Source organism: Rhea americana, unplaced genomic scaffold, assembly GCF_003343005.1.
Source record: "Rhea americana isolate MKP2758 unplaced genomic scaffold, rheAme1 scaffold_44, whole genome shotgun sequence".
Lineage (NCBI taxonomy): Eukaryota > Metazoa > Chordata > Aves > Rheiformes > Rheidae > Rhea > Rhea americana.
The window spans coordinates 2,073,654-2,206,192 of NW_028186579.1; the positions used below are offsets into that span (position 1 = coordinate 2,073,654).

At 38.0% G+C, this 132,539-nt stretch overlaps 1 protein-coding gene and 1 non-coding gene across 2 annotated transcripts; one reads left to right on the forward strand and one right to left on the reverse strand.

Annotated features, from left to right (window-relative positions):
* Positions 1-58,622: 58,622 nt before the first annotated feature.
* HAAO (3-hydroxyanthranilate 3,4-dioxygenase) lies at positions 58,623-94,371 on the reverse strand. The gene is made up of 10 exons (XM_085315780.1): positions 94,292-94,371; positions 89,931-90,009; positions 81,078-81,161; positions 79,267-79,373; positions 76,498-76,587; positions 75,678-75,721; positions 62,554-62,699; positions 61,334-61,402; positions 60,095-60,177; positions 58,623-58,710 (listed from the first exon to the last, which is right to left on the reverse strand). Exons 1-10 carry the CDS (start codon positions 94,369-94,371, stop codon positions 58,623-58,625), a joined length of 870 nt encoding a protein of 289 aa, XP_085171906.1.
* A 6,503-nt stretch (positions 94,372-100,874) lies between these two features.
* Positions 100,875-100,968, forward strand: TRNAI-UAU (transfer RNA isoleucine (anticodon UAU)). Its single transcript has 2 exons — positions 100,875-100,912; positions 100,933-100,968. It is a non-coding gene; the product is annotated as a tRNA-Ile (tRNA).
* The last annotated feature ends 31,571 nt before the right edge of the window (positions 100,969-132,539 follow it).

The window sequence follows — 132,539 nt, forward strand, 5'->3', positions numbered from 1 at the left end:
AAAAAAAAAAAAAAAGAAAAAAAAAAAAGATGCAGAAACTGGTCTGCTGTCTGCTAGATGTAGAGTCTTCCCAAATGTGGGCACAGGAGAGGATGTTACCACACTAGATTGTATAGAAGGGGTGTGCTGTTGTCCAGTGCAAGGAAAAAGAGGGAAGTATTCTTTTGCTCTGAATCAATAGGTGGGTGGGTGGTGAATTTAGCTTCTCATAGTTTCCCCACATTAAATCTGTGGTGACTTCTATTCACAATTTTTTAAATGCTTTTCCTTTCATAGGCAGAAAGATAGGATAATACACCGAAAGGAACGAATAGTTCTGTGTGATGAAACATTGCTGTTTCATTATACACAAACAGGGAAGCTGAAACATTATTTGTAGAGGATAAAGTTGAACTTTGCTCATGATTTTATGAACTTCTTTACTGCACAGCTCTCTTTCTGCAAACACCACTTGACACTCTCTTTGCCTTTTGTTATTTCCAGCAGTTTGGAGTCACCTGTTTTTTTTCTGCTGAACTGTAACAAAGCAGGGGGTGTTGACTGAAAAGAATAAAGATCATTTTCAGATTATGTGCAAATATTTAGAGGGATTTGTGAAGCACTATAAAATTCAATTAGATTTGCTTCCACAGGTGTCTCTGCTCTCCTACCTCCTTTTCCATTGATTTATAGTTCCAGAATAATTTGTCATCAGTTTTGCAAAACTATTTGGTAGCAGGACCAGGCTAATGTTGTGGGGTTGGTATTTCCATTGCAAACAGCAATGCTGGCTGAAGATGTCGTTCTGGAATAGCTGCTTTCTACTAACCCTTTTCTGAGGGCCTTTGCCCTCAATAGAAAGAATGGCTTTTGATCTGCTGTATCTGCCTCAGAAGGTAGCCTGAAAAACAGGCTTAATTGTATAGTATTTTCTGAAATGAATGAATGAAAGAGTGAATATCATGTGAATCCACTAACAAGGAGGGAGGAACCTCTGATGGCAAGGCAAGACAAATAGCTAAGCTCAGTAACGTCTTCAGCTGCACAGCTAGATTTGGAAGAGGATGTCCATCTTCTGGAAGAGGACTCTTGGTTTACCTAAGGAGTTATTAACCTTGCAAAAATAATTTTGCATTAAGAGTTACTAAGATATTGAAAATGTAGAAAAGGTCTGAAGTTAATCAATGCAATGTCACCAGCCAAGTGCAAGGAACTATGCCATGTCTGAGTATTTCTGCTTGCGACCAGTATGGCATTGCTGTTTCTGCTCCTCACCAATTTTGTGTTCTCATCTGAGTCTAATGGTGACCAAACCTCCTCAGTTGCTGCCAACTCAGAAGGATGTATCAGTCTTCAGCTAGTACTGGACATCTATTAAACACTGCCAGTCTCTGAATTACTTTTGTTCTTTCTCTCTTTGTTGCCCCAAAGCAGTCTAGTTAGCTCAAAACTCAGAATGCAGCTAGGATAAAGGTTAGTAAAAGGTACACTTGGTACAGTTTTTCTGTTTGAAATGTATGGTAATTTGGTAACTTTGACATAAAATAATAGATTAATCCAGTGTGATCACTCAGGAGGAAATAATTCTATTTTCAGATTTTTCAGTAATGTCATGAACACAGACATTGAATTTCTGATGGCTGGTAAAATGTATTTTTCATGCTGTTTGTACTTGTGTACTTCTATTTGTATAATTTATGCAGCTTTCAGTAATGCAGGATGCTACGACTGACTGTCTACAAAACTTCCATAAATATGCAACTGAAAACTAGTAGGGATTATAAGCAAGGAAAGTGAAATGTAATCTTAGTAAAATGCATGATGATCAGTACAGGAAGAGACTCAGTCAGATAAATAGGCACATTTTCCTGACTTCATGTTAAAAGTACTGAAGAGGAATAGTGTATTTGGGTAACCTCATGCAAAGTTTAATAGGCTTGCCACTCATTTTTTAACTTGAGCACCATCTAGTGTGCATGATATAGATAATTTAAAAAATAAATAGAAGGCCAGTTCATCATAGCATTTAGCAGTGGAAGTCCTAGCATGTTTTCAATGTCAAAAGGAAACAAGCACATCAGAGCTTAAATCCTGTTAACTTTCAGTAACACAATCTTCAAGTCACTTATGTATTTTTCATGAGTTGTCCCCTCATTTTTTCATTTGTGCCTTACTTAAATACTTGCTTTCACTCCAGATAAATACAAAAAATGAAATGCAGGAAAATTAAATGTATCTATTTGCACGCAGACTTTTTTTAAAAAAAAATCATTTAAAAAATGCAAATATGTGCTTGCATATTCATGCAAATGTGGAGTCCTGCACACTGCTGTGAGTTGATACTGTCTGATCCACCAAATCCCTAGCTTTCAGCTAGCTGTATCTTGGCAGATGTTCTCTAGATCTTGCCCAGAGTTGGAACACGGTCAGAGATGAAGGTCTTTTCTGTGTGCCTGGATTGGGGTGGAGCGTATCTGTGAGAAGTTCAGTGTGCTGTTACTTTTCCTATTAGCATCGCTTCATGCAGCACACGCTCCATGTCATGCTATGGGGGGAGGCCCACCCCTAATCACCATTGCTAATGAACTTCATCCCACCGTTTGCAACACATTCTGTTTGCCCTTGTGCTGCAAACTCCTTCTGTTAGTAGCTTCTGTCTTCTTTCTAGACACCTTCCATTCCTCAATATTGCAGGGTTTAAAACAGCTGCTGGTGAGCGTTGCTCATTTTCATGCATTCCTCACCAGTGATGCTTCTGTCTCCTGCCACAGGAGTTCCTGTGATGAGAGAAAGATCTGCTCCCAGATGTTCTTCTGGATTTCAGAGATTAGAAGTGGTTTAAAAATCAGATGAGATTAAAACCTATCATTTGATTTGAAAAAGCTTGCAATTTGCTCAACAATCAATTGATTTCTTGGGAAAAGGAAGGAAGACTATCTTAAAATGATTTTTTAAACTTTGAGCTTGATTTTTTTTTCTTTTTTGGATGTTATTTTATGAAATAAATGGGAACTATACATTTAAGACAGAATTTTTTGAACCACTGAAAGCCAAATCTGACATAACCTCACACATAATCTTAATTAGAAGATTACAAGAGGATCACACTCCTATTTTTAATAGGAGTAAGGAGAAAAAAAGGCTTATTTGGGGGCATCTCTCTCTCTCAGTTTAAACGACGTAGGAGTATTCTAGTGAGATCACTGATCTCAGTGGGCCCATGCATTCTAGCAATTTAAGAGCTCTTGTCTCTCTTATGATGTCCCTGTGTGACCTAAGTAAACTGAAATATTTCAAATTAATAACTAAAATTTTTAATGATTCATAGCTGTATCTGGATAAAGCTTTTGAAAYTGACCTATCATCCCTGAGTCACTACTCAGACTTCTAGTCTCCAGTGTAACATGAACTACACACTTTTCACCAAAGCTACATGTTAAATGAATTTTCAGAATATATCGTACAGACAATAAATGATAAAAATTGCATTATGCTGAGTGATTTCATTGCCCACTGGGTTTTGAAACTGTTCATCACCTTGCACGTGTGGGAGCTGAATGCTGTACAGCCTAGGGAATAGATTTAATAAACATTCATTTCAGGGTGAAACTCTGGTGGGAGTTACCTTCTCTAACCAAAACACTTTTCTCTTTCTTTGGACTATGCTAGATATAGACTATGCAGCCTGAGGTAACCTCTTTAGTCAGAGCAAGTTATCTCTTTCTAGCTGTTTGACGCAGTCTAGGAGTGAGATATTAAGCAGAAAAGACAGTGGGCTGGAAAGAAAAGGACAGATAGTTCAGTGTAAATTCAGGTGAGTTAGAAGATAAATCCATAATGCCGCATATTCATGAAAACAAACAGAAAAAGTTGTTAAAACTTGATATTCTATTCTTATGAATGGTATATTTAATGTTTGGTAGTTTTATAATGTTTATTTCTGCTCAAACTGTAATATCAATACTGATTAATCATTCATAATGGACTAATTCAGTTTTTCTATTGAAAAGGAAAATTTATCTGCAAACCAGATGTTATGTCTGATCTGAACTTCCATGGGTAAATTGATTACGAAAGCAAACAAATATATACTTTGTCAGAGGCTAGAGAGAGAGCAGGAACTGCTTACTTTCTTTAAGTAGAAATAGTTGAAGAGAACAACAACAAAGTGATTTATAAGGACTGTAAACTATCTTATTCACACACGAACATACACACATATCAAAAGACCTGCAGTCTCCTATATCACTGTTACTAAAAGCTGAGGCAGAGCTGTTGCTCTGTGGTATGCCACATGGAAAATGCCACAGACACAAGCATTAAGCACGGAGTGTCTTGCCTCCAGCACTACAGGAATTGCTTTGCTTAGCTGAAGCATGCAGAGCAGAAAGAGTTCAATGATGCAGTCTCTTGGAAAGCTCTGCTTCAGTGATTCTTCATTTCTATGTGTAATTTCTGAAAAGTTTAGCATTTAATTTCTAGGTCTTCCAATTCGTGGTCCATAGCAGCTATTAAAAAAATACATTCATGGAAAAGAACCACCTCCCATTAGTGCTTTACTGGCCATACAGGATTTCAATATCTCACAGGGGATTTTGCTTTATCATTTGGGTTATAGTTTGGGAGCGTTGCCATTCTGCATTTTCTTCCTGGAATATGCAAAATTGTAGTCTTTGATGGGATTGTTAAATGGATTTTCTGTTTTGCAAGCAGAGATGTATTCATTTCTCTTCCCAGCATGTGGTTTTAAAAGCACTTAGATTTTGCTTAACTCTRTTCTTCAACAGTTTTGTAATACCTGAGGGGAACTATTTTGTTAAGTCTCCTGTAAACATAAGTCGGACCCTTCTCCTCTCCAAGAATTTCTTTARAAGATAAAAATCTGATTGATAGGTGAAGGAATTTGGACCATCATATCAAGTGCGATGAGGAGGAGGGTATCTGACATCCCAACATGAATTGCAGTCTGAAGCCAGGCAGAGCTAATGCCACAGCTCTCTGTGCAAGTTCTTAGTGTTGGAAATGGGGCTGGGGTCTGTGCTGAGTGCATGGAACAGTCCTATACAAAACATTAATAYGGGAATGATTAAATTCTTAAAGGCAATGAATGAAGAGGAAAGCCACCAGGCTGACACCAGCGAATGGGGAAGTCAAAACAACAGCACTCCAAGCTCCTTTAGAAGCACACCTGAAATGGCTTTGAAAGGATATTCTGAGAGGCACAGCATAATTCTGTCAAAGCATTGTCATTCTGCTTTCATTTTGTTTTGTGGAAAAAAATGACAACTGTATCCCATGACCTTATCATCTATTCAGAGATGCTTATGTGCTACCGATATAACCTGTGAAGTATMCTCAAATGTTCTACTGTTTCTCTGATCATAAGCGAACACTTCTTTGTACCAGAGCCTGAAGGCCACAGGCCTGCATATTTGCATTTCCTCACCCTACAATTAACTCTTGAGAGCAGTCTCAAGAATACTTAAAATCTTGTTACTCTTATAAAAATGAAACAACCAGCCTTAAGAGAATTGTTTATTTTAACAGACGGGCTTTATATAATGACTCCGAACAAGGAAATTAAGACCAAATGAGAAGCAGGCTAACAATTGGCCTTGGTTATATTGAAAAGTTTTCTTTTATGAAAACCTCCATCTGCTATTTTTCATGCAGGTCTATTGCATGTTGTGCTTTCAGGTATAGTGTGATTAAATTMTGTTAATCCCTTCCCTGTTCCTATTTGGTTGTTAATGTGACCAATAGCTTTTTCTAGTCTGTCTGTGTTATTCCTGAAGGTAATCATCTTAACAATTAGTGAGATAACAGAAAGGAGAAATAGACAACAGAACTTGTTCAAACGTATGGGTTGTCTAGGATATGTATATGCGAGGTCTAGAAGAAGCTTTACCATTAGGAGGTCTGTAACCCAGTAGTAGAACYGTGCCTTGTATCTCCCCTGCTGCAAGCCAAACAGGGCATTTCAGACTGATACAGTCTCATCAAGAGACCCTCAGTGTACTTGTTATAATTTTTCTTCATTAGTAGGCATGATCTAGCCTGAGATACCCTAAGTGATTCCATTTCAAGGATATTTACTATATTGAACAGTTGCTACTGAACCATCACAATTTAAAACTCAGTATATGAAAGTAATCAGAACTCAGTGGTAATTGGATTGGACTAAAAAAAAAAAAAAACAAAAACACAATTCAGCTAAAATTCAGTATCTGCTATATCAACAGCTGAGTTATCCCAGCAGCAAGGTCACCTTTATGGAAGAGGAAAAGCAGCCCTGACACCAGTTCTTGGCAGCTGATCCAAGCTAAGCCCTTCTCTTTTCCTTTTCAGAGACCTTAAGCAGTTAAGGTTCTTGCTTCGGTCTTTGGTATGACACCTAAGATAGTGGCTGACATACTTCTACAAAATGGCTCCTTTATTTATTTTTCCTGTCCTATAACAGAGAAGCTTTTTGTTCCTCTCTCTAGTCCCATGCTCTGAAGTACTGGATGCTGCTGTTTTCTGTGATGTCCAAAGTCCTGAGCAGCTCAGCTGAGTTTCTTGTGTGCAATGACTGCTTAAAGAAGGCATAKAGTCACTGCTTTGTGTCTTTGCTGGCTTTTTACATCAGTGGAAAAGGGCTGTGAGGCATAAATCTAAATGACTTGCTAAATTTTAATGATGCTTTGCTCAAATTTTACATTACTGGCAGCAGGACCTGTCAACTGCGAACTGTCTTTTTGCAAGGTCTCATTTTCCTTGTGTCATCTTTTCTCTATTAATTCAATGCATCACTGAAGTTAGTGTGCTATATGCCTTAGGGATGGTTTCTGGTTCTGGACCTGAACAGGAGAAAGACACTGGAAAGAATCAGCTGCCAGAGAAAGATGTGTAAGGACAGGCCAAAGAGGTGGCTACTTTAATCTGCTGTATTTGGAGCCTGAATAGTCATTTAATGTATATATGAGTCTCCCCAAAACTGTCACAAGTCAACGCAGCTCAGGTGAAGTGTGTTATAAGGCTAYGTGGTTAAGCTGTAACGAAGGCAAATATCCCTGTGATGTCAGTGGGGATCAAGCACCTGTAGTATCTTTCACAAACTTGTCAACAATGAGGCAGACAAGAAGGATTAATTCTAGACTGTGACCTGGGAATGGGACTGCTCTAGACTCCACAGATGTACCATACTAAAGGTATTTTTTTTAAAGAATACTCCCCCTTGAAAAGCTGCTGTTTAGAAACCAAAAAGGAGGTTAAGAAAAGGCAGGAATTAATGACTATCAGGTTTCTATAGATAATGCTCCAGTTTCAATTTTCAATTTTCCTTAAGTCCTCTATCAGGAACTAGATGCAATTGACCTGAATTTTGCTGCTTAAAACAATTCTTGCTTCTATAGGTATATCAGCACGGAGCTTTGACTCTATTCTGTACCACCAGATRTCTTATCATTTCAGATCCTCAGCTGAGTCCTAGCATTTGTAAATCAATGCATCTTTCTTGATTTCAGTGTGAATGTTTCCTATTCACCAGCTGAAGATCAGACTCCTAATTTGCTGGTCTTTTCTCTCTCACCTGTGTTGTATTCTGCATTTCTAGCTAGATATTTTAAGCAACTGTAGTTTTTCCTGTGGCTTTAACTTTGCTCTGGCTTTGTTACATTAGAGCTATATTTTAATACACTCCTCCTGTTTTACTAAGCATTGAATTAACTTCATRATGTAAAAAGCAGAGTAATGTTTTCATTCGTTATGAAAGAAAACGTGTGATACCCATCATAAAATGCCCTATCTGCAGCATTATTGCTGATGCCTTCCAACTCAGTATGGAGGCCCAGTAAAGGCTGCAGATGCCTTTTTGTAAAGTTGACATTTCCACTTTTGACAGGTAAACAGCAGGTAGTTAAAGCAAAATTTTATAAAAGTTCAGTCTTCTCAGCAAAACAATACAGAAGAGAAGAATCCACACTTTATCGAGAACGAGTATCTTTATCACTCTTGCTTCAGTAGATGTTTGGCTGKCTCTGGTTATCCTATAATCCTGAGCCTTTGCAGAAAGTTTTGTTAAAACAACACGATTTCTTTGAGAGAGAGTTATCCATTCTGTGAAAGATGCATCTTTCCCACCTATCTGTAAGTATAGTATGAGCCATACTCCTCCAAGAGTGTCAGAAAGGAAGGTTGCTATCAGTGCATAATGCCTGCAGTAGTTACCTATTAAAATTGTTTGTCCAGAACTAAAACCCTTGATGCAAGCACCTTATTTATTATATGCTGCAGGGAAAATTTGGAGCTAGGTGGCTTGTCTCTGTGACTTCATGTTCTTACTGAAATTTTTTAAAACTCTGAAGACTATGGTTCAAATACAATTTTTCTATAAAGTAATCTCTCAGTAAGTGTTTGCATTTGCAGATGACATTGTAAGTGTATTAATAAGCATAGTGACCCCTGCTTCTAGTAGTGACTTCTGGTCCCTCCAAAACTGGATTATAAGCACTTATTTTTAGTAGAAGATAAGAGAAGTTATTGAGAAAGAAGGGAAAGACCTTTCTGGGACCCTTTTACAATGAAAAGTTGTGATGCTGGACAGACAAGGTCAACAAGGGAACATTGGTATCTGTGTGTGTCCCTTTTACTCTCCTTTTTTAGGGACAAACTCCCTCCCAAAGCTTTTTCTGTATCAGARGGAAAGACTCACTTGCTATTAGTAAAAATGAAGCTTCTGAAGGAGGCAGATGCCCCCTGGCAGCATCTGAGTCATGATGTAATACTCTCTGCGCAGTGTCAGGGTGTGACTGTCATGCTCATGGAAGAGGAAACAAGGGAGCCGTGAAAATTGCTTTCAAGGAGCAGGAGGTTCAGTCCCCTTCCTGTTGAYTGAACCTTCTCCTCCTTGAAAGTATGGCTTTTTTAACAATTCATTTAAATTAAAAAAGAAGTAAGTTGATTTACTATTGTGGAAATCATGCTTCCTGAAATGATATATCTCCTTGGAYGAGCGGAAGGAAACTAGGCATTTGCAGTGCCAGTCATCTTGAAGAATACACAAGTGTGCTGTTAAAAATGTCATTATTACTGCATATACTGCATGGCAGAAACATATTCAAGCACTAAAAAATAGCTCCATGTGAAAACATTTTGTGACACTCTCTCATGTAATTTTGTGCATAATTTGCAAAGGGTAGAATAGGACCTCATTCTAGAYAAGCTCTTGTTAAGTTTTTAAATCATTAAATTTGGTTGAGATTCCAAATACRATTTTTTGGGCTACATGAAACCTGGATCCTTCCCAGACAAGAGAGGGGAAAAATCACAATTCTTGTGTATGTCTAGAATGAAATGAGAGCTTTTGGCATATGTCTGTATTGTTAGGAAAGGGATGCCAGCTGTTTATAAGGTCTTCTCTTTAGAGCAAAGTATGCTCATTAATGCATATAGAATCATAGAATTGGTAAGGTTGGAAGGGACCTCTGGAGATCATCTAGTCCAACCCTCAAATGAGTGGCCCATAYAGGGATYGAACCYGTGACCTCGGAATTTTTAGCACCATGCTCTAACYAACTGAGCTAAACCTAATCCCTGATATTCTCCTCTTTTCTACATTATGAGGGTTAGTTGGGAGCCTATGACAGTGAAGTCTGTTTTACCTTTTTTTCCAGCTTGGGTATGACACAGGAGAGCAGTAAGCAACTTGATGACCTCCTACAGCTGTGAGATGCTTCCACGTCCATTGTTAGCACAGTTTGCCTATCTTTGGAGTTTCTAACTGGAGAGTAGGTGGGGTAGCTCTAGTGTATCCATTCCCAAGGGAATGTCTGCTCTTATTCCTAGAGCAGATAGTCATCAAGTTCCTTGGTATTAGAGAGGAGAGGACAGTTAAGGTATCTTTAGTGTACTGTGGACATCATTTGTCATATCCACCCAGACTGAATGGATAATCCAGTATCTGAATAAGATAGAAGTATCATTTAGGACAAAAAGCAGAAGCTGAACTGAAATGAAGGTGAAACTTTCCAGCCAGGAGAACAGCTGTGATTTGCATTAGCACTTTGTATTAGYGTTTTATATTAGCATATATATGCTGCTGTTTGCTCTGCTTCACCACTTAAAAGCCTTACTAGCTTTTTCTAGTTTCTAGATGCTCAGTCAATAGCTGTGCCAGAGAAGAGTGAAAACTGTTTTTACATATCTAGGCTTTGCTGTAATGGTACACAAGCACATTTCACTTTATCTGATTTCTGCAATACACTCTGCTTTGGGACAATACATAAAGAATATATGTCAATTAGATCAAATACAAAATATAGCCCTTAACTTCCTTGTTTGGTAATGTGCCACAGTATTTTGCACTTCTATAACATGTCTTGGCTGCATGTTACAAACATGGTGTTTGTATCTGTGGACAAAGTACCCACAGTCACTTAATGAGTTCCAGAACTGGTCCTCAGCTGCRCCTCACTGATGTGGCAAATTTGAATTAACAGGGAAGGTAAGGGACAAGCTGATGCCCTTGTTGTTACATTTCTTAGCAACCAGGAAGCAGTCCCCTGAAATGATTATTGTGTATACTGATAAAAGGTATTAGGGATTTCAATAAGGCAAAGAGAGAATAATCTGTTCTCTTTCCCCTACAATACTAGGAAGAGTATTATGCTATGAAGAGACAAGCTTCATGTGGACATCACCAAAGATTGGTAATAACCTACCAAGAATACCATATTTTGTACTTGAGTATATAGAGTCTTTAAATACATTGCTCTTTTAGAGAGGTCTTCTTGCGTTTTCAGGATCAGTATGGTCTGAGTAGTAAAGGTTTCTGTCCCTTTAACCTGCATTGTGTGTTAGTCAGCATAGTGAGTCGGTGAGTTCATGGTGGCCAGGGACTCTATACTTCCTTGGATCTGCACTCTTACCAATGCCAATATGTGTTCCACAGAGCAACTGATCTGCCCAGCTGTCAGAGGGAAGTCCAGTATAGGAAACTGCATACTGCACATTCAGGCTGGATGGAGTAGCCACTCCTCTTGGAGCCCATCTGTCAGTGACACATCTGTGCAGTCCCAGAGAGCGGCCTCGAGGAAAGAGCTGCTGTGCTTTCCAGCTAAAGCTGACTTTGGCAGCCACTCAAGAGTTGTGTATGAATACTGACTATGATGCTAGTCCAAAAGATTCTTAATTCCAGTGGAGTTGTGCTGGTGTAAAATAAGTGAGAATAGCATCTGCTTCTCTCTTGGTTTCAAATAGGTTTCTAAAAGATTAGAGGTCGTATATATTGCAGATTATTCCATGCTAGTGATACAACAWCTGTGATGTGTAAATACCATTGCATACAATGATTTGAAGTGAAACACTTTCATGAACTTCTTTCAGTATATTCCAGGAACAAATTTTTAGGTTACATGAATCCTGAATTAACTGTGTAATAAATACCACTGGACAAATTGATATCTAGTCATTTCAGTGTATTGTTATTTTACTGTTGTTTAAAAGTAGAAGATTTAAATAAGATAAAATTATAGATCATTAATAATCTATTACATAACACATTAAATGGAATGTCCAAAGGGATTTTTTTCAGTTAAATCTCAGTAGCTTAAAAAACTATTAGTATAAATAAGAAAAATTGGATATTTTTAACCATAAGTGCATGCTACATTTGTCACTGCTATTGAATTGTTTGCAATTCATTTGGATTGCTATTTTTAACTAAACATGGAGTTTATTTCATTTTTTTAATACTTAACAAAAAGCTAAAGAGAAAGCAGCAAGAAACAAAAGTACATATAGGCTGTATATAACCCAGATCAACAGCAAAAAAAAAAAAAAAAAAAAAAAAAAAAATAATCTTGTCAGCACCTAAGATAGTTCAAGCAGATAATTCACGGATACTCTGGAAATCACCTTCAGAGACAGACTATCATTTGTTCCCAGATCTGTAAGGGAAAACATCAAAAATGTGACACAATGAGTGCCAAGATGCTTAAAAGTGAAGCATCTCCATTCACTACTTCMGTCCCTAAACTTTTCATGGAAAAATTTGTGGAGGGGAAGGGGAAAAGGAATCAGGCTAAGTTCTCCCAGAAGTATTCATTTTCCTCCTAATGTGAAACCAACCCYATTTGCTTCTTGATTTCAGTAGACTTCTATGTCACAAATATGAAAGACTGGGCTTCCAAAACAAAAATATATTTAGTACCAAATCATGAAAAAAGGAATTTAATTTAAGATATATCTGAAACTAAGGGAAAGGGTAAAAATCTTATTTTGAAATTCAAAGGAAAAGATGCCTCACAATTAAGTTATGCATTCTTTATGTTATACCAAATTATAATTTGAGGACATAGTATTAACCCAACAGTTTACAAGTTTAAGTTCAAGCAKATCCTTAGACTATTCAAAATATTATAATATTTTATTGCTCAAAATATAAAAGTAACCCTAAAACATAAATGTAGACCAAAAGCTAATGGAATAAAAAGAGAACATGAAATAATTCCATCAGGTTTTCTACTTTCATAACATATTTTTAATCCAGAGATCTCCTGTGATTCTAAACTTAGTTCAAGGAAATACCATAAGCCTGCAAGTGGTAGGAAGCACTTAATTTCATGTGGTTTGAGTCTGGTGTTTGTACACATTATGCCAAACTTCACATATACAAGGAATATCATTAAGTAAGTAAGTTGGTTGTTCATGACAGTAAGATCCTTTGGGCAAAGGCTTAYAATCACTTTGTTCTGTAAAGGCCCATGGYAGTATTAGATGCATAAAGAGAATAWGCCCATGTATTATGTTTCAGAATTTTTATGAAGTAATGATTACTCTCTGTAAATATCTTTGTATCAGTGTAATGAACTCATTAATTGTTGACCACATTAAAAAACATTTCTAAGAAACAGTTTAAATCTCTGAAAATCAATACTCAAAAAGTATATTGGATATAAAGTATTGTACTGCCCACGTGAAGTTCTACAGAGACTGAACTGATCATTTCATTGCTCATCATGTACCAATAAATGTGTCTATTTCAAAGACTGGAAACAGTCTTCTACCAGAAAGGGAGAAGCATGAATAATTATCATTACTCTAAATCAAAGTATCTTTTCTGYGTTGGAGATATTCAGTCCCCATATCACATGATAATACTGTTTCCAAATCAATTACTTCACATAATGACAGTAAAGGGATGGTAATGGTTCTGTCACAGTGCAAATGTTTCTTCTTTTCCAAATGAGTGTCTTGTCCTTGCCTGGTTTGTTGACAAATGTGAGGGAGACAGATGTGAGGGAGACAGTTTATTACTGAATAACACRCCATCCTCTCTTCACTAAATTACAGGTGCCTCACCTAAAGCCAGCTTGTGTTCCACACAGTTTTCCGTGAAGCAAGGTGGCTTCTCCTGGCAAAATGCTGAGTTGCATCACACAGGCTACACTCCTACCGTTTTGCAGTTTGGGGAAGCTTACATATTTGTCTTCTATCGTAATGCTAGTAAATGAGAATTTTAAAGACATGAGCCAGGGAAAAATAAAGCCTTTTTTTTTTTTTTTTAATACTCATCACAACACCATATTATATTGCCTGAGACCTCTCCGATCGGAACATAATTTCTTATGTTGATTAACTTAGCTGACCCCGTGCTGAGTATGAGGGTGTACTAGAAGACTTGAGGTGCCTTCCAATGTGAGTTACGCTATGATCCTATGGTATCTTTTAATTTTATTTTAAAAGTACTTAAAGTCACTTTTAATTAAAAATTGAATGAATATTAAAGTCTCCTTTTCACTCAAAGCTTACTTTATTTGTGGCAAGTAGTTATTGCCCCCTTATAGCTGAAATGCTGGTGATTTTCAGAACGATATGCTGCATTTGCAGGTTTGTATGCAATCTATTTGTGTCCTGTGATCATAACAATATCCTGAAATAATTTTAACTAGACAGTATATAGCTACAGCTATGTAATCTAAAGATATGAAACACAAAAAATCGAAAAATATCGATAATGATCAATGAAAATCATACGTGATCACTGAAAGCATTTTACAGCATTAGAAAATGCTATAAAAAATACAGGCTCAGTGAGAGGTGCATGTAACCAGGCTTTTCAGCTAATGCAGTTTCTAGCTGTATTTGGAGCTGATTACCTGGATTACCACCTGATTACCACCACTCCACACCACAGGTGCTACAGGGCAGACAAAGACATCAAAATGGAACAGGAAGGCAGAAGGAAACTTTACGTGTCMCCTTCAGCCCACTGCTCACAGGTGGGCACAGCTCTGAGAGCAGGTAGAACCCAAAATGGCCGCCCCTAAATGGCTGCCCTGAAATGGCTGCCTGGCAGRGGGGGTTGATTTGGTGGCTGAGGGGGCTCAGGCAGGTGGCTTGAGATTGCAGGGCCTGGGCCCTGTGGCTGGTGTTCATAATGCTGTGCTCAGAAACTAACACCCAAGTGGGTGTGGTGGTAAAATCTCCAGAGCTGCTGACGGACTTGTTGTGGCATGTTACAGAGGTACCTGCTTTGTAATGGGTTTCTCAGTGGTGCTTATCGCCCTTCCTCCCCTTACTTCCCTCCCCATCCTGTGGCCTTCTGCTTTAGAGAAAAGCCTCTCAAAATCCTAAGCTGCTTCAGTTACTTTAAAAGGTTGGGCGAAGCTTTTGCTATAGCAAAAGGTGTTTCCTGTGGACTCTGTGGCAGCTAATGGAAGTGGGTAAGGTTTTGTGCCTGGCTGGTGCCTGGCTCCTGACCAACGGCTCCTCCAAGTCCGTTACCAGCCAGCTGAGCAAGGACTGCTRCTTCAGGAAAACGTTCCCTAACGCAGATGGTTTTAATCCTCTCTGTGGAGTGGGACAAGTAGCCTTTYGATTGCCTGGCTCCGTGGGAGCTAAGCTGTTGCCCATGTTAGAGACCTGTCTGGTAGCATTTAGCAGAGGCTTTTTTTCATGTGAGTTAGAACAGCTAATCGGACTCCTGTAAGGAAATTTGTCACAACCGACAAACCTCTAAAAAGCTGTCCAAACTCATAAAAAAAAATCTCTTTTAAAAAGACATTTCATATTTGTGTTCTGCTTTCTGGACCATTTGGAAGTATGTGAAGCATATTCTCAAGGTTTTTGATTTTCACCATACCTTTTTTAAAAAAATAAAAAACCCATTTCTGGACTTTRGAAACTTGACCATCAAAAATTTACTCCTTGTAATAATCTAGATATAAGAATGTACAGTCTACTGTAATTGGTCACCTTCTTCCTATATAGATTTCTGCTAGAGTTCTGGATCAGCTATTGAAAGTACAACTAAGAAAAAAAAGATGGTTAAATAGGCTGAAAGAAGCGATTAAAGCCTTTTTTCTGCCTTATTTTTTTTTTTAAGCTAAGCTTCTGTAATATGTAATTATAGAACACACTATATTCTATGGCTGATTTATGATGAAGTTTTGAATTAATAATTTGGTAATCCATTATTATTTATAAGAATTGTTTTAGAGCTAATAACAGTATTGGTCAAACAAGCTTCCAATACAGTAAACATGCAGAAAAAACAGTAATAATCTTGGCAGGCAGCAAACAAAGATAATTGACATTGGATTAAAAAAAATGCAGTTCAGGCACCTAATTTGTCTGCTACAAGTTGTCTATCAAGTTTTAGAGGTTCTTGCAACCCAGACATGAGAGATTAATCTCACAGAAATCAGTGAAATTTTATGTAGGAGTAAGTRTGAGGAAAAAAAGATACCTATTAACTAGGACATAGTTCCTTTTAATCAAGCACCTCACTTGCGTTTCTTTCTTCTATGTTACAAAGGTACTAAATAATACGTACTGAAAAGACTGGTCTGTATGCATCTGTATTGTAATTTCTCTGTGCAAGCACAGTACCACAGTAAGCTGTGGTATAGCTTCTTTCTCCACCATTGTRCTGCTTGTACAGTCTGCCACTATTAAATTCAGTATTTTTATTTCTGTTAGCAAGGGTGGAGTATATTGAATACTAACTTAAATTGATAAATAGTTTCCCTAACCAATGCAGGTGTTTGTAGTTACATCCATAGGCTCTAAACAGATGGGCTGATCGTACTTTTTTAAGTCAATGTTGTTATTTTGTAGAAAAATTATTTCTTTTTTTTTAACAAAGCAAATATTTTCACAAGTATCTTATCTGAGTGGGTTCTCCCCCCCCTTCAAAAATCCAAATGGTTGAAAATGCCAATATTTGGCTGAAAATAAGATGTTTCATTCTGGAATTCTGCCACAGCGCGTTATGGGAATCCTGCTGTTTTCTTACGTTATGATTCTCTGCTATGGATTGGGATTTCAGGTTCAATTACATTACTTGTGATGTACTCTGATCACAGACTTCTGCGATATACTTGGCTCCTCTCACAGTGAGAGAAAATGTGTTGCACCAGTAAAAATGTTGTCCAAGCTGGAAGAAAAATATCTAAAGGAGACTAATATTAAATATTATAACTTTACCAACTGGGAGATCCAGAGAAGCTAATATGTCTGTAATATGTTGTTTTTTTCTGAAATAATTTTTGTTGTTAGGGTGGGGTAAGCTTTTTTGTGATTTTGTTTTTTGGCAGGGGACAAAATGGTAGTGAGGAAGGTAACAAAGTTCCTTATAAAATTGCTGATAGATCTTTTCCCACTGTTTTTCATTTTTCTTAGCGTTTTCCTGGGAGAAGCCCTTTCTTTTCTTTTCCACCAACTTGATTAGTCAGGTATTTAGTGGTCATGATTTAATACTGAAGCTGTGTGACCTGTTATATTATGAATGTACATTACTTAGTTCTTAGACCCAACAAATGAACCTTTAAAAATGCCTTTCACTTGAAACAATTTTTTAATCTCCTTATATATCTCAGTCATGGACCCAGAATTCATTTTCTGTGAATATTCCTATGAACAAAATGTCAAACATATGGATGTTTTAAAAAAGAAACAAAAAAAGGCTGGTAAAAACATTAAATCACATTTCTAATTAGAAGCCAGCTGAACGCCTTTGATGATGTTAATGCTACTCACATTGCACTGGCAACTCTTGGCAAGTGTTTATTTTTAAAATGGTGACTACTCTGTGGCTGTTGTAGGGAATTGACTCAAAAACTATATATAATACTGGCTGAAAGGATAAGACTGTCTAAATTGATGAACTTGAGTGCTTGTTTTCCAAGATCAGGTGTGTATTCACTGAACTTCTRTTATGATGTTTTCTTCCATGTGAAGAGGAAACCTGACAAAATGAGATGGAAAGGAGCTGTGGTTCAAGCCACCAGTTTGAATGTATCCTGGAAAATGTTTATCCCCAAACCAGGTATATCCAGTCATTTCYAGAAGCATTTCCCTACCTCACCGCTATCTTCAGAGAAGAAATATTAAGCGGAAGGGGTTAAGATGCATTTGTTCAAATAAATACCGTAAGTTCACTGTATTACTAAGCTAGTCATTAGGTTTATATGAATCCTGGAGTGACTGAGATTTTTGTTTGCAGGAATATTCACAGAAGTTAGTGTCATGAATGCCATATCAGTCTATTCACACTGGAAGTGTTGCATAGCACCACCATTTTTTTGTGGGTAGCCTTGGATTTTGCTAAGAAAAATATAAATTAGGTGACATAGCAGTCATATAGCACAAACAGTAAATGGTAAATGCTCTGGAAAATKTTAATAGCAAGTATTTTTCAAGAAACTTGTGGTCTGATTTATATTCATAAATATAATTCATTGAATATCTCAAAAAAGCAAATTAGTAGTTATTGAAAAATCTGCTCATGGATTATTTGCAAAAAGGGAGAATTGTTGAGAAATACTTCAAGCACTGCAACATCTCATTAGTATTTGATGAGAAAGGAAGGCACAGTCAGCTGAAAGGTGGTCTACATTCACTGAACTGAAATGCAGAAATACTGGCTTCTCATCCTCACAGGATTTGAAACTTTAATATGTCTTTGAGTTCATAATTACTTTTTGTTGTAGTGTTTTTATTCTATCTACTCCTTGGGAATTAACCTGTTTTTAATCTCTGATATAATGTGAGCTGCAGATAATAACAAATGCATGACCTATACACTGTAAGTAGCTCATCTGGCTCTACCCATGTTCCCCTGTAAAGGTAATGTCACAATGGCATATAGAAGGAGAAATCTGGACCAGTGAAAGGAAAAAAACCCTGAAGTCAAACAAATACAGTCTATGGAATAGCTATAGCATGATTTAGTAACATGTGCAACAGCCATTATTTCCAGATTAAGAAGTTATTTGTTAGGTGTCAGGATGATCAATGGATTGTTTTTACATTATGTCAGCACAGCTTTTTATCAATACGTTGTAGCATTGAATCAACACGTTACAGTTCCCGAGCACAGTGCCATGAAGAGAAAAAGGTTGTTAGCTTGGTAGAAAGAACCAAGATTTTTCTTACCTAAGACACCTTCAATTATTACAATGAATAGGCAGCCTGGGAACATATTTTCCAAAACTGGTTTCTAACCTGTACTTGCAGAGAAACACTAAACAGAGAAAAAAGCTTTCCTGACAGCTGTTCCATGTGAGGATTTGTCTTTATCTTGGATATACACAAACTGCCTTAGGGTTTTTTTTCACTGAAAAGATTTAAGTGGTAAAGTCAGTGACAAATAGAGCCTGTGCTGATCATGTCACAGGAGCACAGAAAAACATATGTTGGAAGGCACCTCTGGAGCTTATCTGGTCCAGCTCCCTGCTTAAAGAATGGAYAAATTAGAACAGTTTGCTCAGGGCATTGTCCAGTTGAGTTTGTCAGTGAACGTGCCTATTTTGGATTAGGTAGGTCRTCTGCTATTTGATCATTTGCAAAGGCAATCTGAGTAGGAGTAGGAGATTGGATATTTAAGGTACGTCTAGATARTAGGAAATGAGGTTTGTCAAGTCTGCTTGGCAAAGACCATATTACAGGAACTTGTTGGTTCTGGTTTTCTAGTTTCCCTCTTGCCTGTGAAGGAATCACAGAAGGAGGATGAACAGGAGAAAGCAGCCAGGCTGGTTGTCACAGAAGCATCATGATCTTGCCTGKATCCAAAGTTGAGTAATTGAGTGTGATGAATCATGGCTGACAGGACAGTGCAAAGAAGAACTGAGTGTGTTCACCTTTGTRTGGGCCATGAATCAAATATTATATGAGCACAATGTTTGAAACTCCTGGAAAGATACAGGATGATATCATTGCATATTGATTTGACCAGCAGCCTGTTCCAGCATCTGGCTATAGCCCCCTCCCTTCACCCACCAATAGTAGACATCTGTGGAAATACTGCTATGTTGGATGCCAACATCAAAAGAAGCAGAGGACTCAACGTGGAACAGTTGCATGTTGGTGCTAAGCTACCATCCACCACAACAGTGAGTCTGGTCATAGCCAGTGTTGCGTTTCCCCAGARCTAAACTGTGCCAGCTCACTGGAGTGGTAATGGTGGTGGGTCTCAGTCTGAGTGTATGCTTRTGAGTGTAAAGCTTTTCTGGATGTAGCCTATCACTGGCATTGTCCACTTAATAATTCAGCTTAACAGTGGCATGTATCTGGTGGTCCTTTTCCCTGTGACAGTGGTATACATCTGACTCTGAGGATGTAATGGAGYCCAGATGCGGCTGGCTCATGTGTAGCAGGCTCAGGAGCTGGAAGATGCTATGTGGTCTTACATCTTGAGCTTCAGACAAATGGACTAAGCAGCTTCTCTGTGAAGGCTTTCCCTGTCTGTGACTTGAGATCCTGTTTCCAAGCAGRTCTTCCTCACTTTGTGGATCAGTAGCTCCCAGTGCAGGTTTTTGGCTGCTGTAAAGTATGACGATGGGCTAGACTGGTGCAGGATAGTCAAAGATGAGCAGATGTAGATTAACTGGAAACTACTTTTGTACTCAAGATGAGCATGCRTTTGTGCCTCCTGGTCTTAGAAGCATCTGCTTGGCAAAGATGTCATTTTAACATTAGCTGGACTTGCATCCCACAAATCTTTCTTCCTTTCTCAGTTAAGTGGAAAGCTTATGATTAATTCAAAAGTCTGAGGATTATATTACTAGTAAGTTTATTCTCTCTACTTTTAAGTCTTGTATATTTAGCTTTAGATCAGAAGAAAGCAAAGCATGTATAAGAAACTTCAAAAACAGATTGCTAGTTTGGCAGGAATATTTTCAGTTACTGTTTTAGAGTAATAAATATTGCAGAAAGCATGCAGGTAAGGGTTTGCCCCTTTGCAGATCCTGAAAAATTGCAGGAAATGTTGGTGTACTCTAAAATGTAGCCGAAGCACCTGACATATCAGACTRTGGAGTAGTAATCTGTAGGCAGTAGAAAAACTACTTCATGCGAAATAGATTGAGTGAGTTTCAGTTTTACACAATTATGTACAACTATAGAGAAGAAGTATTCTTAGCATATTATGGACAATAAAACATTTCCATAATTCCACAGGAAAACATATTTGGACAGGGTTTGGCAGAGAACTCTCACTGCRTACAAGAATTCTGATGAACCTGATCAGTGGTTGCCAAACTTTTTAGAACAATATTTGCTGAGTCTTACTCTGTACTGACTGAAAGCCAAAAATACAGGGCAGAATAATGGAGGAGTTCTCAACAGGTTGCTCCTTAAAGAATGTGTCAAAAGATTCCATGCCATCAGTCACAGTTTGATTAACTATACTGTGTGCAAGATTACAGCAAATGAAAACAGCACTCCATTCTCTCTACTCAGCAGCCATCTATAAAAAATAGTTTGAGATGAAATTAAATATTACAGAGGAATCACTTTATCCCCCAAAGAAGAAGCTAATTCCACACACAAATGAAAGTCTTATCCTGCACGTTGTCAGAGCTACAGCTGTTTTCCATAAGAAGTTAACCAAAAGAAACAACTGTGCTTTTATTGTGATTTTTAAACAGGTTCTCTTTTTAAAGTGCTATGCCTGACTCTAATCTCATGACACCAGCATAAGGTAGATTTCACTCAGTTGGAAGAAGATCAGATCATCCTTTTATAGCAATATGGCCTAGCATTTCCTTCTGGAATTCTTAAATGAAAATTAAAGCTGGATGGTAATTCTGAATATATCCACAGTGAGCCTCTCTAATAAGAATTACTGCTCATCTGTAGCACTTTTCATCTAGCCACCTACCAAAGAATTAATTCTGCAACAACACTTTGAGGTAGAAAGGCCTTATAACAATAGTTAAATTTCTTTTTGCAACAAGTTTGTTCTTTCCCATGACAGTTGTGAAAAAGATCAGCTACAAATTCGTTGTTCTTACCATCCCTAGCCATTAAGTTCACTTATTTAGCTTTGGAATAAGCAGGTGAAGTTAACTCTATTTCCCCTCCTTTTGATAGTTTTGTGGTAATGTTTCAGCCACACAACTATTGTCTGCTCTGTGATAGCTTAGAAATTTCAAATTAAACTTTGAGCTTGAGCCAGCTTTATAACTGATATAATTTGACTTTGTTCCAATCACTTTGCAATGTTGACCATCACAAAAARATAAGATGACACATAATTTCTAACATTTATGCAAGCAAGAAGAGTTCAGCTCTTACAAAAATTCAGACCACTGCATTCTTTACCTGAAGCACCTGTGAATTCTGATGAGAAGTAACCTCATCTCTCACTGAAAGTTACAGGCATGCCCCGGAGAGTAAACATTTTGGAGGGGAGAAGAAGTCAACTGTGCTAATGCTGAGTTAACACGCAGTTAATCARTGTTAACAGAACTGAACTGCTGCCTAGGAAAACACTGAAGCTGTAGCTGGGTAGGCTGGAGATTCCCATAAAAATCATGTTCTCAGCTTGTTTTCTGTATGATCCAAAGAAGATAATTTTCTCAGAAAAACTGGCTTTAGTTTAGTTGTTTTCCAAAGATTAGGTAATAATGAAGACAATGGACTCTGGTCTGAGTTCTTACAATCTGCTATTCCCTGCGTTGTTGATGCAAAATGTTCCTTCTACACTGGATATTCAAAGAAGTAAACATAGATTTAGGTATTTGATTAAGAAATTTGGCCTGTTTCTGATAATCAAGACATGGAAAAATAATTTTATTTTCTTTCCTGAAAAGGCAGAACTTACACTATGAAAATGAAAAGCCAGTTTTTGATCTTATTATTTGACTGTCAGTCTGGAGTGGCCTCATGACCTCAAAGCCRTGCTTCTCTTTTTCTGCCAGTGAGCCAACTGTTTACCTCTGTTTTCACTTTATTGTCCTGTTGTCTTCTGCTTCATACCTTGCTGCCTTTTCTGATAAACGTCCTGTGCCTGGACTAGCCTCTTTTTTTGCATGTCAGGCATATAAACTACATTACTGAAAGTGCTTGTAAAAAGCTATTTTTTATATGTTGCTTTTTATCACATACTTCCATTTCACAAATGACATTTTGACTCCATTGAAGATAATTGCAAAACTTTCTTTGGCTTCTTGAGAGACAGGATTCAATTCCTATGTCTGAATTTGTGTAAGAGATTGAAAACTATTTGGGGCAGAGACTACTGGATAGATTTCCAGTTCCTGTGGTGGTTCACTAGACAGWTTTTTAATTTTTTAGAGTGTTCAGTTCTTCTGTAAAGATTTTTCTGCTCTTGTTAAGTGAAATGGGTCCCTCTGATACTGAGGCTGTTTGATTGCCAGGCACCTTTAAAAAAAATAGTGTTTCCACTTTTTTTTTCTTTAAAGTCCCTGCATAAAACCATAAAAGTCTATTTTATGATTTAATAGGTTATTGTTCTTATTTATTAAACAGCTGAGAGTAGTCTGGCTTTGTATATGTCATTATACTAATGCTTTTTCTTTAAATATATTTTYTCTAAATAGCCCCCCTGTGAGCATGAAGCGTTCTTACATGCATTTGGATAATTGCRGTGCAGAGATACTTAGCCCAACAATTTCAAATCTATATGCTTGAACAGGTAAGCCTTAAAGACTCTCTGCTTTCCATTAGTTTCAGAAGTAGTAACRTTTATACTCTAATTCACCCAATTTACTATCAGCAATTTAGCCAAGGTCACTGTAAAAACAATTGTGTCATGCTAAATTTCTTTGTATTCARTGGGTAGAGAGAAGCAGCCTAAGGAGATGTGGCTCCCTGTCTATGATATGTATCACCCTCTGCTGCCTCTCTCCAGTACAATAGAGGCTGTGGTGATTGCAATCATAATCTGGGCGATTCAGGTGAGAGGAAGCCTTAGTGTCTCAAGAAATCAAACAAAGCGTTAGCTGAATATACAGAAAATTCGGTGAACTCAAGTTCAAAAGTCTGAGGCTGCTCAACTTGCCCAAAGTTTTACTAAGTGGAAAAAGACTGTAAATATTGACCAAGGAGTCCCTCATGCTCTTCTGTTCTCTGAATGGTGGACCATGATGCCTTACTTACCTAAACCACACTGTGTACTTTCTGTGTACATACTGTCAGGTCAGTTCAGGATTAACCTCATGCTCAAGTCCCATCAAAGTCATTGTGAACTTTGTGTGAGCAACAGCTCTCAAACTGAGCCCATACATCAGAGCTATCTCTTACTACTACGTTTATTGTTCAGCCCACAAAAACCTGAAAAAAGCCAAAAAGCACCTGATTTAGTGACTAGATGTCAGGAGTAACAGAGGACATGCAAACACAAACCTGAAGTTGTTCTACCMTCATAACATGAGTATTTTGAGAGGATTTTTCTACAACTTTTGTTGAACCCTTATTTCCATCTCTTACAGGAAGCTGTGTGAATAGATGTAGCATTTTTTTGTATCTGTTTATGGACACTGGACTTGAAATGCAATGAATTGGTTCAGACACACTGACTGTTTAGGTATGTAAAGGCAATTGAAGCATGGAATAAGGGAACTACAGTACCAATAGTCCAAACAGAAGAGCAGGGAAGAAGCAGGTGATAAATATAAACATATATATATATATATATATATATATATACACACACACACACACACACACACACACACACACATGTACGTGTATACACACACACACACACACCCCAGAACAATGACTATTATCACTTTCATTTATCTTTGGGCTGTGTTCCTTTCAGCCATAAATCTATGCTTCATCATCAAGAGAATGTGGAAAACACAGAAGAAAGTGATACCTAAAAACAGAMAGAAAAAAAAGARTAAGATGAAGTTCCATACAACTGCTGCTTGTATCTTTCTGGTCAGGTATGTAATTCTGACAAGTTTTGTCACCAAGGAAAACTTCCATGGTAATGACATGGAAGTGCAGCAGTAATCCAGAACATAATTGCTGTTTTTATAGCACAAGCTATTGATATTTTACTCAATAGGTGGTGCAGAGGAACCACTTTAAAAGAACCAATCAAATCTGATGACAAGGAGGAATATAATGATTACTATTCTGTTCTGTAGCAGTATGAATAGATTAAAACTGCAGAGAAGTTTGCTGGAAGACTAGTATTCTTTTTTCAGGTAGTAGTGTATATGAAATGACAAACTGATTATTAGTAAGAAATTGGCAATAATTAAGCTGAATGAATRTGGTGCTTGGTAGTGAATAAATATGTGGTGCAGTGATTCCTGTAAATTAAACTATGCTTAAAGCAGTGCCACTGCCAAGCACAGGGACAAGAATTATCAAAGCTCTATGATGTTCACTTGTCGTTGTGCTTGTTGCTGCAGTTCTGGAGCTTTTTCTGGCTTTGTTGTTGTTGTTTATCAATGTCTGCTGCCCACAGTCAGATGGTAAATTGAATTGCTTTCCAGCCAAGAGTCTGTAAGTGAGCGGCAACGGAAGTACAGTGAAGTTTCAAGATGTGGTATATTTGTATGCAAATTATGAGTCATACTTAATATGATGGACTCTTTCGAACTGCTAAGATACTTCAGTGACAAGTGAAATACTTGCTCAGATAAAGCATTGCCATAGGATGCAAAACTTGACTATACAGTTTTTTAGGTCTCCAGAAAAGCTACATTCAGACTAAAACCATTAATTTTACTCTTGTTTTATTTCAATCTCATTCAGTAAGAACTAGTTTAAGTTGATAAAAGTGGCTCCCTTTATTCACAGTACCAAATTTGTAGGTCTCTGTGTTCATTAGTCAGCAAGCACAGCATAATCATTAGGGTCTCATCAGAGTATTTAGGCATTCAATTTCCTTTTGAAATACACTATCATCCATTAGTCTTTGTATATGGCTGTTCAGTACTCTAAGGATGCAAGGAACAGCTGTATCAAAGACACCTACTTGTAGGGAAAGACTCCTTGCATCTCCCACTGAGTGTATCAGTCTGTTCCCTGAAACAAAACATTTAACCCTTCTATAACTTTTTAAATTTTAAATTGTCACTAATCAAACTTATGTTTCTTCTGTTTGCTCATTAAAATACCAGATTTTGYAGAGAATCTTTCTAAACCATTCACTTTATTCTGTTGGGTAGCAGACATCCTTTGCCTAAGTATGGCTTTGTCTGCAAACAGTTGAATTTAAGTATGCTCAGGGGCATGGACTTAAGTTCTAGTGGACATACGCCTTGACATAGCTGGAGCTATCTGGTAGAAATGAGTTTTAATACATAAGAATGTATTATTTTACACAAGGTACAGACATGTCTATAGTTTCAGGTATGTTGCCTTGTGGCATACGTCTTTGTTCTTGAGAGACCAAATGAAATAAACAAGAACAGGATTCTTTATTTTCACAGTATTTATCACAGTCTGTATTCATTTCTTCTGGATGTAAGGAATTACGTTTTAAAAACTGTACCAAGATTGTACCACAGCTGTCTGAAAACCAAAAGGAACTTCAGAGTTGAAAGAAATCATTTTGAAATGGAATGAAAATTGACATGTTTGTGTCATATAACATGAATAAAGACCTCTATTCTGAAGAAGAGAATAAGAAAATGCTGTTTTTTTTTCCTTTACCAAACATTTCTAAAGTTCTCTAGGGTGCTCAGAACCTCAGAAGCCTCTTATTTGGGTAGCTTAATAGCTRTGAAAGGCTGGGACAGAGTCCTAGGGCTGTGAGACACTGGGAGTACCCCTTACTGTACTCTGCCTGCTGCCCATTCTGGGAGCCCAAAGAGCCCATATTGGCAAGGGCCTACGAAGCTGAGCTCCATGGGAGCCACCCACGGGATGAGCCAGGAACGTGCACCACGTCAGCCAGAYGTAATCAGCCCTCTCTCTGTGTTACCTGATTCTTAACTTCCAGGCTGACCTTTGTGTGTTGCATAGCATACAGCATTTAGGGGAAAACAATTTACCTGCCCTTTCTTCCTAGAGGCATCTTTGTATTTGTGTTCTAGTCCATTTCATTTACCATCTTTTGCTCTAGTCAATTGATTAAGAACTGTGGCGTGGTTTTGGGAGGAGCTTTCTCAACARTCTGTTTCCAGTGTTTTGTTAGTGACCCTTTGGGAGTGGGAATTTGCTCTCTGTTACCTTCATGTCATGATCCAGGCTGGTCCCAAGGTAGTCGGAGCACAGTGCTGCTGTATGGATTTGATTTGTGAAGCACTTCTGCAATTCATATTCATATCAATTGCTGTGTGAATTTGAGATAACAGTAATGTATTTGGCATAACAGCAACAGAAAGRTTAAACTGAAAAGTTTCTTACCATAACCCATGACTAGAATTTACAGCRGCATTTGTCTCTCATGCCCTTAACACCTTTCAGAACAGTTACAGAAGTTATTTGCTAATAAAGAAGTTTCYATAACCCTGAAAGAGTTTATGAAGCTTAATAGGATGGTTTAACTTGTACAGGTTTTGACTAAGTGTAGATGAAAAATGGCATTCTTTTGGGTTTTGATCACTCATTTTAGAAGCATGCACAAGTGTGTTTATAGAATTTGTAAAAAAAMCAGGATGACACTCAGAGTATTTTATAATAATGGTGTTCACACTTTATTTCTCCTATTCTTGTTTCTCTTCCCAGTATTGCTGACTTAGAAATAGTTGTAAGGAGATATATTGTCCTGGAATGTTAAGGAGAGCAAGTGTTAAGAAGTAATAAAAGTAGCTAATTTTGGCATATTACTATTCTTCTTCTAGTATTGACAATAAAAGAGTGACCCTAATTAACATAGGAAGTGATGGAAGGGAATGCATAGTACCAATCAATAAGATTAATTTTGTGCACATAAATCCAARTGAAAGTTTTTGAATGACAAATGGTCCTCTTGTTTGAAAATATGTTTGCCTGTGTGTGTGAGAGAGGATAATAGTGACCCAAGTAACTTCTATCGTTTTAAGTTTCTTCATATATGCATAGTTCTAATGCAAATGTAAGTACCATAGAAAACACATGATAATCTGGAGTTTTCTGGCTCTCTCTAAGGTTTTTCCTAATATGTGCCTGGGTGAGGGGAGGGCAAAGAGAGAATCTTTTCTTTCCSAGTCTGGGAACCATCTGAAGCAGTAAGCACCATTTCTAGATTTCCATGATAATGCTGCCTAAGACTGGCTTTGGATAAGCAGTCATGGATTTCATAAACTCTAGAAAGGTAACCAATGTCTAGCAGTATAAAAGTTACCCTGACATTCTGGAGATTCTGACTGCAGAATTGCCATGCAGGAGGTGCTGGGGAGTCTTTACTTCACAAGCCTGTTTGGCCCTTCAGCTACGGGCTTATGGTTGATTCTGCTAGTGTGGCCAGGTGGCCTTGTTTGCTTGAAAAGCTAAGTCAGGGTAACCTGGGCAAAGGCTTGCCAGAAGTCAGAAACAGAAGGRTTAGTCTAAAGAGAAGCCTCTGAAATATGACAATTTTGATTTGATTGATATAGTTATTAATCTATGGGAGATGCTGTAACTCTGTTTTTTGAGTCAAAGGAGGTAGTGAATAGGGGCAGAAGCCATGGTAAGAAGTAGAAGTAGTTACTGTTTCTTGTACTTAAGGCACAATTAACTTTCTTCATTTTCTATTAATGCTTTCTTTTGGGCAACACAGAAGTTGAGCAATACTATTCCTAGTTTTGTGATCTTTATGTTTGGACATTTTCTTTTGTTTAATGATATGGACTGGTATCCTTTTGKATTGTATTTTTGTTGAGCTATACCAGCATAAGGCAGTGTGAACTTAACTCCCAACCACATTGGGGGCTATAAACACACAAAAAGAGACAGCATCTTTTACTTTTTTATTCATTTTGCATTTTAATCGTTTCTTCAACTTGGATTAATTTGTTCAGATGATGAGTTGGAAAGATAAAGACTCATTTTTCTTTTCTTTTTTTTTTTTTTGACAGTTATGTTTGCAACCAGCAACTAATATTTACATTTGAAAAACTAATAAGAAGGATGGATAGTTTCAAGTCTTCACAGATTTTAGTAGTTTTACAACTGCACCATGCGATGTGATGGATGTCTGACACGTCTAACTGATTGGCTGGTTTGTGTCTGGTACATTCCTCCTCCTGTGCCCAGAGCTGTGTTATGTTTAAGCTGATTAGCTTGCATGCATTTTGTGAAGAGAGGGCAAAGAAAAGCATATATTTTCCTTGGGGTTTTAGGGATTGAGGATTTTTTTTGCTTGTTTTTAGTTCTTTAGTCTTGTGATGTAGTTTTATCTGGGACRTACATACCTCTCCTAATGTCCTATTTGAGAGCTCCATCTGCAGGTGCCCAGAAAGGAGGAAGTTGCTGTCGTGCCATCCATCTGTAACATCTTGGAAGCTCTGTCTTAGCTAAATTTCTCTRGAAAAGGAGAGAAATTCAGGAATGTGAATGTATGTAGGGGGCGATGCCTGCCTATCCTGTTTAGGGCCTGCCAGAAGAGGTTGGGCCTCTGCTGCAGTGTAAGACRTCTGTTCCTACTTGCTGCCAAAATGCATGGAATACCCGTGGCAACTAGATACTGTGGCAGTATAGGAGACAGAACTGTATTCAACTGCATTTCAACTACAGTTGCAATTGCAAAAGAGTGAAGAGTGGCTTTTTGTTCAGGTGTGTGTCTTTGAACTGGGTGTTTGGAGCTCRTGCTTTCCAAATGCAGTGACTGAACATCTGTGTATCCTGTCCCACTTTGCTACATTTTGAGCCCTTCCTGCCCAAGAATATTCTCTGAATAGTTGTCATTTTTATTAGGCTTTTGCTTGAGGAGGGAAAACAGCATTTTGAACTGTAGCTTGGCTGTATGTAAGCACTGTTCAGTTTTTGTTTCCTTATTACAGCTATTTGCATTAACAGTTTTTAATAAAAGCCTAAGCAATTCACACAGCTGGTATTCTCTGAGACTAGTCATGGCCTGAGGTCATTATGGCTTTCACAGGAAACTTTTCTTGTTCCCTGCTGTTCTGTTTTGCTTTCTTTTCTATAGGTGCCCCAGAGAGTAATAATTGTTTGTTTTCTTCCTCATTTACTTGTTGGTAGAGGGATTGTATACACTTCTGATCGTTTCGGTACTTATTTCCTCTATGACTCCCTCCTCAGATCACTCCAGTGAAAGGAGTATAATGTGACTTTTCTAACTGCAGACCTGCTGATTGCTTATTGTAGTCTATTTTCTGTTTTATTCTGTTCGTTCCATCTGTACTTCCATTGATTTTTGCTCCCCTTTCCAAATTAGACTTTGCTTAGTGCAGACCTCTCAAGCCTCTTTTTTCCTGCCCTATGAGACACAGAGCTAATCAGTGTAAAAAACTTGACAGATCTCTCTCTCTCTCTCTTTTTTTTTTTTAAGTGCTCCTACCAAAACATCACATAGAAGCCATCACAAAAAGAAATATTCCAATTTCTTTCTGGTTTCTGGGTGAGAAGCAAGAGTAAGTGCAGGCAAGTAACTGTAATTCCCAGGATGCAAGGATGTGTCCTTAGGACACAATAGCCTTGCTAGCATTTCGGCTCCATGGTTTGGTGCTGTACTGTGCAGTGAACACTGTGCACATCAAAAGGCTGTGGTGAGTGCACTGCCACATTTGCTCCCAGAGAATCCCTGGAGTTTCTTCCAGGGATCTTCCAAGGCCTTCAGCTGGTCTGAATCTATCAGCAAACTTCCTGACCCTGTATATTGCAGTAAACTGCAGCTTGTCTCTGAGTTACTTTTCTGTTATTTATTAGGTCATTAGTTATTAGTTATTCCTACTTCACTTTCAGAAAGCTCAGTACTTCCATTTCCCTAGATGTTTGTATGTTTAGCTGAGCAATGTTGTCTTGCTAGATAACAGTAGAATCCAAATCACATACTTCAGCATCTCAGCCGCAGAATAATGACAGTTGATGGGCRGGAAGATTAAGAGCATGGTCTTGTCCTTTTAATACTGAGAGTGTACACTTACTGAAGTGTACACTTCAGTAGTAGAACACTTACTGAAAATCATTATCTTCCTGTAATATCTTCACATATCAAGGAGATCAGAAGAAAATGTCTCTCTCAAAGATGAGAATGGCTTTTAGGACCAAGATCTTCATRCATTTACATTTACTTCAATTTATTTCAGCAACAAAAAGTCAAGCAACCACTGATAAGAATTCCTAAGTGCTATGATACGAAGGTTCTGCACACGGTTTTTCTCCTGGTACAAAAGTTTTTGTTCCAGGTATGACTTTTTTTTTTTTTCTTTTTCCTTCTCTTCCAACATATTTATTCCAGGTGAGACAGTCTGTGAATGAAATTGGATTGATATAATTTAGTTTGCTTCTCATATTGAAATTAGCCTACAGTACTGTTGTAATTGCATCAGTACTAATGGATAGGAATAAAGCAATTCTTCTATGCACAAACAAGCCCTAAATTGTATATTTTCCCTAACATTGAATATATTGGAGATTCTGGTAGTATTTCCCTTGAGAGAACCTAGATGTAGTGAACTATTACATGCTAAAAGTAGAACTACACTACTTTTTCTGCACATCAGCTTTGTGCCTGAACTACCTTTTCTGCATTCAGAGAGAATATAAAAAGTAAGATTGCTTGGACTGTGACCTTGGTATTGTACCTTGACAACATCAGATTTTTTTCAAAGATGACCATGGATTTAACTTTTTTCTTTTTTAGAGAATAATTGAGATTATTAGCTTTTGACTCCTTTTGGATGAGCTAATTTTCCATTCCTAACTCCTCTCCTTGGATTTATGTTCTACAAAGCTGCTGTTAGCTAGATACTCAATACAGTCTTCACAGTGCAAAATGTGAGTGCAGAATTCTTAGCAGTGGGCAGGATTGGATGATGTTCYGTAGTCACAAGATATCTGTACTAAAGATAAGAAAGGAAGTGAGGGTCTTCTCTCTCAAAACACCATGTCTTGTCCATAAGAACTTTTTTCCAAAGGACATTGGCATCAGTGGTACATTTTAGCATATTTGGATATTCAGTGCAAAAACAGGCCTTTTGGAAGCCCTGAACGTTAGTATTATGCATAATCATCTTGCTAGCAGATCTGTGCAGCATTATGAAATAAAAGGCAGTTTATATTCTAGTATATCACAAAGCAAATAGCTAGTTAGGTCTTCACCTGATGGAAGGTGCTGGTGGTTTCATATAGATTCTTACAAATGTTTCCTTATGATGATTTATAATGATTTGGAGTCTGTATTTTCTTTGCTGCAAATGTATGACTGATATCTGTAGGGTATCAGCTGCTGCTTGCAGCAGCATGTTGGCCTATAGGTCCTACAGCCCAAGCTGCCAGTTCACTTTTCATTTCTGTTGAATCAAGCACTTCAAGGGGCCTGTGGTTCAGAGAAACAGTATGCTGCCAAAAGAGAACTGCAAAAGAGGCATTTTTTTTTTTCAAATTAGTTACTTCTTTCTTTTTTAAATGCAGCTTTCAGCCACATACCTGGTCTGCGTCCTCATCTTGCACCCTGTGAGCTGACAAGTCACCCCTGCACCCTTTCCCCTCCTACACACCTTGCACTCCAGTGCCTCCACTGGTCCATCTGGCACTGTTCCCTATAATAAAAATTGATGACTGTCTAACACAAATGAGAATAGAAAATATATTTCAGTGAAGATGGGCTCTTGAACGTATAATGGTGTCATGAACTTTGTCTGTGATGTTAGATTTTTGTGCCGTATGGGAAAAGCAGCATAGCAGCATAACTGCTACTCCTAATTGTATAATATAAATGTCAAGCTTATTCAAAATTCAAGGATTACATGCTGCTAGAAGAAACTCTGTCTTCTGTAGACTGAAGCTTTTTGGCAGCAGATTCCGAAGGAAGAAGCATTCRCTGTCTATGATCTCATCAGCCTGTTTCTTAAACAGCAGGGAGAAGGACAGAAAAAGACATTTTTCACAATGTCTTTGCCAAGGAACAAGATCAATTCTTGCWTTCAGCTCTGAAAAACCTCCAAGATGCAAAAAATTCCCAGTGCATGCAAATTTTCTTATTAGGATTGAAAGAGTTAACAAATATTGACTGGATATGTAAGCATAGCAATGTAACAAAGCAAAGAAAATTCACAGATGGCTATAACCAGCTGAATTCTTGGTTTCAGGACGATAAGAAAGGACTTAGAAATGATTAATTGAATGTTTAGCAAATTATTATAAATTATTGCTGAGAAGAGCTTCTAATAGATATTATTTTAATAACTTTAATATAATTTGTACTGGAGCTAGCAAGAAATACTATACAATGCCTATRGTAAAAGGCTATTGCTATCCATGGATCTTACAAGCTTAATGTACACAAAACGGTGTGTCAGAAAGGAAATAGTCTTATCCTTATTGCACAGTGGATAACTGAAAGTGAGAGTTAATGCCAGGAAATTTTATAAGGAAAATCTTTGGCAATACTGATTACGTGCTAAATGAAGTCTTGGAGAATTTTGGAACTGCCTCTCATAGAATGGACTATAAAAGAAAATACCCAAGTAGGTGTTTGCCTCAATTCATATTGGTTCTGAGCAGTTTTTAAGTTATTCATAGTCCGCTTAATCAGCTTCATAATGTATAATCATGTTCAAAGTGATTGTTTCATAAATAGTGACAAATCATCTGCGTGTATTAAGAAATTTGTGTATTAAGAAATCTGTTTCATGAGACTGCAAATCAAAACAATAAGAGATATGTTATTTTAAAAGGCTATATCATATAGTTGTGCTTAATAATGCAAAAGTTATTTACAAAAAMCATATTTTAAGTGGCTTAAATGGCATTATTTCTTTAATTTAAATGGTTAGGAAATTCCTRCAAGGCCTTTTTATTTATTACCTAATGCAGCTTGATTTAAAGCCAGCAAAACATATAAGTCAAATTTCTGGTTTGACCAAGTGGCAGAGAATATGATGTATTTAGGATGGGAAAAGGCTTGTCTTGGTGAAGAGTGCTGTAAATTACTTTTGATTGAAAAAAATCAGCAGAGAAAGTGAAAAATCATTACTGCAAGAACAAGAACAATAAAACATTAATGCTCTGCATGAAGATTGATGGGTATTTGAGAAGCTGATTTATAAAAGTCACTAGTTCTAAAGGGCATGAGTTTATTAAGATCATGAAAGAGGCAGAGTGAAAAATGGGGTCATACTTTAATCAACAGAAATGGAAAATAAACAGCTCAGTATTAGTAGACGTCTTTCAGTAGAACTTTAGTTTGAGGTTAATTGCCTTTGCAACCTGTCTCCCCCTCCCAAAAAAAAAAATAAAATAAAATAAATAAACTATTTGAAAACAACCCTCTCCCAACTTTGATCTGCCTGAGCATCTAAAGACAGATAAAAATGGATTTAAAGGCAGATTGGAAAGATTGGCACTCCATCTTTCTTATAATTAAAATATATAAGAAAATGTATAGCAAATCTGTGCATTTTCTTCTCCCTCTTCTTTTCCTATGTAAGTTGTAATTTTCCTATCCTTATACATACATGTAGTACCTTATACAATACAAGCTCTGTACCCCTGGAAGAGTGAGCTATGACTCGTGCAAACGTGGACGAGAGAGTTAGGGCCCCAGATTTTGAAGCTGTTGATGACTGGGATCATGCCTTCACATCTGTTTCTATATAGGCACCCTATAATTTTGCTACTGCACCGTGGCCTCTCCCATAACATATACACTGAGTAATAGCTTTTTCTGCTCAGAAAAGAAGTAAAAATCTCAACAGCTTCAGTGAAAATGATTGGCTAAAAGTTAGGGATCACTTGACCAGACTTTCATGGTCTCAGAAACAGCCATCATGTTTGACACTAATTAGATTTGGCATCCTTGGCTGAAAAGTCAGACCAGCAAGTCTGAGGATCTCACAGGCATAAAATATCTTCTATTTCAGGAGATGAGTCACAYAGATAAAGTACAGAGGTGCTGGTGACTGTATGTATTTCTGTGTACTGTTTCAATTGTAGCACTAGAATAGGAAACTTTCATGATAAAAGTGTATATACAGAATTATACTCTTGAAAGCTGCCAAACAGACAGCCTTCATACCACTGGCAGAGGTATCATGCATTTCTTATTCTATCTAGCCAATATGTCTATATTTAACTCTGATCTAAAGGCATTGAAATACGGTATAAGGAATATTTCATCATCTTGCTCATTTACGGTTTACTGCAAGATGCTGAGCTTTTCTGGGAGTTGGTGGGAGTCTTCAACTTCCACTAGCTTTGTGGGAATTTTGGTGTGATAAATATTTCACAAGAATGCCTTTCATTTTGTGGAAGCAAACTCCAAGTCCTTCACCTCTCCTCTGAGGTTTTTATGAAAAACTCCAGTAGAAACTCATCAACACATTGATGTAATTTCCAAATAGAGGCTTCCAGGTGTCTAATGGTTGAGGTAACTTCCATTTCAGTAAACTTATTTATGTGATTCTGTGTTTGTGTGATCTGGATTTAATCTAAAATTAGGAGGAAATCTAAAAAGGTCTTTCATGCCTAAAATGGAAAAAGAATCCCTTAGCCTTGACAAAGCCTCAAATTCAGAAGCCAGCTCCCTCTTTGACCTGAAAGAATGAGTAGAAATGATCAGTCTGTTCTTAGAGTGACGTGGGTTTTTCTGTCTATGGTATATAAACTACTTCAGTTCACACTTTAATAACATGTACAGTTCATATTACTGAGATTTTCTGTGTTTATGTTGAAGGGTATTCGTTATTGTYATTTATCTTCCAAGAGTCTTTATATTCAGTATACTGCAGGTTTTTCAGCTTGTAGACTATATGCTTCTCTTTCTAAGAAGCTAAGTAYTTAGGAAATGTAAATGTGTTTTAAACATGTTAACTTGAAATGAAGAACGATGTTTATCAGACAATAAGGGGAAAAAAATGAGACTTGGAAAAGAGAGGGAGTGTTTTCCTATATTAGGGGGATTCTTGTGAGTTCTAAACTATAGAAAATCAAAGAACAAATTGGCAGTAGCAAGGAAAAAATAAATGATATCAGCTATCCAGAAATTAGCTTTTTTTCATGTGTAATAATTGAAATTTTGGTGGCACAAAGGAAATTACTGCATGAGTWTAAGGATTTCAAATACTTACAGCAGTGAAAATGTATATGGAGTTAATCTGATCRGTATGGTGTTCTTGCATTCATATAAATATTAATGCACAACTCTTGCTTATTGGAAATGAGATAGCTGCATTGCTGTTGCAAACATGATTGTCAGGAGAAACAAAGTTTGTAGGGAAGGTGATACCCTTGTTGACCCTGTACACCTGGTGGACAGGGGAAAATGATACATAAGAACTCAAACTATTCCACTCATATTGGAACAGGTAGTATAGGATATTGCTGGATTAATAAAACAATGTGTATTTTATATGAGATTAGTGGCTTTGTATTCACAGCATTGCTCACCTGGCTTCTAGTTGCAAACACAGCGAGACTCCTGTAACTTGCTTGATGGTTCCTCAGTCTTCCACCTTGCTTGGGCCCTGACTCGATTTTAACTAGATTTTGCTTCTAATTTACAATATTAACATTCCAATGACTGTATTTAARTGCCTTTCTTATGGAAGAATCTAAGCCAAACTGTCTCTGTCTACCTTTTTTTCCCCTCTAAGAAATTCCACATCTGCAATGCCTTGTCTGATCATCTGCATTTGTGGGTATGATATTTTACTCCTCAGCCGTCTTCTGGAGGGAACTAATTAGTACCCCTGGGCTCTATCTGCATTTGTAACTTGGTATGCAAGAGTGGAGTGATAGATTGAAATGGATGGTGCTGAACATCATCATCTCTCTATTTGTGTACTACCAGGATTGTAAAGGCTGTCATGGGCTGCTGCCCTCTTGTAATCAGCTACCTGGAATTCCTGCTGATATAAAGTTTTGCCTACCTCCCATCTTGCATGGGGTTATGTTATGGCATGCTGTGATATTCCATTAGAAGCAATAGTATGCCAGCAAATACGAGAGCACCTCATTTTCCTACCTTTTTTTTTTCCCCTTCCCTCCAAGGGGGTTATATGTCCTACAGCTGATCTGCTGCCAGCAGGCTACTCACTGAAATTGGAAATGCTCTCTGCATCTCTATTCCGGATGCTGTGATCCTGCCAGCTATCACYAAGGGAAGCCTCAGAAACAGGACTGCATTTCACTGCTCACCTTCAGCAACTGACTGAAGGCAAGCAGCAGTTTTCATGGTTGCTGGTGTGTGGAAGGAGAGTGAAGAGAGTAACCGTAAGAAGCCATTACTTCTGCCAAGAACAGCCTTCTAAATAAAAGGAGACCTCCTCACACCAGCTTGTATTTGTCATTCTCATGGTTATGTCATTTTCTTAGCATGTCAGACTGAACCTCAGTATGTGAAATACTGAAGCAGTAGCCATCTCTATGTCAGAAGAGAGTAGAGTTGGAATAGTTATAGTACAACTGATGAAAGAAGTAAGGAGCCCTGAAAAGAGGAACTGCTAGAGAAAGTAAAGCAAATAAGTATGGGAAAGAATTTTTGAACCAGAATTTGGTAGATCCTGAAGCAGTAACAGAGAGATGAAAGCAAGAGCTGGTAAATAGGAAGGATCACTTGGCTCATAGTAGCATGAGGAGAATTCAGACTTCCTTGTGGATGGTGCTTGCTGTTGATATCTGTTCATTAGCTGTATGCTAGAGGACTATGCAGTATTGCAACCTGCATATTAGTTTGGAGACTCTTATCTCTGTTAAGCACTGGAGTGCATTTACACTGGAGCTTCCTGCAAGAGGAACRTTGATGCACATGTAAATCATTCTGGGAATTGAAGCTATAAGCAATACACAGCGATAATTGAGGGATTTGCCTCAGAAGACATATTAATGCTGTGAGCCAGGTTGCTAATGTTGATGAAGTGCTGGAGACTGATATGATCTGGGTCTGGTCTGTTCCAGGGACTGCATATTCAGGGAAGTATGGGAGGGGCAACTCACTCTGGTTCCCTTTGTCCTGCACGGCCCTCTAATATTCTCCCAGAATATTAGACCTCCTGGTCTTGCACGCTAAAATGCTTTCATGGTACCCCTTGGGTAATGCTAGACATGCCATCAGCATCATACTAGAAAGAAATTTTAACTAGGGTTATGATATGCCTCTTTGAAATAGAATATCATTCTCCACTGTTGTCCCAATAAAATTACATTCTCGGGTCACAGGCATATGACATGGGCCCCAGGCAGGGAGTGTACTTGATACTATGCAGTATGAASACGACTAGGTAGATATAGAGGGAGAGGAACGTGGGCAGAAGATACTGACAGAAAAACTTTCCACTGTTTGCTCCAAGGAAAGGAAATCACTGTCTTCASTGGGGAACTTTAAAGAGTAGCCAGAGTTTGTCTGTGTTGCTCTACTAACAGATTTTCCTCTCTCCCTATAAACTTTACTTTGAAATGAAGGACATCTTTTATAGGATACTATCAAACTGTTATACTTTGTAGGTAAGCCTGAAGATTTATTTTAAAGTACTGATCTTAGAGTGGCATAAAATGTTGTTTTTCAGAAATCCAGATGTTTAAGCAGTTAGCATTTTGCAAGTTTGGTAATCTTACTAGTGGTGTGCTCTTATCTCCCCTTTGCTAGTTTTTCTTACTTAGATGGGAACTTTTCTGCCTGTTCAGGGAGTATAGCATGTCTCTGCAAGACAATATAGAAAACCTACTGCAGCATGTCTGTGTGGCAAAAAGAATAGCATAGACAAATCAAAGTCCATTGGTAGTAATGTTTGCTGAAGAAATAGCTACTGAATATTACTCTGTGTACTTACAATATAGAAAGTAGCTTCCMAAACCTGCAAAATAATGTCCATAGATTGAGACAATTTATAATCTATGAAGCTGGGGTGGAGAGTGGGGAAAAGAAGGAAAGGAAGGAAGGAAAGTTTGAGTCAGGTTTATATTTTAGTCAAGTCTTGACAAAGATGTCAAGATTACACACACACACACACACACACACACACACACTCACTCACTCACTCACTTACGAGTGCTACAAACATATATACATACAAATGCTTTCAGGAGAAGCATTTTCAGAAATGATGTGGCCAGACATCCAGAACATAAATTTGTTTTCAAAAATCGTCAGGTAGAAAAAGTTTGGAAAGAAAAGGAAGTCATAGAGCAGACAGTTTCATTCAGGAGCATGGTTTTTCAGGGCAGACACTTGAAATGTAACAGAGATAGTGGCATCTCCACTGCTCCCTGGACATTAGCAATATTGAATGACTTGCTGTGRAAACCAAACAAAGCAGTGGCAGGTAAGATAACGGTACAGAATATGAGCCCCGGACACAACTGTGAGCCTGTCTGTCCATGTGATTAATGGAATGAGCCCACTCCAGGGAATGAAGAGCATTAAAAAGACCTTTGCAGAGCTTGTGAAATGAGCCCGCTGATCGGCATTACACAGAGGTGCAGAAAGTCTAAGCTGTTGACATTTCTTGGGAGATACCAATATAAAATACTGGGAAATTAACAAGTGATCTGACACACACACAGTCTTTTCATAAACGGCTACACACTACAGGGTCTACCAAGTCCAACCCTGTTAAACTCTTGGTAGAGGAATGAGAGGGGAAAAATATTAGTGATAAACTGGGATAAAATTCTCTGTGTAAAGTCTGAATCACTCTGTTTCCAGTTAACCAATTTCATTAYGGGAGCAAAACCAACTTTACCTGGTCATCCATGAGGAGACAGAAGTGTAATTTTGCAAATGGTCCATGTCTCAAATGATATCTACAGATTAATTGTACTTGTTACTGAAGACAGAGACCCTGCTCCACAAACTTCATTATCTGCCACAGATGTTCAGTAACAACTTACCCTAAAAACTGATCCTGCTTTCCCTCTGGGAAATTTTTAATMTACTCTGATCTGATCTTTGCTCTATGACACTGAGACTCTTTCCCAAAATATCTCCATGGGAGTAGAGTACCTAGTTTCTTCTGACCCTTTTTGAAAACTGTTTTTGTTTTGTTGCAGATAGGATATGCCACTGTTAAGATGAAATTAATGGGCCATGTATTCTGACAATGTTGATAACTCTTGTATCCAAAGTTGCCTTTCAGGCTGAAGCACAAGTTCTCTTGATTTACCATTTGTTGCTGAACACACAAGAGGTTGTTCTTTATGTTTTGCGTATTTCACATTTAGTACTAGAGAGATTCCTGACCCATGAACCAAGAAAACATTCAGATGATGGTCATATTGATAATTTATCAGCTATAGTTAAGGAGATGATATTTTTCCTTCAAATGTGCCACCTACTGTCTTACTGTCTAAGTTTCATCATAAAAATATTCTCAATATACTTTAATTATAAAATACCTATAGGAGATTTACAATAAAATGATGTTAATAAAAAATAGAAATCCCTCAGCTAAATGGTAATGTGGAAATATTTCCTATTAGTTATTATCACTTTTCAATATTATTTTTGAATTGTCTCTGCCTCTATTTCCTACTGATCAAAACTGTGGACCAAACCTTGGTGTTCTACTTGCATAGGCCTAGTGGCTCTTTCCAAAAGCAGTAAATGAAGGCAAAAAATTGAATTAGAAAATGATTAGACAAACAGGAAATGGCATAAATCCAACTCAAGCACATTTTCACAATCAAAGTCCTTCTTCACTTAGATCCAACATCACTTATATTTGTGATCTTGAGTCTGTGGGCCCAGGTTAGAAACCTTGTATGTATTAGCACATTTTTTCTGGCATGTGCTGTCGAATAGCTATGTTTCTTTGGTTTTAGAGACTCTTAGACTATTTTGAAATAGTGGGTGCATTTGGCTGCATTGTGGTATCATGTCATCGTCTCAGTTTCTGAGACCTTTCCCTAGGTCGCTCTACAGGAAACACGTTCTCTGTGATACCCTTTGTCAATTTATGTACATGCAAATGTGGCTTCCGAAAGAGCGCTGTCACTTTTTCGGAGACATTTCCTCCCCTTTGCTGTGGAACCGAGGGGGAATCTGTTCACTGTAGTGTTAAATCATCCAGTAGTAACAGTCCTATGTGACTTCTTACCCTCATCTCCAAAGAGCAAAAGACAGTGCCTAGGACTTGGATACTTGCAYCACAAACATTCAGCTGCACTTTGCAAGTTACCAGAAAGGGATCAATCATTCCTAATTACGGCAGTATGAAATGCTGCCGTATTAGCACCTAACAATTGCTCTCTCTAGCTTTATGCCTTTTTTGTCCTGTAGGAACCAGCAAATGTGTGATTTTTTTTTTTTGGGGGGGGGGTCAGTTCTGTGGTTAATAGCCAGTTAGCGGTTTCTATGATAATTAAAAGTAAACTTGAGCAACATGGAGCTGAGTTTCCTTTGATTCCTATCTGCTAAGTTTATTTTTCCCCACACAACTTTTTCATACTTTTTTCAAATCTCACTATTTTTTTCTGAAATGCCTTTCCTGATAGTCACTGTTGTGGGGAATTTTGTTGGTTCCTTCTTCATCTCTGTTTGTTCAGAAGGACATTCATCTCTATTCTTCMTAATCTTCATTCTGCTTTTCCCTTTCTCTCTGTTCTAGCTCCTCTTTTTCTGTGTACCCTTCAGTATTATAGACTGTTCCAATGGAAAATGTTTCCAGTTACCTTTCACGAATGGGTGACGAATGCAAATACAGGAGTGCTGTGTGTCTTCAGTGTCTTCACTAGCCCCATAAAACGCAAGACCTGCCTTGAACTGACCTCGGTGATGTCTCCTATTTGTCTGCCTGATGGAAGTGTTTGTGTGACTTGAAGTAGCAGGTCTGTTGAGAGCAGGATGTATTATTGCTTTTTTTTTTTTTGGCGAGGGGGAAGACTTTTGCCTTTAACCTAAAATTAAAGAGCTGTTTTAGATTTCTTGCCTGATTACAAATTTCCTATTGTCTGCCTTCCAGAAATTACTGACAGTCTTTTCCTGCCTGAAAAAAAAGATAATTTGTAGAAGTCATGGAATTAAGTTAGAAAGCTTAATTCATTAATACCAATGAAATGCTTTAAGATCTGGACAACAGTATTGGATATCTTTTGCTTCTGTGATACTTTGTTGTGGCAGTATGAGAATATTTGTCCAGCCCTGAAGGATGAATAGTCACTGTTACACTGTCCTGTGCCAATAGAGATTGTGGTAATACAAAATGTTACATAGCTACATTTTTTTTTCTGAATGAGAGAGAGGCCTGTGTAATTTTGGTGTCACTTAAGCCTTTGTTKAAAAAGTTCTGGTCCTCTACACAGTAATTACTTTCATTGAGGAAGTGCATACATTTTGTTACTCATGCTAATTACTGATAAGAAAAGTGGAAGAAAGCTCAGTAATGAAACTTGTTTCATGTGCTTCTCTCTTTTGTACTAACTCAAGTTCTGCAGAGTTTGCAGCAATTACAAAGAACGCCTTCTGTAATCATCCCACTTCACTGTAATTTGAAAATTCCTTCTCTCCTTTCCTTTAAAAATGACAAGGTAAGGGGCTCAGGTCTTGTCAAAGCACACTTCACATGCTATGTAGGCTAAGTGGCAGGTAGGTAGTTAGGAGAGAGGCCAAGCAGACAGAATAAAAAGGGAACATTTCCTTAACTTTGCTACTCACTATGAAGATTAGTGGAACAGATGCTATTACAAGGGAGGGRGTAACAGCTTGGCTGGATTAGGGACTTGGACATGCTAGACGTATGGTTTGCCATCTTAATTCTCATAACTGGGCTTGCTAGCTCTTCTGATCTTCAGTCATATAAGACTTGGTGGTGGGAAAGTGACTGAGGGATTAATCCAGTGTATTTCTTGCTTCCTGGATGTTTCTAGATCTTGAGACAATGGAGTTAACTCAGTTTTGTGATTTTGATTTGACTATTAAGGGATAAACTATTTTTTTGAAGAAGGCCAAAAGGTTCCATCTGAGATAATATATATTGTACAGGATATAACAAAACTTTTAAGTGTGTCCTTTTCTTTAGAAAATGTACTCTGATATAACCTGCATCTCTGTAAATCAGCACTGATTCCCAGGACTTTACCTGATATTACTTTAGATTTACTTTAATAATAGTGAGGTCAAAATTAGATGATACTTTAAATCTTTCTGTATGTCAAAACAACAAAACTAAGAGTATGTAAAGATTGAAGCAGCCTTAATATTTGCAGAACAGTGGCTAGATGTGAGGAGCATTGTTTGGAGTTCATAAGGTTTTACAATTCCTTTCAAATGAAGGCTAAATTCCTCTGGGGAATGAAACAGTAATATGTCCTCTTGAGCTGCAATGCTAAAGATGGAATAATTTTTCTGAGATTTGATTATTATTCAATACTAACACAAGCTGTCTTTAGCCATGTTGAGTTTATTTTCCTTTGAGAATCTTGGCTTTGCTCAGTCATGTGGTTTTGAAATAGCTCTCTTGTCTGTTTTRACTTCCTTGGTACCAGTATCAGGGGATGAATAGGTCAGGTATTTCTAAATGGAAGTCTCCATTTGGCAAAATGTCAACAATAACAAAACAATAACCACCTGATACAGAGATACAGCTTTTCTAGTCTCAGCCATTCAGACTTGTGTAAGCCACTTCTGCATTATATGTACTTTTTTATATAAAAAATCACTTTTTTGGTAAATTGTTCTCTTCTGATTAATAGGACTGATAATGTATGAAAGACTCTTTAAGGAAACCAAAGATTTCTGTATACTATACAAATCATCAGTAGTACCCAAAGACAGAATTAGGTGGACCAATCCTAGTCCAACTACTGGGGGAACTCAATGAGATTTATTAAAAGTATAAAATATCTGGATGGTTTTCTTAAACCATTCTAATGAACTGTCCCATGGAAGTAATGAGAAACAATAACAAATTGAAAAGAAGATACTTTCAGGAAACTTAATGAAGGCTTTTCAAAATCACATATCTGGGAGATGCAAATTGAAATTGTGATGAAACAATCCCATATTTATTTAAATGGATTCAATAGCCAAAGGTTGCATATAGAAGTGTTTTGATATAATGTGAGGAGAGAGGGGGAGAGCCATAGCTACATATATTCAGATTCCTAAGTTCGTATGGTTTATTAATTCTAGGAAAAAGAATATGAAGTGCAGCTGAAAAAAAGCTCGGGAAAAAAAAATAAGACAGTTATCCCTGGAGAAGACAGTAAGATAAAATGGGAATATGATGTGATATTGCAACTGGGTACTTTCCTATAGAAAATCTTAACTTATGAATCAACATGTTTTTTCAGAAAGACTTCATAGGATAGCCAGTTCTTCTAAATCACAAAAAAAGGTAGTGTTCTTCTGTAGATTCCAGTAGAAGTGCTTAAACAAATCACAGCTTTTATTAAAAAAAAAAAAAAAAATTCCAGCCCTTGCCATCGTGGAGAAAAACATGAAATGTAACCAGAGTAAGGCATGCGAACTCAGGACAAGAAAGATGAATAAAATGAAACTATAAAGACTTTACATAAAAATTAAGATCAAGTCTTTCAGTTCATAGGGAGTTCTAGTACTGAAATGTACTGCTAAATCTAAAGACRTTGCATTAAGTTTAGCAGTGCAAATATAAAGTGGACCCCGGAGACCCATATAACAAACAGAGAACAGGGACAGAATGATTAGAGAGAGGTAATGCGGTATTGATCACTAAAAAGATGGTCCAATAAATGTAACTGAATCTTTCTTAATGTAAAAGCATAAATATTAAGGGGAATTAAAATCTGTTAGTATATAAGAGTAACAGACCAAGGAGAAATAAGCAGCAAGTKGATGATGGAGAAAAATCAAGTCAGATAAACTTGATTAGTATTTTGGAGATTGAATTACAGATGCCTGCAATGGAACAGATACAATTTATGTGGCTGTCAAATTCCACTCTTATACAGTTGAAATTCCCAATGATTCTAAGGACATCCCTTGAGCTTTTCCTGATTGCACTTGGAGAGGGAACAGACCTCTGGCCTTAACTGAAAAAAAATGTTCACTGTAAATATTCRTTCAAATATAGCTTTATTTATTAGTATAGTCAGGTGAATTTATACCTCACAGAAAGAGGATAAATGCATAGATGTGTGGTTCTGGGGGAAGTGGGAGGATGAGCTATGGATAATAATAATGCAAGCTTGAAACTAACTTGAAAACAAGACGGTGTAAGAAAGAAATTCCAAAACTGTGGTATGTTTACTGAGGGATAGCATCACAATTGTACTGCTGAGCACTTCAAAACATGCATTGCTGAGAAATGCAATTGGTTTTCCATCCACCACCACCAATGGTGACAAATGTAATGAATTTKGGAATCCTACAGGAATGGTAGCCTTATATTATGTGTATTCTGAAAAAAGGAACAATCCCACTCACTTTATACCACAGTGAAGAGAGTGCTTCTTGGCTCCYGGGCCAACTGAAGTGGTTTCTGGGCTTTCTGCTCAAAGCTACCTCGCTTCTGTAGTATGACACATCCATGTTGCGGATCATTTGTCTTTGGCTCTTCCCTCGGCATCAGGTGTCTCCCATTGACCCTGAAATATAGTTTGTGGTGTGTGTAGATAAGGGTATATTTTTTTACCTTATAGCATCTGATATAATGTGTGGGTTGTTTTTGCAGCCAGCCAGAGGCATGGTTTTTATACCATGAAACAGCAGGCATATGTTTTWTGACCTAGGATGCGGCAAGGTATATTGGGAGTCATGGAGAATACCAAGCATGGTGGGGTCAGAGTTCTGCAAAGGGTAGAGGGAGACAAACCTGCTGTAACCTCATCCATATGGCAGGGAGTGGTCTTTAGAGTGCTCTTCCCCCAAAGTGCTCCCTAGATTTGAAGCGAGCTAGTTGGAAATAGGGCTGAGGGATGACTGGAATCAGCTCCCAGCCCCATTCCAGCACTAGCCTATTTAGCAGGATGCACATAGGTGCAGCCTGAATTGCTGGGCAGTCAAGGACAACTTGTTGAATGCACTTGTGCCATGCTTACTATGTCTGAAAAATGATTAATTTCTATTTTTTTTGCAGTGGGAATCGATACYCTAGACAATATCTAAACCTCTGTTAATGTACATATGCAGATTATAAAGGATATTAAGTGAGTTGATAAGAGAATAAAATTGTAGAAACTGATCTGATTAAAATGGAAATGTGGACAAAAATKAAAATTACCTTGGATAGAATTTATTTTTAATGCCAATTAAAATAATAGTTAAGATTATTTGTAAACAATCCTCTGAAACAACTTTGGTTAATGCTGTGTTTCACATTGCCTATAACAAATTTCAGTTGGATGTGTGAGGGAGCCAGGAACATAGAAACACTGGTCTTGAAGTRGCATCTTTGTTCACGGACTCCCCTGTTGCAGCCAGCCATGACTACAATTATCTCCACTAAACTGAAATGCAAGTGATGATAAGATTCAGACTTACAATGTGTACATCATAGGGATAGTATAAAMGGATAGAATAATAAAAATTTAATAAGTTCCCTATTGCATAGGGATATTTTTAAGTTATTCCATGAGCACTGCACAAAATACTGAGGAAAAGACAGTAGGACAGAAGAGCATGTAATTGTTGGTATATATGTGTAAGGAATTACTTGATTGCCATATTATTGTTCACCCTGAGAATATTGCTAATTTGATGTTACACATCAAGAGGCAACATCTTGATAAAAAGCTRTTAAGTGGCAGAATCTTTTTTTAGTCAAGGGTTCTGCTCTTTTGTCAGTCAGCCGCTTGACTTTTCACAACATACAGTGATCGCAGAAGCAAATTTTTAATGCTAAATCTGTAACTCAGAGGACTATGCAGTCTTTGTTTCTCACTGCTGGATACTCAAGATAAGCACTGAACCAGATATACAGAAGTGCTGCCTCTCAGAAGAAACAAACATATGCTGAGGATGAAGGAAGTGGAGGGCTAATGAGGCTTTTGTCAGATGCCTTTCTCTGCCTGTTGGGTAGCTCCCTTTTTTCTAGCTAGCTATTTAGCCTACAAGCCTCAGGAAACAGATTGTCTCCATCTAAGTTTGTACAGCTCCTTGCTGTGCATGGGAGCCTTAAACCATAGAGTATTTGCTTTATTGATCAGTCAAGTTGGCAGAGTTTGCCTTCTGTACAGCTTTTCTCTTCCTTCCTGGTCTCCAGCAATAGCACAAACCTAAACAGAGAGAAGGCTAATACTAGCTTTCCCCTGATCGTAGGAAAAATCCTCTGGGCGTGTAGCAATAGCAGTGTCTAGCCAAGATGCAAGGAAACACACTATGTCTTATCCACATGCTTTGTAGATGAATATTCAGTAAATGTAGATGTCAGTGCAGACACTGGAGAAGAAATGCTTTTACTGAACTGTGGGAACAGATGAAGACAATGAGCATATGCCATTCTCCAGCACCGGACTTGAGAGGAAGAAGTATTAACTGKGGGGGGAGCAGGGATGAATGTCCCATCCCACTTAGCTCCAGAGTAGAGTTGCTTCAGTACTCAGTCCCTGGTTTGAGGACACTGGTTGATTGGCAGATCCCTTAAGTCCCTTAAAACCTTGCCATCCTCCTTTTTCCCAAGAAAGTAGAAGATAAAGTAYCTTTCAGTACTAAAAATAGCCAGGGTAGAGTTTTTCATGTGCAGTCTGCCTATATGTGGCTTCCTCCAGCTGATATGTCTGTAGAAAATCTGAGCCAGTGCTCTTTCTTCATATCTGTTTCTCCACCACTGTCATGTCTTTTGTGACTGAGTCTTTAATGTCCTTCAAGATGAAGCATATGGTTTTGCTGTTGTTAGAGCAGACAGAGGGCAAGGAGATGTGATGGCATATCACAGAAAACATTTATTTCTAGGAACTTAACTTCTGCTGTAAGAAACTGCCTTTGTGAGCATAGCTCTGAAAAATAATCCTTACAGAAAAAAGGACATCTGTTCAGACCTTCTATGAAATGACTGTAATATCAACTTAATAGAGAAAACTTCCAGCAGGAGACTATTAAACTTTCCTGAATAAATTAATGTTATGCTGTTTTAATGGAGGTTTGAAATAGATGTTAGAATTAAAGAGAATATAAAGGCTAGGTATTTGTGGAGCTTCACTTGAGTTGGTATAAAATTCTCTTTCAGATGATTACATAGAAAGTAAACTGTATTTTTAAAGCTGGCTTTAATGATCCATCTATATCAGCTGTACTGTATTGTAGAAGGAGACCTTTTAAAATATGACTTTAGTTGATGAATAAAGCTACCGTACATCAGCTACGTGAGATGAATGCATTCAACTGGATCAAACATACACTATGAAGACCAGGGCTGAGAAGAGTTAGTTGGGGTCAAGGGGTTTTAGGACTTGTTCCCTATCAGCCCCAATCCCAGTACAARTTAGCCTTGAATTGAATTTATGCTGCCCTGTGTGATCTCTGAAGTGTCTGACCACAGGCTGGAATTGTAATTTGGAATGTGCTTACCTCCTGCACCTAAATCATGCCTATTAAAATCAGAGCTACATCTAGAGCGAAGGAAATTAGGTGTAAAGGACCAGGCTGATCAACTTTTGTGTCTGCTAAAGCAGGTGATCTTAATTGTTTTTTTTCCCCCCTCCTCTTTCTCCCCTCTCCCCCTGGAGCAATGCTTATTAATTTGGCTTCTCTCTTTGCTGTTATATTATACTAGAACTTCAGTTTGTTATAACAGCTTCAATTCAATATACYGGTGAGTACTTATTATCTAAATACTTTGATTAATAATCATGGAGAACTTGTCATGTCCTTTTTGGAAGCTCTTTGCAGCTAAATTTCAATAGACTTGGAAACGTCGCACAAAATCTGACCTGGTGCTGTTCTGGGACTCTTTAGGGTGACCCCTGTCTAGTCGTCTTCATGCAGACTTTCTGTATTCCACCTTATGTACTGTGTACTAGGTAATTTAAGAGAAATCATTTTAGCTCTCTCTCTGTGTGTGTGTGTGTGTGTGTGTGTATAAATACAAACACACGTGTGGCTCTTGCAGAAGGTTGACAGACAACATAGGGTTTTTAAAACTTAGGGGCTGATTCTGAATTTGATCTCCACAGAGGAGAAGCAATGTGAGTTTATTTGGCCCTGAACAGAAGATCTCTGTTTAGGTAGTTTACATGGAATTATTGCTTTAGCTAATCATGTCGCTGAGCTTTATATTTCAGAAATGAACACTTATGTCACTTCAAGTGGTTGCTATGGAAATCCTCACAGCATGAACCTCCTCAATGGAAACCTTATGGYAGATAATTTATGTCTATTATTTTTCTAAACACATCAGAATGAAAGGGTTTTGCAAGCCTTCATAAAATACCTACAAGATTTACTACTTGATTGTTACAGCATTCCCTAACCTTWCTACTTCAAATCAGATAAATAAAGGTCAGATTCAAATAGTATGCATTTAATCAAAGAAATAATACAAGGAATTAAAGAATTCAATGGCCTGGTCTTCTAACATATTTTCAGRTGGCTGCTTTTTAAAAAAATTCTTTATGAAGGTCTCCTAGAAATATGAATATGGGAGACACTACTGACATTTGAATGCATTGCTCTTCTCTAGAGTCTACCCTCATAGAGTGTAGCAAGGAACAAATCTAAAAAACTGGAAAATATGAATTGTTTTTCAGTTCCAGTTTATAACTTAGTTGTTGTTTAGATGATTAATGAGCTAACTTGGAGCTTGCTTTCACTCCACTTAAAAATTTTAGCTGAATTCCAAAGTAATGAGAAAGGAGTTAATTAACTGTTTTTTTAACATGTTTTCAGTGTTCTCCAGTGCTGTGTTCTGCCTATTTCTAGATGTTCACATTTCAGTGCTACCATCCTTGAAGCCCTTCCTTTTCAACAGAATGAAGCTAACAATTCTGTTTTTCTAGCATTTCTACAAAGACAAATTCAGCTGCAAAGAGATTGTTACATTAGAGTACTGAAACAATTGTGTACCTTATTCAAGATAATAGAACAATATGAGTGAAGCTGCAACTTGCAGAAGATGAGAAATGGCATATGTAAATGTACCCTGTATTAAGCAGTCTTCATGTCCTAGTGTATTTTCATCGTTATGTCATGCTTTAGCTATAAAGTCTATGTAGAAAGAAGGCCRGATTAGCCTAGTCTTACAGCTCCACAGCCAAGTACAATTTCGTTAGCTGCATATTTGCACAAATGCAATTGAGGATTGCATTTCTTCCAMTATAGATACATGAAGAAATGAATAAAATGGGTTCAATGTGAAATAATTAGGAATTAGATATGAAAAATATTTTAATGAAAGAACGCACAGGCTGTATAAAGTAAGTAGTAGAAAATGTTTTCAAAACATTTTTCTACTTTTTATATGTGTCTTTTTTGAGCAAGGTGAATATTGGTGCTTTTCACAAATAATATTTTTACTAGTTCTGCGGGGTAAAGATTTTGAGGATAACTGTTCATATGATCAAGTAAAATGTATTTATTTCTGTCCAGTTCCCACTGGACTAATGTTAGTATCATAGAAATAACATTTGCAACTAACTCGGTGCCAGCTGTAGCAAAGGCCAATATCAAATGCGGGTGGAAACAGTGCTAATGGTGGGTTAAAGCACACAGGTGAGCAAGAATAAGGAGAAACTCAGTTTCCTGCTTAATAGCTCCCATATAGTAGATAAAAGGAGTACTTCATTCTCCTGAACTTTCAGTCTGTCTCTCCATTCACTGTATTCCCTTTAAAAATTGTGTCTGTTTAGCTTCCTCTGCCAGACACTCTGGCACAATTCCTCAAGCACTTAAATATCATTGCGGATTTGGGCTTCTGAGCCTACATCTTATTTCCTTCTGAGGGGGAGGAAGCTTTGCAAGTAGAGTTAATTTTGCTATAGAGGAAATAAATGCCTTGAAACCTTTCTATTGGATTAAAACTGATAATAAAAAACCAACCTTTGTCCCTCCTGCCTTGTGAGGCATGTATGAGCTRCAAAGATCCAACTGCCTGGGATGCTGAGAGGAGGCTGGTTTAGATGGARCATTTCAGGTAGGCATCTGCCAGTGATGCCCAGGACAGTTGTTCCCATTTGTATGATCTGTTTTTGAGTGTCCTCTGACAGTATGTATGGAGTGCATATAACCCACAGAGAGCACAGAAATAGCTGCTTCATAGAAGTTTCTTAAACATCCTGCATTTGACATAAATAAAAATGGCCTTTAGCATCAATCTCTTGTATCTCTCTGACTGCCACTAACTGACTAGTTGTGTTAYAAAACTTCGAGCACATAAATTAATGCTTTGACACAAATTTCACCAGTATAGGCAAAATAAGATTTAACAACTAGTTGCCACATAAAGATACTAAGAAGGTATATACAGGGCTGTATGCATGGTAGTTATACAAGTATRCACATGTGTACGTAGATATAAAATCTCTTTTTTTAAAAAAATAAAAATTTTGTAATGGTATTTTGGGGGATGCAGAACACAGAGCAGAGCAACATCTGCGTCATTGAAGTATGAGAGCCTGATTCTTTTTCCACAGAGCTGTCGGTCAGGGCAGTTGCATCACAGCCAGTAAAGATAAGAGTGGCAAATTACTTTAAATGAAGAATTGGGTGTAGATTACCTAGCTTATATCCAAAAGATGGAATAAATAGTTTTTGACAGTCTTAATTAGCGGTGCCATCCATACTGGAAATGGAAGCCAGAGGGTTGATTAGCTTTCATTTTAAAATCTAAACCTGATGGGCTAAGGCAATCTGATTCTGGTGCTAGCATACTGTTTCCTGTCTTGTTTTAAAAGTGAAACTAATCTAGTTGGTTTTGGTGAATAAAATACTAAATTAATTCTTGTCATTCTGCAGTTTGTGTGATCCTTGTAGAAATCACTTCAAGATTTATCAAGTGCATTTTAGTAGCTGAAAATACTTTCTGAACGTTAAAAATGTACTATGGGAAGTTACCTGTGTATTCTGTGAAATGTTAAATGCAATTTCATTTTCTTTGGTTGCATAGTTGCTGTAAGTTATTGTTTCTTCTCACGGAGTAGATGCATCTCTCTAAACTGAAAGCACATTTGAAAGGGACTAATTCTTCCCCTAATTCTCTTGCTCTTTATTATGTGTCTTCCTGCTATGCTGAAGACCTTTAGATCAGCCATGGCTTGCATCATTCAGTGTTTTTAATTATCATCACCTCCAACTTCAGTTACCTGCTTATGTCGTGCCTCATGTTCACAGCTGCTAGTCAGTGGGGCTCATGACTACAGATGACAATTAAAATCCCTGCCTGTTTTGCAGGGTGTTTCATTAGCTGCTAACAAGTTCTCTCCCTCCCCCTCCCTTTCCTCTTCCTGCCTTCATATGCACACTGTGGTCAGAGAATTTCACATGCATATGCTTCCTCTTTTCAATGTCATATCAAACTTTGAATTGTGTCATATCAAAGCTAGATATTTTTAAGCTTTTGAAGCTACTCAGTTTCATTCAGGTTTATAGTTTTTTGCTGTTCTCTTCAGAAAGAGAATAATCTGCTTAGAGGATATAGACATTTAATGTTTATTTGTCACTAAGCAATAAAGCATATAGGGTTTCACCCACTTGCTTTTCTGTTCACCAGTGTTAAGAAGCAACCAGTAGCTGTTAACACTTTTCTCAGAGTGTCATAAACAATGTTAACCTCTTCATGATGCTACAACCTTTAGATTATTTTTTCCAGGTCAAAATATTTTTTCACCTTCATTTTGTAATGCATCCCAAAACACTATAGATGGCTCAGATCTACAAGTGCAATCAGGCAAATAATTCTCTGGAGCAATGTCTTTGAAAGTATACATGCTTTCTGTTAGAGCTTGCTTTTATTTTATAGAATAATGTTTTCTGTAAAAGCATTTGGGGAGTAGGAGCTGTCCTCTAGTTCTGCACTCTACTACGTTCACTAGCAGCTCTGCAGGGCTTCCTGTGTGGCTCAGTTAATCTTCCTGCRATATTGCAGAGCTTTAATAAGAGGAGGTGCGGAGTGCCCCTGTCAGCGTAGCTGGTGACTGGGATGTTCCCATGGGAGAGGGAAGATGAGAGTCTGAGTCTCCACTCTTGCACAGAGGAGACTGCTCCTTTCCTTAGGCTATTGGATAAAATGATGTGATAGCTCTCTGGCTGTGGTTTACATGGGGGGAATGAGCTTTGTTCAGCACTTGGAAGAAGTAGACTGCAGGGCTCCGTGGGTCCTTGGTAATTGGAGGTAGCTTTCCATAGCACCTTTAGAACAGAACATTGCAAGGTGGCAGTTAAAATGACCCTCTGGGCATTTCCCTGTGGTTTAGCTGCAGATAGTTGTGTCGTGCGCTGTTTTTTGCACAGCATAGAMRTTRTTATGGAGTTATCTGAGRTTGCCCAAATCTGCCTTCCACATGRAGTCCAGACATTGGACCCTCGGGTTTTTGAATTACTGCTGGAGGAAGGGAGAGAAAGCTAGGTAGGTGTATTTCAGGGCCAAATCCCAGTAGTCTTTAGAAGTCCTACACTGAAGCTTCCAAGCACTGGTATTATACATCAGCTCATTGCTTACATAATTGGATTGTCAAATATATTTTCAAACAGTGAAGCATAAAGAGGGCAGCTTATTGTACGAGAGTTTACATCTACTGTGAGTGAAATACAAGCTTCATCATCTACCTGCTTTCGTTTTGCCTCTTAATCAAGCTTGTTTTCTTCAAGAAAGAAAATTAAAACCCCTTTAAATTAATGTTTTCTCTATGGCTGTACAACACTGCAAAAGTCCTATTTTTCTCTGGCATAATAAAGATGTGTCCAATTTCCTCACTGAAGCTCCAAATATGCTTATGTTTAGTATACTCTTGCATTGCTGAGATTTTTCTCGGTGCTTTGTAAGGTAATATAGTATAGTGTTTGTAGAATTCCAGATAATTTTACCCCAACTTCAGGATAACCTATCWCCCAAACTAGAGAGACATCTTTAAATTCCTGTCTGTAGTGGGCATGTACATGCACCTACTGAATGTTAAAAATACAAAGCATCATTCAAGTATTCCATTTTATGCTTGCAATGCAACTTTCACAGAATTTACATGGCCAAAGGTCTTTTGTGGTGTATTGAATCTAGAGCAACAATAATTCAGAAAACATTGTCCAAGGATCACAGACCCAAAACAGAAGATCTCTCTGAAGAAGGGAATCTGATGTATGCATTAGAGCTTGATTTGTCTAAAAAATTTGCCATTTCTTGGTTTGTTTCTGCAAATGTGCTGAATACTGCTGAACCGTCTAATTTTCCTCTCCCCCTTTCCTCAGCCCCTTCCAGTCTTCAAGCTTCAGTCAGAAGCCCAGTAAATGGGAGACTTCTTATTGACTTCTACAGTTTATGTTGGATCTAGTCAGTGATAATCAARGACTTTCTGAGATGGATTGTTTTGCCACTGGTATGTCAGGTATTGACTCTGAGTTGCAATATGATTATTAATGTACATTAGCTCTGTCTCATTCACTTTTAAATTAACAGCAGCAGTTTTATTTTGGGTCCAGTCAGCTATTCTGCATCCTTTGCTGCTGAAGAATAGCTTTACAACTATTTGTATCTTCAATTGGAAACAGACGAGAAAATTATGATCTTCATTAGCTTGAAGTTTTTCTTCAAGTGCACTCTGGATTATTAGCTAGGAAAAATAATTAAAATGTCTGTAACATGAACACAAGCTGTTTTTCTGAAAATCTGTTAAAGAGTGTAAGTAATTCTTTTCCCTTTCACTTATGTGCAATGGTGGTGGGAGGGAAGCTTTCTGTTCTTCTGTTTTATATAATAAATGTTGCTGGAGAGCTGAAATTGGAGTACAATGAACACTTAACAACAGAATGAAAGTATTTTTATCATCACACAACAGGAGTGAAATCACTCGTTTCACAGGTGCAACCTGTAAACTGTTTATGGGGGTTTGAGGAAACAATTTACTACAACACACCAAATCAGTTTACTGATCCACCCAATCTGTTTTTCTGGTGGGGTTTGTTCCTTTGAAGGAATAAGTAAGATATGAAAAATAAAGCAAGCATGAAAGAAGACGAGCTTCTCTCTTGACTTTTACTAGCTGTCAATTTATATTCTGCAACATGAAATGTAGTTAGTATTAGATCATTATCTTGCCTGAACTGTATTTTTTTTTTCTTGTGTTGATTATCCAGTTGGTTTTAAATTAAAGCTCTGTTATTGGTCTTTGATCTGTTTACTACATGACCTGCAAGGGTCACTACTTTCCTCTTGTAGTTCACTCAGAACCACAAACATGTGTTTTGCTTAAAGTTGCTTTTTGTATGTCTTGTTTCAATAGATTAGGAACAGCTGGTGAAGACTTGAGCTTTGCTTACCTTACTAGGATTACTTTTTTTTAATGTTGTAATTACTCTGAGCAACAGTAATTGTTATGAACTGATGCTGGATAGAATGGAATCTTGCTAATMAACGTATTTTATTAAGTGTTAAAATGTGAGACACAGTCTCACTGCATTCCTCCTTGGTATTAAGCTTATWTGAAGAACTGGTGTAAGTCATCATGGCTCAGCATAAGAACATGAGAAGTGCTCAAACTCATCTAGGCTAGTGGCAATAAGAGACACTAATTAGCAGAATAGATTGAAATTAATTGAACTAGTTTAAGTGAACTGAGAAACTGACTGAAAGCTACATGTCACTGCTCAATTTTTTTTTAGTACTATAATAACTTTGATATTGCTTGTGCATTTAAATATTGTAATAGAAATTCAAATATATCAATAACAAAAAACATCCATCATATTTTACCTTTCTCTTTGTAAAACTTACCATTTTTTTCACCAGGCTCAAACATTAAGTTGATCAACTTGCTTTGCTTGTTAGTGCATTAAAGAATTGAACAACCTCAGGTTCTCCTGATACTTAATGGCCCTGTCTAGTTTCTAGTCTGTGCAGGCTTTGCTGGAACGCTGGTTAAAATATATGTACATAGAAAGGTTTTGTTGGAAGTCTTTGAGAAGCTGTGGCAAATACGTGGACTGCCTATGCAGGAATGTACTAGTGAGGTCAGCACAGTCCTGCTAAAGGCAATAACAAAGTTTAAAAAATGTGAGGTAACACAATACCTATTTGATTCAAATGGAAAAAGAGTGTCCAAATTGAGTAACAAGTGCACGCTACATTTAAAAAAAAAAAAAAAAAAAAAAAAGAATTGTATAGAAGAATAAGTCGCTGATAGTAGTCACCGATATTGATAGGACATGATCTAGTTTTGTGCTGGTCTTGTCATGGACATGCATGCACAAAACACTTTGTCTGCAGGAGTGCGTTAGGGCCCTTTGTAGACAGTGTGCCTAACTCAGCCTTTGTCACTGACTGGTGCCTRTAACCCTTCTCTGAGATAAGATTAGTGTTGGACTGCCAGGCTGTAACCCCACAGATTTGGATGCCAGAGCAGACTTGAGCTGACCACACGTGCACAGTAAACAACACCTAACAGCTAAGAGAACTCCAGGAAACCAACTTGCATCTGGCCAACTTCCTCATAGACAGAGGAGTGGGGCTTTTTAGGTACCTAGTTTAATGTCCCACGTTTGGAACCTCTCAATATAATGCAGAGGAAGTATAAAGCACGTGAACAGATCTGACTGATCAGGAGCCCCCTGGAGATAGCTGAAAGAAAATGTGAGGTTAAATCTGATAATGTTTCTTTGAGTTCAGAAATATAGAATTTAGCTCACTGATARTTGAAACTGGTTTCAGGGTCCAGAGTGACTACTTTCAGCTAGCTTTTGAGAGTATTGAGTCCAATTCCTTCTTTAAAAGAAGGCACTAGTGCTCAAGCCCACCTGYGCCTGCTTAGCAGTGGGCAACCTGATTTCAATCCCTTTTCAGTCTGAAGAAGGTTCAAATCAATAGAAAGTACTCCAGTTGTCAGACCACAGGCTCAGGTGGGTAAGATGCTCTTTGGTGGGGCTACATCTTAATATCTAGGCCTTTCTACAAACCTTCCGGTGCTGTTTTGATCCCCACTTTGGGTACGTTTATGGGACTGGACCTCCCTTACCTAATTTTTCTGGGTGACAGCAGCTGCTCAAAACRAAGCTAATGCACTATCTGAGTGGTCTGCTAACAGTACTATCTGCTCAACTGTGGGGTTGAGAGCATTGGAAGCAGCAGGACAGCAGATGACAGATAACTGGTTTAGGGCTCTAGATCCAGTTTGTTCTGCATCAAGGCATCTAGAGCTGGAGTTKGTTCAGGTGTTTAAGGGTTTAGAGACCTAAGTCTCTAAAAGTCATACTCATCTTGAAAATAGCTTGAGAGGAGCCTGTATTTTAAATTCTGAAGTCAGCTACTTCTAAAATTGGGAGATATTAATAATCTACAGGACATGGAATTTTTGAAATAAAAATTCCATGGATGACAGAGCCTATGAATGTGTGAAGAGCTGTTGATTTTTCCAGACATTGTTCTACATGTTGATGTATTTTTATCTGCTTATTTAGTCTGAAATACAGAAACATTTCTGTGAGATGAAGTAAACCCCGAACTAGCACTATAGCAGCTACTTCCTATTTGGTAGACTACAAAATTAACTTTTTCTTATCCTAGATCCCTTAACCCTAATGTTCATTCAGGGAGCAGGCATTTTTGTAGACACCCAGGCACATGAATAGCAGATAAATGATTACCTTTGGCAAGAGATCTTTTCATATCTGCATTCATAATTCCCTAAGGACTGGGCTGAATGTAAGGTACAGATTAAAGTCAACCCATCTGAGTCATTYTCACCATAAGAATGAAAATGTGAATAAAACACATATGACATCTTAGTTTAATAAGCTTTGTAGGTGATAGATGTGTTTAAAAATAATTTTAAAATTTACATCATAATTACAAGAAATCAAGTAACGGTAACTATTTGCTTTTTTTAAACATGTGATTGGTAACATTTAGAAATATTTAAGCAACCTGTTATCCAATGGTAAAAACTTATGAAGGACAATATGTGAAATCTCTGGAGAGTTCCTGGGAGAAAAACAGGAAAAGCTAATTATACACCCTGCTTTCACATTACATTCACACATTAAAGTGCAATGAAGAAATCTCATCCATTCCTTCAGAAAGAAACAACAGTTAGCAGAAACTGATTACTTTACATCTTTTTTTTTCTTTTTTTTTTCTCCCTTGTCCAGCAATACACTTTTTAGGTTACTTTGAAATGAAATTTCTACAGCTGGAAAACCATGACGAGAGTGCTTGCATTAGTGTCGTAGCCCATTAGATTAGGATAGTGTACCACACAGATGGCACTCAGCATGCTGTACGGCATGCTACTGATAACTGTCATTGACATTGCATTGCCAGATTTGGTAAACTGGTACTAAGGGCCCTGGAGTAATGGCCCAGTGATGATCTAAGTAATGCTTGCTGCTGTTATGGCAGCCACCTCTTGCCCTTTCACTAGTATCCCTTTCCYTTTCCCCACAAATGGTTCAGATCCTCAAGCAGTGCTTGCAGCAGGTAAAACTTTCTTTGTTTTGTTTTGAAAGTACCTTTTATCCAGATCTCAGAAGTTCTGGGAACTACTGCGGTTAAAAACCCACCAGCCATTGGCTGGTAATTAATCAACCATAGAATCAATCATAGAATCAGTAAGGTTGGAAGGGACCTCTGGAGATCATCTAGTCCAACCCCTCCTGCTCAAGTAGGGTCACCTAGAGCATGTTAGACAGGGTTGCAGCAAAAAGGACTCCCCCCTGCTGAAGCCCAGGCTTGAACCAGGGACCTTTAGATCTTCAGTCTAGTGCTCTTCTAGCTGAGCTATTTCAAATGTTATGCCCAATTTGTTATACATAACAAAACTGAGACAAAGTAGTGAAGACCAGGTTACAAAAGCCACCAGGGATAAAATATGACTAGAATCCAGGGTTCCTTATCTGAAGTCTTGTGATGTAGCTAAACTGTAATCTAGGAAAACAATAYTACTCCTACCTCCTTTTCTTCATTTTGCAGCAGAGGATTGCATTTGAAAAAAACCCTTTATTCTAGATAGCATCATGYATATTATTCTCTGTATGTGTGTGTGTGTATATATAAATTCCTGTTACTTGGATTTTTTTTTTTGGGGGGGAATAACAACTATAGTTTTATTTTTAATAAAAAGCTAGTTGTACACTTTGATGAAGCTTAAGCTACTTTTTTTTCTTTTAAGTCGTAATTGGGCACAATGCTTGATTCCACTTAATTCTAATATAATCATTTTGTTAGGTTGTTCAAATTCCTTGCAGTCTGACTGATCATTAAGATGAGCCAAGTAGCTTAGAACTTCTTTATCACCAAACTCAACTGGCACAACAGTTAGGTATAACTGGTATAAGGTTGCTTGCGTTTTGGATCCTGAGCAATGTAAAGAGCCACACATTCTTCTGCTCTTTTCCAGTAGTACCTAGAAAAATGAAGAGACAGATGATTCAACAATAAAAATATTTATGCTGCTGAAAATGTAGTAGAATACAATGAGGTTCTGTTCTGGTTACTTTTATTTTCTTTCCATATTGGTATGCCTTGTGAGATTTCAGGGAATTACTCTTCATCATCACTAATATAATTCAAATATAAAACACTGGGGAAGAAGGTACCTCTACTTTCGAGTGAACCCAGGGGACAGGTTTATCTGATTTTGGTTGCAGAAGGAGTGAAATAAGATCATCTCAGCGAGTACAGATGTCATTTTAGTGATGTGAATGTCTAGGAATTCAAGAGTATTTTTGCTTTGTGTTCTTTTATATTTATAACTTTTATATTAGTTGTTTTTATGCCAATTGCAGAGGTGGCCAGAGATCAATATCAGCATACCATAGTGACACATAGAGTGGGAATGTGCCTGCTATACAGATCAGAGGTCTTATTCTGGTCTTGTAACGCATATGCATTATACCATGGTTTCACTGGTTCAACTGCAGAACTAGGGATTAGTTTAAGATAAGTGATTTTACAAAAGTAGTGGGAGGTAATGGTAGAGGGAGGAGGTGGCTACATGTTGGAATCACAGTTATAGAGAACAGTTCTGTGCACAGTTGGATGGTTTCATCTCTTCCAGCAATTAATTTTTTTAAGAGCTGTAAGATATACAGAAGTTGCAAATATCAGAGCTACTACTTGTTAGATTGGTAATTTTCCTGTAGGAAAGATGGTCATTTCTGTAATCTGATTATAATCAGCTGTTTTGCTGAGTGTATATCATCCTTCATCTTTTTCATGGTGGGAACTTTATCAGCCTGTGTTGCTTTTCACAAGAGTTGGCAGATACTTTCCCATTGCATTCTCTCTGGAAACTATTTTCACCATTTTTTCCATCGCATATTTCTTGTGTGTTGTGATTGTGAAACAGCTCTATGCATCCTACTCTAGAGTGAGTGTTGTGGGCTTGATCTAGTACCCAAATACCTACTGTATTTATTTATATGTTGATTAAGCCCAGTATCAAACTTCAAAGATCTTCTGTGATTGCTGATTGGCATATTATCCTCATCTACCTTTACGCAGGGCACTTCATATTCTGCTTTTTCTTGGTAGTTTTTATCTTTTATTTGTTAACCTTTTTCCCAGCCTTATTGTAAGAGGTGAGTTAGAATGAATGCCTGGCTTTATTTCTTCCTCAACACACTTCTGCCTTGAGGAATAATACAGCCTATTGCAAATCCTGCATTCACAGAGCCTATGTGTTTCTGCACCAGTCGATGCCCTGCCTGGTATGGACTGGATACACAGAATTTATGTTGTCAGGAGCTGGGAAGTCATGCATTGAACCACTGATCATCTCTACTCACGTAGACTGGGCACGGACAAGCAGGCTGTCACCAGCAGCTAGAGTCAGGGTTTTACCATCTAGGGTAACAGTAGATGTGCCCTCCTGAAGGGAAAGAACAGAGAGTCAGCTTCTAATTTTCTATTTATTGTCACCGGTGAAAAAAAAATGCTGCTATTAAGTATGGAATTCTTTCCCACTGAAAGACTGCTTCAAACCTGTTCTGTTTTATGGGGCCTAGCAAAAACTTCAGCAGATATTCCCTGTCTGACAATATTAGCATCAATAAAAACATGCTTCATGGTTCATTGTTCCCCATGATAAAGCAGCAGCCCGTTGCCTGGCTCCTTGGGGATGTGCTGCTAACAATCCAACCGAGCAGCCTGCAAATTGCTGTGCCTTTCTGGAAGTCACAGGGCTAACCTCCTGGAGTATTTCAAGTTCCTCTTTTACTTTTCTGATTCCTAATAGCTTTCTAAGTCCTCAAAATCAGTTGACAAGTCAGCAGGGAGCTAACAGAAATTGCTAATAGGAGTCCATCTACACTGCAGTGGACTCATSGTTACCTTAGCAGGTGGCAGAGCCAGATTCTTGCCAGCAAGAACAAGGCCTTGCTTGCAGAGGCTGCTATGAGCTGCAGCACAAACAAGTGTCCTTCAGAATTATAATGTCTTTAATTAGTGTTTGATAGTGTCTGTGAATCCRAACAGATCAGGAACTGATAGAAATATCAGGCTTAAGGTAGCCTGACTTGTGTAACTGGAAACTAGCTTTCCTCTGTTTTTCCTCAGGCTGCAAATCTGTTTCCTACAAGGTAGGTGAAYGAAAGGCATCTGGATCACCTACTGCTGTGCTTTCGTATAAACAAGCTCTCAGTTAGATTTTATTAGCTTAATCTACAGCTTACCCGTTTCCAGTAGAACTGCAGTATAAGGGCAAATGCTTCCAGGAAGAGGTAATAGGTAACAATTTTCATCACTCACACGCATTTTGTATTTAAAAGATATATGCTAGTAGGAATCAAGACCTGATGGAAGGTGGCAGTAGCTGTTTTGAACATAAAAGATGATTTAAAAAGGCGGACTATTTTTAAAGCAGCAATAGTTTACAGCTATTTCTAGCAATAGTTTGCTGATGAAGGGCTGTGTTTGCTGCTGRTGTCTTCTGTGAGAATGCAGTTAATTATTTTAGGTTTTGTTGCCTGTGAAACTTTACAGTCTACTCTGAATGTCATGGTTAACAGGTGTGAATTGCCACATACCAGCTGCCATATCCAGATATCTGAATTCTTTTTGTTTTTTTCTGTTATTCCTGGTCCATAAGCTATAGCCTAAAAAAAAAGGACAGGGAAGAAAAGTAATGGATTCATCCCAGTAACTGAAGTGTACATGTTCATCTTCCTACAGTATCTAAAACATTCTATTTTTAGAGGAGAACGTTCATAGAATATGACGTTATTTTTAMAGACATTAACATTCACATTATGTTTGCTATTCTCTTATTGATTTCTGCTGATAAAAAGGGAACTGATCACACCTGCCACTCCTTATGCTCCTCTGCATCCTCACTTATCTATTCCTTCTGCCTCCTCCCACTCTCAGCTTCGCATCTATATCCTTGCCTGCTTCTGTTCTTGGAACAGGCACTTCCTCCTCATGAACTCTGGGCCCTGTCAAGAGCCTGTTGAAGTCAGAAATATTTTTCCATTAATATTGGAAAAGCTGCGGATCAGACTTACTTTTCCCATCATTATCTGTCTTTTCTGCATTGATTTTCCTGACCGCAAACCCAGATCCTCTGTTACTTTGCTGTCAAACCTATTGAGTTGCTCAGTGTGTGACTCTAAGCAACCCAGTGAAAGAATATGTTTTGCAAACTATCGTGCATACAGAACAGATATCAAAAGATGACAACTTCCCTTACGCTCGAACTAGACTGTGCTTGACTAGATCGAGATGTGCAATGCTCTAGGACAGCCCTGGATGCCTGATGCTGACCACCTCCCTTTGTTTCTCTTTTTCTGTAGGTTAACAGAAATAACTGTATATTTATGTATATTTATAATGTATATTTACATGTTCAAATTAGATTTGGCATTAAGAATGCTGTTCAAACATGAAGGGAAATCAACATACTAACATGATGTAAATATTACGAGTATTTCTAATTCAGGAAATATGGGAAAGGAGGAGCAAAGATGCCTATTAAATCCTAAAGAAAATAAATGGAAAGAGGATTCAGATTGATTCCTTAAACTGAAGTATCCGAGATAGGAATCTCCTTGCAGTAAGCTAGTGGATGGAGACAAGCGCTTTTGAAAGGCAGGTCAGGCAATGACCGAATTGTTCTGTAGAGATGGATAGTTTTCTCTGCTAACTACCTAGATATTCTAGGCCTGGATTCACTCAGCCTAAATGTTAGGCACCTGACATCCGTATGTTTAAAAAAACCTCACTCTCGGAGAAATTAAAAAGCTCCTACCTCTGTTTCGAAAGTGTCTCCAAACACACTTAAGGATTGCTTCTGCTTTATTTCTCCACGATGATCATTCAACCAGCTTTGGAAGGAAAATGGCTCCATAACAGAAGTGGAATTTAGTGGGAAAGGTGTTTCTTTCAGCAGTTCWTCTGTAAACAAAGCAGAGACTGAACAGTGAGGCTTGCTTCCCTTGACCTTTGCTAACATTTTAGTGCTGAACACAGATTGAATGGTTCAATTTACAGGTATTATCTGGTTTAAAGTCAATGACCATAGCACTGTTTGCCATTATCGTTTGTAAGAATCTAGTACTTGAGGTTATAAGATGCATGCTTGTCTTGATAGGTTGCTTCTCTGAAGCTGTTCTCAGAATTGTTGTGCATCTGTGTTTGTTACAAATGTGTAAAACAGTATGCAGTGGATGGTAGTTTCTGCTGGTGTATTCTTCATCCTCTTTTACACTAGCTTGTGCACTGGTAGAATCACATCCATCATCTCTGGGTCTTYGCTGAGTTACCCTGACATATCCCCATAAGAAATTAGGGGAATTAGGTCACATAGTGAAATTAGGTCCAAAGAACCAGATTACTCTAGATTTTTAATGTATTCAGTAATGACATATATTTTTCTTATTTTCTAGATATTTTTAGAGTATTCTAAAGGYTTTATTGACCACAGTGCAACAAATGGGTTATCACAACCTTAAATTTGGTAAGAGGCCTTTTTGTAGTGTTCCTGGAGTAGTAGCTGGATTTAATTTCCAATAATTCTCCTTCATAACTGATTTACTTTAAAATAGCTCAGGGCTGAATGCAGTTTCAGTGTAGCTAGTGAAATTCAAGATTTGTGCTGTGCATTCTGCTATATGAAATAAACTTCTGTCATTYACCAGCCCACAGTAAAGTGCCAAGACAACGCAATCACCTTGGTGGTCCTAGGTGGTTTGTTCTGAGGAGCCATGGGGCATTCAGCCCTGGAGTAATTCTGAGTAATAATGTCGACTAGATGCAGGAAAGTTCACTAGATGTCTGTCTCTCAAAGGCATTGAGGTAATAAACTTGGAACCACGTCTTAGTCTCAATAATAGAGCAAGTTTTATTAAAGGACCAGTCCATTCATTATGCAATTTTTCTTTCTTCTTTTTTCTTCTCTTTTTTTTTTCTTTTTTTTTTCTCCTGAAGCTATATTTCTCTACTCTGCAGTTTTTTGGATATAGCACTTCACAGTTTTTCATGGAAGACCACTTTGTATATGGTCTTTGAACAGTGTGTGAGGAAGGTCAGAGCATTCAAGGCATTAATTGCACCAGTGTCACTATACAAAATGTTTGTGCTGTTTAATGGATCAATATACCAATTATCTGCATTTCTTKTCAGTAGATCTGAATGAGATGCTAACCACTTTAGTTGTGGAAACATGTTTTGTCATTTAGATGTCTTCATTATATTAAATTACCTGGAAGAAATCAACAGGCTACAGCAAACTTTATCTCAGCATTGCCTCTTTAAAATTTTTACATTAGATTTATTCTAATCTGGGCTTGGAAACATTAACAAAATCTAATCTGAGCACTGTGTTTTATTGTTTGATAACACTAAAATACACTGTTAAGGTTGTGATTAGAGTGATTTATTTTCACACTGCAGTATGTCTGAATTTCTTTTATTTTAACTTTCACAGGTCATCAGACTTGCTTTGGAGGTAATTAGAAATATTTGTACACTTTTTTTTCCTTAAATTATGGATCTATTCAAATATAATTGTATTGAAAAGTTGCTTTTTTGGCTAGGAACAGATATTAAATAAAAATCTAAAATATTATTATGATACATATTCACCCGCAGCAGAAGAAAGGAAAAAATGAAGACATTGTATCAGATGGTACGCAGTGTTCCAATTGATTTTTAAATGTTTTGTTTCATTAATAGTAACGAAACTACCTTCTGAAGCAATATGAAGAAAGCAGAGCTTACTCTACTATCAGAATAAAACAGGTCATTCTTGAATTTAGAAAGGCCTTTTGGAATACAAGAAAATTACCCATTAATATGGCTTTCAACTAAAATACATGTTGTTCCAGCTGAGATGGTAAAAATATATAGTACTCTGTAGGGTAAGAGATAAATACTGAGATGCAGTGAGTATCCTGTGTAGATATTGTCAATGGCATGCATCTTCTCCACAGGCTAAGAATTCAGGATCAGGCTAAGAATTAAGTTCTGGCCCCATATGCTGGAGAACAGCTAGCAACAACTTGGGTCTCCAGAGTGGGAACTGTGAYGTTTTAGGCAGGCAGAACTATGAGTGCTCCATAGGAGGAACAAGGTATTTGAAGCACAAAAAGTGAAAACACTTGTTCGTGCTCTGAGCAAGAAGTGACGCAAAACTAATGATGGAAAGGAACTGTGAACTACTTAGTCTATATCTTAACTTCTGTCATTTATTCCTAGTAACGTTTTTCTTTAAAAAAACCCACTAGTTTTCTTCATTCTGTTGTTCTCTGATTCTAGCTTTCCTGATCAAAGACATACCCCATTGCGTAGGACTGCCATAAACAGCGAGCTACACATACTTAGGCCAATGCAAAGTATATTGCATCCTACACTTGCTATGGAGCATGTACTTTTTTTTTGCCTGTGATGTACAGGCACTTTTCAATGGTTTCATTCCAGAGGACAATTGCTTTACCCAGATTGTAAGTTCTCTGGGGCAAGAGCTGTTGTCTCATGCTTGTGTCTAGTCAGTGGGCCCTGATCTATGATGGAGTTTTAGCTTATTAGTAATTCTAATATTAATAGTGCTTACTTGCCCAGTGATATGCTAATGACCTCTGAAAACCAGGTCTAGAAAAAAATTAACCTTTAGTGGGGTCTGTTTTCGCAGAACCTGTTATTGCAAGGCAAATAAGAGAGTGTGGTGCTGAAGTACAGCGTGGTATGTCAGATATTGTTCATGGCTCACTCGACTGAGTTCTCCTTTAACACTGATACTTATCCCTTGCACARTGCTGGAAGTTATAGGTGTCCAGGTACTTACGAGCTCAACCTAATGAGCTAGAATGAGGGAGAACCAATACTTTGCATTCTGACACATACCAGAGTTGCAAGCCTGGTGCTTCCAAAAGAAATGAGTATTTCTTATCAGCCTAAAGGCTTATATTTAGCTATTGCTCTACATATCCATGCCTGGCCTGTACATTAGCTTTTAATAATGTCTCAGGAAGTATGAGTAGATATGTTTCTGGAGTTCTTGTTTTCTAGCAATACTGTGGAACAATGATAGAATACATGTGTAATAATGGTAAGGGTAAAAATATGCTAGGAAAATACAAGAGGACAGCAATTCTAAGCTAGTCAGGTAAAAGGTTGGTATATTTATGTCCAAGTGATATATCACTAGGTGGAACATCAAATCTAATATTTTCTTACATGTTGTTCCCTTCAGGAGATCCATTTAAAGAGTTCAATAGTTAGGTCCTTTTTTGTAGTTCATTACTATTAAATATTTATACCATAGCAGTGTGTTCTTTATAGTTTTTATAAATTTTATTTTTAAATAAGAATGTGATGATATCATGTTGTTGAAAAATAAATGTTTACTGAATGCATTTAAAAATATTTTAAAACAGAAAATTACACTTTTTTAGAGGAAGTTGATTTCAGTAAAACAGTAGAGAGTATACTGAGATTCAGGATGTAAAGTTGTGCACAAATGAGTAGGAGGGAGCAGCCTGCAAAAACACAGCCAGTGAACATTCAGGCAGATCCAGTCTCAGTCTTTCCAATGCACGTGTACAGCCCGTAGTGACAATGTAGGAGAGAGCTGGTGACTTGCTGGGATTGCCATCTTTCTGATAATGATAAAGTGGATGCTTAAGAGGATGGCCACTCGCCTACTAGGTATATGTGGGTGTATTTGCTTGTCCCCAAGCCRTGTGCTACATGCAAACTCCCCTTTCCTGACTTCTTGTCTAAGAATTCGTGTCCTCCCATCCTTTCCCCAATGCATTTATAGAGCCCTGCTATCCCCAAACTTTTCCAATACATATCTCTGTATCCCAGAGCAACTCCCCTTTCCTCTCCAATCTTCAACTTTTTTCCTTTCTCCCATCCGTCTTCCCCATTGTCTCCCAAATCCCTTCTTGCTCCAAGCTGCTCCCAACCCTCAGCTTTTTCTTCCTTCCTCCTGCTACTGAGATCCTTCTACTCTTCCCTCTCATATGCTGCTATTGCTGCCCATACCCCGTGGTTATTGCAGTGGCTGGTAGTATGCACCATTTTCCTCTCCCTGTAGCTGAATGAGCCTGTGTTCTTGCATGGTTTTTCAGACAGCCTAAGTCCAGGGACTTACTTTTGGCAGAAATTTAATTAAATAGGCTATGCTTAACACATCTGCGGAGACTAAAAGCTGGTGGGAGCAAAACTGTCCTCTGAAAACTGAGATTTGTTCTGACCCTGCAGATAGTTGCAGCAGGAGTGAATGTAGCAACCCGGAAAGGGAATTAGTAGGAATTACAGACTTTTTCCTTCAGCATTCCTGCCAACACTAGGTACTGTGCATTGCCTCTGGCAGCTCGTGTTGCTCCCGTCTACCTTCTTGCCTTCTCTGCTACAAAAAAGGGACTACACGTTGCTACTTTTTCTCTGCATCTCTTCCCTCCTCCTGTTTTCTTTAAAGATGACATTCCTTGAATTTCTGTTGCAGCCCTTGCAGTTTGGTGCTTCCTTAACAATTTGTACACCAGCATGTGTGAACAATTACAGCACGTTTAACAATAAACAGTATATCCTATGCACTAGCACCAGTAACATAGTAAACACTTGCTATCTGCTCTTAGCATTGCTCTGGCAATTGAATAGGAAAGCTTAGTTTCTGGTCAGAAAAAAGTACAATATCATATTTAAAATTCTAGATTCTAAGTTATCAAGACGCAAAGAGCTGCCTCTGGAAATGTTTGTTTTGCATGTTACAGAAACACAGCCACATTTACAAAAATTACTAATGACTCTTGTGCCAGGCTTTTTGAGTGCATATGCAGCAGAATCCACAGTTATAAAACTCAAGCTGAAACTGGGAAAACCATGAGCTTTATATGTTCCCATCCAAACCCACAAAATAATCTTGATTTTTTTTCTTGGGAATAATGCGTATCTCAGGCTTGACTGAAGCTGATAAMGTTTAAATAAGTAAAATCCTGTTCCTTAAAATCTGAAGCCAGAAAAAAGTCCCTGGTTATAAGGATGATTGCAGAAACCCTGTCCAGCTCTGCAGGCAGATCACTCCCTCCAAACTAGTTTCCTTAAGACTGTCAATGGACGCTGCATTTTGACTGTACGCTCCACTGATCCTAAAAGTAACATTTTCACGCTTTTGATTTCTTAATATTTAGCAGCATGGTCTGAAATATGTTGTAGGCATGATGGTCTAAAAACAGATGTAGAAGAAGAATTTGAAAGGAGAGGGCCTTTGGTCTAACAAATGTTATTACTCTCTTGCAGAACTTGTTTTCCTGAGATTTGTTACGAAGGAAACCAGCAGTAAAGCACATAAAATACAAAACATTGACATAGTGCCAACTATGAAACTGATTACATGTTGGCTTTATGAAAAATACTATTTTTCAGTGGCATGCCATCCTTCATTTCTAGACAGCACAGTCTAGATGGATTTTTTTGTTCTTTTTTGGGGGAATTTTTAAATCACCTTATATGCCCTCACTATGAAAGCCCCTCCAACCACAGCACTGCTTCAGTCTGTCCCTGCATGCTGTGGCTTCACCTCTAAGCTAGGACATGAGCATATCTTGTACAAATAGTGTCTGTCTGTAAAAGAAGACATCCTTATCCAAACTGGAGCACTTAAACCTTGTTTTGTGCTTATCTTTTCACTGAGCATAAAATGGCCCAGACTAAGGGGTAAGGAGCTCAAATACTATTTTAGAATTGTATATCCATTTCTTTTTATCTACTTTATGATCATCCCTTCCACCTCCTAAACTATACTATATCATAACGAATAGTTCTTATATGACAGTTTTGCACAGTTGCAGGTTTAATTGCTAATACTAGCAATAATAAATACCCTGGGATGTTTTTCCCAGAGGTGCCTACCTAAGGTTTATGAAAAGCCCAGCTTCATTCTCACTCAACATTAGCAGAAATGTCAATGAGACTAGAAGGAGTTTAATATGTCCACAAATCAAGCCAGTTAAAAGATACTTACCTGCGGACTGAGGGACATAATTTCAGGTGCTTTGGAAAAAAAAGAAAAGTTAGCCTCACTGCATACAAAGGCACTGAAAATGACTGATTACTCTGGGGGAGAGTTGGTCCATTTCACTGTTGTTGAGTACAGATGCTGAAAATGTAGCGCTCTTTTAGTGTAATGACACCTTTCCTTGTGCAACTATATTTGTTTTTGTAGCATGCCTGAGAAGTAGTATAACTGTTAATTTATGAAATGTTCCTGAAATTATTTCTGTGCACATTTTTCTTTGTGCTGTTAAATCTATGGTGGAAACTAAACACTTTTTTCCTAATTGAAACAAAGAAGTTTGATGTAGAAAGCTTTGAAAAATATTTCTGTAATTAAAAAAAATCTTCTCCAAAAGCAGACATAACCATCCAGGAGAAAGGGAATACATTAGAACAGCCAAACTGCAAGATTTAGGCCAAAATTTTTTAAAGGCTCTTTATGATTATAGGTAGGTCATCATAATTAAGAATGGTAAATTGTATCGAGGGGAAATACTGACTAGTGATCAGAGCACAATCCTAAAATCAAGAACCCTAGCTTCTGTTTCTGAATCTTTTATTTTTATGGCTATGAGAAATTTATTAATTGTCTTTATGTCTACCTTCTTCTCCCATGAGCCTTCATTATGAGTGCTGTGAGACCTCACTGCATTTGTGAGGTCCAGTAAGACTTTGCACAGCATATGTGTGAGCTCTTACTATTAAATAGCTTTAGAAACACTAGTGAAAATGTCAGACTGACTCCATTAGTGAGCTGTCTGCTTCAGATGTTGCTGTCTGGGGAACATTTGAGAAGAGCATACGGGGAAAAAAAATTACCTTATTAGAAAAGGCCTATCTACTGAGAAACGGCTCTGAGCTTTACAGCTTTTAAAAATACAACATTTTTTTTCCTGAAGTCTTACCGGAAAAGAAAAATAATTAAATATGGCATTTCTTTCAGTTTCCCTGACAGCTTTATTATATACATTATGTACTAAAGGTCAGTAGTGGCTATGTTCCCATGGTGAAGAGCTCTTGGCTCACAAAGAGTCCTGACTTTTGGATAATACATTTAGGCTTGGGACTGAAAGATTCAGTAGAAATTTTCATATGGAAATCATATTAGCCAATGTAGTTCCTCTTTATTTATACATTTAATATTACTAATTTAGTTACAGGGTGACCTACTTGGTTTCATCTGAGCTCTTCATCTTCAGCGCTAGCTGGATATACCCAGTGGAAACCTTTGTGGTGTGGACAGTTAAGTGTGAAGGGAGGGGAGAAGGATGAAGTGAGAGAGAAGGTTGCGTGAGTATTCAGGATTGTAGATGCATGTTAGATTAATTGATTCATATCTTCCACCTCTGCAGCCTGTGCAGTTCAGGTGAGCTTCAGGAGAGATACGAACATGACTTGGAAACTGGCTTGTTTACTGCCTTTGTAGGACAGGAGAGAAAGAACGATGGGAGAAAAAGATGAATAGAACAGACGTGGGCATCTTTGCTAGACTAGAGAGAATAAGGAAGGTATGAAAAGGAATTTATTTGAGTTATAGGTAAAAGCAAAAGAAACAGTGCCTTGAAGAACTATATAATTATGTGTGTTCAGACAGTTTACAAATTCTTGACTATTTGTGAGGGCTTAACCAGGTCAGCTTGAATGCTCTTTTGTCCTGGAAACTTTGCAAAATTCCTGGTGGCTGTTTGCAAAATAAGTTCCCAACAGGAACACTTCTTTAAACACTCATATACTGTTTCTTTTAATACATAGGATCAAAGTAAAAATAAGTAATATACTATAGAGAAGAATGAATGACTAGATATGATTATCATCCACAGGTAATCAAAGACAAAAGCTCCTATAGCACATACTCATGCTGGGCTTTTACACATGCAGTCTTATCAGCCACCTCAGAAAAAAAAAAGAGATCATGATGAAAAAGCCTGCCCTATGAGGAACGGCTGTGAGAGCTGGGCCTGTTTAGTCTGGGGAAGAGAAGACTGAGGGGGGATCTTAGCAATGTGTAYAAGTACCTGCAGGGAGGATATCAGGGGGATGGGGACAAACTCTTTTCAGTTGTCCCATGCAACAGGACAAGAGGCAATGGGCAGAAATTGAAGCACAGGAAGTTCTGCCTGAACGTGAGGGGGAATTTCTTCCCTGTGAGAGTGACGGAGCMCTGGCACAGGTTGCCCAGAGTGGTTGTGGAGTCTCCTTGCCTGGAGATCTTCAAGGCCCGCCTGGATGCAACCCTGTCTAACATGCTCCAGGTGACCCTGCTTGAGCAGGGGGGTTGGACTAGATGATCTCCAAGAGGTCCCTTCCAGCCTTACCMATTCTGTGATTCTGTATGTTGGAAGTCCTTAAAAGATGAGAGGAAAGAGAATCAAGTATTTAGTTTTCTAAATAGCTTCACAGCTAATGAACCCTGGAAATAATCAATGTCAGTAGAGAAGTCTGCTGCATCGCTAGTAGCTGAGCTTCATTGACTGGGAACATGTCCCTTSCTGTTGATCTCCTGGTTGTCATACGCCAATGAAACAAGATTGAATAGTGAATACTGTCTACAGAGGTTGCATTGGATTAGCTGAAGAGGTTGATGGTACAGGAGCTCACCTTTATAGCACTGAGCTCACCCCTAAGACTTGTTCTAGTTTCACTAGTGAAACTAGAACACGTTTATAGACCATGCCCTGAGCTGTATCATAGTCCTACTCCAAATGACTGAATAAAACACTTAATTTTTTTATAGTCATTCAAATACTTGTTTTTTTTTTTTTTACTCTACTTTGAATAGCAAGCATAGAGTTATGTGGTATTTTAACAGTACTAACGAGATGTGAGGTCCAGACTGTACTTACAGCCCTGGATACCCTAGAATTAATTAAAGTTTTAAAAATGAAGTCACTACAGGACTGGTGTTTGTATTAAATTTTTGTATGCCCATATGTACGTATAAAGTTTTTACAGGAATTAAAATTTCATTTATGCTTAATATTAGTATATTATTACTTAATTATGATTAAATAGATTAATCAGTTTAGTTAAAATGGAAGCTGACATTCTACTTTTCCCATTTTAAAAATAATCTTTGTGGCTCACTGAAATCTGAGCGATTTCCCTCATTCCAGAAACTAGAAACAAGTATCAAAATGCTCTCAAAGATCATTTTCAGAAAAAAAGTCTAACTTAGAAAAAGTCTTTTCTCATACTTTTTTTAACCTTTAAATTTTAAATAAAAGAAACCTGGATTATTTCAGTGAGCACTGGCAGGATAAACTTCTGAACTTTTTGATCCTTAAATAAATAAGGTTCAGCCATATCTGCTTATTAGAACTGGGGTTTGTGTCTGTCTGAAGTGTATTTGAATGTCTCCCATCCTCTTAACTATAAAATTGAGATGAAATAGAAACCTTGAGAGAACCTTGCTACCAGTATGATTCAACTGAAGTAGCAAGAGTTGTTTCGATAGTTGTGATTCCTCATGTCAAAAATTGTGGAAAGTAATTCCCCCCCCCCCATCTTAAGTTTTCCATATTTAAAATATATTCAGTTCAGCCTTATTGATGAAGAAAAGMGGAGTTTTCTCAGCCCTTATTTCCACACATGGTAACGAAAGAGGCTAGCAATTTATTACAAAACAATTCTAAGGAAGATGCCTTACATAAATACACTCAGAAATATAATCAGAAACACATTTTGCATGGAAATTTTGAGAGTCACACTCCTAAATAAATAAATAAGTAAGTAATCTTTTAATAGGTAGTGCTGCTTTTCTTATATTCTGAGTACCTTGCTTTCAGAAGGCCTGCCCTAGTGTTGGCTGAGCTAAAAACTAAATAAACCAAGTAAAAGTCTGGACTTCGTTTAAAGGAAAAAAAAATAGAGCTTGATTGATTCCATATATACTTTTCTGTATGAGTGAGCTGCAATCAGGGTTTTCTTTGAAGATATTTTTTCTTCAGTTTTATTCCATTTCTCTCTTTAAAAAGAAAAAAAAAATCTGCTCAGGTTAATGCAGAGATGAACCTGACAGTGCTTTGCTTTAAAACTGATGAAATTCTGGATTTACAGAATAGAAGCAGTCTGAAATCCAGCCCTCTGCCAGCTCAAATCTTGATGTTTCACTCAAGACATGTTTGAATACAAGAAAGTGGTGGTGGCTTGTTATATGTTACAAGTCCCATGCTGGTTGTTGAACTCTAATTCTTAAGGAAAAAAAAAAAAAAAAAGAGAGAGAGAGAGAACTGCTAAGGGAATAAATCCAAGGTATTATTTTTCTACTAGTGGAGTATGACTAGGAAGAACATGTTACTAGCTTACTCATATTTCAGTCAATCTTTGATATAAGTTTCACTGACAATTAAAGGAGCTGTTAGCTAAAACTTCTGCAACTAAAAATTTGGGATGTTTTTCCCCATGTTTTTCCYCATGTCATCACTGTGACTTTGAGCTTATTATTGTCCATAAGAAATGAAAATTGGAAAAATGGAGCTGTTCCCCAGGCTGAAATTCTACCAAATAATTTTTTTTTCGACTGCCTTTTGCTTGTTTTAAGAGTTATGGCAAGAGTTAAGCCAAAAGCATTTCAAATATTTGTAGTGTAGACTCAGAGGTTAATCCACGTGGGAAGCCATTAGGGGAAAAAGATGTAATGAGCTCTGAGCAAAATAAGAACATTTATGTGCCTTATTGTTTTTCTCTTGGAAAAAAAAMCCACTTCTTTCAGCTTTATTAAAGTCTCTCATGCCTAAGACAAGAGCTTCTCTACTGGATTTATCAATAACAATTTTTCCAAGTTCTGTGTAAAAAGTGTAAAGATGTATCRTAACTTCTGATTGATTATCAGGTCTGTTTTTTAGTTCTGTTCTTCTGTAAAAGTATTGACAATATAAATCTTTGTTTTCCCTTTTTCTCAACGCTGATGTAATTAATTTGTTACTTAGACTGGTGAGGAACATGGACTGGAAATCCCTGCATTGAGTAAGCATAGAATGTATGAGAAAGGCTATTTTTTTTATTACAGCAGCATCTAGAGGCCTCATTTGAAATCAGGCTTCCTGTACTAGACACTGGAGAGACAGCAGCTGCTCTAAAGCATTCCCTTCACACCCCCAAGAAACCTCAGTGCCCCTCAAACAATAAGTAAAAGACAGATGAAAACAATTATTCTTATTTGCCTACTGGGATAGCGAGGCATATCGCACTGGTCACCTAGATCTGTGAGTGCTAATCCAGTGCTTTACCCACAATCATGATTATCCCAGGCGGGTGAGATGGTAGSCGTAATCTTTTGGAATGCCAGAAAAACTCAAATTAGATTAAACATGTTTGAAAGTGCATATAAACAGAAGTAAGATCTTGAGAAGGACAGAATTTTTCTTCCTAAGATACAGAGCTTTTTTTCTGATAAGTACATTTATTTGCTAGTCAGGCAAAAATGCAATGCCCAAAGCTGGTTTAGGTACAAAATCTTTCAGGCAGGATTTCTTTCTGGYTTGCCATTTCCTAGGTGTAAGGACTCATAAAGTTATTATGTTATATACCCAGGACTGTTCTATTAACTTTTACTTCATTTTGAGGATTATTTAGTCAATTAGTTTGATGAAAGGCGCTGTTCACACAGAAAAGCTTTCTCTGATTTGGATAAGAACTTTGTTCCAATAGCAACTGAGATTGGATAACCATGCACGTAGTGAAATTTTCATCATGGCTATCAATCTGAGAAATGAGATAAATGTTGAAATAATGTTTTTTAGGACTTTTGTCTATAGAACTGTAATCCATAAAAATGATCCTATATCAGAAATTCTGAAATTAATATGGAGATTGCAGATAACTGATCTCAAAAACTTCTTAAGAGAAAGGAACTAAAATTTTTCTTTGGCTTGTGGCATAGAGCCTTGAAATTTAAGTTATAAGTGTGTTTGAAAGATGAAATTCAGGTTTGTCCTATAGTTGTAATTATAGCATAGAGTATCAAGGCTGTGTTGTATGTGCACCCAGTGTACTTAAGCCGTTGTTAATTTTCTGGTTGTTCCAGGAAGTCCCCCATTAGTCATCTGCACAGAGGGGAACAGAATGATCTGAAACAACAGACCTAGTGGAGATAATGTGACTGAACTTGTGGCCTTCACAACAGAGTATTTGACTAATTGGTGCAGGAGCTCTCCAGGTGGGAATCTCAGAGATCCTGCAGGTAGCTCCTGCAGTGCCTACACCAATTTGTACATTTCCCTGTGTTGATTAAGTATTCCAATAGGTTAGCTTTCTTTAATAGTCACTTCTGCCCATGTCCTGTGTCTCTGTCCAACAAACTCAAGAGTAGAGTTATCCCTTCAGTATTTATTCCAGTGTGGAAGTTGCAGTTATTATCCACAAACAGTGGCAAAATAAAAATAGTGAAAGACAGCATGCATGGAAATTAAATACTAAATTGATCAGACTTCACATGAACCAAAGGCATGTGTCCTTACCCAAGTATCTGTTCTTCCCAAGAGTAGATCACTGTGTACAGTTACAGGTAAAGGAGTACAAATAAGTATTTAGTGTGTAGAGCCGACTCACTAAAACCTCACTCTGCACAGTCAGAAATAAAATTTTATTTGTACAAGACTTGAATGGCATGGGAGGATACTGAGATTTTACAATGTACAAGTTACCTGATAGCTCGCTATGATGTCTTCACATGAACAGCCCAAATGCTTTTGGGAATCATGAATATGGATTTTATTTATGGATAGGGAAATGAAAGAAATTACTTCCCAAAGCAACTTTCATTTACATAATCAAAGAGGAAAAAAACCCTAGAAAAGTCATTTATGTGAACAGAATCATTGCTGTTCAATCAGATACAGTAATTGTTCTAATTATGAAATTAATTTACATTACCTGGATTTGGTTTTCCAGTTTGATATTGTCTTGAATTGAAAAACCTGAAATAATAAACATTAAGCACAGGTAAAAAGTCATGTTCATATTCTATAAGTTAACAGATTAGTTAACAATGCTGGCCATTAGGTTTTGTGCTGAAAATGTCTAGACCAGATCCTCAGCTACTATTGTGTGTATTTTATTGACAGATGGCTTGGTTAAAAGTCACTGCAAACTTCATGTCCCTATACAATTTCCTACTCTGATGTTATACTGTTCTTGATGACTCTTTGCTTGCTTCCTGTACTAGTTTATTTGGACCATACTTCACTTTTAGTAACCACTTAGAGAAATAAATCAGCCAGATAATTAATGACATTTCCTGGAAGGCAGCTGCTTTTCAGAATCTCTAGCAAATTTGCCACAGCCGTGATTATCCATGAATAATATGGATTAAAAATAGTCAAGCAAGCAAAAAAGTCAATGCAATAAAATCCAAGGAAGCCCTAACGCAATTTGATGCTCTACTCACTTAATTTGGAGACAAATTAGTGTTAAATTTTCACTTAGTTCTTGTTATAGTTAGCAGGAATGTATTCCTATTTGTTCATAAGATCTGTTCCAAGTAGATGTGGGGAGCATTTGATATTTTCTTAAATCTGACTTAAYGAGCTTGCAGTATACAAGATATGATTAACAGTTTGCAGAACATTTAATTAACTTTTAACAAGTSTATGTAAAATACAGCAAAATAAAAAAATGAAGTATAGATGTCATAGATTGAGAGAAATCTATTAGATTATTTTAACTTTTGGAATTTACAAATAAAAAAGCTTACTCTTGAATTATTGGTGTAAGTTGAGTGCCGAGATCTTCACAGTGAAACCATTTTTCAAAGAGGACATTAGCTGATTCTCCAACATAGTATCTGAGAAATAAAAACATTAGTCAATCTTTTTATTAACTAACTGATGGGAGAGTTTGAAGAAAATAGCTACTTGATGTTTGTGAATGTGGAGTTACTGTTACTCTTCAGCCTGCTGTACTTTACTCTGTCGTATTTTTTTTAGGGAGGCTCTGTATTCCTCTTATCCCCTTATCCCCTTACCCTTACCTGTGGGGGAGGTGCTTAAATGTCTATCTAGGCCCTGGTAGTTTTGCTGAGCAACCACGGGTAAATCACCAAATCCCTTTAGCAAACTTTTAGGATTTAATCTTAGAAACTGAATTGGGCCATAATCCTTTGAGACTGCTCGCTCTAACTTGTCAACTTGCTTATTGCCCATTCGTGGTTTGATTGAATACACAGTGGCCTCTTTGTAAAGGTTTGGGTGGTTCTTCAGTTATGTAAGTTTGGGAAGTATTGTTTTGCTTGCTCCTTTGCAGAGGAATCTATTGCTTCTCTTGCTTTATTTTATGTATTCACAAATAAATAAWTTGTGTTGAGGCCAACAGATCAAGCTTGCTGTAATCTATGGAACAGCAAATGTGAAATTTACCTACAGAGTCAGGAAGATATAACTTCRTGGACAGGTGAGGAACATCACTCCAGTTCCAGTACATCACTCATACTGCATGTAATTTCAAAGAGGTCCTATGTCTCCTTGGAATTTGTGTTTCAAGAGGGAAAACAAGGCTCATCATTATAGTGTGCATGTGTGTGTATTTGTGTATTCCTCTCTGTGTTATGTATCCATATCAATATTGCCTAGAAACTTTTTACGACCTCCCCAGTTCCTCAAGTTTTGCAAAACAGGCTAGTTAGGTGGAAGAGTGACCRCTTCCAACATAGAAGAGGCTGCAATGTGAGCACAAATTTTGAGCGCCAGAAAATCTACTCAGAAGAGAGACGTTATAAATCTCTCAGTTGGGAAAAGGCTTTAGGAAGAATTTGCATCTTACTAGACACCAAAGAATCCAATCACAAAACTTAGATTTAAGCAGCTAGTTTTGAACTAGTCTGCCGCAGGATTAAGTTTAGCTGGTACCCTTTAGTGCATTTTTATGAACTATCTATATTTTTATATACAAAGCATGTAATTATTGAAACTCTGAAGCAGGCTCTTTATTCATCACATACAAAAATCAGCATTCTGGGGACTGATTTATGACTGATGCTTGTAGGCATGATAAATAATGGAATAGTAAAATGGTCTTTGTTGCAGCTGGCTAGGAGTGAGAAGTCTTACAAGAGCAGAGATTCTGGCTGTAGATCCCCATCTCTTCCAGGAGCACACAAAAAGCTCGTGTAGCCCCAAAAGTACAAAATGATTGTTCACTTCYGAAATTTTATGTGTCTTTATTCATTATGCCAGTAGGAAAACACAGATACTAAAAACCTGAAGTGCTTTATTTTCAGGTACTCAATTAGATATTTTCAATTAAGAGTGTGCTTTGTTAATACGACTAATTTTTCCACCTGAAACACATATGGTGGCTTTTAATTAGCTTAATATCTGTACAAGAGCATGGATATATTGGACTGCAAATCCCTAGATCTACCTGGGATCTTTAAAAGCCATTCAGCATCTTTCTAACTCATACCTTTACCTTCACAAATTTTATGTGCAAGACAGAAGGTTGTTTTTTTTTCTGAATCACTAACCAAGTATTTCCAGTCCCAAATTTTAATAATGCAAGTGCTTGTGATTCACAGAACTGCTCTGAAAGAAAAAAGGGACAAATGCATAGAAGAACAATGTTTCAAATGAATTGAATTTGTCTTAGCTTGGAATCCATTCAAGTGACATTTTGAATGGGTACCTTTCTCAGTTTCTCATTTCTTTCTTTAGACTCTTTGTTTGACTATAAAACCATTTTTCCAGCTCTGCGTATTTGCTCTKTCTGTGGATACTGTACGTGCTCTGACTGCTGTGACATGACCCATGCAAAGATCAAAACTGTAGGCAAAAAATGCTATACTAAAGATATAACTGCAATTTTAAGCCTTTATAGATTACATGGATAGCTGTAAACTCACTTTGTTCAGCCCTATCCAGATAACACCAACAGAGTTTTTCTAACTCAGTTGTCACTGCTGTGACTTGCCTTCTTAGACTTAAAAATTCTGTATGACCACAGAATAAGGCTTAGTCCTGCTCCCACTAAAATAAAAAAYGGCAACTCGTATTTATTTGAAGACATCATTCTCATAAGGAAATAAAAGCTAGGTGGAAGTGTATACAATGTAGAGCGGTTAGTGCTAAGAAAATTGACTTTTAATGTTCCACGCACTTGTGAAGAAAGCTCTTCTTCATCTTTTTGATTTTAGTACTTACACAGAAATCAATGTTCTGCTTGCAAGAATTGACACAGAAATATCTTTGATTTGTGTTGTTACAGAACTCTGAGATTTTAAAATGTAAGGTGGTAGTGGTAGGCAGCGCATAGGCACGTAGCTATGACCAAGACATTTCAGCATGTTCCTTGTGTGACTAAACCAAATGCTAAATGAGCTCTGTGTTTATGTGCATATAGATAAATACATTTGCAGACAAAATTACTATAGAATTGCTGACATGAATCTGATAAATGATCAGGAAAATAAAATATAGTATTGTACTGAAATTATGAATCCTACTGGATTAGCCAGCAACTTATACTTCACCTGAGCCCATCAATTTCTGTCTTTAATCTTTCCCTCTCAATCACAAGACCCACAGTGTTTGCATATCGCTGAGGAGAATGAGGTATTCTAGCAGGTAGGAGAAACATCTGTTCAGACAAAGAAACGAGAAGGAATCCGTGTTAGATGGTCATTGTTCACTCAGTTGTCCCTCTTCTCTTCCTCCCCCAGAAGTCCTCTCTATGCTCTCCCACTCTTTCCCTCCTCCTCCTTAATACTGTGTAGCTCCTGCGTTGCTCCTGCGCAGCTGTGCCCGTGTTGGTATCACCAGCCAAGCAGATGCTGTTCCTAGCTCTCAGACCGGTGCTGTGCCCATGCTAGCGAATGGTTCAACAACTGGCCTTGGCTTTGCAGCAGTCATTGCTGCACAAGTAAAATCCATTGCTACTACTTTCACTGTCATTGCTAGACACAAGTAAAATCCAGCCTGGAATCCAGAAATTTACTGGAATTTCTGAGGAACAGAAATAGAAATTAAAAGGAAGTTTGTTTCCAGCTCAAGATTTCTAAACTAATTTTCTGTGCATATTGCTCCAACAAAGCAAGCACTGGCTAATGAGGAATGTGATTCTCTCCAGAAATAGTTAATAAAGGTGAGGGGCCACTTACTCATGCAAGTGAGAGAAAGGGACTAAATGATGCTTGGTCGGGGGAAGACATCTACTAATGAAGTTTAAAAATCGTTTTCTAGCAGCAGTCTGAGTATGTAGGCAGGTGGTAAGTCTGCACTGTGTGTAAGCACTACCAATTTCTTACCTGAGTTTGGGAAAGTCATTGCAGTTTCTCTGTCTGGAAGGCAGCACTAATGATACTGCCTCGCTAYGACTACTGCCAGTCAGGACGCTGCATGTTCCCTTTCATTGATGTTTCTGGTACATGGCAAGATCTCAAATAAATGTACTTTTGTAGTGTGAAGTGTATTACCAGAATTGCAATGTTTATTGGTTTGAAGCCTTAGATTTGTTTCTGCATTGAAAAGGTCATATGTTTCTTTTACTGACATCAAACTAGCCAGTCTAGTGTATGCCCTTCCTTTTAAAAGCTAGCCTCATTACAGCTAATACTTAATCCTTTCCAAAGCTGAATGCAGTTCAAGCTAGTGACAGTAATAATCAGTGGCAGCAGTAGCACCTCTAATACCTTGTAGTAACTTGTGCTCAAGTAAAATATCTAGCCAAACTCTTGTGAAGAGCATTGAAAGATGTTTTAGGAAGTCTTCCACTATAAGAAAAAATGTTTAAATATTAGAATGAATATAGCTGGATACATTTTTTGCATAAATTGCTGTTTTAAAAAGATTCTTGTGTTGTGAAGGCTAGCTGTGAGGACAAAACAAAAATGGCTGAAATAGCTCAAAAAGACTTTAAATTTTCTAAGTCCTAAGCAGTTTATCTAATGGAGTATGTGTGGAGAGAGCAGTATTTACCTGACAGCATGTTTAAAAAAAAAAAAAAAAATTTGCTTGAAGTCACATTGCAGATTCTGTGCCATGGTGGAGAACAAGAACTCTTGCCAGTTTGTTCCTGACTCCCCATTTTTTTGTAAGGTGGTATCAGAAGCTGCGACGTCTATTTAGGTATTTCTGCCTATCACTGAAAGRTTAAACAGCCAGAGTGTATTGTAGTTTGGTCTTGGTGACATAGAATTTGCTGTACTGAATTCAAGACCTTATTCTTTTTTATCCTGATGCGATCTCTCACCCAGCAGTGACAAATCTGATTTTGAAATAATTCATAGAACACTCGTTTAACATACCTATGTACAAAAGTAACAGAAAAACGTCCCTCTTTTACCTCTCCTTCTCGGATGACAACGTCTCTGGGGTTCCCATTTTCAATTATCTTCAAACACATATCTCCTTTCACTTGGTAAAACAACTGAAGGAACAAGAAAAGCGACATTAAAGCAACTGCTCCGAAACAGTCTATACAGCTTATATTTCCACCTCATATTTGGTATATGAAATTCACGAAGATATTTAATCTCTGACGGTAAACATTTACACAGATTTTCTTCTGACAATCTCAGTTGCTTTTGAAAATATTAATTATTTATTACCTCCATTATTTCCATACAGTTGAAAATCTATCCTGGAGGTCCCCAACTGCTTAAAGAGCTCTTCTGTGAACCCAGGGGAATTCCACTCTACTGTCTTTATTCCTAGGGAATACTCTCTGTAGAGCTGGGGCTTTACAGCTGAGACATTCACTTATTGCACTGTACCTGAATTTTCATTTCTGTCATTTTCCTGTTCAGTTGTAGCAGGGTTTTTGCTGTTACTTTCAGTGAAATTAAATGTCATTTTTTTCAGCTAAGCTCCAAATATGCCCAGGGTTTTTGGGTGCGTGTTTTCATTTTTAATGCATCTTTCCCATGTGAGAATTATTGTCCATATAGAAGCTAGTCCGCTTTATTTCTGTGGATATTTTTGAAGCCTTGCAACAGCTGCTCCTCTTCCTACCGTGTATGACACAGGATTATGGCCTAGGCGTACGTAAGGACAGAACCACTGAACTCATAATTCTTTCTTCAGCGACCTTTTCACAGACCTGTTATTTCCAGAGTATATAATCCAAAAGCAGCTTTGTGGAGGCCCTCCGGTGCTCAGATCTAGCTGCCTGTTTCATGGCAGAACGCTGCTATTATCTGTAAGCAGGTCCCTTTTGGACTTGGAATAATGAGCACAATTTTTCTTGCTCAGTGTAAAACAGAGCAACAATACTTTAAAAGTCAAATTTACTTTTCCTATTCTGCCACTCTCTGTCAAGCCTCTATATGCTTTCTATGTCCTGTTTGCCGTATCTAGAAAGCAAGCAGATTAATTCATGTAATTGTTAATGCAACTGAAATTGCCTCAGGTCTGATGAAAAACTAGAATGGTAATGAAAATTACTTTATTTATAGTCATTCACTACAATCTTAGCAAACTGGAAATAAAGCAGTGAACAAATATAAGGAGGGGAAGAAAAACAGCCCCAAATTTATACAAATCCTGAATCAAACTTTTTCCAACATTAAGAAAGCTTAATCATTTTTGAAATCAGAGTTATTTGCAAAGAAATTTTGAAGTAGTGATTGATACATGCCTCTGAGAACTCAAGGAACACCTTTACGAACACAAGAATAAATATACTGCCAAAGAAATGGAACAGTTGAGAGAACTGAAGATGATGTCCTGGGAAAAAACTCATGCTGAGAGCTCTTACATGAGCGTAGAGGTTCATCTTGTGTCAGGGACATCACTGTGGATAAATATAACTCTTGTCCAGATGGCCACAGTGGCAGGCTATTTATTCTTCTTGCACTTCATTTTCCTGTGTTCTTTTCCTGTCGTTTCCTTTGGTGCTACAGAATGAATGACTGTATGAAATGCTATAGTAGCCCTCATTACAGCGTTCCTCAGGCAAGGCTGACTGCTCATTGTGCAACATAAAGCGATCTGAGTGGAGAATTGGTCTCCCTTTCCTTTCAGAGCTGTCTTATCTAAGAACATAAGACTCTGACACTGATCATCACACAGGCCAGTGGTAATAAGGCACTGGCAATGCGGAAATTGAAAGATCCTTTCTGAAGTACTGGGTTTTGTAGTGGTATATATACCCTATAACTACTGTAACTACTGAGATTGCTATTATTGAACACTTGCACAGGCACATTGATGAGGGAAAGGATGAGGATCTAACAACAGAGAGAGAATTTTATGCTGCTTGTGAACATGAATCACATGGATAAGCATCTTTCTTGTAATAAAAGACTGGAGGGGGAGGACCATTCAGCTCAGTAGTAAAGCTTCACAGTCATAAGGAAAGACTCTTAACGCGGAATACTGAATTAGAAGAATTGTTCTGCAGTTGGAAAGGAGGAGTGAGGTGGGCTGCAAATTGCCAATAAGTATTTTTCTGWCTGAATGTAAATACTTCACTGTAAATTACAGTCTATTCTTTCAAACTTTTTTTTTTGTAAAATGTCTGAGTGTTTTAGTCAACCATAAATTATCTGATATCACTGTGATGTACACAAGTGGCAGTAATTATTCAATCCACTGCTGTGCTTATATTATATTCTGAATTTTATTGAGAAAACTATCATCTGTTTAATGTCTTAGTGAGTTACAGTCTGTGCCCGCTTCATAGGACAGTCTAGTAATACAGTATTCTATGGTCTTTTTACTGCAACATTATTTTTTTCTAAATGCTGGCTGAGCTTTGCATTCTGGGCAAATCTAACCTTTTCCTAAGTACTCCCCCCAAAAAACAGACCTGAGTWAGGAAGCACTGTGTGTGTGTGTATTTCTATACCTATATCTATGTACCTAAATACATACATATATRTGTGTGTGCGTGTGTAAAGCAGTGAGTAAAAGTGAGTAAAGCAGTGGTAGTAGAGTTCACACCATCTGAAAATACAAGCTTAACTGGTCTCTTTTTACTGGGGATTTTTAGTGGATTTGATATCCATTCTCCCTGATAGTACAGGAAATTGAGGAAATCTCTGTAATGTTTTTACTCTGTTAGCATTTTGTTAACGACATAATGCTTCTTGCTACATGTAATAGACGTTAACCTTGCAGAAGACCCCACAATTTGTATATCACTACTGCCTAACAAGTCAAAATCAGGCAGGATTTGTCTTTCTGGATGAAGTATGTGGCTGAAGGAAGAAATGAAGTTTGTGCAGAAGTTTTTTCATTCCTTTTATTATGAAATATGCTTATTTATAAATACTTTCTTTGACTTTTTACACTTCTTTCTTTACTTCCTTTCTCTTTCCCAGATTCTTGTCTTTCCTCTATTTCTTTCTTACTTAGTATGTGGCACTTTCCTGTTACTATTACACTAAAACCTTCTCTTCCTCCTTATTAATTCTTACCTGACCTCTAAAAGTTATATCACCTAGAAGTCACTCTTTATACAAAGCATAACATTTTAAAAATTGCTGATTGTTGAGTGCCTCCATTAAAAGCGGTAGATACACCCCTGAAAATTGAACTGAAAGCCCCTCAAGACTAGGAGAGTTTATTTTTTGTCCCAGTTTCCTTAAATTCTCTGTATTCTAGGAGAATTGCATTCCCCTTCCTTGGTCTGYTTCACCCTTTATTCATTAGGCTTCAGACCAGATGACGGTATTGTATTAAGCGGCAGTGAAAGGCAGCATGGCCAGTGCTGAATCACTGTTAAGTCTGTAATGAGGTATTTCACCCAATTATGCAGACTCTAGCTCTTCCAGAAAAAAAGAGTGGTGATGCAGAAAGGTAGGAGTTCACTGTTCCCTTTAGTAGAAGAGTCACTGAGGTTGGTTGTCTTGGTCAGATCATTTCACCAGGGGAGCAGAAAGTACAGATACTGCCTTAAAAAGAGTAGTATCATCCCTGCCATATTAAGGCTGTGCCAGCTGTGTTAGTCTTTCATCCAGATATGTGGATCCTAAGAGAGTAAAGAAGGAAGCATATAGAAAGGAACTCAGCTTTTCTAACTGGACTGCTTATTTCAATTAAAATATAAGTCTGTTTTGTTTTACGTGCAGCACTGTAGTATAGAACTTGCTAATTTAGAGACATCTTTGACATCAAACACTGACTGGATGTAATAGCCCAGAGCTCTGTGCTGGCTCTTGTGGCTGCGAGCTTGCATGGACCTCTAAAGACATCTGCAATTTGCAGTGTACTTTGAGTACTGCTTCTGAAAATGGAATTCGGGATTGCTTAGCCTCTTGCGGGATTTGGCTCTGAACTTGGCATATTGCTTGTCATTGGCTTGTACTGCCTGTCAGATTGTTAAGCACTAAATTAATTTGCAGAGCAAATCAAGTTCTGATGTGGGAATGGAGTTTGGGTATTCTCTATACTTCACTGGTAACTGATCTGTATGAGCACAGAAAAACAATTTTCTTCTTTCTCATCAAAAGCTTTTTTAGCCATCAGAAGTCTGGAAGGTAAGCTGATGAGAAAGGCAGAGAAAAATGGTGGTAGTGGGGGAGGGTGTTTTCGTTTTTTTTCTGCTCATTTACCTCCGTCACTTGTGAAACTTAGGTAAGACTCATCTCAAGAATTTTATGCCGTGAACTTACAAAGTTCTAAAGATGTGATCTCCTTCTGATGTGAAAGGATCACCACTCTTGTTGTTCTGTAATGGATTCTTTGCTTTTTAGTAAGAATATTTTAAGGGTTTTCACAGATTTTTGTGGGTTTTTGTGTTTTTAAAAATGCAAAGGAGCAAAAAGGTTTCTCTTGTTTTGCTGAATGTTTCATTTTTTAGCTGGGAGATCAGCAGTATAATACCTCCTACTGGAATGCTCACCCTGTCTCTTCTCTCCCTGGCTTCTTTGGCATCCAAGGTCCCTGTACAATATAAAAGGACAATTAAGTTGCTAAGGTAGAGTCTCTCAAAGCATATTGAATAGGGAGCAGCAGCATAAGCTAGAGGAGAAGGTCAGGCTCCATCTAAGCTGGTGATTTGTCAGAAATTGGAGCCAAGTCCCACTTGTGGTGTGTATGAGATGAAGGGAGAGAAAGAGAAATCAAAGTTCATGCTAGAAAACTTAGATCATCTGTGGCAGATGTGACTTCAAATAAGTATCATGTTTCAGAACAAGACTTTAATTATAGCTCAAGCAGACGTGTGGAACGTATATACAGACAATGTAGATATGATGAGAGAAGCTGAAGGGATTGGCCAAGGTGATCAGAGGAGAGGGAACTTCTGTTTTGAGAATCCTCTTTAGGACTCTAGAATAAGGTGTCTGGCCTATGCTACTGTGTCAGTACTTTGGTGGCTCTATGTACATCCATAGGAAACAACCTAGGTGCTGGGAGCAGAAACTTAGGGTAAAATCTATACGGCACAATAACAAAAAGGGCTTATAAACCCTAGTGGAATATTGTGCTAATGCTAATGTGTTACAGGTGGCAGATTAAGAGCTGTTTTGAATTCTCTGCATGGAACTGCACTGTTTTATGTAGACTCAGCATCAGGTGTGAAGAGAACAGAAGCTGTCAAGAAATTAAAGGCAGTAATTTGAAATTTGTTATGTTTAAATGATGGACTGAAGTGGGTAAAGAGACAGGAGCCCTAATTACTTTTGTGATCCTAAATTTAGAGGAAAGTGTATCTCATCGTCTCCCAAAAGCAGCCCATGCAATGCAGTAAATAAAATTTGAAATCATTTTTACTGTTGTTAGGCTGTGATATGATCACAGTGTTTATCTGCCATTAATTCTCCCCAAGACAAATCAGCCCCTTCAGTATTCACTTTAGGCATTTCTGGGAAGTTATATGATGAATTTATAAGATAGAGGACTATAGTTTTTCCCCATTCAGGCTTCATAAGTAAGCTAAAATGCTAGTAAATATACCATGAAGTCTATGAGCCTTAACTACTCTTGTCAAAAATGTTTTGGCATGATGAAAAGATCAAGAGACAAAGGTATGTCCAGGACTGTTCCCTGGTACCTAGAATATACCTACATGGGGCTGAGCATCATCTCAGGTCTGCCACAAATTAGCTCTGCCATAGATAGCTTTTATAAATAAGAAAGTTATCTCATGAAAAACAGTATCCCAAGCATATGAGACAGTAATTCTGTGCAGAGGGATGGCAAACAAGGAGTGCTGAACAGAAAATGAGAAAGGAAGAAAATGTCAAGTTAAATACTTAGGAAACTCCTGCTTGCTGAGAGCAGGAAAAAAAATTGTTCGAAACTAGCCACTGTTTTGGTCTAAATGAAATGTTTTGCAGACACTCCTCAAAAGGCTTGAAGAGCTTTGAAATTTAATCTCCATTTTTTTTTTCATATTTAAGCAATCAGAACTGATCTTCCCAATACACCTGCACTTTAAAGGCTCCAGCAGGGAACACTTTGGGGATACCTTTCTAAGTCCTCAGCTCTACAAGTGAACACATTGCTGCTGCAAACTGCAGACTGACAAGCACTAGGTTAGTTGTGCTACAAGAGTCATGATAAGCTGTGTGTCCTCACAGGCTTGAAAAAAATGATTGAACAGATATAAACAATCCTAAAATTAACTTGCTTTTCCGAAACTTTTTTTTTTTTTTTTTTTTTTTTTTTCTGTCAAAACAATACTGGTAGGATGCCAGCAACTAAATTTGCAAAAGGATTGTGGGCCTTCATGATCTGGCTTATTACAGAATTCCTATATTTGTGGCTTCAAATGATCACTTAGAACTATAAATGACTTTCTGCCTGCCAAAAGAATGAGCTGAACGTCAATATACATAGATATACTCTTTAGAAGTCCCTGCCTGAAAATTAAACTTCTCATGGAAAGTGTCCTGTTTTTTGTAACAAAGCTGAGATTCATTATGACAGTAATACAAATTTGCTAGGAAAGCTAATTGAGAATAAACTGAAGAACATGAAAACTACACAGTAATAGCTGGCTGTTGCACAGAAGATAAACAGTTACCAGTGATTAATGAGTAGAAAATGCTTGCTATATGCCAAACAAGATCATGTCAGTGACCTAGAAGTTTCAGTTATCGAGAAATGTGTTGATACACAAAAAAGGAATAAATACTGAATTTGGTAAGGCCTGCAACTGAGCAGCTTGTACATGAAATACCTTAAATTATTGCAAAAGTTACCATCTTATTTGTTCTTATTAATGAAATATCAAGCAGAAAATACATTCTGTCATTTTAATTTTAGTAGTTCTGAAAACAAACTTCACTGTAGATAGATTCATTATAAAAGAGGACAGACTATAGAGGGGAAGGATGGGCTCGGAGTGATAGTGGTCCATGTGTTGCTTGCTTTCTGACACAGTGAGAGGAAAAAAAGGGTCAAAAACAAGTCTAACTTGGGAACATGTTCCTTTTTTTAGGAAACTTTGTGCCTCACAAATGTTCTCTAATGAAAAGATATGTATTTAAAGGATTAATTAGATCATAGGAAGGTGCAAATGCATCTGGTAAAATGCTATGCTGAAGTGCAATATATGACTATAGCCTGTAAAATCAGACAAAATGGGCCAGTGCATGACAGTAGACTTCTTATGTGTATAGTGCTAATTCTCTTATGTTAGAGGAGTACAAATGGGATCTATGACGGGCATTTTACATTTCCATTTGTGATCACTAAGTAATTGTGGGGAAAATTGTTATGTAATATATTGATACCTAATTTTTGGATATATAGCTATATTAGCAATAATTTCCTATACTGCTGCATACTTACATAAAGGATGTAAGTATGCAGCAGCATATACTTACATACTTACATACTACTTACATAAATTATGCCTCTACAGATATAACTATCTGTATTGTTGGAAAGCCATATAATATGAAAGGTGGAGCAAATTCTTCTCTAACACATGAAGATCTTGCAAAGAAAAACAAAAACTGACAAAAATGGTATTCATCTGATTTCATTTTAAGGGAAGGAGAAGACAAATTTTGAAAACAAAACAAGACAGGAGTTGATCAAGGTCCAAAGACTCTGCAGGATGCACTGGGAGAGGCAGGGAGGGACCAGATGGTAAAGACATGCCTGGGCCGACAGCCGATGGTGTCCTGTAAGAGTGTCGTGGCAATGCAGTGTTGGCAGGAGTCAGAGCAGTGACAAGCTAGCACCCACTCTTTCAGAATAGCACAGGTATAATGGCTGCAACCACTGTATTACACAATTATAACAGAAAATGATTAAAAGTTTTTGTGAAATGACTTTTTTTGACACTCAGTGATAAGTAATTCCAAAATTTTGTTTCTTTATAAAAGTAAATACTGACCTTGACTTTCATCTGCCTTAAACTATGTAGATGTTTAGTCTCAGATTTTCAAAGGTACTTAGAAATAGGTGGCCAAATTCTGTTGGAATTGCATGAAATTTAGTTACTGTGCTGAGAAGCAAGTTGTCTCCCTTTCTGAAATCCTTACTTCTGTCCTTCACTGTCTCCTTTCCTTTAGGGTTCATTCAGAACCAACTGTGATGTCTCTGTGCTAGTACAGCAGAGAAGTCCTTAGGGCTAGTTGACAAATCTGTGATAAAGGCAATACAAAGCAGATGTACATTTTTATAAGTTTCTACTCTTTCTACRTATATGTGGTGCTTGGCCCGATGGCTACTCACAGCTCAAAGCAGTGGGATGAAGGCTTTCCTTTGATACACAAGATGTGCAGAAAAAAAGGTTGTTTTGAAAAATATTTAGAGATTCCATTCTTATACTTCGAAAACTGATTAAAAGCTGAAAATACTGATATTTTTCACAAGCAAAAAATCTAGAAAAATGTAACTTCAGGCCAATAAAAATATTTAATTTTCATTTTTGAATTTCACAATTACCCTTTTGATCTTCTATATATAGTAAAATATGACTTTAAAAACATCCTTTGCTTTCCAAAGTGTTGTTCCAAAAAGTTGAAATGAGACATTTTGATGCTGTCAGAACATTTTCTCTAGTTTCCTGTTGAAAATGAATTATAGCAAAATAGATCTGATATTATCAAATGTTTATTTCAAAGGAAAAGCACAGATGGTGCATGGGTCTGTTTAAGTATTTAAATAGCCCTAATAAATACAACACTACTGAGCTCAGCATTGCTAATCTGTAGCTGTAGCGTCAAAAGTACCTGCATTCTAATCATACAGATCAATTAAAACAAAAAAATGTAAATGATACATGGGTTACCTCTTCTCCTTCTTCAATATGATAATCTTTTCTCTCATTTGGCCCCCCAACAAACATCACATTCAATTGACAGCGATGCCTAGAAAAGAAAAGTGACATTTTAAAGCTACCTCTGCTCATGGCATTCTTTATTGCATATAAAGTTTTTTTTTAATGCTTTGAGGACAGCAAGCCAATGAAACAATGACGAGTGACAACCAACCTCTGGAATGAGAACTCAAAAGACCTAGGTGCGTCTCCGGCTCTGCCACTGGCCAGCCAGGTGACCTGAGACCATTTGCCTSCCTGCCGGTGTTTCAGTAGGCCCAGCAATGAAAAGGGGATAAAGATACTAATCATCAACTGTGGAAAGAGTTTTGAGTTCTAAAGACAAAAGATGCCATGTAAGAAATGGGAAAAACAGAAAAATGTCTTTTCAACGTTATCTGATCAGTTAGGAATTTTGTAAAGGTAAAACACTTCCTGGGTTAATAAAGGTAAAGCTATACTTTTTTTCTATTGATAGAATTACTAGTGATATTCATGATAGGAATTCTAAGCTAATTTCTATTCCATTTATATATGGTGGAACAATGTTACAGTGATTTCTTTGTGGTTGTAATTGATTCAGAAAAGGAGATTCAGGCCCTCTATCTTAATTTGGTAACCCTATAGAGATGCAGTGAGCACTTCCCTTGGCTATCACAAAGCTTAGATATCACCTTGATTATCTATCAGAACACTAGCACCGATCAAGAAATGAGGTAGCAATTTTTCATTTGCTGTGTATGGCAAAAAGCCCTACAAGCCAGGTGTGTTAATTCTGATCCAAAATTTGCTCCTGCCTCTAACAGGAGATCCCAGTGATACAGAAGCAGTGGAGCTCCACTCCCCTGAAGTGCAGGGGATGACAGCAGAAAGCCACGGAGGAAGGGAAAGACCATCTGGCCTCTAAGTCAGCACCTTGTAAAGCTTAGTTGAGAGATGCTGAACTATTCTGAACTGCTAAACATAAGTATTTTCTCTATTCTCATAAGCATGTTTGTTTCAAAGAGCCTTTAAATGATACTGAACAACACAGTAGGGATTAGCGAATAAAAAACAGTAAGTAACAGTGGCAAACATTTCCTTGGTCAAATAAAAATCCTAAGCAGTTAAATTACAATACTTAATTTGACCATTTTCACTGTAGGAAGCTGTATAATTATGGCACTTGACTTCATGCCAATATCCTAAACAAGGAACTGAAATCACAAGCTGTTTATATCATGAATATTTAATATTTCATTTTCAAAGACACACTGAAATACTTCTGCATTAAGGAACCTTTCTATTAAAGCCAAGCAGGAAGGCCAGAACCATAACAACATAACTAATAATTCATAAAATAAACCAGAATGAAAACTGCAGAATACAGTAAGAGAAAGATAATCTATGGATATCTTGTAACCTATTTTTAAGAGGAGTTAATTTTATAGAAACCTGTGTAATTTACTCAAGTGATTAATTTTATTAGTTCAATAATTCAAAAAGAAAAGTATTGCCCTTAAATCATTGTTGTTAACTTTTTTGCTAATATATTTGGCAGATCTACCATTAATTCTATTACCGTATGGGTTTAGTTTAGTTTTATATAGTAAACAGACAAATGTGGGTTAATTATTCCTGTCATTACTGATTATATACTTAGACCATCAAAAAATTACAGCTATCAAATATAAGSAAGAATTGCAAGAGGCTTGTCTGTCCATACTGTTAAAAAAACAGTTGTCTAGTTAATGTAATTGCACAAAGTTAAGAAGAAAACTGAAACAACTTTTTTTTCTTTGTGATTTTAGARGTATATGCTAAATAGTTCATCAAATAATACTCAGTTTGGTGAGTATCCTAAAGGCTTCAGGGGTGTGGAAATTACTTGATTGCATTATTTTATTTTTAGATTGAGGTTCTAATTAATGGATTTTTTTTTGAAGTCTTATATTCTCTTGTATTTCTCTTTTTAATCATGTAAAGAAAAATGTTATCAGCAGGACATCTTTTTAAAACCTCTCAAGACCATAAAGAATTAGGTTATCTCATAACTACAAAGAAGTCTCTTAAAATTTAAGTATCATATGCTGGAACTCTAAGATGGGCTTTTCAAGAGCCATTGCTGCACTGAAAAATCTGCCATGTCAAGGTGTCTGATTTTGTACTAACTGCTCTTCTGATAAGTATTTAAACTTGCAGGATAACATGATTAAAATACATACAGTTAAATTACAGCTTTTACATTGTATCCTTTTCTTGACTTGGGTAAAATTATAAGCAGATGTTGATCAGAAATTGAGATTTTATTAAGAAATTCCAAAAAAGTATTTAAAATTTTTAATGCTCTCAACTATATAAAGGATAACTGAATGAAACTTTGAAAGCCCCAACAATTTAGAGACCAACAATCCTATTGATTTGCTGTAAGATCTAGATTTTAGCTGTTCATTCTCTTTTGAAACTTAGGGACTTAGGGTCATAAGTTACTTAGATGTTTTGAAGTGATTGCCTTCTTGTGATGTAGAAGGCAGTGAGATGATTGCTTTATACATCTATGCTCAGTACATAAAGCACCAAAGTATTTGAAAAAAAAAGTTAAAAATCTATTAGTCACTTCTTGGTAAATTGCCTGAAACCTTTTGCAAAATCTTGAAAACATTTAGATAATACCAGGAGCAGGTGGTGAGAGACTCAGAATCCATAGAGTAGATAATTTTTCTCTTTTTCAGAGGCAGAAGCTATATTTGAAGACATGGATTTTTTTTTAATCTATGCAATTGTGGTCATTAATATTCCTCGTTTCAGTGTGTCCCGTAGTAATGGTTCTGGGGAAGACTTGTCAATACTGACTATTTAGGGATCTAAGTAACCTTATGACCTCTGATAGGTCTCATGTTCCAGAGAAACTTTACTTCAGGATTGCACAGAAGTGCTAGTAGGGATGCAGGACAGTGCAGTAATGAAAAAAAAAAGGTTCCTCTTACTGATAAAGAAGGGAAAAAATGAATATTCAAAATACTGTAAAATGATAAAATTGTACACAACCAGCTTTGGTAAGCTTTAGAAATGCTGTGTATTTTACAAAATGCTTGCAAAATCGATTCTGAAAATGAAAGAAATGAAAGCAMTTGCAAAGAGAAGAGGCATTCTTCACTCTCTCCACTGTGAAACTACTAGAGCGACGCAAATCTTGTGCTTTCTCACAAGCTATTCAGAGTATACAGCTGTAGGTTCAACGCAAACATCTCACTAAGGATGTGCCCTTTACCTTGTTTTTTGTCTTGCAACCATTATCTTGAAAAGCAAACACTTAATCTGTGAATGGAAAATAATATCACTTCTATGCTAGAAGACATGCCCATTCAGCTTTTGATTAGAGGTACTGCAGGGCAGGGCAACAGGCACGTTCYTTAATGCTTTTTCTGTAACAGTTTTTATTGCACTGTTTTTTAACAAACATCAGTGTATGTAACCCTGTTGTCATATTATTCTTTCTAGTGAGAATTCTTTCTTATGAAAATTTTAGTATATAGAGAGTTTTGGATGAAATATGTTGTTCTCTACTTCACTGACAAATCCTTGCTAATATTATGGCTAGAAGGAGCCACACACTGGGCAATTTACACTGGAAGTCATTCATGAGCTTTGACATTGAAAAGATGCATTTTATRAAACCATATAATGCCCAAATTTTTTCTTATATTAGCTGCCCCCTTCAGGACAGAGGTTATAGCTCTGAGGTGATCTTAAGCATTGCCTTATCAACCTCTCACTGAACAGAGGGTCCTCCTACCCTGCCGATCTTACCCTGCCTTGACAGCTCTGGAAGTGCTCAGGGAAGTTGCTCTTCCTGCACTCCTCCTCTTTGTTTCTCCTTATCTTTAAGCAATATGTCCTGCCAGTTTTGATTGCTCCTGTATATTTGGCTCCTCTGTAATGCTGGAATGACTCTCAACAACTTGGGCAGCTGTTTCAGGTTGTAATATGGTAGCATCAATTTGTTAGCTACATCTTAATCATTTGTGGATGGGATGCCATCTGCTCTCATCAGTAGGATTTTATTGTCATAGGGCCTGAAACAAAGTCCCTTGAAGTCAGTCCTGTTGCCTACAAGAGGCTTTGAATCAGGGCAAACATTTTAAGCTGATCCTTAACAGCTTCTACAGATTTACTACAAAACCGATTTGAGGTATTTCCTGTCTTTCGAAATGGCAGTCTGACTCTGACTGCAACCAGAGAGGAACTTACACTTCCTTACTAACCTTTGCCATGCATACATTTTAGCAGTTTCATATTATAGTGAAGAATATTTATATCTAAGAACTGGGTAAAAGAAAAAATCATTTACTTACATAAGTTTATTGCACACAGGTGGCAAAAAGGCAGCTTTGTTTTCTTCTATCCATTTTCTTACGTTTACAAGAAGCTCCATGGTCCACCAGCTACAAAACTTTTGAGGAAGATGTTAAGAGTTTGCAGAGTGCTCTTTCAGAGGGCAAACTGCATGTGACTCCATACCCAGAGCTCAGAGGATTGGTTGGTAGGAGAGGTGTCTTTAGGCTTGAGTGTCAACGGGGACAGGTCCATCAGCCAAAGGTTACTTTGTAAAGAGTACTAGTTCTCCAGAAGCTTGCTAATAATTGACTAGTGTTTTTTAAAAAATATTTCATCAGAGACTCACTTTACCTATGGGAGGTTGCTTAATTTTCTTTATTGCATCAACTGGAGTGTTACCTCTGTCTAGGGTAATTGCCTTGTAACATAGACAAACTGGCAGACTCAGAAGAATGGACAAGATTTAGTCATGCACGCCCTTCAAGTCTGATATAGCAACAGTAAATTTCAAAGCTAAACTAAAGCTAGTACATATATGCGTGTGTATATATATATGTACATATATATACTATGTATGTATTTATACACACACACACACTTATGTATCAGATCACCTCTGAAAGAAAAGGTAGCTCCCAGCAGTGGAGAAATTCAGATGTTAGTATGGAGATATGAAAAAAGTTTGGTCAAAGTATTTTTTAGTGGAGAGATTAGAGGTGATAATGTAGGCTAGGGGAAAGAGTGTAACAAGACTTTGTAAGCTCCTATTASTCATGCCATGCAAGTAGAGTTCGAATCAAGTACAAATCATGTGTATATGTAAGACTTGCAATGTATGACCATACATTCTGAAGTGCTCAGTATTTTGAATGGAGAATTTTATGTACATATGTAGAGGCCTTTGAAATTGCATTCCTTTAAGATACCACTGCAGAAACCTGTCAGACTGCAAAGCATCCTCCGTGAAGCAAAGTACCCTGTGAAAGAAGACTCCTTTTTTGGGCAGCTCCGTTGACTATTCTAATGTGTCTCTGTTAATGTCTTTTTTTACAAGGAGAGGCCATGAGTTGCTAAAACTAGAGCTGCTTCACTGGTGTTAGCAGTGAATGGGAGTCAAAGTCTGGCCCAATCCTATTCAGAGGTAGGTTAGATAGCAGTCTTGTTTCCTCTGCAAGCCTCAATATGGCTCATACTGATATAACTACAGTTGGCACTAAACTGTAATCAGTGGCTAAATTCAAAGATTATGGATTTGATCTCTTTTCATATCCTCCTGTCAGCTGCCTCTGACGTGTTTGAGGCTCAATAATAGAGTCTCACTTCCTTTTCTCACATCACCTCAAGCTTCTCAGGATGAATGTTTTGGGTCATGTATGTGAGAATACTGCGATCTTCTTCTGCTAGATAACAAAAAGATCTCTCTTGCATTTTTGAAACCAAACAATGCTGTCCATGAATGTTCACTTTAATTTCATTCACATTTTGCCACTGTTGTGGCAGAGTTTGTTAGAGAGCTGAGTGTGATTCTGTGATGCCTTTGGGGGAAGCAAATGAGAAATTGAGAATTATCAGGCATTGCATACTAAGATCCAGGTTTGTACTATTCTTTATTCCCTTACCAGTTTCTGTCCTATGTCTACGTAGATCCTACAGGATTGCTCACTCTGTTCCCTCTCCTGCTCTCATTTTTAGTAAGTAAATATACAAACATTTCTTATCAGCCTTAGAATACATGAAGTGGGTGGCTGATGAAAAACCTCAAGCCATTACAAAGTGTTAGAGCTTTCTAGCTGCTGTTGATGTAGCTTAGTCTTCCTATTATAGCTGTGTTATGTTTAGGGTGTAGGTACATATACAGTTCAGTTTTAAACAAATGATATCCTCCTTGGCCTGTGCATATGAAGTAGTTCAGTCGCTGGGCTGAAGAACCAGTATACTGGAATGGAACAAATCTGGGAGTTCTTTAGCTTATACCATTATAATTTTCTTACGGAAATAAACACTGACATGTGAGTTTGAATGAAGACTGAGCTAACACCATACTCATTCCAGTGAGCATAAGGGTGTCTCTCTTTTCTTTCAGCTATATCACTTTTTTGAATTTTAGTTTAAACTACTCATATGATTCTATGATATGATTGATCAAAAAAGCTTCATTTATTCTGTGATAAAAATAATCCCACAGGGAATTACAATTTAGCTATATTAGTATAATCATAACGGTTGTCTGGTAATACTTTCCTCTGAAATAAGCCCAAAGTAATTATTATTTCAGTAAATTAAAAAATCTAAGATTCTTTATTTAGCACATGAAATTTCTATTGTCAGAATGACTGCGGTGAAACATTGGCAAAGTCATTAGTCCTGTTTTTGGACCTACAGACAGGAGCATTTCAGTGTTTTTGTACTGTAAGCAGCTGGCACATCATTAGTTGAGAAGGAAACAGATCTTCCATTTACAGTACTTTCATCTAGGGGGGTGTGACCTGGCCTGGTGGGACCAGAAGAACTGATGACAATCTCTTCTAATCACAAAGGTTTTGTAAAGCTCCGTCTCATCATTATTAGCATGTATTGCAGCGCAGGATTTCCATTTGTCCGGCACAAAAACCAAGAGCTTGTACAAAGCCACAGCAGGGAAGACCACAGATCTTGGAGTTGATAGAGCCAAGCCTTATTCAGCCTGGAATTAATGTGCCAGCAATAAGCGTAGGGCAGTTCTGTATGCAACCCCTGTCAGAATCYTTAGTCTCCACTTTTATTCCACTAGACAGTTTTCTCTACAGGTAATAGTACCTTGCATTCTGTCTCAGTCACAAGCTGATAAATCCATTTTGTGGCTACAGTAGTATGTGAAAAACTCACAGCCAGACCCATTTACGGAGAAAATAAATGAAGTTCACTTGAAAAATTTACCATTAGTATGACGCTGAGGTCACTATTGCAGGGTAGCATTTTCTGCAACCTTCTGGAGTAAAACAATTTTGAGAAGTCCAGTTAGTGGGCTTTCCATGCATGTAACAGGCATAAGGGAATATCTTAGCCCTTCTTTGAGAAAGGCTAAAGTACTGGGCCAAGAAACCCAATTTCTGTGAAGTGTATTGGAAAGACAAAAGAAGGAGCCAGTGTTGCAATCTCTGYGAGACTGAAATAAATATGCATGCCTTGGGACCTGTTTTTTTCTGGCCAGCCTACCATTCAACTGACCCTTCACAACCATTAAAGTTGATTCCAGAAGCCAAGTCTCAAGTTTCTGCTTTCACTTTCTGCTCAGACTCTTACTTTCATGCAAACATAACAAATCTAATTTGTCAGTCTTTTGCTGCCAGAGCCACGTGAGACTACTGAAGCGCAAAACTGCTACACAGAAATAATTCATCTTTTGCATTGAAGGTGGGGTAAAAAAGTGGTAGTGGAAAAATCGAGTTCAGCACCTAGTCTATTTTTCTGCTTTCTCTAATTGCCAGACCTGTARGAGGCTTAAATTTACTAACTAGTGTCCAGCAAGCAGTGTATGATAACAAAAAGTACATTAGAAAAATTTTGACATAAGTTTTCAAGCTAGAAGTAGTATTCAGRTTTGCTGGCCAACATTTTATTTCTATTAAAGTGATCTATATATTGGTCACCTTTCTGTTATTCCCTGTATTAATTTTATTCACTTAAAGAAATGATGGCAAAGAACTAGCATAATTTAGGGAGGGGCGAGGGATACCGACCGTACAGCGTGACTCCGTCCTGTCCCAGTCTGCTCATTATATTCTTGACAACAAATAGCACTGTGAAAATTGATTCTTAAACCTTGTACCCAGAGACACGCAGAGGTTAACATTTTTCATATTTAGTACTCACAAATATTTTGAAAAATCTTCAGCAGTGCATGTTTGCATTCATCAGYGATTTGAGGAACTATCCTTTCAGTACTGTTTCAGCTTTGCTTTTCTGTCACTATGTAATGTAGAGACTGTGATTTATCTACTTTGAGATTACACTAATAGAGCTATGCTGAACTGATAACCTGGAGATTCTGCAAGCAGCAGAAAGCAAGAAAGCAAATAATTTCCTGCAACATTAAGAAAGCTTTAACTTGTACTTCTCCTTTTCCATTACTCTGAGGAAATTGAAGAAGGAAGAGAAGGATATGACTAAGTAATCCATTTCAGCTGCATAAAAACTCTTCYTTATTCTATTTTGGGGCAATACTAGGCTTTTTCTGGGCTTTCTTTTTTAAACCTTTCCTTGAGCACAAATGTAAACAAACTTTTTTTTTTAATTAAAACTTATTTGTATAACTTCTTGGATTAAAATAAACCCCGGAAACTCCTGGAGTTGCATGAAATAAAAATTCTAATCATCAACAAGCCATCTACTGAGCTCAGGTACAGTACTCCTACATTTACATACTACCTACATTTACCTGGCCAAATTTCACTGTTGCATTTATAAGCATACTAACAAGGGTCTGTGTGGATCAACAGAAGAAAGAAGTGAATCAAACAGCACAACAGAAGAGTCAAAGAGCCTACGAAATCTTCTAGAATCGTCATGATTGCTATTAGTTTTATGGGAAGGCTGATTAAAATAAAAAAGCAGTCATTGCCATCTATATAGACACTAAAGGCAGACTCATTGAGTCTTGCCTGAGTCTAAGGCTAACTCTGCAATAAAGAACTTGTCTGCATGTTTGTAACTTCAGTTATGATTCTTCTTGACAATTCTGTATTTCCCAGAAAGCACTTTTTGGATGAAATTAAGTTCACAGCAGTCTTTGCCTGGTATAGCACATTTTATTTGCTAGTGTAAGGACCCACTGCTAACAGTAATGAAGGCAGCTGCAGTTTTCTGTGATACCAAGTAAACTTATATTAATGTATAAGAAATATTCTTAATGTATAAGAAATGAACTGACAGCAATTTTCCCTTCTTCTGCCACTTTCATCAATGGTCAAACACAGCAACTGCAATTATTCCACCTGTCAATGGTGTACATCACTGAAACATATTCTTAGTAATGCTCACAGTAATAGTACCGACAGCAGAACAACTTTCTTGTCAGCAAATGAGAAGCATCTTGTCTCCATCCAAACAAGTCTCAAAAGGTTTCGGCTCATTTAGGAATCAGAGATAGGGGAGAAGGTAATTGCTTGGATAACACATAACTCAGTATGTCAGAGTGGTTGGAGACCACTGCTATTTATTTAAAATTGGCTGTGAATGCATGTCACCGGCTGCCAGGCTATTAATATTGCAATTTTAAAGACCATGGAAATCCAAGCACTTTTTGCTCCTTAGTGAAGAATGATGCACTTTGTACTGAAATATCCAAAGCTTGTTCCTTTGCCCACAMTAAAAGCAGATGTAGAAAGGAAGGTGCTTTCTAATAATAATGTCAGCAACCTAACAGAGCTGTCCAAGTTCTAGGAAAGTAAATATGGTGACAATGCTTAATGATGGATGGAAAAAWATATATATATTTCTTTGTCTCAGCTGTGTAACAGTATTGGAACATTACTTGGGTTTAGAGGTCTGCTGATGTCAGTTATGTTTTTAGTCTCTTCCTACCACATAATGAAAGTGACAGAGCTAACTGCAGAATAAATCTGTGTTAGCACTATTTTTTAACAGGAAGTATGTATCCTAACCTGTTTTGGTTACCTCTATTAAGCACCATTTAAAAATCACCTARCGTGACTCCTTTTAAGCGGTACGGCTCGGTTCAAAGCTCTCAGGGCATCTCTCGTATCACACACGGCGGTGGTGAAGTAGCAAGTGCTCGCGGGTGCTGCTTTCAAAGTCGCGGTGACTTTGGCTAGACTGCAGAGCGGCAGTGCAGGGCTAACCGCGTAATTCAGTGCCTGCAATCAGACGCTGTTACCCCGGGTCTGGACCTCCGCACAGCCGACAGGAGCGCAGCCCGCCCGCCAGCAGACCCCTGCCCCAAGCGCCTTGCCACTGGCAGCGGGTGCTGAAGTTAATGACCCCTGTTTTTAAAGAAACCCGTGAGCTGCGCCCAAAGCCGCCCCTGCGAGCTGTTTCGAGGACACGTCCGTCGGAGGGAACCCCCGCTTCGGTTTTTCCCGAAAAATCGCGCGTCCTTCCCTCGCCGCCTTCCTCCGCTCCCACCTGCCCCGTGCCCGCGGCGGCAGGCGGCGGCAGGCCCCGCCCCCCGGCGCTGGGCCCCGCCCCCCCGGCGCCGGGCCCCGCCCCCGCCCCCGCCCCCGCGGCGGAGGGGGCCGGGCGCTGCCCGGCGCCGCGGCCGGCCGCGCCGCCCGCCCGCCCGCCCGCCCGGCGGCGGGGGCGTAGCGGACACGCGGGGGCGGGCGGGTGGTGTGGCGGGCTTGGCCGCGTGCGCCGCAGCCGCTCTGCCCGGTCCTCCCGTGCGCAGGGGCGCCCCCCTGCCGGGAGAGCACAGCGTCCTCCTCTCTCTCCCAGCCGTTCCGTTAGCGGCCGTTAACGGCGAGAGCGCGGCACGCGAGGCCGGCGCGCGCGGGGCCCGAGCCCGGAGTCGTTGTGCGTGGGGCGCGGGTGTGGGGACTGTGCACGGCGGCGGGCAGCCCGAGCGAGCCCTTGATAAACCGTTCGGGAGGAGTTGGTGTCAGGGCTCCAGTGGCGCAATCGGTTAGCGCGCGGTACTTATACAGCAGTACAAAGCCGAGCAATGCCGAGGTTGTGAGTTCGAGCCTCACCTGGAGCACACAGCTTTTTGGGCGGCGGAAGGGGCTTTTTTGGGACTAGCGTGGCTGCTGCGCTCGCTGAAGAGCTTAAAAGGTTCACAGGAAAATCGCGCGGTCGTGGCAGCCGCGTGGGTCCACACTGGCTGCTGCTACGGGRACGAGTTACACACACGCAGCAGATACACATAGTGTTTCCCTGAGTGCAGGAGAGATTATTTTTGCACACACACGTAGAGCCATCTTTCGTACATAGCTTAATGTACATTGATGGACCATAATTACACAAACACATAAAGAGAGCACTTCTGCATGAGATTTTTTTAAAGTTTGCATGTGTATGTTTGGTTGTAYGGGTATGTGTTTATATATAAACATACATTTGGTGTGTCGAAAGTAGCTTTTCAGTGTGTAGTAATCAGCATGTTTTCCTAGTAAGAGCTGCATGTGTGATCTTGCAGGAAACAAAGGTTATTTTTATAGTATTTAATGTATTGTACAAGTAAATATTGACTGGCACTGGCACTGTAATTGGAAAGGAACAAAGAACTTCTCCTGTAAGTTAAACTGTAGCCTTTTCTTTGTAAGTGCTAATTACGCTGATAATACCTTTAAAAATGGCCACGGAAAGGGGCAATCCAGAAAGAGGAAGTTGTGTGATGCTGCCTGAATGCTTAGGCCCAGAGCTTGCAAATACGTATATTAACACCTACTCAGTATAAACAGTCCAGTTTATACTGAAGTGTTCAGCTGGACCCRGGGATCACTCAGGCAGAGGTGTCTTCATTGCCCAAATCAGCCTGCAGCCTCTTCACTGCAGGGGCTGGTTGTCTGAAGTGTATTTGGGTTAGCAGTTTTCCCACTATTCTTTTTTACTGCTTTTTTGCCCTCTGAATTTCATATGAACTTTTGAATTCAGTGACAGTACAGTCATGCCTGAAGTGTGTCGCTCCTATCACATCTATAATAATAAAAAAATAAGTCAGTAGTATGTGAAAGCGTAAATAAAAGGCATCCTTTGCAGTGAGGTTTCACACAGGGATCTCTTGGAGATCATCTAGTCCAACCCCCCTGCTCAGCAGGGTCACCTACAGCATGTTAGACAGGGTTGCATCCAGGTGGGCCTTGAATATCTCCAGAGAAGGAGACTCCACAACCTCTCTGGGCAACCTGTTGCAGTGCTCCGTCACTCTCACAGGGAAGAAATTCCCCCTCACGKTCAGGCAGAACTTCCTGTGCTTCAATTTCTGCCCATTGCTTCTTGTCCTGTCACATGGGACAACTGAAATGAGTTTGTCCCCGYCCCCTTGACGCCCTCCCTTCAGTTAGGGCCTAGGTGTTACGGCCTAGGTGTCATCCTGGGTCAAAACCCTGAGAAATCAGGACTTGGAGCTGTGGCTGGGTGCACTTCCTGCGGGACTGGGGTGGCACTGGCCTCCCTGCCCCAGGGGCACCCCTAGGTCCCTCATCCYTTTGCCCACCTTGGCTTTTACCCTAAGATTATTTGGTCTCCCTGGTGGGGGGAACAAAACCCTATAGAATTGCTGTGGGAAGCAACATGTGTTTCCACTCTGGTAKTGGAGGCCTAAACTCCTGATTGAGTCTGATGGCTGTCACCTGGGGTGAGCGTTCTCCAGCCCAGCCAAGGCCACCTGTGCCCAGGATGGGAGGTGTTGGGCTTGGCTCTGCCCTGGGCAGTCGTGCTGGGCCTGGGGGTGCTGGCTGTGGCTTGCTCAAGAGGGACGCGCCTGTGCCTTCTGCTGTGCTCCCTGAAAGGTAGGTGCCTCATGAGTTTGTGTATGGGCTCTTCTTGTGGTGATGCTTTTTTTTGGTCATGGATTCCTGGTTAGTGCCTTTTCCTTTACAGAAGCCATTCTCCCGTGCTGCCCTGTTTCTCTAGGGGTCTACCACTTCCAGTGTATATCGTATTCTTTAATTTTCTGTTAATTTGCCTAGTATAAATGCCGTGCTTGTAGGACTGTATTTCCTGAGGTCCTTGGAAATCTTTGCTAGGGTCACTGACACCCTTTTCAACATACATGTTCCTCTTCATTTAACACTGAATATGGATTTATCAGTCTTAAGATTGCTCTGTTTGGAGTTTCACTGACCTTGGAAAGAAAGAGAGTTTGCTTATAGATACATAGAAACTTTACATGCATGAAGGTTATTACTGGAGGGATATTTTACAAAGAGATTTAGACATTGCACAATTTTGGAGACTAAACAGTAATCAGCTTAGAGAGTASGTTTTATGTGTTTATATGATAGTGCTTGTACATAGTGTTCTACTGGAGCAGGAGAAGAAGGAGCGAAGAGAAGGATAAACAGCAAGGGTTATTACACTGACACCCACCTCACCCAGATTTCTTTCTAGAAGTAGTAACTTTTGTTCCTTATATGCTAAGTACCTGGTTAGTATTTATGAGGCCCTTAAGCCTTTGCTTAACTCAAGTTTATTTGAATGTATCAGTCTTGCACTTAGCATAGTCTTGTATAAAAACCCTTCCACAAGGTTAGGTTTTGCATGTTCTAACAAATGCCTGTCAAAATGTACGGTGAAGACCTGATTTTCTTTTCTTTTTTTTCTTTTTTTTTTTTTTGCTATCTTAAATATAAAAATACTACATAACAAGTAAGAGTCTGTTTTTCATAACTTTTCCAATAGATGGCACTGTGATTACGTAAAGTGAAAGTAAAAACGAGGCAGAAGTGTTTCCAAACTCCCTAAAAATAGAAATCGGTTGCCAAATGCTTTGGTGTGCACAACAGAGAATAGGCAAAAATGCCAATGGTTGCTTAGAGAATCAAGTCAGCTGTAGTTATAGATACCTTTTTTCTTTCTCTCTTTCTTTTTTTTTCTTTTTTTATGTAGCATCCTGTCTAAAGGACCTTTTTGAAATTAGAATCTATTGATTAGTTGTGTTTGGAGTGACTGAGATGGATGGGGTCTATCGTGTTCTTTACTCTGTATGAATTCAGTACTTTTGCAAAATGCTAGCACAGCAGGTCTGTCTTACATGTTCTTGAAAAGGTTTGTTCAAGAGTAGGTGGTATTAGAAGCTTTCTGGCAATGCTGCCCGAAGTTCAGGCAGCTGCTTGCCGAGCAGGCTGCACATGCTGCAGGGTACTAGACTAGGAAACATCAATAAAACTCCTTAGCTGACTGAGTCATTTGACTTAATTACTTGCATTTATTTTCTGAGCATCCTAGATACTGGACTGTGCATTAGAGTTGGTTCACTGTACTGCTTGTTTTAAGCACTAAGTATTTAAAATTTTTAAACTTTTTAAAGTTTAAGCTTTTAAACACACTGTTCCGAAGAAATACTTAGAATAGGCTATGTCTCTTTAAGGAGAGTCTCGTCAGACTTYTGCCAGCATGTATGAGGTCCAGTTAATACTGTAAAGCTTTCAGTTGCAACTTTATGTAGCTTTATCAGTGAAATAAGTCTTCGTAAATGGCTCCTCTGTCACTTTTGTGTAAACTCATACATTGCTGAAACAAGCTGAAAATGTCTTAGAAGTGGAAATATGCTTCAGAGGAATTTTGTATTGTATTGATGATGTATTTGAGAATGCCTTCCTTCAGCTGGGAGTGGGGATTATCTCTGTATTAAGTGGCCAGATCTGAGGTTGGGGAATTACTTTCTTCTATGGTCTGGACTGTCCTGCTCTCTCTCTCCACTGGGCTTGTGTCCCATGTCCCTCCTTCAGAGCTGCTTGGCCTCAGTAGGAAAGGATTGCCTTGAAGCTGGTACTCTTTCTGGGAAGGCTGGAAGCATCTATTCAAACACTTCTCCCCCTAACTCTACATTTCCCCATACTCCCACCGCCTCCTGAGGGGGCTCAGGCTTTCAACTTTGGGCAAGTGCTTTGAGGTGTTTACATAAAATGCACGATTCACTCCAGCCACCTCGTGTTAATGTGGCTGCTGTCACATTCCTTTAGATTCCCCCTAGAGTCATGGGGGTTCTGAGTTTCCCAAGGTGGCTTGCACAGATACAGACAGCAGTAGGGTTGTAGTTGCCTTGGGAGGCTTCAGCTCTATGAGCAAGAGCCCACATACCAAGTAAGTGGGCAGTTTGGAGACTGGACCAAACAAGCATCAAAATTCCTTATTGCATCCAGCCCAAACACCTCAGGAGTATTTGTTCCTTCTGGAGGTTTGCAAATCAGTGCAACTCCCATTGAAATCGGTGCTGTATAGGTGCTTGCATATGTATGCAAGTCTCCAGTAACTTTGAAAATTTGATTGCTAACAGTGCACTTTTTGCAAGGCCCGTAGTAACCTACATCTGTTTAAAATACTGCTGAGTGATAGGTGGATCAGATTGTCATTCTCATTTTTGCTATTCTGTGCATGTTGTGTAACCAAGACAAAAAAAAATTACTTAATAAACAGTAAGTGATCAGTGCAGCGATGTCACTATTTCTGAACTTCTTAACATGTAGTATCTTTGCAAATCCTGTTTTTCTGGAGTTAGAGACTTCTGTTTCWTTGAGAATATTAAGAGTGCTAAGATGTGCCTTTATGCTTCAAGACAACTTTGTCAACAGARTTAGGGTACAGGTCCTTTTGTTTTCAGATTTTAGTAGTCATGGCCCTTTTTACAGCGTTCTTAGGTTCTTAGAATACTTTGTTAGACTTTCAAAGTTGTTCAGTTCATGTCTCCATGATGTAGATGTTTGTCTACTTACATCTCAGCAACTGGATGTTGTAAGGATTGTAAGCCTCTAGCAAAGAGGCTTCTTACTGCGAGGTAGGCTGTCTGGAGCCCTCTTGTTGGAGGGATTAGGCTGGTTGTCAGATACACCGAAGCTTGGAAAATCAGTATGTGCAACTCCTACTTTTTCTGCTGTTTATTTTATCTATGAAAATATTAGGCTCAGCTTTAGTACCCTCTTCACAGGGATCAATGAAAAAATCCGCAAAGAACATTGTCCTGGGTGAAGTTTGTGGGGGTCCCTTGTGTGCTAGTGAGTACCCCAAAGGTCATTAGCTGGAGTTCACYGCTGCTGTGAGGCGAGTGTAAGAACTGAGCAGATATCCTGTGCACAGATATGTATGCAAACTGTCTCTGCTCCGTGGTATAGGTGTAGCCTTGAAGTCCTTTTGATATTTGAGTACCTCAGCATTCTTAAATGAATTTCAGATGCTATGGAGCTTTCAGGCTTTTACTTTCAGAAGCACTGAGATACCAGAAGTTAAGGCCAAATTGTCAAGGAGTCATGACTGGGGTGACTGTTTTAGAAATGTAGTATTAATGTATAATACAAATGGATGCAGTTTCACTGAAGTTGATGACTTTGTTTCAGGTTGTATAAGAGGATAAATTTTGGCCCAAAATAATGGGAAGCTTATGTCTGGCTGAAAGGGAACTAGGAAATTCATGAGGCTTTAAAGTATGACCCACTGCAATATTCAGTATGTGTGATTTTTGGCATGATTCTACAGTAAATACTAGTTGAAAACAGAAGCACAAATTATAGGGTAAATAATTCAGGCCAAAGAGAGGCCTCCTGCTTATGCATACATAGTAAAGGAAATGGAAATAGAACCACAAAATACGATTGTTGGGAAGAAGAGCAGCAATTTGCAACATGTGAGTTTGCCATTTGCCGCTAAAACTGTGGAAATGATCCTCCTGAATGACACCTGAAATCAGAAGCACATAATCACTCCTCTGTATATACGTGTGTGTGCTGACCAGTAAATCCTATGAAAGCTGCTGCATTTGGAGGACATCATAGAATCACAGAATCATCTTGGAGGGGACTCTATTTAGTGCCACTGCTAGATGGAGTATATAATCAGCATTATGCTGCTTTGGCAGATGATCTAATTAATTTTTGGGCCTTCTTTTAAAAGTGATTGGTGCGTTTTTTGTTTTGTATGTTTGTTTTAACAGTTGGCCATTGGACTGTGCATCGTACACTGGAAAAGAGAACGTCTGTCTTTATGCTGATTTTTTTTTTCTCTTTGTTGCTTTGTATTTTATTTCGTTTCTAAGTAGTTAGCTTTGGTTACTGTGATAAGGCAGTACTAACTCCTACTAGATACATGCAGAGCTACCTTAAACAATGTTCTTAAATGTCATTTTGATTTATGATAACATCCTCCCTTCTGGCAAAAATAGACCCAAGGTAGCTGTGTTTGGCTGAAGGAAACTTGGTACTTCAGACAAGTGATCTAGATTGTGTTTGCTTTATTTTGTAACGAGGAAGACCTTCAGGAATCAACAGAACCATTGCAGAAGTGAAGTGCAAAGTAAAGCAAACAGCAGAATGAGTTGTTAGCACAGTAACTTCTCCAATGTGGGCATCTTTTAATCACTCTTGGAGCTCAGTTGGCATTCACTTTAGGTGTATCAGGCTTCTCCTATGTGGTACTCAATATGGAGGGGTATCCCTGGTGCATGATGTCTTTAGAAGAGCAGTTGATGAGAACAGCTAGCAGCATCAGTCAGGATGTGATCCATGGTGAGCTGTTGTTTCAGGTTTACTTCCTTGTGCAGCATAATAGGAAGACTACTGTTCCCCAATACCTCAAGTGAATGCTGGTTTGAAATACAAATCTGACTGTACTTAATTTTACATGGAATATTCCTACTTACTGAGTTACTTGTTTTCCCTGGAAGCTAATCCATGGGATAATGGGGTGAAAATTCCTGTAGCTTACTCCATTAAATGGCTGCTGGAGAATACAGGAAAGTACGGTTTAAGGGTCAGTTTGGAAAGTAACTTAGACCAGAAGTTTCCAATAACAGTTGTGGTTTGGATGCAGCTGAAATAAGAGCAACACATCTAAATTCAATTGTACTTGCACAGACTGAGTAATAATTTTAGAGTAGATGTGAACAATACACATTGGAGACTAATGAGCCRTATCCTGAAAGAAAATTATAACTGATACAGGCAAACCAGGGAGGAAAAACTGGTAGTGATTACAAGCTATGAAAGTGCTGGTCCTCATTGTCCTGCTCAATAAATTATCCTGAAGGGGTAAGGACAGCAGTTAGCAGCACTGGTAGTAGCAGCAGCATTTAACCATATGGCTCAGCTTCTGTGGGTTATAAACAAAATACCACTGTTAATGGAATTGCAGGCATTTAAACCATAAGAGGACTTTGCCCTGTGTTTTTTGTGTTGGGAGTTCATTGTACCTTCTGCATCCCACACTTGAATCGCATGGGGTTGTTTGGTTTGATAGAACAGTTGTTCCCATCCTGTCCAGGGACCATCGGTGGTCCGTGAAGGTCAAGTAAGTGGCTYATTCAAGTTACTGTGTGTCATACAACCATGCTGGTAGTCTGCAAGAAACCCTTAGGTGACAACAGGCTGTTGGCTTCAGGCCTGTGAACCTTTGGCTTGCAGCAGTGGTGTGGCTGCAACTCTGAGCTTGTCTTGCCTGTTGTACTATGCACAAGAAAATACTGTTTCTCTCTTGCATAGTCAAGAGAGAGTATCTTTGGTCTTTCACTGGCTTGAAATTGTAAACATGAGTTTTGCTCTAGCACAAATTCTTGCTTATTCTTTACTGCATTCTTTGCATAAAGTCATGAGTTACTTTGAATAAATGAGTCTTTGCTGTAGTATGGACTATATTTTACAAAAATTCCATTTGTATCTTCTTCTACTGATAAATTCTCTTCATTTTGTTTCTAAATTAAACTACAATGTTCAMAAATTATCAAAAAGATTCATTTGGGTGTAAAATGTCAGCTTTACTACATACTTTTTTTTGATGTTAATTTTTCTTTATTCTGAAATTTGGCTTTCTTCACTCTGTAAGCAAAGGAAACTAAGGATAAATACATTAACTACAGATCAAAGTGGGTTTTTTTCCTCCCCAATGTTACTTCTAGAACGAAAACTGCCTTGGAAGTACTCGGTGGTGGTATTTCTTGGTATGTGATTCATACCATAATTAAACTGACAGATGTCAATGGAGCTTTTATCAATGTATGCTTGGAATTAAGTCCAGTTAAATGATTCTGGAATCTTCTGATAATTGCATTTTATCAATGTAAGTGATGTAGCATTGATCTGTGAGAATTACTGTGGAGCTGCTCCAAATGAGATGATACAGCTGAGTGTTTTTTGKTTTTGTTTTTTGTTTTTTAAATGAGTGATGATAACAAAGAAACAAGCTGTGTAGCATTCATCATTTAATGAGCTTGTCCGTTGTCCTGTATATAAGAGTGTTTTTTTTTTTTTCTTAAGTGTTCCTCATTAGGTCGCTTATCTGTTCAAAGCGAGTATCAAGAACTATTCTAATACAGTAGTGTTACCGTCTAGTTCTATACTTGCTTATTCCAGTGCAAAGCGTGGGAAGATCAGACTTGCAGGATTAAGCATCTACCTGGTAAAGGCATGCATGACTAAACATGGTGCATTGGCTCACATTCTTGATTTGTTTACACGGATTTAAACTAAGGCCCACATTCACTGAACTAATAGGCATTATTTCAGTTTTATATTAGTGGAATGAGAACAGAAATGTATGGCTTGCAGTTCAAGTGGTGTACTAGCGCAAACCCTTCGGTCTCATTTATCTGAGAAGTGTCAGTCAAACATTAGAGAACAGTGCAAGAACATCAAACTACTTCATTGGTAATGCTTGCTCAAGACTTCTCGTGCTAGATGATAGCTCTGTAAAGGCACTTCAATTCTGTTATCGCAACTAATACATGTTACAGTGAAAATAATATTGCGGTACTTTCATGTTATTTTCTTTTTTCTTTAGTAAYTTTTACTGGGTGAATATCGTTTTGCTTGGTCTACGTCTGAAAAATTTTCTGTCTAGGTGATGCTTAATTGCAGCAGATCATAGCCATCACCAGGAAGTGGGGAAAACTCATTTTTAGGGACTAGATCTGGAGAAATAACAAATCAATGACATGAGCTTTTAAAGTGTCTGACAAGTCTGTGCTCATGGGTGGTACATCCAATAAGTGGGATACCAGCCCAGGCGGCTAGAGGCGTCCTCTGTGCCGTTACCGTTTCCTCCATGCACAGCCAGAGGAAACCCGCAAGCACGGATATCTTATTCTGAAGTTATTGCTGTGTATGAAATACTACTTTGGGGCCTGCTGCTGACAAAGGGAACTTTCTGCAAGATTTCAGATGYGGTATGGTACAAAACACAGAAACGTATGGGGTCTTAGCAAGTGTGGGTGGCCATCCCGTTAACAGGAAATAGACCTACTTTGCCTGACTGTAGTTTGCCTTGTATCTGAATACGCAAAGGCTTGATTCAAGATTATTTGTCACTTGTCTCGAACTGATCAGTTTAAACAGGTTTAAATAGCTTTGAATGTTCAAAAGCCCAGAACTGAATCTTTGGAAATAGCTGTTAGACCATTAAAACAATAAATCTTCAGCAGATGGCAGCATTGCACTCTGTAACTGTATTTTTTCCAGAGGTGGTTCTGCAATTCTTTACTTTTATGCTGGTATGAGGCTGCCAAGTAAGAAGTAATCCTAAACCACTTCTAAAATGTTTTGAAATACAGGTTTTAGTAGATTATGATAATTAGGTATTGTTTCAGACTCCTGGCTTTCGTATGGAAAATACCACTGTGCTGCATAAGAAAATATTATACTAAAAAGTAATATGAGTATGCTGAAATCTTTAATGTTAACTCTATAAGCAAGGGCTTTGAGACAGAGGAAGGCTTTGATAGAAGTACTCCTATTTGTAAAAATATTAGCAAATCTCTTAAAGATGCAAGACTTCAAACTGGAACCATGTGTGTAGAGCTCTAAGTGACTTCCTGCATATTATGTCTTTTGAGCCTGCAACACTCCCCATTCCTTTTGGAAAAATTTACTAACTTTCCTAGTGCTTTTTGTACTATACTTCTTGGACAACTGGCATACTGATTGTCAGTGCCTGTATCTTAGCATATATTCAAGTGGACATACCCTCCATTACATATTATAACTGTCTGGCAGTGCTTAAAGGTTTAAATATAATACTTCACTTTTTGTGTGTGTGAAATCATTTTGAGAAGAATGTTATCTTCTATATAAAGCACATGCTTGACTGTACATAAAATCTGGTCCATTTATAGCAATTGCGGCAATGTTAGAGTTCCCCTGCCTCTTCCTTGTTGTTGATCATGGGAATCCTAGTAAGAAAATAGGAAATGAAAGCTGTTGCTGTAACTAAAGGGCTGACTTCTGTGACCTCTTCAGGGGAAAAGATATATATATAGTCCCAGATAGATATCTATCCGTGAAGAGCTGCTATATGCAGAATCTTTGCACAGTTGGCCGTAAGTTACCCTAGGGAATTCATTTTTCATGTTTTCGCTTTGGGAGATTACAGGGCTATTTTTAGGTTTGGCATCAGGTATACTTTGAAAGTACTGTATTAAAACCAGCTAGCACTGAGGTAAATGACAATACAAAGTGCAGGGCAATGATAAATGAAAACTAGGCCAACCATTGGAGTCGTTGAGAAATAGGTTAAAAACATCTCTTGCAGATGAGGCTCCTTGAGTAGAAGTTAGTGCACTGAAATCAGTGGAATTACAATGGTCTCTTCAGAAAACTTTCTGCACCTACTTTAGAGATTGGATAGAGAATAAATGAAACAAATTCTCCTCCTCCCCCTTGGCAACTCAAATAGTAATATAAGTAAAACCAAAGTTCAGGCTGAATCATGTAGGTTACACTCTGGAGGAATTTTGTTCTTGGTCACACAACCAAACCACAGTCAAAATTGTGAAGTTTTACAGTCAAACCAGAAAAACAAACAAACAAACAACCCCAGGAGAGTACTACAAGTGTTAGGCTATTTTGCCTAGATGAGTAAATAATTCTTCAGCTCCCAGTTGTCAGGCTGTGACCATATCGGTATTCTGGGACAAAGTACACACATGGAAATTTTATTTTSATGGGATAATTTCAAGAAAATTGATAGTATGGGAATTGGTATTTTGAGTCAAGAGAACTGCTCTCGTACTAGCCATGAGTCYTCAGAGTATGGTGGTCGCAACAGTCTAGTGCACGCATTTGCTGAAATGCTGCATAAAGGCATTAATGAACAAGAGTTCTTATGTATTAGAAGTCTGTAGTCAGGGACTCTTTGGCATACCTGGATTTCATTTGTAATGTCAGCATAATAGTAGGAGTTGGAATTAATTTCCTGTCTTCATCAACAGTTAAATAGAGTTTGCATAACCTGTCTAACCAAGATGGTGGTGGTGGTAGTTTTCTTTAATGGYCAGGAAGATGCAATTTGACAAGATTAGCAAACTTTATTTTATCCTTTAAAAGTCCATTAGGTGCTGAGATTCACTGCCATGTGCATATGCTGTAAAATGTTATTATTAGTTACTCTTTCTTTCGATCACATTTGTAGGCTTTGGCACGGACATTCTGGATACCTTAAGTGGAGTCAGCCTTTACTTTCTCTTCTCTGCAGTTAGTACTTAGTACTGTTGCATGCTTTCCAAAAAGCAGTTAGTATTGTTTCTCTTATATAGTAATGCTCCCCTGCCCCTCTCCCACTCCGACTGAAAAACCCTCTTAATTATGTCTGTTCTTCCAAGGATCTTACAGGAGTTAAATCAGAAGATAAATGTCCTAYGTCTCTTTGGGTATTTTGTGAGGTAAGTCACTAGTTTCAAAAAGCATTTGCAGATCATTTCAGAGTAGGTGCTGAGAATGTTATCTATTTAAAAAAGCAAAAACACATCTTAAAGTCCTGCTTTGAGACGCTTATCCTTTCAGCTGTGTGGACTCTGTTCCTTTGCTTCATGTGAATAATCAGTTTCAGGGTGGGCGATTACTTTGGATGGCTTCTGCTGCTGGAAGAATATGTTCCAATGTATGTCACTTCAGTTTTGGAATAACTTTTTCTAATCAAGAAAAGTTGCATCTAAGTAACAGTATGTTTAAGGGTGCATTAATTCCTGGTGTCACTTTAGTAACATTATAGAGAATATTCTGAATTTGACGTAAACTCTCAGAGGTAAAAATAATCTTGCTCATCTGCAATGTGTACTTAACTGTGTTCTTTCAGGTTGAATGATGCACTCACTTTTGCTCAGCTTGCATGATTGTTTTCCTATTTTGGATGTATAATACTGGATTTTGTGATTGTGGTCTTCCTAAACAAACTTCTTGAGGCTATTGTAAGCTACTTAAATCAGATTTATTTTTGAAATACTGAGCAATGCTTGCTGTGAAGATGAGTGAACTATGTGGTTACCTAGCAGTTCTCCAAATTTCCGCTACTATTGACATGGTTGATGTAGTAATTGAGCACTGATCCACATGATCTCAGATGGTGCTTAGGCTATAGAGGGAGTTCTTCATGCCTAACTGAATGTGGAGTATTTGAAGCTCAGCATCTATGTGTTGTATAGTCTCAGCATGGCAGGTGAGGCCATGAATTTACTCTGTAATACTCCTAATTAATTCATTTGTTTTTATAGCGAATAAGGGCAATTTTGAGGTAATGAGTTTGGTCTTTGTTTGCTAAATATCTTCCTTCTTTGAAGATTACATGTCATTGTTGCCTGCATTTCTTGAATACAAAGTAAGTGTCATTCATTTACATGTTTAAGGAAACAGCATAAAAGATATTTTTTTCATCTCTTACAGCTCTGTAATAGTCATTTGCATATGGTATGCATTTTAGATGGAACCTTTTCAAACTGCTATGTAAACCATTCAGAAAGACTCCCTTGGGCTTTGTTGTTTACTTTTATAGGACACAAGAACTGTTTCTTTTTAAAGGATTAACTAACAGCTTTATGAAAGTGAGTGGCTTTTTTTTCTTTTCCTTTCTCTAAAGTGGGACAAAGTCAGTTGGCAGACATGCTCTTAAAGCATCTCAGACCTGGTGTGCTCTGGAATTTGAGGTCTGAAATTTGCCTAAAGAAATGATTTGCTGACCTGTATAGCCAGCATTTCTTCTAAAGAACCAATAAGCCTTATAAAGGCGCAAGCTAGGATGACTCTTCAATATTTGGAAAAAGGAAAAATCCTTATAACTGCYTTTTTTWWWWWWWWAAAAAAAAAAAAAGATGGTGGGGTGTCKGTGTGGTTTTTGTTTGTTTATTTGTTTTTCTTTGTGTAGTGTTGATAGTGTTGTCTCAAAAACAGACACAAGCGAGGCCAAGTTTGTAGACAGAGGTTATGTCTCACAAGATGGACTGATGTAGCTGGAAAAAGCAGACAAGTTCTCATGTCTCCTTTGTGTATTTAGGGGAAGCATTAGGTTTCAAAGCTAAATGCAAGGCGAGAAGGCTACTGGTTAGATCATCTCTGTAAGAAGGGTGATCTGGTATCTGTAGAGCAGAGAAGATACTTTAAAGGGAGGATGGAAGAAAGAAAAGTATAATGAGGAGACACCTATTTGTGTGTGGGAAAGGGTTCTGGAACAAGAAAAGATGTGGGACTTCTGTTTGGGAATGGGGCGGATGTGGGAAAGGAGAGATGATATCACATCTTTGAGTGTGATGCCTGATGTCCAGTACAGCTGTGAATTTCACTTTCCAAGGTKACTGTTCGACGTAGTAACATGAAATCATGATGTAACATGTAATAYATGATTCAGTGTTATTTATCTATTATTCAACAGGGGAATCTAAAGGATTTCAAAACTGCTTGTGTTTTGCTGTTCAGTTTTGTGGAATTGAGGACTTAACCTGTTAGATCTGAAGCAGTAGCAATCACAATAACCATCATGGTGATGGAAGCGTTCGTCAGGACTGTGGTACTGGGTACAGAAACGGCACTCTCTGCTCCGCTCTCGAGGAGCGAGTGGTGAAGTATAGCAATGCCCATTCTTCAAATGGGAAAGGATATGATCGCATGGAGATGATCGTGTTTCAAAGGTTAGCTTTTAGCTGCTGAACTAGCAGCTGAAGTTGGTGCTATGATTCTGCTTGTCTTCCCTGCAAGCATTTTCTGTATGTGGGCTCTGTCTTCTCATTGCTGTTATATCCCACAAATATTTAATGCTTTTATCTGTAGCATCCCTTCAAAATAAAGGCATAATATACCCTTCTTGCAGATAGGAGACAAAAGCAAAGGGATCTCTGTCTCTTTGGAGTCAGATATTTAGGATATTGAACTCTTCTGGGCAAGAACCTAAGCAGCATTGTAAATACCATATTTGCTTTAATTAAGGATTTTTTTTCTTATTACAACATTCAAAATCTTTCGTTTGTGTTATGTGGCAGCCTGCAGTTGTATATAGAAGTTGCAGTGAGAATAACAGAAGTAATTTATCACCAAGTAATTTATCACTCTAGAGACATTTTTTTAAAGTTGTACTTGGATGATGACTATGTTTGCTTGTATCATCGGAAACATCCCAGTTACCAGTGGGAAAGCATCTTAATGACAAAGGCTAGAGAATCTAAATGAGAAAACAGAGCACGCTACTATCTAAATGGGTAGCATGAGAACATAGAGCATATATTTAAAGTGAATTGCTCTGGAATTTAAGCTGTGTATTTTGGTGTGGTATTTTCAATATCTAGGCTATTTGTTCTAAAGTCTAATAAAGCCACGTGTCTTGTATCTAAATTCAGGAAATCTTAAACCCTTATCACTAGGACTCTGCAGAAATATGAGGCTCTGCTGACACTTTTATCCTTGCAGGATATGGGAATTTAAAAGCTTATCTCGGTAGTGGAAATTTTAAATTGGGATGGTGAATTTAGAGCAGAAATACTACTTTTTGTGGTCATTTTTCCCTATGTTCTGGAGTTGCATCAGACTAAGGTTTTGTACAGAGAACTCGGTTATGTTACTTTAAACTCTTGCTGCATCTTATACCTGTGTTTTTCCTCCTAGGCCATTGCCATCTGATACTTGAGACAGTACCCTTTCCACTCCTCTCTCAAAACCAACCAGCCTCTCCATAATCCTTAAGGTTTAACGTTCCCTGTCAAATACAGGAGCACCATGCCACCCCTATGGCAGTTTTGACATTTAATTCTGCTGCACGGGTAAGATTAAACATACAGAAATTCACAAGGGGAAGTGCTTGTATAGGAAGAAAACCAGATCTGAAACACYACTCGATCTTGTGGCTGCACACATCTCCTCCAGAGCTAAGGGTTTCTCAGAAATAAGAGCAGGGACTTTGATCTTGTCTTTGAGCCTTTCGTAGTGGCTCGTGTCTTCTGAGAATACTCTGCAAGTGTCAGCAAAGGTGYGAGTTCTTCAGTATCTTCTGTTGAGTAAACCAGGCAGAGCCAGCTGGCCTTTAGAGAAGCGGTGGAGTTGCTCTGCTCAGAGTTTTGTTCTCTTGCTGAAGTCGCAAATCAAAGTGGATGCAACAGCGATTCCCTTGTAATTAGTGCGTTTGCCACAGGCCTTTGCTGCAGATAGGAAAACACATGCTGGGGAGATCCTACGTATTTTGACTTCTGCATATGGTTTTAAGAGGAAAATTAGGTGATTTTATTTGACTGGCAGTATTGTTTGTAGCTATATTACCATTACTAGAACAGAGGAAAAAAATGTGACTTGGAAACGTCAGAATGGTTAGTTCTTGGGGGAAGTTGCTCTTATTCTATTGGAAAAAAAGTGTAAAAATTCTATGGGGAGGAGTGTAAAAAAACTTGTGTGTTGCTTAAGCTTCTCTAAATAAGCTATCCTAACATGCTACTGGATTTATTAATGCAGATACTGTGTTCCAGTGCCTGGTGGTCCGAGACCATCTTCTGTGCTTTTCTTGTCAACCAGTTCAGATATACTGATACATAGTTTGAGAATTCGCACCAGAAAACAAATTTGATAGTTCAAATCTATATATGACTTACTGTTAGTCTAAATCAATGGGGAGTGCAACATGTCTTTGAATCCATATATATTTTTTTTCTTGGTGTGCCAGTCCTTTTACCTTAGCAAATAGAAGAATTCAGCTGAAAAACAGAGCTCAGCATCATACAAAATTATTATTCTAGGTAATCCATAACACAGCTTTAATAAATCTAATGCTCATCCATCTATTCTGTGGACAGTGATAGTCTATACAAGACTTATTACTCTAAAACATTTAGTTTTATGTTGGGATTTCATCATTGTTAAAAGCTCTTAAAAAGCTAATAAATCATGATTTGAGTTAATGGTCCTTCCAAAAGATTAGAAATGAAATTTGTAGATTCCCAGTCCCTCTGGGAACTGATAATCATTTATGTGACACTATCTTCTAAGCACTAAAAAAAAAAAGCTTTAAAAGGTCAGCTATCCTCTGGCAGAGGAGTTGGTAAGGTATTAAAATAGGCTAACATAAGCCAGAGCTGGCAATGATTTAGACTTGTGGTAGGTAATATTTATGAGAACTCACAAATGTCTAAGCAGCACTGCCAACTTATTACTTATCCTTTCAGTCTTTACAAAATTAAAGTTGTTTCTTCAATGTTCTGGCAATTATGGCCTATACAAAAAATGTATTACTGTTCATTTCTGTTTATTTTTACAGAAAGCAATTTCTGCAGCTTCTATGAGAGAATGATCATGATGAGATTAGTCTTTTTTTTTTTTTTCTTGGTTTTCTAATTGTTTTCTTTCTAAAATCCTCCAGTTACTATTACAGAATGTTCTGGTTTTTGGTCTTGTTTTTTCCCCTTTTTTCCCTTCCCCATTTTCTCATATGACTACAAGCAAAATTTATTTTTGCATTTCTGCTTTATAGTAATACCAATACTGTACAGTCTTTSTGCCTAGTAATTTTTCACTAATAAACTTAGTGATGTTTTAAACCCAAATTCATAGAAATTTTTCTGGAAAGCCTGAGAAAGGTCATACTCCTGGTTTCTGCATCCACTGGAGATGTTCCATGCAAAGTTCAGCAGAGTATCTAACCAACTACTTTACTGAGATGAAATACCTTTTAGAGGTAACAGGACGTTGGCCTCTAATACCACTGCTTTCCTCATTTCCACAAGCCATCAATTTGGATTTATTTTATAAGCTTTGCAAGCTAGTTAACGGTGCTGTGTTAAAGACCTAAGACTTGGCATGCAGCTGCCACGTGGCTGCGCACGCTGTTCTTCCTACGAAACTGGTGTGGCCTTTCTTGCCTGCGTAGTAGTAGGCAGTAGACTGATGCCGCCGTTTTGAGTCAGGGAGCTTTGCCAGTCAGAAATCTGTAAGAGAGGGACCCGGCAGCACTGGTGAATGATGTGTTCCCAGCACGAGCTGGACGCGCRTGCTGCGCCGTGTCTGCAGCCACAGCTTTGAGTTTGCCCTAGGCATCCATATGCATGCCGCTGTCGAAGAGCRGTGATGCTTGTGAAAACGTCCTCGGCACACGTAAGGTCATAACTCTTAAATTGCAAGTGAATGCACATCTTGAATACAAAATTGCCAAAACTGCAAAGCGAGGATTTACTCGCTTATAGATATAAGTTCTGGATGTTGTTGCCTGCCCAGAAAACAGTATGAACACTCAAAGTTTTACAGCAGAAATCACAGTCTTTGGCTCTTGCACTTGCGTAGTAATTGTTAATACTTGTCTACTTTAACTTATCTAAATATAGATAGGTAAATGACTTAAGAAAGAAAACATTAATGAACAAAAAATGTTAGCTGTACTTTAGAGACTGCTTTGAAAGTATGTTTTGCTGTAACAAGGTAGTGAGTAAAATCTAGTTATTTAAAATTACATATACATTGAACTGTAAAGATATGGTATGAAAAATATTTTATTTGAGTTGTTTATAGCTATGTCAGCTGTGCATTAATTTTCTACTACTGCTATATTGCATCTTTTCAGGGATGGGAAGATAAAAAGTAGAAATGAAACAGTGATGCTTTTTTTACAGAGAGCACAGTCAAACCAAAGCAGAGCAAACTGGTTTAGATTTAGATTTTACTTGCTTATTTTCTGTCGGAGTGTCATGTTCTAAAATATGCYCTATATCTGAGGGCAACTGGTATTGCTTTTTCTCTGGTACAACCCCATCGACCATAATGCAGTTATCCCAGAGAAATCACGGGCAATATCTTTGACTCAGACTTGTTAATTGTGGTGGAAAAAAGAGGGACGGACAATAAACCTATTCTTAGCCTGTAATATAAATGTTCTTATGCATTTCAACAGACAACTTCTGGTTGGAATGATTGGCTTTGCTATGGGATTTGGATGAAGCTGCTGTTACATCTCTATTTTACTTTCAAAAGTGAAATGCTGAGAAGAAAACTTTGCATTGCCACAAGCAGCACCCTAGTTTCTCTGTATCAGATACAGGCCTCAAAACAGGAAACAAAATGAAGGCTTAACATTTTATCAACCTAAATAGATRTATTACTGATGCAAGGAGACCTGTTTAAGGTAGTTGAGGGAATTAAAAGAACTGCATTGAAATCTAGTCAAAAATTCTCGGATAAATAATTCTGTTTTAATGATGCCTAAGGGAAATTAAGTTATTCAGATATTTCTCAATATCTTAGGTAAAGGAGAAAAAAACAGAGTTAGTAGATTCTCCAGTTTTGTGTGTATATATACTTAAACAACTTTTAAAATGTATTTCTATGAGGTAGGAGACTTGTGAGTGGCACTTGAACTGGGTAGGGAAGTTTTTCCATTCCATGAAATTTTGAGTCTGCAGATACTTTTTCATGGTGAAAGATTTTAAAATGCTAAATTATTTATTCGCAAGTGCTCATGTTCTGGTTAATTACTTTATTCTTATCATTTAAGTTGTGTGAATAAGGATTAACTTGAAAATGATGAATCAATTTTCAGAACTCTTACCAGCTTGATGAGTCAAGTTTGTCACACAGACTTTCTTGAAGAAAACTATTTTCTCAAATGTATTCTCCTGGTTTGCAACAAATCAGGAATTTGGGGAAGGGGAAAAAGAACCTTGTTTTCTCTCCCCTTCCCCCCCCCCAACTGCCCAAATTATTAAATGTGCTCTGTATAGCAGAGAACACTATTTAACAGATCTATGAATTATGATTCAGTTCCATACATATATATATTTTTTTCTCCGTGGCTGTAAAGTCATAAAGACAAACAGTGTTATTTCCCTTCTCGGCATATGCCACATGCTGCTGGAAAATATGCAACAAAGTGTAACATTAACATTTCCCTGACACTTCTAAAATTAAACAAAACCTTTAGGGAAGGAAGCTTCATGTTAATTTATGTATTCCCCAGGTTTTTGGGCTGAGGAGTGAGGGTGGACACCACCCATAGCAACTGTTTAAGCCAAAGTTATTTCTAGTTTAATACAAGCACAAAGCCAGAACCTGATGAGTAGGAGGCTTGAGCAGTGGTTTAAAGAGATGGTAAATACACATTTTTTTTCATGTATTGAATATATTCCTCCGGAATTCTATCCCTTTATTAAAAAGAGCCTCTTGAATTAATATTTTAAACACTGGTGTTTTATAGTTTGTAAGTAACAAATCTCATTTGTATTTCTCAGTGAGAGTGACTGACAGTGACTATCTGATGTAGTTCAAACGACTAGGCTACTCAAAGTCTATAATTTCCTATACTCTCTCGGGGTGACTGGTTTGACTGGTTTGTATTCCCTCAGCCGGGGAGGGTGGGCTTTTAGGTTTGTTAGAATAAGGTACAAGTCACTTTGGAGGGGAGATGGATAGGAGAAAGTCTTAGAACAGATTGATGAATGTCTCTTATTCCCCAGGGTATGTTGGAGTCATTTTAAACAGCAGTAAGTTTGACAAATGCCAGAAAAAATGACAATTTTCCTTCTTTTTAGGCTCTTTTCTTGATTTTAAATTTGGCAGGCAGGGTGGGGATTCTTTTATTGGTCCTCATGGCTACTGGAATAAGTTTGTCCAGAAAGCAGTTGGCTGATCCATCTTGTACTTAGAATATATTATGTGCCTGGACAGATGACGGTCCAAAAAATGGAGCTGAAGCTCCATTTTTTTTTTAAGACACTATATAGATGGAAAAAAATAGTCACTTTACTATAGTAAATTTGTGATTTGGCTAGTATGGCGAACCCTGGATTATTAGGTTTGGGTCTGAGAAATAGGCTGCTGTGTCTTTCTCCTTTGTACCAATCTGTATTGGCATGGATTAATTCCATGTGAGTTTCTGTTTCAGTGAATCTCTCATAATTGCTGAAGACGGATCAGTGCCTGAGCTGACTGGTATCTGTTTGTGTCAATGTTGACAGTGAAGACCATGGTGATCTCCTCACTTGTGGACCACTACTGCTTAAACACTGACTTAATGGAATTTGCAGGGTTTGCCATAGAAGTCATGGTTCTCACCAGAACACGCTAAATATATCAGAAGTGTTCTCTTAATAGCACATAACAGCAAGAAGCTAGGCTGCCTTAAGGGTGGAGGATTAGATCACCATGAAATCTCCTGTTAACCTAAATGTTCTGTATGAGGAAAAAACTCTTAAAACATACACATTCTGGTGACAGCTTAGTGCAAAATTCCTCTTTACTTGTACATTTCAACACTGTGCAGTCATATGGCATGTGTGTTCCTGTTGTCTGACTTCTAATCCTCTTTCCCATTACTCCTTTCTCCTTTTTGGGGGGTGGGATAGTATTTAATGTATACTTCTTGAAGGTAAGGTCTTACTCTTCATGGCTAAATGCATTTACAAGCTTGTTCAAGTCTGTAGAGGCATACAAAATACTTTGTGTCACAGCTGCTATTCATGGTTCATCTTTTCCTCCAGAGTAAATTTGTTTTAGGCCTCATGTTTGTCTGGGGTACTTCACTTCAGGCACTGAATTTTTTTGAAGATATGATCACAAGTATTTGGGTAATGATCCTTCACTTTGGGTAGAGGCCATACTGTGTTGATTAGACATTAACATTTTCGCTGTTCATACAGCATGAAGGATAGTGTAACCCAGTAGTATATTTGGTGTTCTTCCTGAATTTTATTTTTTCTGGGAAGACTCGGGAATTAATGAGCAAGCTATGAAGTAAGCAAGAATCATAAATTACCTCAAAGGAATTGCAGAATACACTACGGTACATCAAACAAATGTTCAGTCAAGTCTGTCTTTGTATAAGCCAATGATGGGTGTTTCCTGTCCAGCATACTTTTATTCTAAATTTAGAGATATATTCTCATTGGTGTAYGTGGAAATCTTTCATGTAATTTCTGTTAACATTAATGAATGTCACATGGGGTCCAGTAATTCTGTGGCATAGCTAAAAAAGAATAGATCCCTTTAGTTTTTTACTTGGATGTTGGCTTTTTAGCAATAGTTGCTGCACACTGTGTCAACCAATTTCAGTGCCAGTGCCAAAGGTTTTCAACCACAGAGGTAGCCTAGAAGATTTTCCTGAAGTTCAAAGCTCCCGAAACCTTAAAAATACTTTGCAAGCAAATTATAGCATAGTGGCAGTGTTCCATTACTTCTCTTGTGTCATTTGCCAGTTACCCAAATGAAAGAGGAACTGGTTGTGTGGAGACAACCTCAGTCCCACAGCATCATACAATGTGCCTACCCATGGCTTTCCCATTTAGAGTGGTATTGGCACTCCTGGTTTTGCAGCGTGTTAGCAGCATTTCTGTTCTCGTGTGGTTTGTGAAGGGATGTGGTAGACTACCTCAGGGGAAGATGCCATTTGTTGGAATTACTTGTGCCCGTGCCTTACGGGTTGCCAGAAAAGCAACGTGTGAAAGCAAGCCCATTAAGAATTGATAGTGAGTCATATGATGACAGAGTTATCATGTGCTTCATGATTCAGGTGTTTCAGGCCAAGACAGTGAACATTTGCCATGCTTTGTTGCTTGCTGAAATCTGTTGATGTTATAGTACATTCTAGATATGGAAGTAGTCGCATATGGGAAACTAGGGGTATGTGATGAAGTATCATTCATACATGTGGTCTAATTCTAATATATTCAGACATTTACCAAAGATAAATATGTTATGTCTTAAAGTCTATGAATCTGTTCTGTATCCAGAGCAATACTGTATACAGCTAAGGCTGTAAGAGCTCACCAAGTGCTATCACTGTGGGATAAAAACTCTAGAGCTGAACGTACCTGCAGAGAGAGTTCTCTTTATTCTCGCTATGAAACTTGGGCTTCTATACTTCCTATAGTAAATAAGTCTGAACCTTTAGAGATGAGCGTTAGGGCCTGAGTTCTGCTGATGATCAGGGAGGCAGTAGTCAATGATTGATTAAAGTTGTGTTTAAGGGCTGTGAGAGATAGCATATGGAAAATCTATCCATAGACTTTATCTGTAAGAGCAAGGATAATTAAAAGTGTGTTGGGTACATTGCCAAATTGGATATAAAACTTCAGAAGAGGTTATTAGYGAGTAGAGTGGATAGAGCAGTCTATATATTATTTTTTACATACAGTTCTATAACTTATAAAGTGGATGTTTAGTGTATTGAATTAAAAGGAGGAAGCGAAGATAATTGATTTAAAAATGAAAATCCTATGAAGGATAGGGACTAAGAAACAAATTCTGTTAAACTTTCCAGTAGGTTTAAAAAAAAAAAGAAGCACACAAATATGCAGAAATGCTTTCACAATGCAGCCAGGGTATTTATAAATCCTTAATTTAAAAGATTTGTACTGTAAATCTGCATCAATTTTACCATTCTCTGAGTGTTTACACACTGTCTGTGGCTCTAACTATTAATATCAGAGTGAAATTAGTTTGTATTTAATACTATTTTATACTCTAGACTGAGTCTCGCATATCAACTCACTGCAAATTCCATAAAGATCTTGATAAAGGGAACCATCAGAGTTACTCAGATATTATAAAATGCGTTTATGTCTACAAATCAAAACCAAGCTTAGATTGCGCAAAAAGACTTGCTGAAGGCTGGCATTCAATCAGGACACTAACATAAACATGTTAGCTGCAGTATTTTTGGTTTAAGATCATAATGGCACAAATTATCTACTGACTTCTCTGTGTTGGGGGGAGAGAACCATCACTTCTCATTTTGAGTGATCTTGCTCATTAGGCATCAAGTCATCAAAAGTAAGATTTAATATGGCTTTCACTGTAGTTATGTAGAATAAGATTAGAGACTCCCTTGCAACATGATCAAAGTAATTGTTTTTTTCACTTGAGAAGATATTATCCGTGAGCATAATCGTACTTACATGAAAAATAATGATGAGGCTTCTGGTTTGTGTCTGTGTGAACAATGTTAAGACTTCAGGAACTGCTTTAAATTTTAAAAAGAGTGGAAGACAAACATGACAATATAAACTAAATATAGGAAGGAAAAAAGGAAAGGCAGATTTTTTTTAAAAAAAAAAATTGAGACTTTAGGTCAACCTCCTTAAGACATTAATTCATGCTGAAGTCATTAAAATTTTTTGGATGATTGTTTCCTATAAACCTATTAATAAAGCCTCTTCTCCTCCACCTCATGGAAAAAAACAAATCTACTAACAACCAGAACTAAGATATGTGATGGACACCTGAGGTCAAATCTAGCTGTGCTTTTTCAGACTTTCTGCCAGTGTGCTCAKCAGTTTGAGACTTGAGGAAAAAGTCATATTATGATAGAAAGCTGTCACTTGGGCAGCTAATTTCATCTTTCCAGTGATACCAGGTGTAAAATAGTTCTTCATTTGGGTAAGTATGGTGTAACTGGATTCCCAGAGAACACTTGTCTAACTTGAAGAACAAAATGTGTTAAATTCAAACTTTTTTCTAGTCCAGCTCTAGGTTTCTGTGAATGTGAAATAGCAGACTGAAGCAGCCTTCTTTGTCTGACATAATTTACTGGTCTTGTAATGGTTTCTCCATGTGCAAAGGAAACTTTCAGCAAGTTTTTGATTGCTGGAAGCAATGTATTTCTAAATGATGGGGAATAAGGAGGTGAGAAAAACSCCGAAAAAAAGTTATGCACAGAGGAAGAAGTCGTACTTGATACAGAAACTATAGAAGTAATTTTTAGCTCCTTCAGTTGGGAATGGATGCAGTACTCCTACAGTAAAGTCATTTGATAGGTGAGGAAACAGGAAGGCTTGCAATGTTCCTACCACCATGGTGTGTGTGTTTTCCCTTCCACCTCCAATTTTAAGCCCTTTTCTGTAGTGCAGGAACTCAAATGAAGCACAGAGGCTGTTCTGGCTGGAAGCGCTGGTTGCCTTCGAGACTCCCATCTTGCAGATCGCGTGGAGGTTTGAACAAGTGTTGCTTTCCTAGCTGTTGTTTGCCACTTCTACTCTGAGAAGTTTTGCTCAGCTGAGAAATAATTTTGGGACAATTATGGAAGTARCTTTCTTTTAAAATGGGAGAAGTACTTATTTTGTTATCCATACCAGGTATGCTTAAATGGGAGTTAATTTGGGTCAGATACAAACAGAGCATGGATTGGAGTGGGCATGCGCTCAGGCTCAAAAATGACAGAAACCTGTATTTACTTCTGAGTGCTTTGTGCTCACAAGGCCTACTTATCGTACTGTGTTTTTTCTTAGAGCAGCGAGTCAAGCACACAGATGATCAAATGCTTATGTTGAGGGGTGACCTGGAATGCTAYGCACGTCTCCTCCCTAAAAATAATAAAAGGAGGTAGATGTGAAGTGTGTAAGGAGTACTATGTTTGTAAGTAGRTTTAAGATTGTGAACTTAGTGCAAGCTGTGCAAACACATGAACGTATGCTTTTTCTTTTCTTTTTCTTTTTTCTTTTTTTTTTTGTAAAAAGCCAATTTACTATTGTATATTTAATCCAAGAGTCAAACTGGATTTTTAGATAAGGATTTGTAAAGGTATCTAGGACCCTAAAATCAGCAGTCTTTATATCTACAAACCTGAATTTGTTTTATAAGCACCTTTAGAATGAAGTTGTTGATTCTTTTAGTTAATCTTCAGTAGCACTGAGTCTTTTATACTTGAAGCCACCTACCTGCTTACAGGAAGTGGTTGTCTTTTGCCAGAGATCTAGCAAGTCACCACACTTTGAAGCCACAAACTGATTGGGAGGAATACATTTCAGGATCTGAATTTCACTTGCACTGTGTGTAACCTAAATCCCTAGGCATGGTTAGAAAGGAAACAGACCTATAGTTCTATACCTCTTCTGTTGGAGATGTTTATAAAAATGTTTTTATGCTGAAATGAGTCATTATAGTTTTGCACTTTTTCAACTCTTGTAACAAGAGGAGAAATCTATAATAAAAACGATAGAGTAGGGAATTGATATCACAACACTTTCAGTTCTTTTTGGAAATGAAGCATGGACATACAGGATTAAAGTATTTCGTTCTAATTTATTTTGTAAGYACTAGTAAACAGAGATGAGGTATCTTGGTGATTTTTATTTTTCCTTCTCCTCCCTAACCCCCAGCAAGTGCACATTGCGGAGGTACTTGTGTCATCTTCTGAATGGTTTGAAAGATACGCTCCTCCTTAATCCCAAAGTTCATCTGTTGGTTTCTTTTTAATGTGGAAGCAGTTTTTGGCTTTGGGTTTTTAAATATAATTCCAATATATAGACCTGATAGAATAAGGGAAAGGCAAATGTGCAGAGGAAGAAATACTGTATACTTGCAAGTAAATTGTTCAGTAGGGAGTGACACTCTGCGATGCAACAGTATGACTCTTCAGATGTAGATGGCATGTGCGATACACTTGGTTTGCACATCCACTGATCACCAGCATGTACAAGGAAATCTGGCATAATTCTAACCAGAAGGATCACATGGTAGGCATTTCCTTGCTGCTTGTGACTTGCCTCCGAATAAAGCACGTAACCAGATGGAGTAAGTGCTATTGCTCTGTTCTCTATTCCTGTGGCCTTGAATCAGTTAATCTTCCCCTGAGGTAAACACACTAAAAACCTGAGATAATAAAATATTCTAAAGAGTACATTGCAACAAATATCAAGCACCCTCACTTCTGTTTTAAGTTATAGATATGGGGTTTCCTTAAGAACGCTTTCTAGCTTTCTCCCAAGGGATAGTGGCTGTAGTCATCTCATCCTTCTAACATCTGAACAAGGTAATTGTTATACCCTAGGGTAAGTTAATCATCTGTCCCRCTGTTTTGTTTTCATAAGCTTGTCATACCCAATTTCCAAAAGTTACTAGATAGCTGTCAGTTGTCAGCTGTTCCCCCATTTATGTTAGCCGTATCATACTGGCACAGGTGATTGCCCTTGTTTTGGAAGTTCAGTGATACGGTCTTTTTTTTTTTTTTTTTTTTTTTTTCCCTGTCTGAAATTCACTGGTAGAGAGACAGAATAACCTTTATCTATAAAGATGTCATTTTTTTTATTATTATTACAAGAATGATGTGAAAAAGTGGACTAGTCTGCTAGTCTACTTTAATGGAATATGGTCATCTTTTTAAACTAGTTATCTTCATTTCTGGCAGGTGGTCTTTTTATAGATTATACTTCGACAACTCTTTCCTTGTTTATAGGTGTCCTGAATTATTTTCCTGCCTCTAGGAAAGATACCTCAGATGTTGATAGCTGTAACTTGTTCCAGACATTTGTCTTAATGTCCACAATAGTGTCTATATACTTATATAGATAGTAATATATCAACCAAGTAGGACTTCATTCAAGTTTATGAAACTTTGTAAGTGGGGAAAATGGCTCTAGATGTTACTTCTCAAGTTGGCAAAACATGAATAAGAAAAAGTTGCATTTGGAAACTGAAGACTTAATTTAAGATTATACAGGAAGGAGAGTGGCTTTTAGTTTTATAATACAGCAAAAACTTAGTACTGTATACTTGGAATGCAGCTTTACTACAGAATATTTTATGGTTTCTGTGGAACGAAGGCCATCATGTATTATGCATGCATGATTACTCTAATAGTAAAGCATTCTGCCTCTACAAATATCCAAGACTTAAAGAACAATGCCCTGATTTTGAAATTCAGTAAGTGTAGCTTTTACTCTGATAGAAATGTTATCTAATATATGAGAAAATTAAATTATTGACAGGGAAATCCCATGCAAAAAGTGAGCAAAATGGGAATAAAAAATGTCCTCTTGGCACAATGAAACCTAGATTCTAAACACAACTGAAACTGATTAAATAAAAGCTAAGCTAATCAAGATTGATCAAAGTTGGTCTGGAAAAGCTGTTACCAATTTTATTGGAGGCTGTGATTCCACAGAAGACTAAAATGTGGGGTGAGGGGTGAGTTTTTTTTTTTTTTAAAAAAAATGAAAACAAGAGAAGTTGTTCAATGATTTCTACTTTTGTACTATTTAAAATTTTGCAAAACTACTAATCTTATGCTCAAATGTATTCCCCAACCCCAAAATATCAAGAGATACCTTGAAAGCAAACCTTTACTTTTAAATGTGTGTTTTTAAGAATTCTTTAATTAAAAGGTAAGCTAGAATTTCAAAATGTTCCAAACATAGCCTCTAACTAGTATACTACTTAAAATAGTAAGTAGGCTAGACTTCATAGATGTAGAACTTCAAATTTGCAGACATATCAAGAGTAACATCATAACCCTTCTAGAATAACTTGCTCAATCGTGAGCTCCCCAAAGCAGTAGTGTACGGATAATTATTAAAAAAAAAAAAAAAAAGTGTACGAGTGCAAAGGGTCAGTACTCCTTTTTTGTGGAAAGGTACCATGCTTAGAATTCACTCTGGCAAAGGGCAGTTGAAGAGTGGAAAAAATAAAAACRATTACTTTCTTTGTGGGATGTATGTAGGCTGTTGCCAAAAAAAGGGATTCAAGAAAGAACAACCCTTATTCCTATATGAACAACACAGCATTCACCTGGTATGAGAGGATTATCGTTGAAGAACAACTATCCATTTTTTTGAGACTGAGTCATATGGACAACTTCTCATATCTCCACCTTCTGTACAGCAACTTGATTCAGATGAAGGTGATGCAAAGCAAAGGGACTGTATTTGTGAAACTGGCCCTCTCCTGACATGGACAGACAAGACTTTTAAGGTCTTGCTGATTTGTGACGTACCTGGGAATCTGTTATTTTGATTCACTGAAGTCTTTCAGGAAGGAAGTGGTCAATGTAAGAAAATATTAATTTATCATAAAGTCTCCCCCATGATCTGATATATGAAGTATGGAAACTATAAACAGAATGAACTGTGCTTTCTGGCATGGGTTAAAGACCACGTAGTACTTTCTTTTATTTACTCAGCTGAGGAAACAAACCACCTGGTGAGTTGTGCTGGCCTTTTTAACTTAGGGTATCAAAGAACTGAAACAATGGTAAATATACATAGCTAAGATAACATTTCCTGTATATATAAATGTATATGTATGTGTGTTAGCTTCTTGTAGAGGACATAAAAAATGTGACTGGAAATGGAGWTTGAATTTTTAAGACCAAATGTGCATTATGCTGCTGTTTCAGTTTGGAGTGTTTGGTACTTTGCATTTGAGGATACTTGCTTCTCCTAGTTGTCCCAGTACTAACCATGTGTTGGTTTGGGTTACAAAGAGTTTCTAGTRTGGATAGACTATCTTGGGGTCAAACCAAAACAGAGTATCTAGTCTGCCCAGATTCATCAGGGATATAGGGGTCCAAAACAATGCATAGGATCTAAATAAGTGACGTCCTGCAGCCTGTCCTGAACATATGCACTGATACAATGTTCTTGAGTTGATCTTGCATGACAATTTGAAAGTSCTTCTTATGGTCTTTAAAAAGCAGAATGATACCTGCACATACTTGCTGTTGCATGTGTCTCTAGCAGTAGCTCTGCTGTAGAGCTTCTTGTTTCTAGCTTTTTTTTTTTTTTCTTTCTAATATGCACATCTGGTACCATTTCCCCTTGCAAAATCTTTTCTGAACCTTTTGTCTCCTCTGATTCCATCTTGCTGTTGTTGTTCCCTTTCTAATTGTCACTAGGGCCTCCCAGAAGATCCAGTGTAGCCCTAATTCCTCCTAGAGCTCTGAAGAAATTACAGTGCTCATCAGCGTGTGCCATGAGAGATGCTGGAGCTCCTCTGCCAGCTGAATAACACAATAGTAGCATCAGGATGCTGCTAATCGTATCACTTCTGTAGGGTATGAGGACAGCAGCAGTAAGTGTACACAAAGTTTGAGAGGAAGAGCAGTATCTCCTTGAAGAGCAGAAATTTGGGGGCAGCCTGTTACTTGTGCCGTTAGGATGATCCTGAACAAATCCTTGGATGGGTGAATGTCACCAAGGCTGCTGACAGCTGGACAACTGTGTCTAGGGCTCCAGGGCTGTASCGTGGGAGTCAGGAGGAGAATGCAGCCTCAGCTCTGCTGAGTACCCTGTTCCTGGGCACCCCACCCCCGGAAAGTGCACATAGTTGTCCCAGGAGGCCTATTTTCTGCAAAATTATTTTTGCGAAATTAAGATAGTAGGCTAACAACACTTAGTCCCTGCAGTCTTGTGTTTCTCTTTTGCCTGCTTGATAACTGAACTCAGAACTGGAACAAGGTTAGGTGTGGTGTTGGTGCTTGATGTGCACATGGGACACTGGATGATGTCTCTCCTACGTGAACAGGAGTRGAAATAATGCTTGCTTCCATGTGAGAAAGTGGTAATAAGTGACTCTCACCTGTCTGAGACAGCTGGCAGGATAGTGTTTGACTTCCTAGAGTGGTCTGCTGAAGTTCCTGTAGAGCAGAAAGCAATGGCTTCCCTTCCAGAAGCTTCAAACTGCATATGCAGTAAGGATATTTGGTCTAARTAAACTAAATTGAAGTCCAAAAAAAAAGAAGTGTAGACTAGTCTGTAGAATCAGGTGCTCCAAACTGCTTTACTAATCTATTCCAAACTACTCATCTGCACCTCCTGCAGAGTGGTGTTTGTCCTTGGGCTGTGTGAGGATGCCTGTGTCATTTGAGATTTCTCATTGTCTTCAACAGAACTTCTTTTATGAATAAAGCTATTTTTAAAAAAAACAATAAACTTTGTATTTGTGATATTCTAGTGAATAATTTCATAAGTAATGACAAAAGACATGAGAGCTTAAGAGGAAAGTCTCAACTGTTGTGTAGAGGCCAGATAAAGACCTGACATTCCAGTTAAGTGCTTATATTGTAAATAATTTTATGCAGAGTGAAAATGGCRTGTATACGGGCCTAACCAAGACTATACTTTTATAGGTTAACTTTTGATGTATAGATGGTGTATAGACACATCAATGTTTATATAACCAGATAGTTAGTTATAGTATATAGCCAGATAGCAGCTAGTTGGGCAAATGTCAGCTCTAACAAGTAAAGTTTTTTTTTTTTTTTATATATACAAGGTAATAGATAAATTTACAGTTACTGAATGGTTGCACATAAGTATCTGCTGCTAAAACAGCATAGTTGCTCAATGCAGGTCAGGTTTTGGTTTCTAGAAATTCCAAAATACTGTAGATCTGCTTTTTTTTTAAGGCTGAATATTTCCTTTTTTTGTGGTGGAGAGATTTTATTATTCCTTGTTCTTTAAATATTTCTACAATATTGTAAGTCATTCAAGTGTTTTAGATAATCTTGTAAATTGATAGTTTATTTCATTGATTAAGTAAGAGTTGTGCATAGGAAAGTCTTTGTAATGACAATTGACATGATATACATAATTGCATAGTTTCCACTCTATAAAAACAGTGATCTGCAAAGCTGGAAGATATCATTAGACTTGTGTTTATAACTCAGAATGGCCTTGTTTCACCAGCTTTTCTTGCAAATTAGTTCCCAGATGTCAGAAGTGCTGTCTGGTTGCCAGCTATTGCTTAAAGTCCTAAAGTGTGAGATATGACTTACTGCTCTTGCACTGACCTCAGCTGTCAACAGGGAAATAAATGGTAATAAAATAGATTGGATGAAGTAAGATTCAGAAAAACAAACTTAATATCTAATTTTAAGTGGCCTTTGATTACTCAACTATCACAGTTCTGAGGTATGTATTTTTAATGTTTCTGAACTATGTCAGCAAAAAGTCATGTTTTCTTGGATACTCAAAAAAAMCCCCTCATATACAGGTTGGCAACCATATTTAAAACCAAATTTAAAATAATCCAGCTATCTGATTTCTAAGAGCATTTGATGTGTGTAATAAAGATCAGTACTTCTAATTTTGACGGGGGAAGTGGATCCTAAGCCTATGTCCCAGACTGTTGATGCTGGCTACTTGTGATCAGATGCTTCTAATTTGTGCCTTGTGCATTTTATTACAGAATATGTAGAAGAGTGCAAATTTTCTCAGTATTACAAGCGGCATTTYTGACCTGTGTTGTATTTTGCATGGCAGTGTGGCATTCTCCAAAAGTGATTTTTCAGAAAGGTCAGCTCCTCACAGCTGGACTTTCCCAGGCACTGTGACTGGACAAATGAAGATCACGCTGCTGTATCTCTATGTTACTAAGTTTATGTTGGCTCCACAAATGAAGTTGAAACAGATCCTGTCACACAGTGAACCTTCTCCTTGTTCACAGACCAGCCTGGAAGTCTCTGGCAAGGCTGTAGCTGTGGAAAGCATTAGAGTCCTGAGCAAGCTACAAACTGATACGTGAAATGTTGAGTGATCCATCCTACTAAAGCATCTGAAATAGACTTTTGCATAAATCATGCAAACTTTGATGCATCCTTTGCTTCACCTTGTTTTCCCCTTTTCCTGAATTTTATTATCTAGAGCTTGATATTTTGAGGAGAACAGACCAGGGCCCTTTTCTTTCCTTTCTTTTT